General features: G+C 51.3%; 15 protein-coding genes and 1 pseudogene across 17 annotated transcripts; 7 read left to right on the top strand and 9 right to left on the bottom strand.

The window, feature by feature from the left end:
- Nucleotides 1-29,863: 29,863 nt before the first annotated feature.
- Nucleotides 29,864-34,187, top strand: LOC120658428 (50S ribosomal protein L13-like). Of its 2 annotated transcripts, XM_039936705.1 has the most exons (6): nt 29,881-29,996; nt 31,013-31,122; nt 32,215-32,286; nt 32,372-32,538; nt 32,632-32,743; nt 33,809-34,187. In XM_039936705.1, exons 2-6 carry the CDS (start codon nt 31,096-31,098, stop codon nt 34,010-34,012), a joined length of 582 nt encoding a protein of 193 aa, XP_039792639.1. In that variant the 5' UTR covers nt 29,881-29,996; nt 31,013-31,095; the 3' UTR covers nt 34,013-34,187. The 2 variants fall into 2 exon arrangements, with proteins under 2 accessions (XP_039792640.1, XP_039792639.1); XM_039936706.1 differs by lacking the exon at nt 31,013-31,122 and having other exon boundaries at nt 29,864-29,996.
- Nucleotides 34,188-34,269: 82 nt separating this feature from the next.
- Nucleotides 34,270-35,608, bottom strand: LOC120662827 (annotated as a pseudogene).
- LOC120658336 (myricetin 3-O-rhamnoside 1,2-glucosyltransferase UGT709G2-like) lies at nt 35,430-37,161 on the bottom strand. Its single transcript, XM_039936597.1, has one exon. It carries the CDS (start codon nt 37,094-37,096, stop codon nt 35,624-35,626), a length of 1,473 nt encoding a protein of 490 aa, XP_039792531.1. The 5' UTR covers nt 37,097-37,161; the 3' UTR covers nt 35,430-35,623.
- Nucleotides 37,162-39,367: 2,206 nt separating this feature from the next.
- Nucleotides 39,368-40,853, bottom strand: LOC120662826 (myricetin 3-O-rhamnoside 1,2-glucosyltransferase UGT709G2-like). Its single transcript, XM_039941894.1, has one exon. It carries the CDS (start codon nt 40,829-40,831, stop codon nt 39,368-39,370), a length of 1,464 nt encoding a protein of 487 aa, XP_039797828.1. The 5' UTR covers nt 40,832-40,853.
- Nucleotides 40,854-41,824: 971 nt separating this feature from the next.
- LOC120658431 (photosynthetic NDH subunit of subcomplex B 3, chloroplastic-like) lies at nt 41,825-44,126 on the bottom strand. Its single transcript, XM_039936710.1, has 6 exons — nt 43,798-44,126; nt 43,573-43,683; nt 43,428-43,484; nt 42,573-42,635; nt 42,372-42,434; nt 41,825-42,182 (listed from the first exon to the last, which is right to left on the bottom strand). Exons 1-6 carry the CDS (start codon nt 44,026-44,028, stop codon nt 42,132-42,134), a joined length of 576 nt encoding a protein of 191 aa, XP_039792644.1. The 5' UTR covers nt 44,029-44,126; the 3' UTR covers nt 41,825-42,131.
- Nucleotides 44,127-46,368: 2,242 nt separating this feature from the next.
- Nucleotides 46,369-48,271, top strand: LOC120658339 (myricetin 3-O-rhamnoside 1,2-glucosyltransferase UGT709G2-like). The gene has a single exon (XM_039936599.1). The coding sequence runs from the start codon at nt 46,493-46,495 to the stop codon at nt 47,945-47,947; it is 1,455 nt and encodes a 484-aa protein (XP_039792533.1). The 5' UTR covers nt 46,369-46,492; the 3' UTR covers nt 47,948-48,271.
- Nucleotides 48,272-50,754: 2,483 nt separating this feature from the next.
- LOC120662825 (vegetative cell wall protein gp1-like) lies at nt 50,755-51,552 on the bottom strand. Its single transcript, XM_039941893.1, has one exon. It carries the CDS (start codon nt 51,550-51,552, stop codon nt 50,755-50,757), a length of 798 nt encoding a protein of 265 aa, XP_039797827.1.
- Nucleotides 51,553-54,457: 2,905 nt separating this feature from the next.
- LOC120658314 (transcription termination factor MTEF18, mitochondrial-like) lies at nt 54,458-57,941 on the bottom strand. Its single transcript, XM_039936567.1, has 2 exons — nt 55,306-57,941; nt 54,458-54,813 (listed from the first exon to the last, which is right to left on the bottom strand). The coding sequence occupies exon 1, from the start codon at nt 57,876-57,878 to the stop codon at nt 56,151-56,153; it is 1,728 nt and encodes a 575-aa protein (XP_039792501.1). The 5' UTR covers nt 57,879-57,941; the 3' UTR covers nt 54,458-54,813; nt 55,306-56,150.
- A 249-nt stretch (nt 57,942-58,190) lies between these two features.
- On the top strand, nt 58,191-58,739 carry LOC120662824 (WAS/WASL-interacting protein family member 2-like). Its single transcript, XM_039941892.1, has one exon. It carries the CDS (start codon nt 58,191-58,193, stop codon nt 58,737-58,739), a length of 549 nt encoding a protein of 182 aa, XP_039797826.1.
- A 1,626-nt stretch (nt 58,740-60,365) lies between these two features.
- LOC120658369 (uncharacterized Rho GTPase-activating protein At5g61530-like) lies at nt 60,366-65,989 on the bottom strand. 2 transcript variants are annotated; one of them, XM_039936636.1, is made up of 10 exons: nt 65,664-65,989; nt 64,836-64,902; nt 64,240-64,490; nt 63,765-63,827; nt 63,659-63,677; nt 63,196-63,294; nt 63,028-63,105; nt 62,696-62,940; nt 61,387-61,543; nt 60,366-60,843 (listed from the first exon to the last, which is right to left on the bottom strand). In XM_039936636.1, exons 2-10 carry the CDS (start codon nt 64,894-64,896, stop codon nt 60,710-60,712), a joined length of 1,107 nt encoding a protein of 368 aa, XP_039792570.1. In that variant the 5' UTR covers nt 64,897-64,902; nt 65,664-65,989; the 3' UTR covers nt 60,366-60,709. The 2 variants fall into 2 exon arrangements, with proteins under 2 accessions (XP_039792570.1, XP_039792571.1); XM_039936637.1 differs by having other exon boundaries at nt 65,737-65,989.
- Nucleotides 65,990-71,290: 5,301 nt separating this feature from the next.
- Nucleotides 71,291-71,725, top strand: LOC120662822. The gene has a single exon (XM_039941890.1). The coding sequence runs from the start codon at nt 71,291-71,293 to the stop codon at nt 71,723-71,725; it is 435 nt and encodes a 144-aa protein (XP_039797824.1).
- Nucleotides 71,726-81,745: 10,020 nt separating this feature from the next.
- On the bottom strand, nt 81,746-83,725 carry LOC120658424 (60S ribosomal protein L15-1-like). The gene is made up of 4 exons (XM_039936699.1): nt 83,584-83,725; nt 83,326-83,492; nt 82,318-82,515; nt 81,746-82,218 (listed from the first exon to the last, which is right to left on the bottom strand). The coding sequence occupies exons 1-4, from the start codon at nt 83,585-83,587 to the stop codon at nt 81,973-81,975; spliced, it is 615 nt and encodes a 204-aa protein (XP_039792633.1). The 5' UTR covers nt 83,588-83,725; the 3' UTR covers nt 81,746-81,972.
- Nucleotides 83,726-85,548: 1,823 nt separating this feature from the next.
- On the top strand, nt 85,549-91,473 carry LOC120662821 (protein RFT1 homolog). The gene is made up of 15 exons (XM_039941889.1): nt 85,549-85,643; nt 86,255-86,463; nt 86,580-86,665; nt 87,165-87,259; nt 88,194-88,342; nt 88,768-88,919; nt 89,063-89,181; nt 89,277-89,440; nt 89,543-89,614; nt 89,843-89,914; nt 90,101-90,238; nt 90,625-90,780; nt 90,877-90,929; nt 91,002-91,174; nt 91,257-91,473. Exons 1-15 carry the CDS (start codon nt 85,549-85,551, stop codon nt 91,324-91,326), a joined length of 1,803 nt encoding a protein of 600 aa, XP_039797823.1. The 3' UTR covers nt 91,327-91,473.
- A 2,170-nt stretch (nt 91,474-93,643) lies between these two features.
- Nucleotides 93,644-101,162, bottom strand: LOC120662820 (DNA mismatch repair protein MSH4-like). Its single transcript, XM_039941888.1, has 19 exons — nt 100,911-101,162; nt 100,332-100,370; nt 100,173-100,245; nt 99,934-100,079; nt 99,749-99,834; nt 99,002-99,141; nt 98,795-98,934; nt 98,648-98,698; nt 98,344-98,407; nt 97,687-97,830; nt 97,139-97,206; nt 96,979-97,037; nt 96,725-96,881; nt 95,798-95,850; nt 95,550-95,648; nt 94,624-94,738; nt 94,418-94,540; nt 93,994-94,194; nt 93,644-93,898 (listed from the first exon to the last, which is right to left on the bottom strand). The coding sequence occupies exons 1-19, from the start codon at nt 101,160-101,162 to the stop codon at nt 93,788-93,790; spliced, it is 2,121 nt and encodes a 706-aa protein (XP_039797822.1). The 3' UTR covers nt 93,644-93,787.
- Nucleotides 101,163-103,673: 2,511 nt separating this feature from the next.
- Nucleotides 103,674-105,820, top strand: LOC120658432. Its single transcript, XM_039936711.1, has 4 exons — nt 103,674-103,905; nt 104,497-104,587; nt 104,676-104,943; nt 105,357-105,820. The coding sequence occupies exons 2-4, from the start codon at nt 104,504-104,506 to the stop codon at nt 105,560-105,562; spliced, it is 558 nt and encodes a 185-aa protein (XP_039792645.1). The 5' UTR covers nt 103,674-103,905; nt 104,497-104,503; the 3' UTR covers nt 105,563-105,820.
- Nucleotides 105,821-106,639: 819 nt separating this feature from the next.
- LOC120662819 (WAT1-related protein At5g47470-like) lies at nt 106,640-108,416 on the top strand (the record flags this gene model as incomplete). Its single annotated transcript, XM_039941887.1, has 6 exons — nt 106,640-106,836; nt 106,971-107,036; nt 107,117-107,233; nt 107,345-107,732; nt 107,808-107,959; nt 108,116-108,416. Coding segments are annotated over 6 exons (1,062 nt in total), but the record flags the coding sequence as incomplete, so codon positions are not given.
- Between the last annotated feature and the right edge of the window lie 29,370 nt (nt 108,417-137,786).

The following is a 137,786-nucleotide window of genomic DNA, read 5'->3' as shown; positions in this document are numbered from 1 at the left end:
CGAAGGCCAAAGCCCAAAGGAAGGACCAAAGCCCATGTTGATTCGAAGCCCATTCATGCACATCCATCCTCCAAGAGAGCCCAAAGGACCGAGCCCACGAAGATGAGATCAAGATACTTCGGGATTAAGCAAAACAAATCAAGATTTAAGGAAGGATTCTCTATCCCATCCTTTCCTCGAAGATATCTCCAAGATAACGACGTCCAAAGGGGTGCAATCGTGAAGGACATAAACTCTAGAAGATGCGAGGAGTCTACACGCAAAAGATGAGACCGAGGCGATCCCGAAAAGGGGTAGGCCGGCCGGCCTAGGCCCATGGGGCCGGCCGGCCCAGCCCGTTTTCGAGGCGGTTTGGCCTCCCCTTCGACCGGTGGCTTCCTCGGCTTATAAATAGCTCGCACCTTATTCAACTCGGGGCATCCATCCACCCAGAACTCGACAAAAACCTAGGGCCAAGACCGGAGGGAGACGACGGCCGCCGCAAGTCTTCGAAGTTGTCTAGGAGATGGCTTAGGCCACCCCTAGCTGCCATGGCCTCCCTGCGTGGTGGTGCCATGGTGGAGTTCATGAGGTAGTTGGAGTCGTCAATGGTATGTACTCGGTGGTGACGATCCAAACGAATCTATTATGTGAGTAATGATAATCATGTCTTCCGAATCTATTAGTGATCATATTCTCTCTTTCGATTTCGTTCTTTTCTTTGGGTTTGCTTCATCCTAGATCTATTATCAAGATAGATCGCTTAGCATGATCTTGTAGTCATGGTGGCTAGAGATTCATGGCGGTACTACCAAAGGGGGTTCGACTTGCTTCAGGGTATTTCGTTCAAAAGGGGGGGCGTCGTGACAGGCCGTCTCCACAGAGTAGGCGGAGTATCGAGGGATCGGATTGGAGATTTTGAGTTTAAAGATGCTTTTGATTGAGATGCATGATTTATTTGCTCGTTAGCTTGAACTACAACTAGATGATGATAGGCCTAGTCATGTCTTTGGTTTTGCTATGATTAAGCCTATGTTCATGGATGAGATCAACCTTTACATATCACTCATATCTATTAAAGGTTTACCCTTTATATGCAATCAATGCTTCATGTTAGGATAGATCCATTAGATTAGATGGAAAACCTTAGGTAGTTCTTTGTCGATCCACGGATTGATAAACCTTGGGGGAATACTCTAAGGGAAAAGCTACATGAACCGTGTGCTTGTGGTATACAAATCGGGGCGCTAAGGAGCGTCAACAAGCTTTTCTGGCGCCGTTGCCGGGGATCGGCAACACGAACCCTAGGGCGATCTATCTAGTTTTTTTGGACTAACCCTAATTTTATTATTGCATATATCCTGGCAACAGAGAGCTTGTGTCATTCATTATGACAAGAGTTGGGACAAATGTCTAGCTCTAGCGGAGTTCTTATACAATAATAGTTACCAAGAGAGTTTGAAAATGGCACCATTTGAGGCCTTATATGGTCGACGGTGTCGTACTCCTTTGAGCTGGTCACAAGTCGGAGAACGAATGGTATTCGGACCCGATCTCGTAGCAGAGGCGGAAGAAAAAGTAAGGGTGATACAAGAGAATTTAAAAGCCGCCCAGTCTAGACAAAAGAGTTATTTTGATAAAAGGAGAGACCCTTTGCAATTTGAAGTGGGTAATCATGTCTATCTTCGAGTCTCGCCAACCAAGGGTGTGTAGAGATTCGGAGTAAAGGGCAAATTAGCTCCACGATATGTTGGCCCTTATGAAATCACTGAGATTTGTGGACCCGTGGCCTATAGAGTGCGACTTCCTCCTCAACTTGCAGCAGTACACGATGTTTTCCATGTCTCTCAACTCAAGAAATGTGTTCGAGTTCCCACCAAGATTGTTGAACAAACAGAAATATTGGTAGAACCAGATCTCTCTTATGTCGAGTATCCTATCAAGGTTCTTGATCAAAAGGAAAGGGTCACTCGAAGAAAAGTAGTTAAAATGTACAAAATTCAATGGAGTCACCATACCGAAGAGGAAGCTACATGGGAAACTGAAAGCTACCTAAATCAAAATTTCCCTGGTTTTCTGAATTCAACTGGAGGTACACCCCCTTTTCCTCGCTTAGCTTGCTTATCTGAATCTCGAGACGAGATTCTTTTAAGGGGGGTAGGCTGTAACCCCTCCGGTGTTTAGCACTGTTTTAAACATGCAATTAATTTGAAATGACAAGTTAAAACCCCCAAATTTTCAATTACTTAAAAGCCAGAAACCCGTTTAAATAGACCGAAAAGTCAACTCTCACACCTTAGCTCAAACGAACTCTTGCCCAAAACAAAAGTTGTAGAGTTTTACAAGACAAACAACTTTCGTATTCAAAGTTTTTCAAGTTAAAACATCAAATTTGGAGAAAAACCCAAAAAACAATAAGTTTAGGGGGTTTTCATTTAAACTTGAATTCGAATTTTTAACTTTCAAACCGAGCCTCAAATGGGAAAACATATGAAACCAAAGTTGTAGATTTTGAAACGAGGAACAACTTTGGTATTCAAAACTTTTCAAGTTTAGTTCAAAAATTTTGAGTTATCCTCGGTCAAACCACGCTAGGCACTGTTGGTTTCTTTTCTCTTTCTTCTCTCTCCCCTTCCCGAACTCCCGTCGAACACGTCGGCCGCCGAGCTCGCCGAGCGCTGACCATGGCCGCGCACTCAGTGCCTAGCCGCCTAGCCCGCATGGCCGTCGCAGACCTCACTCGCCTGCTGCCGCGCACGCGCCCTCGCTGCTCCGATCCTTTTGCCGCGCCATCGAGCGCTCTGCGTCGCCCCGTCGCGCTCCATTCACGCCACCGTCCGTGCACGTGCAGCCACTCATGGCCGTCCATGATGAGCACGCAGCTCGCCCCGTCCCGTCGCCGCTGCGGCGCCCCAACTCGCCTCGCTGCGCCCCTGAACCGGCCTTTATTGCCGCTCGGCAACGCGACGCGCCCAACGCCGACGCCGCTCGCCGCACGCGCCGAGCTCGCTCTACTACTACGCCCCCTCCTGCCGAACTCTTCCCCCTCCCCATTTGCTTCGCCAAGAGGCGCTCCACCCTCCCTCTCCACTCTCCTTCCCTCTCCAAGCCGAGCCGAGCTTCTCTCTAGGCCAGAACGGCGTCGCCGCCCCGCCATTGCCGCCGCCAAGCCAAGCCGCCGCGGAGCCCCTACCTCCGGTGCTCCTCGGTACCAATAGACCCCACAGGGACCTTCCTCATGGCTCCATGAAGCTCCCAAGCTCGCCCATTTCCACCCCGACCTCGCCAGAGCCGCAGAACGCCCTCGCCAGCGCCATGGCCACCGGTCCCCCATAGGCCGCCGCTGAACCCTCTGCTCCGCCCCTCCTCGACTCAAATCGACCCCCAAAATTGCTTCCTCGTGGTCCGCTGAACCTCCACGGCAAGCTCCCCGCCGCCCAGAGCCGCCAGAGTGGTGCCGCTGCCGTTCGCCACCGCCGGCGAGCCACTGCTCCGCCGCCGACCCCGCTCCCGGCCGCCCCCGACCACAACAGGACCACCTCCGAGTAGCTCTCGCCTCCCTCTTGCCTTTCCCCCACCTAACCCCCACCGCCGGCGAGCTCCCTCGCCGGGAACCAGCCCGCCGCCGCCTCCTCTGTTCCTGGCTCCAGCCAGGGGCGTATGTGCGAGCCCCCTAATCTTTCCAGGGGCCTAGATGCAAGATCTCGATTTCTTTTCTTTTTGTTTTCAAAAACAGCAAACTTGTAAATTCATTTAAAAATCATAAAAAATCAGAAAAATGCAAAATCAACTGTTTTGGAATCCTTGCAAAGAGATCTACAACTTTTGTTACATGAACTTTTCATTTTCTCAATAGTTTTTGCTTTATTTAAAACACAAGGAAAATATAGCTTTTATTAGATCTCAAGTTACATGTATAATCTATTAGCCATTTTTGGTCAGTGTGTTACATGTTAGATTCATAGCCTTGTGTAAAAGTTTTGTAGTCAGTTCTCATGCCTAGCTATAGTTTTACTTAGGTCTTGCTTTATGCCTAGGTTAAATAGTTTTATTTATCACAGTTGTTCTGATATGATTCATGAGCTGAAACTTTTACAGTTACTCTATGGAGATGCATGTATTCTTCAGAAAAAGTTTGGCAATTTTTAGTTAAGTCAAATTGGTCCAAATAATTTATGGTGGGAAGAAATGTACTAAATCATGAAAAATAGTTCCTTTCCCTGGAAAAATCTAATATTTTTACTATAGTCTTTACTTAAGTTGGGAACTATTTTTATAAATTTAGGGCTCAGAATCTTGGTATAACATTCTGTGGAATTTAGTTTTGATCCATGCAGCTATACATTGTGCTGTTTTTCATGCTTTGTGTAATGCTTAGATAAGTCTCAAATTTTTACAGTAGACTTACCATAAGTTTAGAAGCACTCAGTAAAAATTGTATTAGCTTTACTTATAGGGTTTGTTCTGTATAAATGAATCTTAATCCTAGCAGTAGCTATTTAATGTATTTTTAAATAATTAATACGCTCAATGAAAATAGCTGAAAATTTTATGGCAAGTTTGTACTTAAGTAATTGACTCTCCATAAAAATTTCATCTTCAGAAGCTATACCCATCAGCTGTTTGGAATATTCCATGCTTGCACTTGAAAATAACCTTTCTAAAAATAACAAAACCCTCACTTACTTAATAAGAAATAGTTAATCTAGATAATAATCTATAAATGATTGCCCAAGGAGAGGTAAAGAAAATATTTTACAACTCTATAGTGAATTAAATTAAGTTTGTTACCTTCACCACAACTCACACATATGCATTCATGTAGATTTGACTCCTCTCGCTGACGGTATGTACGAGCTGGTGCTGGAGTCCGAGAGTGAGCAGCGTGAAGCTCAAGTTAATCTAACTGAAATTACTGAAGACCTGAACCAAAGTTCAGAAGAGCCCAAGGCTAGCTCCGCTCAGGAAGGCAAGCTCCGGAGCATGTCCCGTCTATTTTTAAATTTATGCAACTTATTGTTATTCCTATATACTTGTGCATTTAAGTTTATAGGAATTACTTGGAACCCTAGTTGCATAACCTTAAGTACCTATGTTTGAATACTAGCATGTAAAGGTCGCTAGTTGGCTATGCTAATGGTTCGGTAGAAGTCGTGTGATTTCCTGTCACTAGCGAGAATTATAGGAGTTGGATGTTTACTACACACTGCAATATAAGGTTTACGGGCGGGGTTGTTGTACTTGTGATACCCCGTCTGTTTAGTGAAAATGGATAAGGCCGTGATGTGTGGTAGTGGTGGTTAAGCGTTTGAACGTACTAACCACATACCGAGAAATATGGTAATCGGTAAGCTTAAGTACCTGATCGGCTCGGGGAGTGAACTTTTCCCTCACCCTCTTTGAACGTTGTTTCTCATGCGGCCACATGCGGGTGCAAGCGTGGTCACGACCCAGCGTCGACCGTGGCGTGGGGCTCTTGTAGTCAAAGGGGGTGACCCTGATCCACGAGCCGGAAAGAAAGGGGAAATGTTGCATGGGGACTGGGTTCCCATGCGTGTGCTTAGGTCTGCCTGGCCAGGTTAACAAATTCGATTCGAATCGTCCGCCTCTTACGGATATTGGGACTGCTTAACCCTTTTGCCACATAGAGTAAGAAGTGGAACATTGACTATGAGGAATATGGTTGAATGATGAAAAATAATTGTTTTTCACCATGTATGCTATTGGATAGATGCTAATGTAGAATAGTTAATCGAACTAGAACTTGAAAGCTAAAATCTGAAAATAAGAACTTACTCTTTATTACTTTTCGGCAAAAACAAAACCCCAAGCCAAAAGCCTTGCATGTCTATTTAGAGGGCTAAGTATATCCTAGTCGGGTAAGCCTTGCTGAGTATTAGTATACTCAGCCTTGCTTGTGGCTCAACTTTGTTTTCAGGTGATATGTTTGAAGATCAGATAGCTAGCTTGACTTGGCCATGTACTTTACCTCCTGGTTGGTCGGTAGAGTGGGATACGACTCCGGCCAACGATGACAATGCCGAGTGATGTCATGTACGGGCTTCATCATGACATCTTGTATCGTCGTTTAGAACTCGTTTTGTTTCCGCTGCAGTTGAACTCTGAACTACTTTTCAATTGAATTTCAAGTACTTTTCTGAGATTTCGAACTTGGTTTGTAATAATTAATTTAAGACTCTGTAATATAATGTATTGGTGAAATGTTGTACTCTCTGGGCTCACCTTCGTGTCGGTTGCATGTAAGCTTTGGGTTCGATCGATGCTCAGGTGGATTCTTCGGGACTTTACCCGACAGCCCTGCCGGATTACTCCGTTTGAAGTGCGTGTTAGCCGGAATTACCTTCAGGGTGATGGTTAGCGTACTTGAGCCGGATTAATTTGGACGGTACTGCCACATCAAGGGAGGGGGATCGAGTGGAGAAGCAGCCCTGGTGGTTGCGGTGGTCAGAAAATTAGAGGAGGAAGAGAACGGAGGGAGCTGCTGCTGTTGCACAACTTGGTGGAGAAAAATCATAGCACATGGAGGCAGCGACAGATTTGAACAGGGGGAGATAGAGCTGCCTGCTGCTGCTTCTTTGTAGGGATGGATCTAAACATCCGAATTGTTAGAACAAATTTGATATTTTAAAATAGATATGTTTAAAATTTTATGCTAATCTTTTTTTATATTATCAAGTATATTATTACACATAAGAATAAAATTTTGTATAATTTTTTTATGTATTATTTGCTCCCTACAATTAAAAAGGTGAAAAAAGATTCGTATCCGTATCCGATCCGTATTCGAATTTTTATATCTATTATTTGAGAATATATATGATAAATTTGAGGTTTAGTTTTTATAAATCTTTACAAGATCAATATTAAATACAAGACTATGAATTTACATAGTAAATTCTATATCTTATTTGTCCATAATCGAAGAAAAATGACTAACAATCTGACATTCGAATAGACATCCGAATCCATCCTTGCTTCTTTGTGACCTTTGCCCACCGACGGAGAGAGAGTGAGAGAGGGTGCTGCTGCATGAAAGAGACGTGAGAGAGAGAGTGAGAGAGAGAGTTATTGCTGCTGATGCTGCCACCTGCTAGTGCATGAGTGTGCAATGAGTGAGAGAGAAGAGAGTGTTACATGTGTGAATGCATGCATGTGTGCTGTGCTGCCTGCTACGGGAAAGAGAGTGAAGAGTAAATGTTGGTACTGTGTGCTCCCTGTGTGCTTGCTTGGTTTGCTGGCGTGCGAGACAGATAGAGGAGGCTGCTGGTTGATCTATTCGATGGAGGAGCAAGGCATGAGGTGATGTTGCTTTGCTTCGATATTTTTGTCCACCGACACAGAGGGAAAGGGTGAGAAAGATTTGAGAAATAAAGAGAGAAAAAGACAGTAATTTGATGATAGTGGTTAAAAGGAAATTAGATAACTTAAATTTGGAAGGGATTTTTCATACAAAGGTAGATGATCTCAACAGTCTTAAAATTATATTTTTGAAAATAAATTTTGAGAATGAATTTCGAATTTATACGGTTTTTATTTGTGTGAGACTTTGGACTGTTACAGTTCCGTAATGCCAAGGCTCTCCAGGGCGTTGATCAAGAGGCTGGGGAGGCCAGGTGCAGCTTGGCAAAAGCCCTGGGTCCATCCTTCCTCAGCCATCTGAAAACAAAGATATGGTGAACAAGCTTTGCACAAATATTTGTGTACAAAATGGGTAGATGGTATTTATTATTACAACATGATGGAATACAGATTTCATGGATACACGATTATTAGGATAGGGGTTCTAACTTGGAGTGCTACTCCTATCATGGGGACTCTTCCTCGGTCTGGATAGGACGCTTCTTTGGTGGAAGACACTGCTCCATCACATCATCTTCGGTCTGAGTACCCCTATCCCAATGGGTCTCTTCGGGTTCTCCCTCTATCCACCCACCTACTCTTCTGCGAGCCTCGTGTTCTTGCCATTGAGCTTAGAGAGCGGCTAGGGAATACTCGGCTCGTACGGCTCTTGTCCGTTGTTCCTCCATTTCTTGGATTGTCTTTTCTGCCCTGTGGATTTGTTGCTTCAGTTGTGCCGCCTATTCGTGGTAGAGCTCATCCAGGCCAGTGAGGTAGATGGATAGGTGGGAGACCGTATGTCGGGTGCCACAATTAGGGACACCCTAATTGGAGTACTAAAACCACTTTCGAAAACACAAACACATGTTAAGGCAACTGGGCCCACAAAGGCCCCCGGCCTCCTTCCAAATCTGGAAGAGAGGAAAGGACTCAAAGAAGCCCAGCATGTGGCCCATTCGCGCCCCTCTCAGGCCCACCGAACAATCTCCGCCCCGCTCGAGGGTAGCGAATCTACCCTCGGGCGGGTCACTCATCTCCGCCTCGCTCGAGGGCTCCCCTCGGACCCTCGACCGCGCAATCGCATTTCTGTCTCGCTCGAGGACAGCGGACCTGCCCTCGAGCGGGTGGCCAGTCTCCGCCTCGCTCGAGGACAGCGGACCTGCCCTCGAGCGGGTGGCCAATCTCCGCCTCGCTCGAGGCCATCTCTCGGCACAAGGGACAAGTGGCCCCACCGCCCAACCGACCGCCGTACAAAGGCATTAAAGGCCAGCTACTCCGCCACGGCTCAAAGGACGGGCGGCGTCAGACTGCCACTGCCGCAGTGGATGTGACCGGCGTCCCGTCCACTGACCCCGGTCACCGCTCTGCCACCCCAGCCGCTATAGCAGCACTGTGGAGCATTCAACGTGGTACAAGACAAGTTGGCGCCGCCCCCGTTACTATCACGCCGACATCAACCATCCGAACACACCTCCCCCTGGGGAAGGGGTCTGGCGATGTCACGTGCCCTTCCGAGAGGGCCACTCCGCATGCGCGGGCAGGACCCCGGACCTCCCTCTTGTGGGGTTCGGGACTTCCACGCGCCTCCGGACCTTCTAGTGCGCACGCTCGCACCCCGACCAGGGGGTCCGGGACCGTCCCACGCCATTACTACCGCTGGGACTCTGCAGGACGGCCGCCGCCATCTCCACGAGACCAAGGACGGAGCCCAGGATGACGGCGACGTGCGTCGCCTTTCCACAGTACCCTTCCTACAGTGCTCGACCACTGTACCCGCGATTCAGGGGAAAACGACGACTTCCGCGCCCCTACACTCATGTACGCCGCCCCTCCTTACAACTATAAAAGGAGAGGGTGGGCTTCCTTTTGGAGGGGCTGATCGACTCTCTCCAATCAAAGGTTGGAAGTAAGTTCTCTGAACTCCCCTTCAGAGGACTCTCAGCACGACTGAGCACTCATCTCAACCAACTCCACCTCTAGCAGAGACTTGGGAGCTTCTCTCCCTCTCTCGCCTCGCTTGTATCCCCTACTACGAGCACTTTGGGTGCAAGATAATACAGTGCCCTCGCACACCCCCTTTGCTGGACGTACGGCCCCGTGGCCGGAACCAGGATAAAACCGTGCGTTACTGTGATTGCCTCTTGCATCATCATCTGGGACGAGGAAACACGCAGCATTTACTAGTTGGGATTCAGGCCCCACGGGTCGGAACGCCGACAGTTGGCGCGCCAGGTAGGGGCGCTGCGTGACTTTTTCTCTCTTTTTCCCACTTGATCTCCAGGAATGGCGAGCAGATCGAACCCATACCCTATGGGTGTTTCGGATCCATTTCCAGCGGGACGCGCGATCTCGTTCGGGAGTCTCGAGTTCAGGACAACCGGCAACGGTTACCTCATGCAGCTCCTCTCCTCCGAACGCAACCTCATCACTCCGACTTCGCCAGCCCGGCGCAACAGGCGCTCGGGTCAGCGTTCGCGACAAGCACGCGCGGAGCGGCGTTGTGCGGCACGCCACAGCTCCCCCACGTGGGTCGAGGCTGGCGTGTCGCAACTCAGCATCACGACCAATGGGGCAACCGTTTCGCCATCGCGTGCCTCGGCGTCGTCTGCGCCGGCACCATCGCCTGCGGCAACACTAGTGCATCCCAGGGGGACTCGACTTCGGCGTCGCCCTTCCCCTTCGGGATGCGCAACGCTGCCGCCCACGCCTCGTCAACCGTCGCTGACTTCATCGAGCGTGGGGATCTGCCGGGTCATCATCTTCGGTCGATTCGCAGCCCCATCGCGTCATCTCCTGACGAATCCTACCCCGAGACGGTGAGCTCGATCGCCGACGACATCGACTTCTTCATGACCAACTTCGTAGCCGAGGAGGCCGAGGACTACTCCGGGGCCCGCGACCCCGACGCTCTCCGCGCGTTCCAGCTGGCGACGGCCTACCGCCTCACCTGCTCCGAAGACTCCAGCGAGGGGGATTTCGATCCTTCCCGGGAGTGCTTCATGGTGGACCTTGCGGACGAGCAAAATGACAACGCCCCAGGCAACGACGGGGAAGCCGGGGCGGACGCGCGGGCAAAGCAACCAGCGAACCCGCCTGCAGCGCCTTCCTCGTCAAGCTCGGTGGCGCGACAGGCCCAGCTGGCGCAGCTCAAAGAGCTTCAAGCCAAGCTCGACGAGCAGCGTCAACAAACCCAGGAGCTACGCGCCGCACTCGAGCAGCAGCGTGCCGTGCCTGGTGCACACGCCCAGGCGGCGGGACGTGTTGCCCGGGAGCGCATCCTGGCCGACGACAACGTCGACAAATCTCCGGAACTAAAGATGGCGGGCGAGAAGCTCGTCGCTGCGGCTTACCAACTCCAAGCTATGCCCGAGCCATCGACACCTTCGGGCCGCAACCTGCGCCGCGAGGCACAGGAGCTCATCGAGCAAGCTGCCGTGCAGCAGGCCGAGAGTTCTGCGTCTCGCATGCGCTCGAAGGCCCCGGAGCAGCGTGATGGGACTGCGCACCAGGACCGTGAGGTCTCCGTGCACACACCCCCAGCGGCGATGGGCAAAGCAGCCGTAGCGCCCGGCGCGAGGGCACCCTCGGTGCACGAGCGCATCGGGAGAGTTCCCGTAAGGGAGCCAATCCGTGACACTCGCGGGCACGCTGGCGACGGCGACGCCCGCAACGTCATCAACGGCAGGAGGTACACCACTCGACGGGGTGGACGCTTCGACCCCGAGCACGACAGGGGTGAGTCACCAGAGCCTCCGGGCACCCGGGTGTTCAACCGGGAGATTCGAACCGCGCCTTTTCCCCCGCGCTTCCGACAACCCAACACCCTCGTCAAATACTCGGGCGAGACTGATCCTGCAGTCTGGCTTAACGACTACCGCCTAGCATGCCAGCTAGGCGGCGCGACGGAGGACGCGGCCATCATCCGCAACCTTCCTCTCCATCTTGCTGACGCCACACGAACGTGGCTCGAGCACCTGCCTGCGGATCAGATCCACAACTGGGTCGATTTGGTCCACATCTTCGTGGGCAATTTCCAGGGCACGTATGTTCGCCCTGGGAACTCTTGGGACCTCAAAGGGTGTCTCCAAAAGCCCCGCGAGTCCCTGCGTGACTACGTGCGACACTTCTCCAAGCAGTGCACCGAGCTCCCCAGCGTCACCCACGTCGAGGTCATTAACGCTTTCCTCGAGGGTACGACGTGCAGGAACTTGGTGCATGAGCTTGCGAGAAGCCGACCCGTTAACACCAATCAGTTGTTCGACGCTGCCACTAACTACGCCGCCGGCGAGGAAGCGGTTGGTGCCATCTTCGACGACAAATCGAGCAAGCGCAAAGACGATGCGCCCGCGGAGGGCGGCAGCATCAAACCCAATGCCCCCGCCAAGAAACTGAAGCGGGGGAAGAAGGGAAAGAAGCCGGTCCCACCAAGCCAGCGCGGGTCGAGACAGGCAGAGGACTCCGAGGAGGCCTTTGCAGCTGCCCCAGACCGCAAGGGACCTCGAGGCCCCCCTCGAGGCGGTGGTGGCCAGTTCGACGACATGCTTAAGAAGCCGTGTCCTTACCACAAGGGCCCGGTCAACCATACCCTCGAGCAGTGCGAGATGCTCAAGAAATACTACAACCGCGTTGCGCATCGCGACGAGGACAAGAAGAAGGATGCTGGCGACAAAGGTGGAGATGACGGGTTCCCCCCAGTGGAGAAAGCCTTCTTCATCTTTGGAGGAACAACGACGAATATGACTTCTCGGCAGCGCAAGCGTGAGCGCCGCGAAGTCTTTTCCGTTACCAAAGCCACGCCATCTTACCTCGACTGGTCGAAGGATACCATCGCCTTTGGCCGCGAGGACCACCCCGACTACGTCCCGCATCCGGGACGGTATCCGCTTGTTGTCGATCCCATCATCGGCAACACTCGCTTCTTCAAGGTGCTCATGGACGGAGGCAGCAGCCTCAACATCATGTACGCCCCTACCTTGGAGCTCATGGGGATCGGACTGGACAAGCTTCGCCCCAGCAAGTCGCCATTCCATGGCGTTGTGCCGGGGAAGCGAGTCCAACCCCTCGGCCAGATCGATCTGCCTGTATGCTTCGGCACAGCCGCCAACTTCCACAAGGAGGTTCTTACTTTCGAGGTGGTGGGATTTCGAGGGTCCTATCATGCCATCCTTGGTCGTCCTTGCTACGCCAAGTTTATGGCTGTCCCCAACTACACCTACCTCAAGCTCAAAATGCCGGGTCCGAAGGGCGTCATCACCATCGGCTCTTCGTTCGAGCACGCCTACGAGTGCGACGTCGAGTGCGTTGAGCGTGCGGAAGCTCAAGCGGAGGATGAGGCCCTCGCAGCCACCCTCGACAAAATGGCGAGCGAGGCCTTAGACTCCACGCACCGACACGCCGGGAGCTTCGAGCCCGCCGAGGGTATCAAGAAAGTACCCCTCGACCCAAGCCACTCCGACGACAAGGTGTTGCAGATCAGCGCCACCCTCGACGACAAATAGGAAGTGGTGCTCGTCGATTTCCTCCGCGCCAACTCAGATATCTTTGCGTGGAGCCCCTCGGACATGCCTGGCATACCGAGGGAGGTCCGACCCAACTCCAAGCCGGTGAAGCAGCGCCTAAGACGCTTCGACGAGCTCAAGCGCCGGGCGATCGGCGAGGAGTTGCAGAAACTTCTGGCGGCCGGATTCATCAAAGAGGTATTCCATCCCGAGTGGCTAGCTAATCCAGTATTAGTGAAGAAAAAGAGTGGAAACTGGAGGATGTGTGTGGACTACACTAGTCTAAATAAGACATGTCCGAAGGTTCCCTTTCCCTTGCCACGAATTGATCAGATTGTAGATACTACTGCGGGATGTGAGCTCTTATCCTTTCTTGATGCTTACTCCGGTTACCACCAAATCAAGATGAAAGAGTCCGACCAGCTCGCGACTTCTTTTATCACACCTTTTGGCATGTACTGCTACGTTACGATGCCCTTTGGCCTCAGAAACACCGGAGCTACCTATCAACGGTGTATGCTCCACGTTTTCGGAGACCATCTCGGGCAGAGCGTAGAGGCATATGTCGATGACATCGTTGTAAAATCCAGGAAGGCGGACGACCTGGTTTCCGATCTCAGGATCGCATTCGATTGCCTACGGGCCAAAGGGGTAAAACTTAACCCCGAGAAGTGCGTATTCGGGGTGCCTCGAGGCATGCTCTTGGGTTTCATTGTCTCCCAGCGGGGCATCGAACCCAACCCTGACAAAGTCTCGGCCATCACTCGGATGGGACCGATCCGAGATTTGAAGGGGGTACAGAGGGTCATGGGATACCTAGCGTCCCTTAGCCGTTTCATCTCGCGTCTCGGCGAGAAAGGCTTACCCCTGTATCGACTCTTGAGGAAAACCGAGCACTTCACGTGGACCCCCGAAGCTCAAGAAGCCCTCGAAAGGCTGAAGGCATCGCTCACTCATGCTCCCATTCTTACGCCACCTACGGACGGCGAGCCCCTCTATCTGTACGTAGCTGCGACGACCCAAGTGGTCAGCGCGGTGATCGTGGTTGAAAGACAAGAGGAGGGCCAGGCTCTGCCCGTCCAGCGGCCGGTGTACTATATCAGCGAGGTGTTGTCCGAAACCAAGACACGCTATCCGCAGATTCAGAAGCTGCTCTACGCAGTAGTGCTAGCTCGACGCAAGTTGCGCCACTACTTCGAGGCTCGGTGTCACCGTTGTCTCGTCTTTCCCCTTGGGAGAGATAGCCCGCAACCGGGAAGCCGAGGGTAGAATTGCCAAATGGTCTGTGGAGCTGATGGGAGAGACCCTCGCCTACGCCCCCCGCAGAGCGATCAAGTCCCAAATCTTGGCTGACTTCGTGGCTGAGTGGACGGACACTCAGCTACCCCCAGCACAAATCCAGGGCGAATGCTGGATTATGTACTTCGACGGGTCGGTGATGAAAACTGGCGCCGGTGCCGGCCTCCTATTCATCTCACCCCTCGGAGAACACATACGGTACGTGATCCGCTTGCATTTCCCTGCTTCGAACAATATGGCGGAGTATGAGGCCCTCCTCGGTGGCCTCCGCATCGCCATAGAGCTCGGCGTCAAACGCCTCGACGCACGCGGTGACTCTCAGCATGTCGTCGACCAAGTAATGAAAGAGTCCAGCTGTCACGACCCGAAGATGGAGGCATACTGCAACGCGGTGCGCCGCCTCGAAGACAAATTCGACGGTCTCGAGCTCAATCATGTCCCGCGCAAGTACAACGAGGATGCCGACGAACTGGCCAAGATAGCCTCGGGGCGGACCACTGTCCCCCCGAATATCTTCGCCCGCGACATCGCCAAGCCCTCCGCCGAATTCAAGGACCCGCCGGAGCCGGGCCCCTCGTCCACCGGGTCCCCCGGCGGGAACCCCCCGGCGGACGGGGTCGAGCCCATGGACATTGACTTTGGGACCACCTCCGCGGACGAGGCCGAAGCAATGGAAGTCGACGAGGCCCCCACCTCGCGAGACTGGCGCGTCCAGTACCTTGACTGGATGATTCGAGGGATCTTACCCTCGAAACCGTGCTCAGGCACGGCGCCTCGCCAGGAGGGCCAAGTCCTTCGCTCTAATCGACAATGAGCTACACAAGCGCAGTCCCTCGGGCGTCTTGCAGCGATGCATCCCCCTCCCCGAGGGCAAGGAGCTGATCCGCGACATCCACGCTGGCATCTGCGGCCATCACGCCGCGCCACGTACCCTCGTGGGCAACGCGTTTCGGCAAGGATTTTACTGGCCCACCGCGGTCGCCGACGCCACCGACGTCGTGCGGACCTGCGAGGGTTGCCAGTTCTATGCTCGAAAAACACATCTTCCAGCCCATGCTCTGCAGACCATCCCCATCACGTGGCCGTTCGCCGTGTGGGGGCTGGACCTCGTCGGTGCGCTGAAGAAGGCGTCCGGGGGCTTCACCCACTTGCTGGTGGCGGTTGACAAGTTCTCCAAATGGATCGAGGCTCGACCCATCGGCAAGATCAAATCCGAGCAAGCAGTCCAATTTTTCACCGACATCGTCTTCAGGTTCGGGGTCCCGAACTCGATCATCACCGACAACGGCACCCAGTTCACAGGCAAGAAGTTCTTGGCGTTCTGTGACAGCTTCCACATACGTGTGGACTGGTCGGCTGTGGCACACCCACAGACGAACGGGCAAGTGGAGCGTGCCAACGGCATGATCCTCCAAGGACTAAAGCCAAGAATCTTCAACAAGCTGAACAAGTTCGGCCGGAGGTGGCTCACGGAGCTACCCTCGGTCATCTGGAGCCTGAGGACGACCCCGAGCAGAGCCACGGGCTTTTCTCCATTCCTCCTGGTCTATGGTGCCGAGGCTATCCTCCCCACTGACTTGGAGTACGGATCGCCGAGGCTCAAGGCATATCAAGAGCAACGAAACCAGCGAGCTCGCGAAGACTCGCTGGACCAAGTGGACGAGGCTCGAGACATGGCGCTCCTCCACTCTGCGCGCTACCAGCAGTCCTTGCGAAGGTATCAAGCACAGAGGGTCCGGCGCCGAGACCTCAACGAAGGGGACTTGGTGCTAAGGCTTCGACAAGACAACAGGGGCCGCCACAAGCTCTCACCTCCATGGGAAGGACCGTACATAATCGCCAAGGTGCTCAAGCCCGGCACGTACAAGCTGGCCAACGAAAAAGGCGAAGTCCTCACCAACGCTTGGAATATACAACAGCTACGTCGCTTTTATCCTTAGCATTTCAAGCTATTTGTATATTGTTCGTACTCGCATTTTCAATTTCCCGAAATAATAAGGAAGTACGCTTTACTTATTGCTTTTTGGGAACATTCCCGACCCTCGAGGGCTCGGGGGCGCACGAACATCGAGGTACGCTCGGCTTTACCCTCGGCAAAACCGAGCCTCCCTCGGGGGCTACTACGGGGGGAACCCCCGAACGTCCCCAAAAAGTCGCCAATGTTTTTTCGAAATATCTCCGTCTCGACCCTAAGCTTCTCGTATCCTTGGAAAAAACGGACGCGAGGCATAAGCAACTACGGTACGTGGCTGGCCAAGTCGTGGAGCCGCCTACGCCTCTGGGATACGGCACCCCCCTCACCACCCTACGCCTACGTTGCTTATGAACGCGAACTTCCTCGCAGATGTTTATCTAAGTCGCATACGAAGAACACGGAAGTAAAGTAAAGAAACACAGGCTTGAACACACAAGGCCTCGACGGGCCACACATTCAAATTACGAAAACAAATCTCTTATATTCATAAAGTGCGATTACAAGGCGCGACTATGATAAACACTAATCTATTTACAATGGGCTTCAAGGCCCAACTTTCCTACAGGCATCCATCCCCCCCTGCGGGTCTTCAGGGGTGTCGAATTCAGCGATGGGAGGGATGTCTGCCTCGAGCTTCTCGGCGAGGATGGTGGCGAATTCCTCTGCGGCTGCGTCAGCTTCATCCATGATGACCGACGCGGCGTCCGCATCCGCATCATCGGGAATGACGTACCCCGACGACACCCTCTGGAGATCCATGAGGTAATGCGTCGAGGCCACGGCGAGAGCCCGCAGGACACCGAGGCGGAAGGTACTCTTGGCGTGTTCGGCAATCCGGCCGCCTAGCGCGCGCAGGCGGCTGATCACCGAACTGCCCGAGACGGCGCCCTCCCCCTCGAGCTCTTGACACACGCTCACGGCGGTCTGCTCCAGCTCAGCAAACTCCATCTGTGCCGCCATGAGCGCGGTGTGGACCGCTTCCTTCGCCGCGGTCTCATCCGCCACCTTTTGCCTCAGCTCTGAGCAAAGGAAATCAACATTAGCCACGAAAGAAAGCAAAACGACGGAAAATTGAAGGTACTCACCCGCCATGTTCTTTTGCGCCTCCTCCCTCTGGGTACGGGCGGCCTCCTCGAGCGAGGACATGGAGGCTTCCTTTTCCTTAAGGCTAGCCCCCATGTTCTGGAGGGCCACCTCCCTCTCTTCGAGGGCCACACCCTGTTCCTGGAGGGTCCCGGCGAGCGCAACCACGGCCACCTCTTTGTGGAGGAGCTCGGCTTTCTGCTGCTCAAGAGTGGCGCCGAGGCGTTGCAGCTCGGCGCTCTGCGCCTCCGCCTCCCGAGCTCTCTCCTCGAGCGCCGTCCGAAGGCGCTGCAGCTCGGCAGCTTGTGCCTCGGCCTCCTGGGCCTTCTCCTCCGCTACCGCCCTCTGGACGTCCCGCTCACCAGCAACCCGCGCCAGCTCCTCCTCCAGCGCCCGCTGACGCGCTCCCAGATCGGCCATTTTGGTGTTGGCGTCGATGTTTTTGAGCACCAGCTCGGCGTTGTGTTGCCCGAGCTGGCTCATCTGGGAGTACAGCCGGTTCATCTCGACGCTCTTTTGGCGCGAGATTTCCCTCAGCTGCTGCAAAGGGCGAGGGCGTGGGTGAGGACGCGTAAAAGCTAAAACCGAATCCGAGCAATTTTCGGGGGGAAATATTTACCTGGCTGACCTGGTAATCCGCGTTCTGATGAAGGTGATAAGCGCGGTCGAGGGCCTGCAAGATCTCGCGCCCAACGCCCATCTGCTTGTTCCAGGCCTCCTCCTCCTCCTGCTCCTTGCGAAGGAACTCTGAGGGGACACCGGACGGGACGATAACCCCGAGGTGGCTCCCCTCCGACGCCCCCGCTTCGAGCACGCCCGCGCTGGCCAACGCGAACTCGGCAATATGTGCGGCGGCGCTCGCCGCAGCAGCGGGGTCGATATCCATCGAGTCCCCGTACTCCTCGCTGCTGTCTGGCAGCTCCACCACCGCCGTTGCGCCCCCCTGCGCCGTGGGCACGGGCACTATCGCGGCGGTACCCTCGTCTCGGGCCTCGGTGGGCTCCGAGATGGGGGCTCCTTCTACCGCTAGCGCCTCTTGCGCCATTTCTTCTGCGAGACCCTCGCCCTCGGCCCTCGAAGGCTCGAAGACGGAGGTCTCCTCCGCAGTTTGGCCGGCAGGGTGCTCCTGCGCGCCCCCGCCAGTTTCTCCTCCTATGACCGGCCGGGCGGCGATATCTGCGTCGCCCTGACCGGCCTCAACATCAATGACCGCTTGGGCGGCGCCACCGGCACCGTCCTGGCCGGTCTCCTCGGCGTCGGCTGCTTGAGCAGCCGCCTCGGCGCCACGGTGGCCGGCGTCACTCTGACCAGCGTCACCCTCCTTCTCCCGGGCTTGCTGCGCCGCCTGGGCCCCTCGGGCCACTGCCTCCCGTAGCCTAGCGGCCGCCGCCTCGAGGTCCAAGGCGGGCGGGGGCTGCGGCGCCGTGTGCGGAGTGCTGCGAGCCCCGGTCTTGAGAGCCTTGGCCGGGGCAAGCCGCACTGCATCCTTGGGAACGGCCCCGGGGCTGGAAGTCAAGAGGCACGAGTTGAGCGGGATCGAGAAATTTACCAAGTACATAACAAAAAACGAAATCCAAAATGCTTACCCAGATCGAGCACTCATGCTCCTCTTCCTCGTGGCGCTCTTTCGAGCCTGGGGCATCGAGCTGTCCCTCGACGACTGCCCCGAGGGCGCCCCCCTCGTGTCAGCCCGATGGCTCGAGGCTGCCAGCACGGACGACTCCTCTCCCGCCGCGGCCTCGTGGCCGCGGATCAGCACCTGGGGCGCAGGCGACCCCTCGCCGGCCGCCGGCGAGGATGACCCCGTACCGCACCCTCGAGGGTGGGATTCGCCGATGACCCCGCTACGGCCCCCGGCTCCTCTGGCGCCACGGTTGCTCCCTCTTCCTCGTCCCACAGGTAGAACGGTAGGGGGCTCGCGCCCTCCCCGTCCCCTCTCGGCACGCGGTCCTCGGCATCCGAGGCCTCCTCCGAGTCCTCCTCCTCGTCCTCCTCCGAGGACTCAGGTGTGGCGGGTCGCGGTTTCCCCTCCGCCCGAGCGAGCTGGCGCGCCTTGTCGTGCGCCGCCTTCCTTTTCCTCTTCCTCTCGGCCTTGGCCTCCACCGCGTCCTTCCGCCTCTTCATCTTCTCCGCATGGAGGCGATTGATCAGGCGCTGTTCTGAGACCGGAGGCCTCGAGGTGCCGCATCTCAAACCCTGTACAATACACACAGATGGGGTCAGGAAAGGGGAACTACACGATGCACGACGAGTTCGAAGCCAAAACTCACTAGGGAAATATACCCCGGCTCGGGGCGCATCTTGATCCTCCAAAGATCCGCGGGATCTTGGGGAAACTCCGCCACCGCATACTTCGCCCTTCGGGCGGCGTTGGTATGGGAGAGAAGCTTGCTCGACGTCCTCGAGCCCTCGACCTTGCTCCCGGGGATGAGCCGGTAAATCGGCAGGGCCCTCTCCACAAGAGGGATCACCCTCTGCCGGTGAAAGTTCGCGATGACGTCCGCCGCTGTCAATCCCTTCCTCGCCAAACGCGCCAGTGCATCGGTGAGGCCCTCGAGCCTGGCTTGTTGGGCTGGGGGCGACACCCCCCAGTCCCACTTCGCCGGACGCTCCCGAAGAACCTTGTTAGTAAACGCCGGGAGCGCGCCGTTGAAGTTTCGAAGGTAGAACCACCCTCGTCTCCACCCGGAGTTGTTTGTCGTCATCTTGCTTGTGATGCAAAGGTTCCGCCGGTTCGGGCGGACGTGGAGCGTCAAGCCACCGGCGCGCGCGAACCGCCTTGGCTGGTTCCGCGCGTTCTCGACGAAGAGCTCGCCGCGGAACAGGTGGATCCAGAGATCCCAGTGGACGTCGATGCCGAGGTACCCCTCGCAGACGGCGACGAAGATCGCCGCCTGCGAGACGGAGTTGGGGCTGAAATTGTGCAGCTCCACTCCGTAGTACTCGCACAGTGCCCTCATAAACTTGCTGGCGGGGACGCCGAAGCCCCGTTCGTGGAGGCGCACGAAGCTCACGACATAGCCCTGCGGGGGCTCCGGCTCAGACTCGTCCGAGCGCGGGGAAATCCACGCTGGCGCCCCCGCATCGGGGTTCCGCGGCTGCAGCCGATCGGCGACCAGCTGCTCCAGCACCGCGACGGTGGCGGAGGACTTCCCCCATGGCAAGGGCTCCTGGATATCCGACATCTCCGAGAGTCGAGGGGGGGATGGAAAAAGGAAGGCTCCGAAATGGCTAAGTCTCTTCCTCTCTCTTTCTCTTTCTCCTTTCTCCTTCTCGCTCTAGGCTATGGGTTCAGGAGGCGACGGAGGCGGAGAAGGCGAAACAGGATGAAGGCAAATGGCCAGGTGAACCCAAAACATCCCCCTCTTCTCCATATTTATGTACCACGGGGGGCGCACCCACAGCCACGGCCCAAATCTACCGCATTCAATGCGGTAGATTTTGCTATCACTGACGGGTGGGCCCCACGACCGCGGAGTTCCCCACGCGCGCATGCGGCGATAAATGCGGCACGGTAACCGGCGGGCGCGACGCGACTGTTGTGTTATCCCATCCGTCAGCCGCCGCCCACGCCGCTCCGTCTGCCCGAGGCCGACGCCTGAAAAGGCGCGCCCACGCCGCACCGCACGAATCGGGCCACGTTCGCCCACCACCAGCGGAAGACCCGCGCGCACGACTTGCGACTCTGCGTCGTTTCAAACCAAGACGGAATATTCCTTCAGGGGTCTCTTTACCCTCGAAGGAATCGCATTTCGAGGCCTTACTAATCAAGGGATCGAAGCCTGGCCCTTCAGGGGGTTCGACAGGCGCCCCAGATCACCGGAGTCAGGGACTGTAGGGATGTGCCATACAAGCTACCCTCGAATGCGGAGTTCGAGACATCCTACGCAGTGTTCAAGGCCAGTCGAGGGTGCCTAGAAGGGGGATCCCATCGAGGGAGAGCGTCGAGCCCTCGGACCCTATCGAATGGGTCCGAGCCCCGCCTAGTGAACCCTCGCAAGCGCTTTATGAGACGTGTCTATGGACCACGAGCCGACCCCTATCGAACGGGGCACGGACGTCCACTTGAACAACCCGCTAATAGCTCACTGAAGCAGCCATAGCTCGCGGCCCGGGCATGGGTAGCATGGTGCGCTTCACCCTTCCTCCCTGCGGAAGGGCGACGAGGGTCGTAATTAAAGTCGAGGGTTTCCCCTGAACGCCTTCACACGGGCCTAGGCTCGGGGGCTCCTCGCACACCACGGTTCAAAACCACACCCTCGAATAAATCGACAACCATCACTTATGAAGCTCCACGCGTAAACCGAACCAACCGCTATTAGCGTACGCCCCCCTAACGGCTAAAGCTGAACGCCAGATCGCCGTACCAGAACTAAGAGTGCCGAGGCCGGCTGAAAAAGTGCCGATGCCGGCTGAAAAAGACGCTGGACGGCCATCCCAGTAGAGCTACCCAGCGGGACAACGTTTATAGCCCTTGGACGAGCACAAACTCTCCTCCAAGGCCTCGGGGGCTACACCCGCGGGTGCGCTGACGCACCCCCGCGAAGGTGACTTCACACATATCCGAGGGTCGTGACTCTCTATACACCCCTATACCCTCGGTAATCCTCCCTGCAGAGGAGAAAGGGGACTTTATTGCTCAAATGCAAGTAAAGATTACAAAGGATCACCGGCGCGAAGCCATCGAAAGATACAAACATATTGCCACCTACGTGGCAATTTTCCCTGTCTTAGGGAGGGGCGAGCGACGAAGAAAGGCACCAAGCCCCTAGCTGACGCAGCGGCGGGGCTGCTAGGGATGCGAGAAGCGGCCCCCAGACCTCACGGGTCCAGCGGGACGCTCTCCTCGCAAGCCTTCTTCTAGCGTCTCCTCCACCGAAGACCGCGCGGGGGGTCAAGCTGGCGGACAGCGCCCTCCGCACCGTCTCCCCGAGAGCAACCTTGTCGCCGGGGGGGACGATGCGAAAAACAGCCGCCGGACCTGGCGCCAGCACCCCGGTCAGGCGTCTCCATCCCCCTTCAGGCTAGGGGACATCACAGGAGCAGGACCCCATGGGCCCAATGCTCTTCCGCTGATCCCACTGAAGCTGAGGGATGGTGCGCACGCCCACTCCGGTGTTCCCCAACCGCTCGCAAGCATTCTTCTAGCGCCAAAAGCTTAAAAAAGCCAGGCCACCCCATCTGGGGGCCGGTCGCAAAAAGGCAATGGAAACATTACAAGATTTAGGCAATGCTGGAAGAAAGAGTTGGAAGGCTGGAGAAGAAGGGAAATCCCACGACCCCTATTTATAGCTGTGCCGGGCACAAAGCTTCGAGCTTTCCGAAGAGCGGAGGCTTGTATCGTCCGTGACAAAGCGGCGCTCCACGAGCAAAGGATGTCCTCGGTCCCTGCGCCGAGACACGACCGAACGAAATAAAGCGGAGCTGAGCCCCCGGATGCTAAGCGGTGCAGCATCGGCCCTAGCCGGATGCCCTCGAACGGCGCGCCGTAAAGCAACCAGGAACGCTAGGGCCAAGGCCCTACGTACGGGACAGCACGATGGGAGCACCAGCTGCCAAGCAGCGGGTGCCACCGTCGCCCTGGCCCCCCTCAGTGCGCTGACACGTCTTGTCCTTCAAACAAACAAACAAAGAGGCGCGCGCCTCGAAGTACACCCCCCACCGGCGTGTTGTCGCACCCGCCGGGCCCGCGCTCAGGCACGCCCAGCAGGTGCGCGACTTTGACTAAACACGTCGAGAGAGAAACCGCCGAATTACCCTTTGGACGAATCCCATGACTCGACCAAAGCCTCGGGGGCTACTGTCGGGTGCCACAATTAGGGACACCCTAATTGGAGTACTAAAACCACTTTCGAAAACACAAACACATGTTAAGGCAACTGGGCCCACAAAGGCCCCCGGCCTCCTTCCAAATCTGGAAGAGAGGAAAGGACTCAAAGAAGCCCAGCATGTGGCCCATTCGCGCCCCTCTCAGGCCCACCGAACAATCTCCACCCCGCTCGAGGGTAGCGAATCTACCCTCGGGCGGGTCACTCATCTCCGCCTCGCTCGAGGGCTCCCCTCGGACCCTCGACCGCGCAATCGCATTTCCGCCTCGCTCGAGGACAGCGGACCTGCCCTCGAGCGGGTGGCCAGTCTCCGCCTCGCTCGAGGACAGCGGACCTGCCCTCGAGCGGGTGGCCAATCTCCGCCTCGCTCGAGGCCATCTCTCGGCACAAGGGACAAGTGGCCCCGCCGCCCAACCGACCGCCGTACAAAGGCATTAAAGGCCAGCTACTCCGCCACGGCTCAAAGGACGGGCGGCGTCAGACTGCCACTCCCGCAGTGGATGTGACCGGCGTCCCGTCCACTGACCCCGGTCACCGCTCTGCCACCCCAGCCGCTATAGCAGCACTGTGGAGCATTCAACGTGGTACAAGACAAGTTGGCGCCGCCCCCGTTACTATCACGCCGACATCAACCATCCGAACACACCTCCCCCTGGGGAAGGGGTCTGGCGATGTCACGTGCCCTTCCGAGAGGGCCACTCCGCATGCGCGGGCAGGACCCCGGACCTCCCTCTTGTGGGGTCCGGGACTTCCACGCGCCTCCGGACCTTCTAGTGCGCACGCTCGCACCCCGACCAGGGGGTCCGGGACCGTCCCACGCCATTACTACCGCTGGGACTCTGCAGGACGGCCGCCGCCATCTCCACGAGACCAAGGACGGAGCCCAGGATGACGGCGACGTGCGTCGCCTTTCCACAGTACCCTTCCTACAGTGCTCGACCACTGTACCCACGATTTAGGGGAAAACAACGACTTCCGCGCCCCTACACTCATGTACGCCGCCCCTCCTTACAACTATAAAAGGAGAGGGTGGGCTTCCTTTTGGAGGGGCTGATCGACTCTCTCCAATCAAAGGTTGGAAGTAAGTTCTCTGAACTCCCCTTCAGAGGACTCTCAGCACGACTGAGCACTCATCTCAACCAACTCCACCTCTAGCAGAGACTTGGGTGCTCCTCTCCCTCTCTCGCCTCGCTTGTATCCCCTACTACGAGCACTTCGGGTGCAAGATAATACAGTGCCCTCGCACACCCCCTTTGCTGGACGTACGGCCCCATGGCCGGAACCAGGATAAAACCGTGCGTTACTGTGATTGCCTCTTGCATCATCATCTGGGACAAGGAAACACGCAGCATTTACTAGTTGGGATTCAGGCCCCACGGGTCGGAACGCCGACACCGTATCTTCTAGGTCTTCTTCTTCTCTTCCAAGTCCTCTCATCCAGGCAATCCATGAGCGTCATCTTCCTCTAGTAGGCGGGAAAAATCCCATAGGAGTCCGCTGAAGATGATGCTTGTAGACCACACGCAGACGTCGCAGGGCTTTACGGGCGGCCTTTCGGTAGGTGTCAGGGAAGCAAAAGCCAGTGATGGAGATGAACCTGGGGTCCATATCAGGGTAGTGGGTGCTCTTTCCCATGAAAATCATCATGTCACACCGAATGGTGCCCCTGGAGTCGTACTCCCGGTAGACGTCCTCTGGTGGGTCCACAACTCTGACGCGTTCCAGGCTGAGTAGCAATAACTTAGGAAGGCCGGGCTCTGCGTGGAAGATTCTGTCACTCCATCCATTGTCAGCCATCTGGAACAGGGCAAGAATCAGCGGTGAGTGTTTGTGTGGAAAAAGGATTAAGCAAGGAAAGTCCTAATGTGGAAAGACTCGAAAACGGGGTCTCGGTCCTAGGGTCACGTCCTACGGCTAACCTACGGCTCTGATACCACCTGAAGTGTCCCCTCATAAGAAAAGACTTAAATATGATATAATATCAGTCCCAGGAGGCTGATAACACATTTATTACATCAGATGGTACATCACCGTACAACTATACGTGGTAATGGGCAGTGAAGTGCCACTATCGCGAGGATAACAACTAAAACCCACACAACGACATTAACTACGAAGAGGTCATCAGAGTCTTGCGCCATACGGAACTTTCTGCGGGTGACCCTATCCACAGGCAAGGTTGGGTGCAGGACGGAATCTCTACTCAACATCTTCGGGAATGAAGTCCGGATCTTCCTCTGTAAAAATTAAGAATGAGGTGAGTACAAACGTACTCAGCAAGTCCAACCACACCCACGGAGGGGGTATAAATAGAATATAATGCACAGGATAAACCAAGGACAAGGCTAGGGTTTAATTTGCGGAAAGCTAATTTTTATGCAGGGGTTTATTTGAAAGAAAGGGGTTTTCAAAAGCCATTATCTTGCACTGGGTAACACGTAGGGTTGATCCACACAGGATCCCAGCTTTAAGTTGCTACCGGACTCCTCATCCGCCGTAGCACACGGCACAGCTGCCGGACACTTTTCCAAAACAACTCACGCCAGCCCATCCATTCCCAGAAGAAACACTAGTTGTGTGACCAAACAGTAACTCGCCCAGTACCGTGAGCACGGCTATTAGAATAGGTTTTAACTCTACAGAGGTGTGCAACTTTACCCACAAGTGGGGTACCACAACACGATCACCTTAGTGTCGGTGCAGATCCCAACAAAGCCATTACCCACCTTAGCTAGACCTGACTAGCCACCACGGGATTCACCAAGGGGCCACAGACCTATCACTGAGGTTTAACCAGTGCATAAATCACACAGAGCTTATCCCTTCTCCTTGATCACCCGTTGCTCTCAGCTCTCCTGATGGCTATCAGACTAACTAGTGGGGTTTATGCTAAGCCGTTTCCCATACAACGGTCGAGTGGTTTGCACGATAGTGGAGTTAGGCAAGATGACACAACAACTCGATCCTTAATTGTGCCAAGATGGATATCTCCCTTCCTCGCTCAATCACACAGGTACGAGCACACCATTTGGCAATTCACACAGAAATGCCATCCATCCCGTCTAAACCCATCTTTCGAAAATTCCACATTTTCCCTTCCCACACACACCCACACATTTTTTTATAAAACAAGTGGTACCGAGTTCAAGGTCCTAAGCGTTCTAGCAGCGATTAACATCCAAACAAATCACATTCAGACATTAATCTAGGTGGTCAAGGAATGGTTATAACAAATCAAGGGGTGGCTATCCAACCATGTTTTCAGCAGATAAAATATATGCAGTTTTATAAAATAGGCAAATAGGTTGTGTATATAAAAACTGGGACAAAACATGCATCAAAGGATGGGATTGAACTTGCCATTCTCAAAGCCTTTCGGGAAGTCCTGATCGAGGTACTGTCCTTCGGGTTCGGGGTCGTGGAACTGGTCCTCGTTCACTTGCTCACAGTACTGCTCGTCGACGGGTTCTCCCTCGTTCACACCGTGATCTACGACGCACACAAGCAAGCACACAATCAAAAAAAGAAATAAAGGTTTTATCGCTGAGCTCGAATCGGAAATAATTAAGATATGAAGACAGGAGTAATATTTCGGGGCAGTTTTCTAATGGCATGGCCAAAATTATGTTAAGAAGGGCGTGGTAAAGTTTCAGATCGATCGGAGATTGTTTTGGCGCATGAAATGATAGGTTACAGGGAGGTTTAGGGGTTAAACCGGGATTAGGGGCCTATTTGTAAATATTTATGAGAGGGCAAGGGCTTGATTGTAATTTTTAGAAAGTATCGGGTTACTCTGAAAAGGGCAGGGGCATAATAAGAATTATGTTTATACGGTGGAGGGCTTATTTGTGAATAGGAAAATAGGAAGGTCTCTTTTGTAAGAGTACTAGAGAGGTGGGAGGGTTCTTTAAAAATTAAAAGGAAAGGCAGGGGCCTAAAGGCAAAATTGCCTTTCTTCCTCCCCTTCCCCTCGCTGGAAAACAGAGGAGCGGTGCGGGGTCGCCGGCGGTGGCCCTCGCCGGCGGCCTGGGCCTCGGGGGCGGCCGGGAGGAGGGGAAAAAGGAAGAGGGGAGTGAGAGGAGGCGATCCCCTGCCGTAGCTCGATCGGAGATGGACCATGGAGGCTTGGCCACGGCGGCGGGCGGCAGCAACCGTGGCGGCGCCACTGTGGAGCTTGGCGGCGGCCCGGAGCTGGGGAAAAAGGGGAAGGGAGGCGAGGGGATCCTATTGCGCCCCTTACCTTGGGTAGAGGTGGAGCGAGGAGGCGGCTCCGCGGTGGCCGGCGGGGCTCGGCGGCTATGGTGGGCGGTGGCGGCGTTGGGAGCTCGGGGAGGAGGCTAGAGGTGGCGGTCGGTGTTGTGGTGGTGGGGAAGTGGCGTAGGGGCCTATTTATAGGCGTGGAAGGCGGTGGAGATGAGGGAACGCGGTGGTGGCCGGCCGGCGGGCTCGGCGGAGGGCTATTAATGGCATGGGGGTGGGCTGCTGTGCTTGTCGGCGTCGCGGAGCGGCGTGTGCGCCGAGGGCGTCGTGCGTGGGGGCGCGCGCGTGGGCAGCAGGCGCGTGCCGCGCGTGGGGGGAGGGCGGCGGCGAGCTGCTTCGGCAGCGAGCGGGAGGGCGTGGTCGGGAAGCCGGGGCCGGGCGTGCGTGGGCAGGGAGCAGAGGAAGGAGAGATGAGAAGGGAGAAGGAGGGAGAAAAGAAAAGGAAGAGAAAAGAAAAGAAAAGGGGGGAAGAGAAAAAGAGAGAAAAAGAGAGAGAAAGGGAAATCGCACCGGCGCCGATCGCGGCAACGGTCGTCCACATGCGGCGGTCGGGTGACACGCAGCACGTCGCGCGGAACGAGGAAAAGGAAAAGATGGGACAACGATTGTAATCGGGTGTCAGGACGGCGAAAAATTTCTGAGAAGAAATTAAGGGTTTACGGATGATCGAGTTCAACGATGAAAAAGTTTTTTGAAAATTATTTTTAGCACGTGTTTTATTTTGGTAAATTTTTCGGGATGTCACACCCCGGCGGCCACGCCCTCCCCGACGGCGGGAGGCACCGGCAGCCGCGCCCCTCCCCGCCGGGAGGCCCCCGACGGCTACGCCCCTCCCCGGCGGCGGGAGGACCCCGGCGGCCACGCCCTCCCCGGCGGCGGGAGGCTCTGGCGGCCGCGCCCCTCCCCGGTCGGGAGCCCCTCCGCGTGGACCGCGCCTCTCCCCGGCGGTGGGAGGCCCCCGGCGGCCACGCCCTCCCCGACAGCGGGAGGCACCGGCAGCCGCGCCCCTCCCCATCGGGAGGCCCCCGGCGGCCGTGCCCCTCCCCGGCGGTGGGAGGACCCCGGCGGCAGGAGGCTCCGGCGGCCGCGCCCCTCCCCACCGGCGGACATGGAGGACGACGAGGTCGTCCACGCGAGCGGCGGCCCCTCCCCACGGCGATGCGGCGAGCGGCGGGCCGTGCAAACTTTTTTTTTATTTCATACAACGAACTGTGCTGGTGGACGTCATTATCGACCCGCCAGCATAAAACCCATCTGTGGTGGCGGCTGCTTAAGCCGCCCGCCAGCACAGATGGCCATTTGTGCTGGCACATGAGTGCTGGCGGATGCCGTGCCCGCCAGCACAAATACAATTTGGCCGCCACCACAAATCGTTTTTGGCCTCGTGGCAGAGTGGAGTGAGGATGTAATCCCAATCCTGCACTGATCTCCATTTAGTTAATCAAGTCTTGGTGATGATAGATAGGAATTACCAGTTTATAGTGTGTCAGAGTATTAATAAAGAGTACTTAACTAGTTCTTGAAATTTGGATAGATCTAAGAACATGTGATTTTCTTGAATATGTTGCAGTACTTTCAAGGTTTGGATATTTACTACTATAATACTATTGCCGGCGTAACTGGGGGAGCCAAAGGATAGATGTAAGCATTTCAACAAAGGGAAAAGTCAGTTCACACCTTTGAATTATCGCAAAAGTCCAATTTTCAACCTTAAACTACAAAACCGGATAAAATATGTCATTCAACTATCGAAAGCGGGCAAATTTGGCCCTTTAGGTGGTTTTCCATTTTATGAAAATAAAAAATATTCAAATTTAAACTAAAAAAGTCATAAGTAATTCATTTAAAAAATACGAAATGGGTATCAAAATTTTCCAAAAAATGTAACATATCTATTGGCATTGTACCTGTCATTTATTTGAATTCATTTTTTATGTTCATAATATTTGGTTGCTTGTAGTTATGTCTTTTATTTTTAATAAAGAAGATTCAAATAGAGCAATAATAGATAGATTACATTTTTAGAAAAACTTTTATACTAGTTTCATATTTTTATAATTTAAAATAAATTAGTTTTGATTTTATAGATCTCATTAGAATTTTTTATTTTTTAAAAAAAATACAAAATCACCTTCAAAACCACCATTAGGGCTAAATTTGCTGTGTTTCGAAAGTTGAATGGTCTATCTTATCCAGTTTTGTGGTTTATAAGATTGAAAATCATATTTTTGTAATAGTTTAAGAATATAAACTGGACTTTTTCCTTGAAGAAATGCATGTATGTGTTTCTTTCAACAAAATATAGGGCCATATACAGGGATGAGGGATCCATGAACGAGCAAGGGCAGATAAGTGAACTTCGATCTAAACAGATAACTGGACGCTAGCTGCTGTTGTTGGAACTGCTGGAAAGCTTGGAATTGCCGTTGCAGCTCAAGGTCGTTGTAGCCCATCCATAAAAGCTCAAGGTGAAGCGTTCGTACCAGCCCAACTCCTAAACCGGCCGGCTGGGCCGCTGGGGCCGAATCACAGTATGGCCCACAATAATACCGAGCAGATCCATGCCGTCCATCCAAGAAGACTACGTGATCTCATCCGTCCATGAGATGCCCCCTCGGTTTCTCGTAGGAGCGGGGGAGCGAGCCCCTTGTCCCTTTCCCGTCTCCCACCTCTCGCTGCCACCACTGCAACTGCCGCCGCAGCGGCCGAGAAATGGTAAGGTCCCCGAATCCTTCCGCTCTGTTCGCGCGTCTCCAATAGATTGCTACTCTCGTGCCTATGCATCTATGTTTTGGTTGGACGGATTTGTTGATGATTCTGTAATCCTCGCTCCATTGTTTGGTGGATTCGTCAGCTGATTGTTTAGTTTAGTGCAACCGTGATATTTGGTTTTGCGATATGCCTGTGTAGTTATGGTTTATTGAATCCTCTGTCACGGCGAGCGGTTCAGGCTGCGCGAGTGCGAGGAGCAGCTGGGTTTCGCGGCCTTGCCCTCTCCTTCGACTGCGAGGAGTGATCTGGATCGAAATGTTCTTGCGTCGCTTACCAATGGGAAATTTTGCATGAGTTCCAAAACCTAATTAGGGGTGGGTAGGTACGATTTTGAGACCACAGACCAACGTTGACTCACGATGGTATATGATTAACGCACTGAGGATGGGTGGATTTGAGATTTCAGCACGATTATTTCTTCATCCAGCATTGTTGGTGTTGTTGGTTATGAATCCTCACTGTCTGAGTCTGTTGTTTTGTTCTTCTATCTAGGACCATTCCAAAGTTTGCAGACTGGTGTTATGGAAATTATTTGTATAAATTCTGAGTGATCTTTGTTCTAAAAAGGAGCATTTTGATGCTAGAAGAATTGGAAAGATTATTCAGTTAGCCCACTCAACTTTTAATTTACAGGATTGTGTGTAGTAGGTTTGTTTTAATTGCCTGCTGGGATGAAATATTATTTTAAGTTGCCCATGCCTCCATTATTGCATAATTACACAAAATTTCCTGGATTGTAGATGCATGCTAAAAATGGTATCTTCTTAGTCTGTTCATGAGGATCATTTGTTCTGGTGAAATTGCCTGGACAGCATCTAGTAGATTAGCGTTCATATATCTATGGTATGTCTGTAATAACAAGTAGTTTTTTTGTTGTTGATGAGTGTTTGTTGATAGATATCGTAATGTTTTCTTAGCTGCCCCTCACCAAGCAATATTTTTCTGTGGGAACCTTTTAGGCCCTGAAACCCTAGAGAAAGGAAAGAAGAGGAAGGGGAGAAGGAGCACGTGACGGGTGCCTAGAGGTGCAAATGCCTGTGCGATGGTGCTGCGCCTGGGGTGCCTAGAGGCATTATAGCTGCACTGTGCCCCATGTTATCTAGTCGTCCGACTAATCGCGATTAGTCGGGCTTATCGGTCCGGGGACCTCGATAAGGGACACCGAGTAGGTCTGAGCGACTAGTTTTCTAGTCGTCCGACTAGTCGTCGACTAATCGCGATTAGTCGCACCGATCAGGTTGAAAAACAATCAGACTTGGGGTTTTTTTTGTGGGCTGTTTGAGTTATGGGCCTCGGCCGGTAGTGGGCTGGTGAGGTGGCCCATTAGGTTTTTGGTATATAGAAGAGACAGAGCAGCTCCCAGCTCACCACGAGCCGTCCGCCCGCTCCAGACCACGAGCGCCGTTCGCCCGCCAAATCGCCAAATCCACGCCAAAATCGCGCCGCCCCGTGGACCGCCGCCGCCTGCTGCACGTTTGCCGGCGCAGCTGCGGCCTGCTACTGCTGCCGCGGCAGGACCCGGCGGCCGGCGACCCTCTTCCTTCCGCTTCCCGCCTCCGCCTCCACCTCCGCCAGGCCTTGGGCGCCGGTGTTCCGCAAGGCTGCCACCAGCAGCAGCACTTGAAAATGACCTCCTCTTCCTCCGACGGTAAATGTCATGCTTCTTCTCTGTGCTCTCCCCTCCCCTGCTTTACTGTCTGCTCATGCTTCTTCTCTGTGCTCTCCCCTCCCCTGCTTTACTGTCTGCCTGCTCATGCTCGAATATGGACTATGGGACAGGAATATAGAGTTCTGGACAGTTCACAAATCATATCTCACAGTAAGTCAAAAATCGACCGTCATTGTTGCCTTCATGCTTGCTTGACATTAAGTAATATATAGCATATATATCATATCGGTCATGGGACACATAGGACGACTATAAGACGACTAGGGATCGACTAGGCTCGACTAATCGGCCTGATCGACGACTAATCGCGACTAGTCGTCTGATCGGTCCCATGGCGACTAGGTCCGACTAGACGATTTGAAAACATGGACTGTGCCTAGAATCCCAAAATAACTGTCAATGCAAATCAGTTTTTGCACCCAATAATTTGTTCCCTAAGTCTGAACTACTGGTAGTGAAGGTCATTTGATGTTTCCTTTTTAAACTGTGCAGAAAGCAATTGCAGGTTTGAGAAGAATAAATTTGGATGGATTGCGATGGCGTGTATTTGATGCGAAGGGTCAGGTTAGGATTCTTCTGTTGATTTCAGTTGCAAGGATGTATTCATCAGAAAAAGGTTATGTGGTGTGCTGATTTGTATATGTGATAGGTCCTTGGACGGTTGGCATCCCAAATTGCTGTTGTGCTTCAAGGCAAGGATAAGCCAACCTATGCACCACATGTAGAAAATGGAGACATGTGCATTGTACGTAATGCAAAGGATATCAGTGTTACAGGAAGGAAAATGACAGATAAGATCTACTACTGGCATACAGGGTTAGTGAAGCTGAGAAAAAAATGAATACTTTATTTCTGAGTTTTTTTTATTAAATTTCTATCTTATGTAGTTATATGTTTACTCTCCAATAGGTATATTGGCCATCTTAAGGAAAGAAGGCTCAAGGACCAGATGGAGAAAGACCCAACTGAAGTGATCCGCAAAGCTGTCCTGCGCATGCTTCCCCGCAACAGATTGCGTGATGTAAGTGAAATTTTATTTATCTTTTATTCTGCAATCCAGGATTAGGCATGAGCAATTGTTTATCAGGCTGAATAATGATTGTTAATGCTTGCTTTATTTTCTGTTGCAAACGTTGTAATTAGTTCACTACTGTATTCATCCTCATTTTGATACTTTTGATACTTTCATGCATCAAATGTGGTAATGGAAACTATGTTATATGCATCAACTGTAGTTCGAAATTATGTTAGAGAACAGACTAGTCACTTTTATCTTGCATTGTGAACTTTCTTATTATACTCATGCTAGAAAGTGCATGTATATGTAAGAATCAACTACTGCCAAATATGGGTAATAAATAGGGGCAAACATGGTCATTTTACCTTCTTGTTAATCTGTCCTAGAAATTCTAGAATGACTTGTATTTTGGGGCGGAGGGAGTATAAGTTTAATCATCCATACTTTCTCACTGGTGAATACTCCCTCTGTTCCAAATTCATTCCAACAATCTTGGAGAGTCAAAATTTTCTAAGTTTGACCAAATTTATACAACAAGATAATAACATTTACGATACCAATTAAGTATCATTAGATTATTTGTTAGTTATATTTTTATAGTATACTTATTTGATGTCAAAAAGTTTTGTGTTTCTCTCTATAATTTTGGTCAAACTTTGAAATGGTTTGACTCTCCAAGATTCTTGGAATGACTTATAATTTAGAACGGAGTAGCTGCTAGAGAGACGTTAATGTCTGTGGCCAATTGCTCACTGGTGGTATTGCAAAAGTTTTGTCCACTTTCTGGGCTTAGCTGATCTGCTCAATGATTTGTCAAAAGTTGTTACTGTCATATGTTGTGAACACTGGGAAAAAGATGTATTAATGAACAAATCTGGTTGTACTTCATATTATCCAAGTCTATTTGTTGGTGCAAGTTGTTGAGATGTCATAAAAAGTTGTATGTTGTGTTACCGCTTATATATTTCAGAACATCATATTGATTGAGAAATCATGTCTTTTTCCCCTTCTGGTAGATTCTGCTGTTCATGGTATTGCAATTTAACACATGCTGCTTGGATCCTCCAGGACAGGGATCGCAAACTGAGGATATTTTCTGGAAATGAGCATCCATTCCATGATCGCCCTCTTGAGCCATTTGTGATGCCACCACGGCAAATACGTGAGATGCGACCCCGCGCAAGGCGTGCACTGATTAGGGCCCAGAAGAAAGAGCAGGCAATCAGAGCCAAGGAGGAAGAAGGTGCAAAGAATGCTGAGATAACTGCATAGGCACATTCTGATGTGTGGATATGCACATTGCAAATCTTCCAGATATTGTTTTTGGAGCATCCTTGCTTTCTTGGACATGTAGTCTGTTGAGTGCAATGGGAACATGCAAGACTTATTCTGTATCCTTATGTATTTTATGAGTGAAATAAAATCGTTTTCACCTTTGTTCAACTTATGATCTCTGATGCAGAAGTCCATTTGAAAACGTACCACGCGGTAAATTTTACTAAATTTTTTTCATGTCGTAAGCTTTAGAATTATTGACTGAGACCGGACATCGCGCTCGACGTGCTGAGCTCCCTGATTGACCCGACGAGCCGCTGGAACTCCGTCGCCGACGACCCTCAGCAGCTACGTCGCGCCTCACCTGCTGGGCCAGAGCCTCCGCTGACCGCAGCGGACTCCGCCGTCTCCCTCACCGTCCTGTCCACTACGCCTCTCTCGCACACGTCCTTCATGTCCAGCCCCCGTCTTCCACACGGCGCCCACGAACCGGCTGCTGATCTGCTGGTCGGCGAACAGCGGCCAGCACACCACGGTGCCATTCAGCGTCGAGTTCCACCTAGGAGTGTTAAAAGGGTCTTAATTTTTAAGCTTAGATAATCTAAAAACTGAGTCTTAAAAAAAGCCGAGTTTTAATTTTATATAATTTTGAGCTAAAAAATTAAAGACTAAGTTGAATCGTGAAAAAAATATAGAGCCATGATCTATTATCATCTCTAGTTCCGCCCGGCGTGCGTCGAGAACCCCACTGCCCGGTGCCGCAGCACCTGCCGCTGCGGGCTCGCTCAAAGATGCGCGCCCCGGTTTGGCACAACTTCAACTTCGCACTGTAGCGCCCCCTGTAGCTCACTGTAGCAAAGCCAGGTGAAGCCTTCAAAACCTGGCTTCACCGGCTTCTCACCTCCTCACGTTGACTGTAGATGAAGCTGGATGACGCAGCTTCGATGAACAGTGCCACAGCACAGTGCAGCACAGTCCTATACAGTACCGACGAAGCTGTGCCAAACACACCCTTTTAACGATTTGGTTTGGCCGGCGCCCGGCGGCCGCTTCTTCGCCGGCCGGCACAGGGGCGAGCGTCGGCAAGGGGCTCTCCTCTGCTCGTGGCTGCATGCGTTTGGCTAGTTCCGAGTGGGTTCCATACACTAGTCAGGGGGTGAAGACGATTGGGGCATGCTCAATTGCAGACCACGACATTTTGTAGAAGCCCTGTACCTAGTCCAAAGTTATCAGAAATTCTGAATTAGCATCCTCAATGTTTCTATAAACTTCAATTTTGAATAGGAGCTTCTGCCCTTTGATTTTCAAATCTTGTCTTCGTAGGTAATGGAACAAGAAAATTCCAAAATAACCCAGTATTTGCATCAGGGGAACTGTGAGATAGTACAATTTTAAACACAGTGCAATCACGTACACGCACGCGCAACCCTATGAATAAATGAACACGCAAATTCCCCAATTACCACTTCCGAGCGAGATGCGCATTAAAAGTTATCATAAAAAGAACATAAAGTGCACAGTTCAATACGAATATATGTACAAAAGCACGCGACGGGATATGAACAACCAAGAGCGTATATACCATAGGTACATCCCTGCCCCATGATTTTAGTGATCGGACTTGGCACCTCCCATGGTGATCTCCTTGATGAATCTGACGAGCCGCTCAAACTCCCTCGCCGATGATCCCCCATCGCTGACGTCCCGCCTCACCACACGCGCCAGCTCCTGCGCCGAGCTCCTGATCGCGGCGGACTCCATGGCCTCCCTCACCATCCTCTCCACGACGGCCCTGTCGCACACGTCCTTCATGTCCAGCCCCGTCCCCCACACGGCGCCCACGTTCCGGCTGTTGATCAGCTGGTCCCCGAAGAACGGCCAGCACACCATGGGCACGCCCTCGACGGCGGCCTCCAGCGTCGAGTTCCACCCGGCGTGCGTCAGGAAGCACCCCACGGCGCGGTGCCGCAGCACGTCCCGCTGCGGCGCCCACGCCACGACGCGGGCCTTGTCCTCTCCAACCACTCCGATGGCTTCCTGGGGAGTGGCGTGCTGGTCTTTGCTCGCCGCCACCATGTCCGGCCGGAGCACCCAGAGGAAGGGGTAGCCGGCGGCGGCAAGGCCGGACAGGAACTCCGTGAACTGATCGTGCGTGATGACCGCGAGGCTCCCCAAGCTCACGTACACGACGGACCGGTCTGCCTGGCCGTCGAGCCACGCGAGGCACCCGTCGTCCTCGGTCCACAGGCTGGACGCCGGCGCCGGCGCCGGCGCCGGCGGCGACGACATGGCGTGGAGAGGGCCGACGGCGAACACGTTGCGCATGCGCGGCGCGATGTGCGCGAGCGCCGCCCCCTCCAGGGAGGCAGTCGTGTTGAACACGAGCGCCCGTACCTCGCGGCTATGCGCGGTCGCCTTGGAAAACACGTGCAGGATGGGGTCGAGGCCGACGCCGCCGGTGCCACCGCGACGGCGGCACACGCTCGGAAGATCCCGTCGGCGCAGGAAGCTCTCCATGCCTGGAACGCCGCGCACCGGCTCGTCGAGGTCGCCGCCTTCAGGGAAGGGGAGCTCGCGGAGCTCGACAAGCTCGGGAACGGTCTGGTAGGCCAGGAAGCTGCACGCGCTGGACGTGCGGAAGGCAAGCGCCGGCACGCCGAGCTCCTCGGCAGCGTCGATCGCCCAAGTTAGCAGGCCGTCGGCGACGACGCAGGTCACCGGCGGGAAGCTGCGGTCGCCATCCACGCCGTCGCTGCCGTCTTGGCTCGGGCGCCCTGCGCCTGCAGACGACAAGGATGCGAGCAGAGCGCGGTACCTTACGGCGCCCACCTCCCGCAGGGACCTTTCGAGCTCCATCATGTCGCCCAGCGAGCGCGGGTGGTCGTCGGGGAGGCCGTCCGGGACGGACAGGAAGCGGAGGCGCGGCGAGCCGGCCACGAAGGAGGCGCGGCGGAGGTTGTGGTCCGTGTGGAGGAACGTGACAAAGACGCCGGCGTCGAGGAGCGCCGCGGCGAAGGGGAGCATGCTGTTGATGTGGCCCTGCGCCGGGCATGGGAACACCAGCACGTGCGCCTCCGCCATGCCGTCGAACGCTTCCTGTGCCCGGCGGAGCGCCGGGTTAGGACTGTTGCCTCGATCTGCCCGTGCGTTCCCCGTTGCCTCTACTCAGCGGTCACCTACGCCTACGACAGGAATATATATATATATATATATATATATATATATATATATATATATATATATATATATATATATATATATATATATATATATATATATATATATAATTAGTGAGTGGATCAGTGGAGTGACTGACACTTTCCACACAGATTTTTTTTTTGTTGGGAGGGGAGCATCACTTGATTAAGACGGGGTTTCATCAAACTCAAATCTTGAGTCCATGGAATAAACTCACCTAGTGATCAAGACCGGAGGAATGATATAAGGGCACCAGCAATATGAGAAAAAGCAGTCCTTATGCAATAAATATCGTGCTATTGATCACCCATATATATTGTGGGACTGGATCATAGTAAGAATTTGCTTACAGACTATCATAGCGCTATGGTCTACCCATAAGAAATAAACTATGCTTTTCCTTTTGTTCTCACCGTGTTTGCTGTTGTTCGCACCACCCAAGGGAAAGGAGAATGTGAACACCCAGTTGAGAGATGGTTGATTCTTTTACCAATAGGTGGGACCCATAACTGCCTATTGACATTGTGGCTCATGCAATAGTTGAGAACTGGTTTTGTTGGGTTCACCTATATAGACCGGTTGGTCCTTAAACATTGCTGCTGCCAAAAGAAACTATGGTGCTGCCAAAAGAAACTAAGGCTCCGTTTGGATGTCTACATTGGGAGCCTTGGCATTGAATTGAGTTCAATACCAAATCAGGCCAAGTATTGAAATGAGCTCAATACCAAAGCAATCGTTTGGATGTCCATGACATTGGTAGATGGAATTGAACTGGGAGCGAATGCCAAATCATGTTTGGATGTGCTTATGCAAAATTGAGAAGTGATCATCCTCATCCTCTCTCCACTGCTCCTTCTCGCGCCGGATTCCGCTTCCGCGGCGGCGCGGGCGCCGGCGGGAAGCTGACGCGCTCGCTGGCGGCGGCGGAGCTGAGCAAAGTAGGGGGTGCGGGGGAGTGGAGCAGGACGCAGCAGAGGGGCGCGGTGGAGCGGCGTGGGGCGCTGAGGGGCAGAACAGAGCGGCACGGCCGCAGAGGGCGCGCCGGCGAGGAAGAAGGAGGAGGGGGCCACGCCGGCGAGGAAGGATGAGGAGGAGGGGGCCGCGCTGGAGAGGAAGGAGGAGGAGTGGGCCGCGCCGGCGAGGAAGAAGGAGGAGGGGGCCGCCCCGGCGAGGAAGGAGGAGGAAGGGGACCGCGCCGGCGAGGAAGGAGGAGGAGGGGGTACGGCCGCGGCCGGCGAAGGAGGAGGGCCGAGGGACGCGGGAGAGCAGAGCGGTGGAGGGAGGGGCGTGCCTCCTACAGTCGCCTCTGCTCCAGGACAGGGGGTGGGGCAGGTCTCCTCCGACCGCCGCTGCTCCGAGACGGGCTGGGCTCCTCCGGCCGCCTCTGTTCCGGGACAGGAGGGGAGGGGCCAGGCCTCCGCCGGCCACCGTTGCGACGGGAGGGGCTGGGATCCGTCGGCTGCCACTGCTCCAAGCCGCCCTCCGCCGGCGAGTCACGAGTAGGAGGAGGAGAAGGGGCGCGGCCCGCCGACGGAAGGAAGGAGAGGGAGGGCGGGGTGGCGCGCCGGCGGATGGAGAGGGGCGGTGGCGCGGCCGGCGGATGGAGAGGGACGGTGGTGCAGCCGGCGGATGGAGAGGGACTGGGGGAGGAGAGGGCGAGCGGCGCGGGGTCGAATGTATCGCAATACCGAGGTGTGGGGCTCCGATTTGCTCTAGGGTGCGGGCAAGTGAAGCGAATGCAGCGCGGTATTGGCTCCCGTTTCCGATTTGCAATTCCAGTGACATCCAAACGGCGGCATTGGTGCTAGTGAATTCCAATTCCTGATTCCAGGCTCCAATGCCAACATCCAAACGGTACCTAAAAGAAAACATCAAAATCAAATGCCGGCACGCTCATAAGATTATGGGCATCAATCATGGCTCAAATAAACCATCAAGAAACGACACCCACCGAGACAGGGTATCTTAAAACGAGGTTCATCGTTGCAAATGATCCGCCAATTTTTTTAATGACAATGTATGTTTTGATTAGGATGGTTTAGGCAGCCCTTCTTGACGAATATGATGGTTTATTCAACACTTTTTTTTCTTAAAATTAAAATAGTGGTTATTTTTCTTAAAATTAAAATAGTAGTTAAAACCAAAGACCAATGGCTAGGTCGAAGACGGACTATCAGAAGACGTGCTAAGCTTCTTGACAAACTTGACCAGCCGATCGAACTCCGTCGCCGACGAGCCTCGGGCTGCGACGTCGCGCCTCACCTGCTGCGCCAGAGCCTGCGCCGACTGCCTGATCTCAGCGGACTCCATCGCCTCCCTCACCGTCTTCTCCACCACGGCTCTGTCGCACACGTCCTTCATGTCCAGCCCTGTCTTCCACACGGCGCCCACGAACCGGCTGTTGATCTGCTGGTCCGCGTTGAGCGGCCAGCACACCGTCGGCACGCCCTCGATGGCGGCCTCCAGCATCGAGTTCCACCCGGCGTGCGTCAGGAAGCAACCCACGGCGCGGTGCCGCAGCACGTCTCGCTGCGGCGCCCACGCCACGACGCGGGCCTTGCCGCTGCCGCCGGCCCCCCTGACAGCTTCTTGGAGAGCGGCGTCCTGCCCCGCCTCCACCTCAACCATGTCCGGCCGGAACACCCAGAGGAAGGGGTAGCCGGCGGCGACGAGCCCTGAGAAGAGCTCCGTGAACTGGTCGCGAGAGATGGTGGCAAGGCTCCCCAAGCTCGCGTACACGACGGACCTGTCCGCGTGGCCGTCGAGCCACGCCGTGCAGCCGTCGTCCTCGCGCAGCAGGCTGCTGCAGGGCGCCGCCGGAGACATCGCGTGGAGAGGCCCGACGGCGAACAAGTCGCGCATACGCGGCGCGATGTGCGCGAGCGCTGACTGCTCCAAGGAGGCGGTGGTGTTGAGTATGAGCGCCCGCGCCCTGCTGCTGTCGGCGGAGAGCTTGACGACCGTGTGCAGCTTGGGGTCGACGTCGTCGGTCTCGTTGGGGCGGCGGCAGAGCCTTGGGAGATCTCGTCGCCGCAAGAGGCTCTCCATTCCTGGAACGCCACGCACCGGCTCGTCGAGGTCGCCACCTGCAGGGAAAGGGAGCTCGCCCAGCTCGAAAAGCTTGGGGGAGGATAGGTATGCCAAGAAGCTGCAGGCGCTGATCGTGCGGAAGGCGATCGCCGGGACGCCGAGCTCCTCGGCAGCGTCGATGGCCCAAGGAAGCACGCCATCGGCGACAAGACACGTCACCGGCGGGAAGCCGCCGGTGGGGTCGACGCTGACATCAGCAGCTCGGCTCCCCGTGGTGGGCGACGGCGCGAGCAGAGCGCGGTACGGGCCTATGGCCTCCGCCGCCAGGGACTTGTACAGCTCAAAAATGTCAGCCACCGAGCGGCGGTGGTCGTCGGGGAGCCCATCGGGGATGGACAGGAAGCGGAGGCGCGGCGACCCGGCGGGAGAGGAGGCGGAGGCACGGCCGCCGAGGCGGCGAAGGTTGTGCTCGGTGTGGAGGAACGTGACGTGGACGCCGGCGCCGACGAGGGCCGTGGCGAAGTGGAGCATGCGGTTGATGTGTCCCCGCAGCGGGAACGGGAAGACGAGCACGTGCGCCGCCGCCATGGCCGCCGACCGGCAGGGGAGAGCGGGGAGAGGCAGCTGCGGTGGCGTGGCGTGGCGGGTGGGTCTGTACTCTGTTGTCCCTCTGTGCCTGGTTGCCTAGCGCTTGGGCACTTCACAACCCTATTTGTTTACGGGGCTTCTTTTTTTAGCCCCCGTCACATTATTTTTTTACTATTTTATAAAAAATTGTTTATAAATCTGGTTATAAATTTTTTTGCACAAATGGATGCTAATTCGTGAGATAAATCTGATAAGTCTAACTAATTCATAATTTGCTACATTGATGCTACAGTAACCATATGTTAATCATGAATTAATACATCTCATTAGATTCGTCTCGCAGTTTAGCTCCGGTGTTCTGTAATTATTTTTGTAATTAGATTTTATTTAATACTTCTAAATATCAAGATTTTCTTTTATATGACATGGTATAAAGTTTAGTCTCTGGATTCAAACAACCCCGTCTCCTCGAATAGTCGTGACTGGTTGGAAAAGTCGCATCAACCTGAGATATTCGCTGTCTTTGAATGCATCGCCAGCGGCCAATGGCAATGCCATCCATATTATAATCGGAGGGGGGATGGAGATGCTCATAGTGGTGGAGTTTGACGTACATGCGTTCATTTGGGTGAGTGTGCGTGCGTTGTGAGTGTCAGAGTTGTACCGTGTAATCGATCTGCTAGGTGGACAGATGTCACGCATTGGGAGAAGGACTGCACAGGCCGCGATTTGCAGCCCTCCTGTACCGAATTTTCCCGGGCGGGGGAGGGATCAAACCTCACCCCCTTAGCCGCCGATGCGGGCGCAGTTTTTTGAAGTATACAAGTGAATTGCGGTATTGCACATGGTTTCCATCATCAACCGAAAGTTTTGAGCTGAATTAGTTGATGCAGCTACCTATCAACTTAGGACTTCCCGTTTCATCGGTCGATGCATGCAGCTCAGTACTGCCATCTAGGCATTGAGCTCTTTTTTATTGATCCAGCCTATACCTTCAACAATGATACTACAGCCGTTCAGAGATTTGTGAAAAGTTCTCTCGAATAAAATGCAAGTCTTTCGAGGGAGCATGAACAAGATGCAGTTGCATTTTCGGACGAGGGAGCGCTTTACAGAACGAGGCTAATTGCACCCATACTTCATTTAGTTGCTACAGAAGAAAAGAGACTCTCAAGATCTTTTGTATGGAGTATGAAAAGCTTCATAAATCTTCACCAGTTATTCTACTGATCAATTGCTTCTCCATTCCCCATGTTCGTGGCAGGCCAGACGAGTACTTTTTAAGACCTGTTGGTTACACCTACTTGTCCCACTCATGTATCTTCCACTCAGGCAATTGCTGAATGACCATCTGCATTGCAACAAATCAATCAGGGGCAAGAATATTGTGGACTTGTAGTATATATGTTCAGAATTCGGTGCGCACAACAACATTTTAGAACGAATTTTGTAAGCCGAAATTCTGAATTGGTAGTTGATTTTCTTTTACTTTTGAGAATATAGTGTCTAAAAAGCTTCAACAAAAAGCATCTTGTCATACCTGTCCAGTTGAATCTGCATTACCGACCGTAGCCTGGCACGCCAATCTCCACGTCTTGGGTTTCTGAAGAGTGCCGAACAAAGTTTCGCACAAAGAACACAAGTTCAGTCAGTTCGGAGAGTGCTGCAGCGAAATACTTTTTAGAAAGGATTTTGCAGCGGCTGCTTCTGATGAACAGTGGAGGGAGTTGTGTGTACAAACCCTTTTGAGCACCTCCTTCTCCACTTCAGTTTTTGGAGAAAGCATTTCCTTGCCTTGAACCACCTGTATAATTAGTGAAGGGCCAAAGTGTTAGCCCATCTCTCTTTGGGTAAATTAGCCATTGCAACAGGATGCAGGAAAGTGAATTGCAGGAGGCCCTGAGCGGCAGCGGCAGCGGCAGGCGGCTGCCGGTAGACATCGATACGCTTAGCATGTTTGCTTCAGTATCCTAATCCTTAGAGCTTAGGTGACGGCCACGGCCACGGAGGCCACTAGCAGGCCGCGAAGGAGAGCATGAACCGCTCGCCGGGGCGGAGAACATCAGGAGTCTCGGTCAATACAACGCCGTTTGTGCCGGGAAAGAAGGTGGCCGCGAGGATGGCGCCGTCGTGCCGGCCGCCCGCCGTGCGCGCGCGACGCGGGAAGTGGGAAGGGTCCGGTCCGACGAAGAGGGTGGCGCCGCGCCGCCGAGACGGTGATCAAGATGCAGGGGATAACAGCCACGAGCAAGTATCGCATTTACATGGCGGCGTCACCGCCGGCGGTGAGGCGAGCCGCGAGCGCGCGCCGGCGAGGAGTCCCCGCGGTACCCAGGCCAGACCAGGGGTGGACGGTATTTGATTTGCCGTCCACCCGGTCGGTATTTCAGTTGCCGTCCTGGCCAGCGGTCATCCCAACCGTTGGTCCCACAAGGAACGGCCACGATTTGGTCTGAGTACCACGCGCACGAGCGGTTCCTGGGCCAACCGGAGGCCCAATTACCGGACTCGGCCTCTCGTTCGCGGAGGCCCAGGATAATTTCCAGCAGCGGAACACGAAGAATTCTTCTTAATTCTGAATGGATTCCGGATTTACCTCGACGATGCAGGTCCCGCACACGCCGCCTCCCGAGCAGTTGAGGAGAAGCTTATCCTGCAGCAGCGAGAGCTAATCAGTTTGCGCAGGTGCGGCACGGCGAGCAAGCTAGCGAGAGCGGCATCGCCGCCGCCGGTGCACGTACGTAGGGCCCGTAGAGGTCGATGTAGCCCTCGAGCATGATGTCCCGGAGCTTCTGCCCGCCGCGCGCCGTCCGGTAGTGCACGTCCGGCGTCCCGTCCGGCAGCAGCCGCGGCTGCAGCAACCGGCGACGATCGACGTCAGCTAGCTAGCTGCTGGCAAGGAAAAAAAAAGCAGTGCGCAACGCCGGCCTCGACGTCGGCTAATCGAGGACGGGGAGAGAACTCACGCTGACGAACGCGAAGTCGACGGACGGCGGCTCCTCCTGCTCCGGCGCGGCGGCGGGAGGCTCGCCGCCGGGCGCGCCCATCCCGACGGCGCGGAGGCGCGTCCCCTGACGCCGCGGCGCGCGGAGCGAGCAGCTCTGCTTCCTGGCGCCGCTGCAGCTGTAGCAGTGGGACTGGGCGAGAGGCGGCGAGGAGACGCCGAGGAGGCCGGTGAGCTGCACGGTGGATCCCATTTTCCGGCGGTGTGCGAGGGCGGTGCTCTCGGGCTGCGACGATGACGACGCCCGCGCGCGCTGTGTAGCTGTGTCTGTGTGTGATGATAATTTTGGCTCGAGTTATCGTCTTATCCAGGTGACTGACGTGTGTGTGGCCGGCTAGGGCGGTAGGGCCTGCTAGTGGGCCCGCTTGAGCTGGCGCAGGCGCGACGTAGGCTGCACTTTTTCTGCCAGGGGGATGGTGATATAGTGAGATATTTGTGTTCAGTGGACGAGCTGGATTTTCCTTTTTTCTAAAAAAATACGAGCTAGATTTTCCTTTTTTCCTAAAAAAGACAAGCTGGATTTACCTTTTTATCCATTGGTTTCGATATTTGGCACTGTTTTTCTGGTTTTTCTAACGGGTAGATTGCCATATTTGTGTTCAGGGACGCAGGCGGCAAGCACTGAGTTTATAGTAATAGGTTAGCTTCGGTTTTTTTTTCAAAAAAAAAGTTACCTTTGTTCAGGCCCTGTTTAGTTCTAAAATTTTTTCCCACAGTACCTATTACATCAAATCTTTAGACACATGCATGGAGTATTAAATACAGTTAAAAATAACTAATTATATAGTTTAACTGTAAACAACAAGACAAATCTTTTAAGCCTAATTAGTCTATGATTAAATATTAATTACTAAATAACAACGAAAGTGCTACAATGCCATAACCCAAAAGTTTTCGCGAACTAAACAAAACCTAAATATGACATCGCTGATTTTGCTGTAATGTCTGCCCCCTTCGATTCCGATCAATGGAGGGTCACGTCTGAGGTTTTAAATATAACAAGAGTGGACTGTGGATGGGTGCTGCGGTAGTGATTCGGCTTTGATGCCGTGAACGAGTGAAGGGGTGCGACTGCGTTGATATCCCAATCAAACCGGTTGTTTGTTGAGTAGTGTCCGAGTGGAGTCACGTGACAATGTTGATGTCCCAATCCAACCGGACAGTGTCGTTGTTGTTGTGCTCAGTCTGAATGTTGTTCCTTCTCTTTAATATAATCGCCTGCCTGATTCGTTTAAAGAAAAGACATGCTGATTTTTTAAAATCAAACTTTGATCATCAATTATTTAATCAACTAGAAGTTGTAACCATAAGTTGATTACGTTGATATAAAGAAAGGAGAAAGGAATCACTCTTAATTAAAAATATGCTTAGACACGATCATAGGAAAAGGGAGAAAAGGAGGTGATTATTATATAATGTGTATCTCATGGACATGGACTAATCGACGACGCAAAATACTTCGTTACTATTTTTGTCTCAAATTAAGTGTAACTTTAACTATGTACCTGAACGTTTATTTTGGACGGATGTGGTAATAATAGGAAAACTGTTGATTGATATACTCCGTAACATCCGGGTGGCCTTCACCTGCACTGCAATCGCAGTCAGGCAGTCAGCAGTCAGCCCTGACGACATGACACAGCTCTATGATATATTCATCCCGTTCCAAATTATAATTCATTCTAAGAATCTCAGAGAGTCAAACTATCTCAAAGTTTGACCAAAATTATAGAGAGAAATACAAAGATTTATGAAATTAAATAAATATACTATGAAAATATAGCTAACAAAAAGTGTAATGGTACTTAATTGGTATCATAAATGTTATTATCTTGTTATATATATTTAGTCAAATTTGAAAAATTTTGACTCTCCAAAATTTTTGGAATGATTTATAGTTTGGAACGGAGGGAGTATAAGTATACAACTTGGTTTAGCATTACTAAGCCCGTGTTTAGTTACAAAATTCAAAATTCCAAAAAAAAATCCGGCACCTGCATGGAGATTTAAATCTAGACGAAATAAAAAACGCATTGCAACAGCTGTCTGTAAATGGCGAGACGAATCTAATGAACCTAATTAGGCTGGAATCAGACGCTATATTGCTATAGTAATGCTACAGTAAACAACCTCTAATGACGGTAGTCTCATTAGATTCGTCTCGCGATTTACAGACGAGTTCTGTAATTATTTTTGCGATTAGTCTATGTTTAGTACTTCAAATATAGAAAGATGTCTTTTCAAAAAATTTACGAAGCGCAACTAAACACCCCTAAATGAGGCAGCTTATCCAAATTCCTCGTGCACTTGGCGCCGCCGCCGGCCACCACTTCTGGTCCGCGTCTAACCTGGAGGGGGCGCGGGAAGCCTCCTCGAACCGACGAGTCGGACGACCGTTACCCGCAGCCACAGCCCGCACCGCCGGCGCGCAACGGGCTGGTCTTCTGCGTCACCAACCGCGGCACACGTGTGGTTGCTGCTGCCGCGCGTCCTCTGGTTCGCTGCCGCACGGCTGGTTCCACCAGGCGCAGGCCACTCATCATGTCCTCTGTGCCGTGTCTGACCTTGCCTCTTGCCTCGGCCGCGTTCTGTCCCTTTAAATAGACGCCATCGCCGCGCCGATCTGGAGCACTGCAGTGCAGGTTGATCGCGCGGACATGGCTGAGGCGGCGGCGGACATGGCGCACGTGCTGGTGTTCCCGATCCCGGCGCAGGGCCACCTCAACAGCTTCCTCCACTTCTCCACGGGGCTCCTCCGCGCCGGCCTCCACGTCACCTTCCTCCACACCGACCACAACCTCCGCCGCCTGGGCGCCGCCGCGCGCGAGGCCGCGGCCGCCTCGCCGCGCCTCCGCTTCCTGTCCGTCCCCGACGGCCTCCCCGACGACGACCCCCGCGGCGTGGGCAACATCCCGCAGCTCATGGAGGGCCTGCGCACGACGGCCAGCGCCGCGTACCGCGACCTGCTCGCCTCGCTGCGCCGCGCGGGGGGCACCGCCGACGGGTTCCCGCCGGTGACGTGCGTCGTCGCCGACGGCATCATGCCGTTCGCTTGGGACATCGCGGAGGAGCTCGGCGTCCCCGCGATCGCGTACCGCACGGTGAGCGCGTGCTCCGTCCTGGCGTACCTGTCCGTGCCCAGGCTTGTCGAGCTCGGCGAGCTCCCCTTCCCCGAGGGCGGCGACCTCGACGCGCCCATCCGCGGCGTCCCGTGGATGGAGAGCTTCCTGCGACGGCGAGACCTCCCCGTCCAGTGCCGTACCCTCACCGACACGTACCAAGACCCCTTGCTGGAGACGGTGGTCGCGGCCACCGTGCAGACCCGCAAGGCGAGAGCGCTCATGCTCAACACGACCGCGTCCCTGGAGCGGGCATCCCTCGCACACCTGGCGCGGGAGATGCGCGACGTGTTCGCCGTCGGGCCACTCCACGCCATGTCCCCCGCGCCGGCGGTCGCCACGAGCCTGTGGCGCCACGACGACGGGTGCATGGCGTGGCTCGACGGCCAGGCGGAGCGGTCCGTGGTGTACATCAGCCTGGGGAGCCTGACGGTGATCTCCCACGGGCAGTTCACCGAGTTCCTGCACGGGCTCGTCGCCGCCGGCTACCCGTTCCTGTGGGTGCTCCGGCCGGACATGCTCGGGGCGAGCCAGGGCGCGGCGCTCCAGGAGGCCGTCGCCGCGGCCGGGGAGGGCAGGTCGTGCGTGGTGCCGTGGGTGCCGCAGCGGGACGTGCTCCGGCACCGCGCCGTGGGGTGCTTCCTGACGCACTGCGGGTGGAACTCGACGATCGAGGGCGTCGTGGAGGGCGTGCCGATGGTGTGCTGGCCCTTCTTCGTGGACCAGCAGATCAACAGCCGGTTCGTGGGCGCCGTGTGGAGGAACGGGCTGGACATGAAGGACGTGTGCGAGAGGGCCGTGGTGGAGGGGACCGTGAGGGCGGCCATGGAGTCCGCCGAGGTCAGGAGGACGGCGCGCGCCCTGGCGGAGCAGGTGGAGCGTGACATCGCCGACGACGGGTCGTCGGCGCTGGAGTTCAAGCGGCTCGTCAGCTTCATCAGGGAGCTCAGCACCACGCCAGCCGCGGCGGAGCCCGATCGATCTCCAGAATAAAGAATGAGTATATGCATGGCTATCTACAGACATCTCTCGCACAGGGTACTGTGGAACAGTGGCTGGTTATTGTTAAGACTGGATTGCTAAGAGTAGCCCCAAACCTCCCAAGAAGGATTAGAGACTCAATTAGTATCCTCAGCCGCCGATAAACATTTTGTTTGTTTTTTTTATCAAATTGATAAGGGAGTATCTAGTTATCCGTCGACAGATTTTATATAGACAAATATGTCCGATTTTTTATGCATGCAACCTAGTGGATAATTGTAGCACAAATCCTGGAACACAATCGAACGTATAGGAATCTAACAGATTTGGTACCAACACAATTAGTAAATAGTATTTGTTAGATGATACTCAACACAATTATTACCTCATAATGCTGATCGAACAATTGTGCGCACAAATTTCTGAACACACTAACGGTTGGCAATCTTGGCCTGGATCTGAATACGACCGCTCAGATACTGCCAGGGAGAAAGGTAAATGAGTGGGATAAACCTTAGCATTTGGCAAGTTGTGTAGTACAGTACGTGCAGTGCAAATGTGCAATAATGAGCTGTCTGGTGGTTAATGGCTGTAACGGCGTCTGGTGGTTAACGGCTTTTAACGGCGACGTGTCTGGTGGTTAATGGCTTTAACGGCGACGTGTCTCGTGGTTAATGGCTGGCAGCCGATTTTCCATCTCATGCCGTTGTCGCCATCCTTTTCCAACGGCAGAAGGATTCGGCAATGGCAAGAGATATGCGAATCAGGACATGTATGCGCGATCGGGACGACGGCAACCAGCCAGAGCCACAATTGGTCTTGAGTTTCACAAAGCCGAAGTTTCAAATGAACCCAAGAACTGCCCGACTTTTTCGGTCTGACAGAGTGCCCACCGCAATCCACATCCTCGTCCTTGCAGTCCTGTCCAATTCCATGCTGGGGCCGGGCTGAGTAGAGCAAAGTAGCCCGTTCCCCAACGGCCACTCGGCCGGCTGATCTTGGCACGGCTTGTCTCGACTTATCTCGGTTTATTTTTTCTCACATAATACTATTCATTCTACCAGTCGAGCACTATTTATTCTACCAGCCGAACAGCCTCAAAACTTGCCGTTGCACGGGATTCAAGAGTTGCTGGGGTTCTATGAGGACCGCGGGCGCTGCCGCGTACCGGGCTCTTCTCGCCTCGCTAACCGCGCACAGCCGCACGACGTGAGCGCTCCTCCTCAACACGGCGGGGCTCAAGGAAGTCGTCGACTCGGTCGGGAGCGCGACAGGGGCGCGCGGCGTGGGCGACGCAGCCGGACGTGATGTGGCACCGCGCCGTGGGGTGCTTCCTGACGCACGCCGGGTGGAGCTCGGCGCTGGAGGCCGCCGTCGAGAGCGTGCCGACGGTGCGCTGGCCGTGCAACCTCGACCAGCAACGCCGTGTGGGGGGGGGGACGGGGCCGCCGGACATGAAGGACGTGTGCGACAGGGACGTCGTACGTGGGAGGATGGTGACTTGGTGAGGGAGGCCATGAAGCCCGACGAGATCGGGGGGGGGGGGGGGGGGGGGGCGACCTCTTGCGGAGCAGGTGAAGCGGGACATGGCCAAGGGCTGGTCATCTGCGACGGAGTTCGAGCGGCTCGTTGGGTTCATTAGTGAGGAATGAGCTCACCGCGTCGCCACCGCTGACACAGACTCCGGACCCCAGGATTCTAGAGTGAAGAAAATAAGAAACGAAGAGCACTTACTTAGAAATTAAGCGCAGTACGTGTGCTATAGCCTAGTATGCTAACAAGATGGCAAAAGTTGGCTGCGGACCTTGACATGTGAATGGTGGAGGACGGATTTTCCTTAATCTAAAAAATAGCCTATGCAAAAATGAATTCCAGCAGTCAGAAATAGCAATCTGCGTTCTTGTACTATGCATTTTGTTATGTTTTTTAGGCTAATCGCAATGGATTCTCTCTATCATATTGTCATGTCATATAGCACAAAGTAACCAGCTCATTGTCTCGGCTAGAGCTGATTCACTAGTAAATAGCAAGAAATATTTTACAGGCGAGCATCTCCAACAGATTACTCATATTCCATATCCAAAATATATTCTCTCCATTACCAATAACTACTTTTGTATTTTAGGTAATAGTTGCTACAGCAGACTACTAAAATGCAATCACCAATAATACTATAGAGGAAAAAATGTCTACATTTAGGGAAGAGGGAGATGTGTTTTGGTGATTACTAAAAATTTATAGGTAATGGGGATTGGATTGGTAATCTGCTGGACCATCTCCATCACCAAAACATTAATCTTTTAGTATTGGGGAGAGAGATGGGTGATGCTCTAACTAAATAATTTCAGATACTTTCAACAACCTGATAAAATGGCTAATTCCTGACTCCACCAACAACATGACTCGACTTGATTGATCAAAAACAAGTACAAGCAAAACCGGAAATATCAATGTACAATAATCTCTCTGTCAAAGCAGGACCAGTGCTTGATCAAGAATACCAGCAATTCACCTCATGATAAATCCCTACCAGCACCCCCAATTGCTTAATCACATATTTGAGATAATCAGGAAGCATGAAGAACATAAGAAGCGCTCAAACAAATTAACCAGTTGATGATGTCAGCAACAACCTTCAACAACGTTTACAAATAACCATTCGAACATACATATAGATCATGAGAAGTTGAAAGGATTTACGCTAACCATGCTGGTAATTTTGTTTCTCAAATAACACATGGTCGCTTCAGACTTGAGGCACACATCCATGAGCTAATCAAACAAAAACAGAGACTACTCATGATCGAACAAGCAATGCATCAAGTGGAACCGAGCAGCAGCCAGCTAGTATCCTGGCTAGGCACTTGGACATGGCGCTCCATCTCCGGCAAGAGGCTGCGGATGAGGCGCAGGCTCTTCCCCGCCGTGGTCGACCTCGGCGCGGGCCGCGTCTCCTTGTTTCGCGCGGCGGCAGCGGTGGCGGTGGTGTGGGAGGCGGACGATCTAGGGTTGCTGGACGAAGGTAGGGATGGCGCCGGCGTAGTCGGCGACGACGAGGGCTTGATCGTCCTGACGTGTCGGCGCGGGACGGGGACGGTGCCGTAGGGGTCCCCGGGCGGCCAGTTGCGGTCGTAGACGACCTCGTAGCCTCCGCGAGTGGGCGACACGATCATCGCTCTGAGCCAGAACACCAGAACCTCCCCGGTCTTGAGCGTCGTGGTCCTCGTGCGGACACCAACCGCCGTCCCGGGCCTGAGATTCTCGTCGGTGCCGAGGGTGGTCGGGCACGCGGAGTCGACCGAGGGTGGGGCGGAGCGGGGCTGCGGCGGCGTGCAGGGAGAGATGACACCGGGGCGCGGCGAAGGGTGAGGCCGAGACCGCGGCGCCGCGTGGGTGCCAGCGGAACCTGGCGGGGACTTTGAGGTGCTGGGCGATGGATCCTCCTGGCGCGGTGGACAAGGGCGTGGCTCCGGGCCCGTGTAGCGATCACCCTCCTCATGCGGCGGCGGCGGCCTCTTGGCAGCTGAGCTCCTCGGCGCCAAGGGCTTGGGCCTCCTGCGCTGGAGCTCCCGGCGGATGCTCCGCATGCCGGACGCCGAGGAAGAGCGCGGCGGCATCGCCGTGGGATCGGAGAAGCGCGGCGGGGCGGATCGGCTCGAGGCGAGGGGGAGGAGGAGAAGCGGAGGCGGAGGGTGGATGGATCCGATCGAGAGGAGGAGGAAGGCGAGATTGCGAGAGAGCAGAGGCGGGTGTGGGGATTGCGCGCGAGTGGGAGGCGTGCGATTTAAGCAGATGGATTCGTAGATCGGGCTCGGGCCTAGTCGGTTTTGGGGGAGTCCGATCGGGCCAGTTTCCGTGAGTACCAAGTTGAATTGGATTGAGGCCGAGTTTCCAGCTGTTTTGGGCTAGGGGATCCATCTCGCTGCTAGACTAGACATCTAGCCCATTAATTAGCCTATATATATATATATATATATATATATATATATATATATATATATATATATATATGACTATTTCCATTTTAGATCATTCCCATTTCAATTTTCGTGAGCTCAGCAATCTCGCCAGCCTGTTTGAACCTTTTTCCCCCAGTTCCTCTAGAACATCGAACATTCTTTTCAGCAACCGATGAACAAGTTATTTTCCGTTTTACATATAAAACCTGCCCATTTTGTTGAAGGAAAGATAACTGGACGCCTTTTTTTTCAAGGGAAAAGGTTGAGCTTTATTAACTCAGATAGTGGTTACATTGCGCATCCAAAAGACGCGATACAAATGCAGGAGCTCGCTTAATCCAGACAATGGGCGAGGCTTCTTCACAAGAATTCTTAGCTGAGATCTAGAACAATGTTTAAATCCAAACTCCCTAATCTCATTTGTACGATACTTGACCTCCTGCAGAAGCATGGCCAGAATGGTTCTGTTCTCAACTCTGGATGCCGAAGCACGCAAACAACATGAAGGCAGTCCATCTCAGTGGCAACAGGGTTCAGATATCCGCCTGGCTGAGGCCTGAGGGCAAGGTGAAGACCCTCTCATCAGAATAATGCCAGCAGCTCACCTTCCTCAGCATAAAAAACATTGAAGCAAATCTTCTTATCCTCCCCAGATGAGAGGCGAACCGGATCGTGTTCATCTTTAGTGCAACAACACAATTCGACTTCAGGGAAAAAAAAAGATAAACCTATCAATTTAGCTGATATAAACTAAGAAATATTGCATCATAACTAGTGCAAAATGCATCAAATGATAGTGGCATTTGAGATAACTCTGAAGCAAGAAGAACATGATAATGGATCGGGAAAAAAAAGCGGTCAATGATATTAGCGGCAGACAGTGTTTACAAAGGGTCGTCGACATACATATTATATTACTGTAATCACCAGAAAGAAAGAATTTGCACAGACCATGTTGGTATTTTTCCTCTGCTAATTACACGCGATCGGTCCAGACTTGAAAAAGTTCATGAACTCATCAAAGAAAAACAGAGACTATTCATGAACGGATCCAGCGGTTAGCAATTAGCGTCCATGGAAGCCATCCCGGTCCTGGCGCTCCATCTCCGGCAGGAGGCTGCGGATGAGGTGCAGGCTCTTCCCGGCCGTGGTCGGCCTCGGCACGGGCCGCATCATCTTGTTCCACGTGGCGGCCACCGAGGCGGTGGTGTCGGAGGCGGACGAGCTTGGGGTGCTGGACGGAGGCAGGGACGGCGGCGGAGAGGGCTCGACCATCCTGACGTGTCGGCGCGGGACGCGGACGGTGCCGTAGGGGTCACCGGGCGGCCAGTTGCCGTCGTAGACGACCTCGTAGCCTCCGTGGGTGGACGACACGACCATCGCTCTGAGCCAGAACACGAGGACCTCCCCGGTCTTGATGGTCGTGGTCCTCGTGCGGACACCAACCGCCGTTCCGGGCGCCAGATGCGCGGAGGCGCTAGGAGACCTGGCCGAAGAGACGACGGACCGAGACGGCGGCGTCGAGCGGGAGGCGACGGGTGGGCGCGGCGAAGCGTGTGGCCGAGGCCGCGGCGCGTCGGTGCCGGCGCGGCCTCGGGAGTGGGAGGCGAGCGACGACGGGACGTCCTCGCGCGGTGGACGGGAACGTGGCTCCAGGACCTTGTCGCGGATGCCTTGGCGCGGGTGGGGAGGCGGCGCGGAGGGCTTCTTGGCGGCCGAGCTCTTGGGCGCCAAGGGCACGGGCCTCCTCCGCTGGAGCTCGCGGCGGATGCTCCGCATGCCGGAGGAGGAGGAGCGCGGCGGCATCACTGCGGCAGCGGAGAAGCGCTGAGGGAGAGATCGGATCGAGGAGTGGAGGGGTGCCAGGAGCGGAGCCGGTGGGAGGACGAGGAAAGGGAGCAGAGCAGAGGTGAATTTTGGGTTTGCGCGCGAGGGGGAGGGGCGTAGGATTTAAGCAAGCGATTCGCAGGTTGGGCCGAGAGACACGCGGTTTTGGGCGAGTCCGATCGGAAGTACTCGATCGGATTGGATGGATGAGCCACCTTTCGTGACGGTCAAGTCGATTGAGTTGAGCTGGGGATCCATAGGTAATAGGTTGCTGGATGGTGGGCTGCTAGACTAGGCCATAAGCCCATTAATTAGCCCACCCCTTTCCATCATTTGCCATAAATCCATTTCAAATATTTTGATACGAACATCCTCCCCTGGCCTATTTGATCTTGCCCCCTTTTCTCTCAACGACAATTGAAATCTCCTTTTCTTTTCTCTAATCAATAGAAGATTTGTCATCGAGGAACAGCTTCGGTCGACATCTATATAGTTCAAGGACAAAGCTTAAGAATTGACGCCACAACCATTGAGCCTGGCTGAACGGTAGATATCCTCTTATCAAACTCCGGTGCTATCGTAACATGACTATCATGTGTAAAATTATTATTATCTACCTAGCTACAGCACTAGGTACTGGCCCATTAATTATCCTTGCTCTTCGTTCAGTTTGGGGTCTGCATACACAAATACACAATCACATCTGACAGATCACACTGGCTACAAAGGGCATGCGTTAACAAACCGCAATCTTTAGTTGACGAAATCCTTCATAAATGCAGGCTAATTTTTTCTTGGACACCATGGTAGGTTAGGTTACAAAGACAATCATACAGGCAATCAGAATAGGTGGGCAATTTCTCCCGGCCGATCTCTTCAGTCCTCCAGAACCACCAATCTTCCGGCAAAGGTCGCTCACTCCTGATTTTCAAAGCAGTCCTACCAGCAGCCTTGGTAGCGGAACAATGCAATTGCCTCTTCCTGCTTCCAGATTCTCGAAACGAAGCTCATCAAGTCGGGCACCCAGGCCTAGGGCTTTCAGCTTTGAATAGTGGAGGGGAAATGTGATCTACTCACCCAGCATACAACCCCCTGCAACTTAAATGTAGGATATCATGTCGAAATAGCATCGAATATAAGACCCCCCCCCCCCCCCCCCCCCCCAAAAAAAAATTTACAGCAAACCATGTTATCGAGGAACAAATACTAAATGCACACATTTTCTGAACTATATTGAGTGAATAGTTCAACAGATAAGCCAGACATTAGAGAGGAAGTATCAGCATTTGACGTTGATACAAGCTTATCAATGAAGCAAAAAGCTTGAGAAACATGCACATCTACTATAGTTCACTGACCAGAAACTACTGTGTGGCAGCTTGGCAGGGCAGGAAGGGTAGCAATAAACTCAGGAGTCAGGACATATCTTCCTTTCTTCCAAGAACGGTTTACTTAATAGATACAAAGCGTATAAGAGAATATTTGAAATGGTTAGCTCCATTAAAGCTAATTGAGTCCATCATATAGGGCATATGATATCTGAACATTTTGTATTTTAATTAAATGAGTAGTGAGCTGAATTACCAGATACAAAACAAGGCCATTTGCATTCAGCCACTTGAACATACAACGTCTGCTGATCTTTGTGAGCTGGAATGCCAAGAAAAATTACCAGTGACATGAGTCGAGAACTGATGTCTCTCCTTGATGTAGGATCCATGATGACATCCAAGAATGCATCCAACTAAAACCATCTAAAAATGAAACATTGGCAAGCCTTCTATAGGAAAGCAGAATTATAGGTACTAAATCCATTGTCTCTCTAACATAAAATCTTATCCCATACAAGAATTAATTCAGATTTCTTATTTTATGAACAAAAAGTTAAAGTATTGTTTCAACTTTCTTTTAAATGAGGCCTGATTCATGCACACATATGTTCACATTTTCCACACTACCACCAGCCAGAATAAAGAATACCAATTTGAAAGGAAGCAGGAATTGCATCACTGCAGAATATAGCTGTTATCAATAAAAAATCACAGCACACTACTACCACGTATATGATGATTTATTAACAATAAGGGCTCCCTATGATGCTACCAGATAAAATATAGTTAGCTGTTATCAGGGATGAGATGAATACAACATGTTACATGTTCCAATCAGTGCATACTGTATAGCCACAGGAGGGCTAGTGGAAAACTGAACAAAGTTCAAATTTACAGCACAGTTTTACCAAAAATCAAGTTTTGCTATCTAGTTGGTATATATCCCATTTCATCCTACATCCTGCAGCTTGCTGCTATATATGCAGGAGCAAAGAATTTTCCCAAATGTAGAGCTACTATGTCTAACAGGGAAAGGATGCACATGAAAAAATGCTTTGCACCTCTAACAATCGTGTCAACATGGTTCCAGACATCTAACTATTTGTTGTCTGAATGCTGATGATAAATGTTCTTGAGATAACACTCCATATGCATTCTTGAAGAGAAGTTCTCAAGCCACAACTTTGGAACTGCAGGATGCACAAGGTGGAGAGTAGTAATGAATCTCTTCTCCGAGTTAGCAAGCACTGTTGCAGGGGCTAAATGTTTTCTAAGTAGGCCATGCTTTCGGAGCCACCGAAGCATTGTATACCTAGGCTTGACCCTGTTCTCCAAATCAAAGCACAGAAATGCAGGGAAGCAATCCAGGTACTCTATGGAGTAGCCCAGCTCCTCTGTGAGATAATTCAACTTCTCATTGAGCATATCCTTGCCCTGGTTCAGCACCTTTGGAAAAACAGTCAAGATCCGACACAGCATTGTATACTCCACCCCTCTTTCCAGAAGGTAGTCAAACCGCTCCTGCAGGAAATCCTTGGTGCTGTGAAGGACAGGAATCACCTTGGTGGCTATCTCATTCTCACCATACCCAATGCTTTTCAAGAACTCCAGCTTGCTGTCCACATGCTGTGCTTTCTTGTCAGCCTTGACCTTAGTCATCCCATCCAAGAAAGCCCTCTCAACCTCTGCATCATAGCTATCATCCTCCAAAGCAAAATAAGGTGATAAATAACGCAAGTTCTCCGCACCAACTGAAATCTTCTCCAGGAACCGATGCTCCAGCTTCATTGCCCGCAACACCCTGGGGAGGTTCTCCAGCTGGTTCTTCCCAACAACATATGGATGTTTCTCTATAGCCGCATTAACCTCATCGTCCACCAAACCAACCCTCAGCAGATACTCTGGCACCGAGATCACAACATCAGAGAAATCATGATAAAAAAGCTTGGCATTGCTTAGCAAGAACCTTCCCAGCTCCTTCCCGGGCATCCCCAGCTCCTTGAAGAACCATAATCTCTCAGCAATTCTCTTTTCCCTGAGCTCAAGAAACACTCTCCAACTGCTGCCGGCAAGTCCCCCAATGCTACCAATCTCTGTCCCGGCATCATAGAACATCCGCATCCTCCGGCACACACCCGAGAACGCGTCAATGTCATTGCTTGCCCCCAAATCCGGACCCAATCCTCTGAACGTGGCGCCGAGATCCTTAACGAGTGTGTCGCAATCGGATAGATCCCGCTCAAGAAGCGATGGGAAGGTGAGGCAGGCTGCGATGATGGCGGCGCGCGGGAGCCGGTTGAGACGGGCCTCGAGAGCAGCGAGGCGAGATGAGATACGGTCCGGGGGCACGCCGAGGAGGACGGCGGGGAAGAGGAGACCGAGGCGTGACCATGGGAATCCGAAGTGCGCGAGCGCGGCGACGGCGTCGAGCAGAGTGGGGTGGTCGGCGACGAACATGAGGTCGGAGCGGGGGGACGCCGCGGCGGGCGCGCCGATTGATTCGAGGAAGAAGGGGAGCTCGTTGAGCGGGTGAAAGTTGAGGTGGCGGCGGAGGAGCGCAGGGAGCTCCGCGGTGGGGAGGGAACCCGGCACGGCGGGGAGTGCGGCGAGGAAGGAGAGGAGGGAGCGCGGGGAGTGCGCGACGATGGAGTCGGCGTGGGAGGACGGGAGGCAGCGCGTGAAGTGGAGGTACTCGGAGACGGCGGCGCGCGCGGCCGGGACGGCGCCGTGGCGGAGGCGGTAGGGTAGGTTCCGCAGCTTCGGCGGCGCGAGGGCAGCGTCCGTGGAGAAGAAACGGCGGAGGTGGAGCGCGGCGCGGATCGACATGGTGGGCGGGGGCGGCGCTGCTCTGCTTCAGTCTACGGCATTGCTCGACCTGCTTCAGCAGTTCAGCCAAGGTGATAAAGAGAGGAAGGTTTATGAATGGGTTTTTTTTATTCATGTCATTACAATTCTTCAACTTCGGAGAAATGCCATTACAATTCAGCTATTCTAAAATTTGCCATTATAATTCTTCATACATTCGAATCCTGCCATTTTATACATCTTTTACGTGCCTGGGCCCGCTGTTAGACCGTATATGTGTACGTATATTTCGTATGGACGAAAACACCACTGCTGCTTTACTCCCTCCACTCAATGGCGTGCGGGCCCCACTCGTCAGGTTTTTCTTCAACCTCCGTGCTGGTGCTCGCCGCCACCGCAGGGAGCCGGAGGAGGGCCGCCGCACAAGCTCCGCGCGGGGAGGGAGGAGGGGTGGCGCCGCCGCTGGCTCCCCACCGGCCCCCTTGCTCTCGGCGCCATGGCCCCGTGCCGAAGCTGCCGCGCGCCACATGCGCCGGCGAGAGAGGAGGGATCTCGAGCCGTCCCTTGCTCGCCGCCCGGTCGCCGCTCCCTCCGCCGCGCGCGCAGGCCGTTGTTCACGCCATCGCTCGCCGGCCGCCGCTCCCGGACGCGGCACGAGCCTCCTCGTCCCGCTGCGCCGCGGCTCCGCCCCTACTCCGGGCAGCCGCACCTCCGCCCTGCCTCGCCTCCGAGCTGCTGCTCCTCCCCCGCGCCGGCGTGCCCCTACCTCGCGCCGGTCGTGCCCCGCCTCGCCCCTCACGCCGGCCATCCTCTTCCTCCCCGGCCACACCTCCTCTCTCCCGTCGCGCTCTGCTGCCGAACTCGGCGGCCCTCCGCCCCTGACCTTGCCGCTCCGCTCGAGCAGGCGGAGCTCTGGTTGAAGAACCTGATGAGTGGGGCCCGCACGTCATTGAGTGAAGCAGCAGTGGTGTTTTTGTCTGTACGAAATATACGCACACATATACGGTCTGACAGCGGGCCCAGGCACGTAAAAGACGTATAAAATGGCAAGATTCGGACGTATGAAGAATTATAATGGCAAATTTCAGAATAGCTGAATTGTAATGGCATTTCTCCGAAGTTGAAGAATTGTAATGGCAGGAATAAAAAAACCCTTTATGAGGGGAGTTAGGGTTTTACCGGCTGGAGCTGCAATCCTACTGAATTAGATGAACATGTTTGGATTGGATGCAAGAATTTCGTGATATTTTCATGTCAATTTGAGAGGACACTTTGTGTTTAATATATGATCATTAGTCAATATTAAAAAATCAGTGATCCAGATTAAAGTTTGCATACCTTTTCAAAAAAAAAATTAAAGTTTGCATGATATGTTCCCTTTTACATTACTTGTACCACATAATGACATAAAAAATTATGGATTCAGTTTTAGTATAAACAAGATTGTTGTCACATCTTATTGTCTATATTTGTCTCCGATACCACCATACACATGCACTGAGGTCACCAATTAAAGCTGATAGGGTTTTCCTGGAGAAACCAAGTTACGATTTAGGTTCTTCTACCATCAAGAACCCGAGCTCATGTTAGGGAGGACAAAATCTTGACCTAAACCGTGGAGGATAAACTTGGAGGATGATGGGTAAGATGGTCGGAAGCTTACTAAGACGGCAGCTAGCAAAAAAAGGATGACAGCCTTTTGGTTTTATTTGGTTTTATTGCCTCAATATTCAAGTACAAGCTGTAGTATAAAGGACAACAGCTTTCGCTATAGGGAATAAGTTGATTGTTGGCTTCCAAAGCTGGGAAATGGTAGCATGAGAATAGTGAAGTGAAAGGTGAAGAGCTAAAATGTTACTCCCTCCTAAATTATTAGTTGATATGGTTTTTTTGAGTAATTTAGACTTTTGCTTAATTTTACTATACACCTAGATATGATATATATCTTGATACATAGCAAAAATTATGTATCTAAAAAACAAAATGACTAATAATTTAGGACAAAGAAAATAGCAGTGAACCAAGCTACATGGCAATGAACTTAGGGAAAAAAACTACCGATTCAAAAGTAGCGATACGGCTCAAGTAACCCAAAATATCACAGAAAAATAAAGAAGAGAGCTTAAAAAAAGTGTGTGTGTGGGTCGGTGGGGGTGGGGGGGTGGGGGGGGGGGGGGGGGGCGGGCAGCTAAAATTGTCTTGCACCAGTGCACTACAAACATGGCTGGTGGCTGCACTTCGCTAGGGCAAGTTCGATTCCGAACACGGCCGTGTTACCCGTAGATGGTGGCGGCTTAGCGTTGCTTCTCGGCTAATCGTCTGTCATACGTAACATTAAGCCGAACCATGATATTAACCTCATGCGTTTAAATTAGTCCACTTGCACAATTTCAGTTACTAAAGCACTCCGAGTTCAATGTAAACTGCAAAGAAAACTTGATATGCATACAGGTCTGATCTCGCATGGTGACATCAACACTGATTTGTTCCTTCCAACGACACGAAAGCTATCACCAATTCATCATGTATACCAGTCAACCGTGAATGATACACAAGATAGAAAGCATTCCTAGTATGCAACACGTACCAACTGAAAATTCAGCAATTCATCAACACACACACCGCGACCATCTGGTTCACATCCATGTACATTATTATTGATAAAGGCATGACCAGATCCTACAGAGATTTCTTCCCGTGAAGAATTAGTACTAGTGTATATACAAACCTAATCCAAAAATGTTCCGGCCAAAATGCTTATCCTAACAATAACGAGCAGTAACCCACCCTCCTACCTGGAACTTGTACATAACACGAGCTAACACCAGAGAGATCTAGAGAAAAGATACTAATCATCTCCACACAGTTTCATTTGCATCCGTGAAAATGGCATTGTGATGCTCGATCAGACACTGGATGACCTCAATGGAGCTGTAGTCTGGGGGCGAAGCATCGTCTAAGGGTATCTGGGATGAAGCATCCTCATCTACAACAATTATGCAAACAAAGATTTATAACAGTTGAACAATTAATAGATTGTTTCATTCCATCATCTAAGAAGAAATATATGTGAACAAATGGAAAGGTACTGTGAATTGAACAACAAAAGCTTTTGGGGGAAGCATAATCAAAATGCTGATAAATATGTGCCTTCCAATAGCGGATTAAATGTCTACCAATTCATGTAATGCAGAAGTAGTTCAGAGATCACAGGGAGCCTCTGTACCCACACATGTAACCTCGTTTGCCGCATGATTTGGTAGTTGGTAGGCAGTTGCCACATGGGCCACAACCTCAATCATTAATTCATATTGGACCATACGATATAGGGGGACAAGTACCTTTCTTTGCTAACATGAGCGAATAGATTTGATCATTTACAAGCTTTATGCCACGATTGATTGACAACTACCACAAGGGCAGCGAAGAATGCTACTGTGAACAGACTAAAATGCTCTATGCCACAATCATGAGAGACATTGCATAAAATTTTGTTGATAATAAAATTAACAAAGTCGAATTTGCATACCTAACAGGTCCCATGTAGTGGTATTTGATGTCGTGTCTACAATTTTAGGAGGCGGTTTCAAGGTAAACTTGAGGTGGTTACGTAAATCCGTGCCAGCATCGCCTTGCCGCCACATGATCAAAGGCGCAAATTCCACAGCAAGGCTACGAGAGTCCATCTGCATTACATGTAACAAAAACGTCTAAAATACCACTCAAAAGGTGATTCATTATATTAGTTAGGATAAAAGAGACCAACTCAAGAAATACCAAAATTAAACCAGCATGCTTCACATATGTAACTTACTAAATTATAAAATGCTTCAATGTCAAAAGTATACAATGTGGTTTATCAATCTACAGACAAAACAGAAGACAATCATCTAATCAATCCATTGTGCTCGCAGCTGTCACAACCCTGTTAAGCAAGACAGTTAAGAAGGTGCAAATATGAATTGGCATCACTTATTCACTTCCGTTACATTGCTCATGAATATTGCCCGTGTCAGACAGAAATGGCTACCAAATGTGCGACTCAAACTACAGATGATTCAGCAAACCATTGTGGTTCCTTTCTTAAGATTTTTTTTTTTCTGAATTTGAATGGAAGACGAGTAGTGAAACCTGCGATTGAGATTTTTCATGTGTAAACTCTTTAACTTTGGTAGTATGAAAGTTATCATGAAAAAGATCTAAGCAAATCTAACCTAGCACCCTCAAACACTGTGGTGGTCAATGCTTCAAAAGTCTCTAGAGTTTAAACTTATATAAACTTTAGCTATAGTTTGTTCAATGGTAATTGGGCCTTTTCGCAGAAACATCAAGGACCAATCAAACCAATAGATACATGCTGCATCCCCACCTTATTCTCGAACAACTGGGTGGTCTATGGATTAAGTGTTCAGTCCCTGCCACTCTTAAATATGTTATGAACAGTTTTGCTGATTTCTAGCATTGGTTCATAGTACTAAAAACAGGATGTAGCTGTCACTAGACTTGTTACCAAAGCCTTTTAGAAATGCAAACAGTCAGCCAAGCAGTGTGAAGTCAAGTGTAATTTCCTAGCATTAGTGATAATTGTCAAAGCTAATACAAAACAACTACAATGTCAGATACATACAATTCCACATTTGGTGGTTCTAGGCATGTGTTGAATCTGATTGTTTTGTTCTTCAAAAGATGATGCAGTGACCATGTTAATTGATTTAAATTGTATATTCAGTTTAGATTAATTTCTTTTAGTCCCTTTTCAATAGTGTCAACAACCAAAAAGAATAACAAGTGGCAAATGCAGCACAGAGCAAAAGAACAAAATTAGGGATCAGATCTACCTTGTTAAGAGATGATTTCCGGCTTACTCGAAGTAGCAATGCTGTAACAAATTCTAGTGTCATGTAGTTAACATTTGGAAGCTTCTTCAATATGTTCCTAAGATCAGGAATGCTAACCCTCGCATCTCTAAGCTCATCATAAAGCGCAAATGTAGTGAGCGGTTCAGGGATGCTGGCAAGGTAGCACTTCACCAGTGCACCTACATCAATAGGATTGACACCTTCAGGTAAAGATGCACCTGAATCTGCAAAACATAACATTACTCAGGGGCCCATGGTAATGAACGGTGGCTACAAAATTAAGCTCAGATATGATTGAGTGGCGGCAATACCTTCATTGTAAAGAGAAACTAACTGCTGAAGAACTTTTCTGTCACCTTCAGATCTGAATAAGTACTCATTATTCAAGCCTAGGAGAAAAAGAACGATTCAGATGTCATATTCACTGCTAAAATTGAAATGTAAACAAACTAAATTTCTATGCAATTTTCAGCCTTCACCTGATATAACCAGGTAGTCTGCACACCTCACTAGCATCAAGGGCACAGCTTTACCAGACTGCTCTCGTTGCACAGTGGCTTCAATAGGAACACCAAATACTGAAAGATTACAAGGCAATAGTGGGTCATTCTCGTTGTTCGTTGCTGCCCTTGCAGTACAATGGCTTAACAACTATTTGCATTTGTAATAAGAGGGTCATTTCTCACTGATCACAGTTCACCAAGACAGAACAGAAATAAACTAACATAAATATCAAAGAATAAGTTAAATAAGCCAGGCGAAGAACTGCAATACTAATCATGTAGATACAACTTAAGGCTTACGAATGTGGACTTATGCTATACCAGCTGCTTAGATGTTACATGAAAATTTAGCTGCCTGGATGCTACAAGAAAAATGTAATTGCCTTGACAATTATGATAGGTATGCATCATGGATAAGACAATTGAGTTGCGAGCATACCATCAGTGCTTGCGACTCCCTGGGGCAAATAGTCAGAAATAACAATCAGCATTGTACACCAAAAAAGTGAAATTGTGTTACAAGGTAACAGAATTTCAAATCAGACCTTCTGCCAGCGTTCAATATTGTTCAAAATAGTCTTGCTTTTATCTGCAGTCTTTTTAGCAGCCTGCAAGCACATGAAACCAGAAAACGATCAGCTTCTATAAAGACACTACTGTTTTTATGAAGAATGATGAACAGAAGGCATCACAAAAGGAATGCAAGATAACATAGGTTCTCAATAGACTCGATTGTTACCCTGAAATACATTTAAAATAGCTACTTGCTAACGTGCTTTTTCCCCTGGCAATGGTTTAGCAAACTATTCAGCCACTTTATGTTGGCATAGGGCATAATAGGCAAATTTTCAACAACTAATAAATATGAAGCTCATTTTTTTAGTCATCACATAGTTTTGGACATAATTCTAAATGATCACAACAAACAGGTTTCACAAAGAACAAACTTCACAGCAGTTGAAACCAAACCAAACAACTAGCAGGTCACAATAATTTTGTTGAAATGCATAAACAGATTACCTCTTCTACTTTGACCTTCCCCACAGCAACCTTCTCCTTTGTCTCTGAAATGCCCTTCCTGAAAAGCAAACCGGTGGAGGCAGCAGCAGTGATGAAACGCTCCTGCACTGTCTCACCCGGTGGACGCTGCTGCTGCTGCTGCCTAGCCTCCTGGAAGACAGCCCACCGACTCTTCACCACGGACCCAACCTTCCCAGCAACATCAGCTAAATTATCCCCAGCTGATTGTCCTGCCTGCTTCAGCTTGAAGCCTGCATTAAATTATGAGCACAATAAGGATGAGGTTGCTGGTAACACGGGCAAAACAAAATGCTAGGATACAAATACGAGCTGCATGTTCGAGAAAAAAAATACGAGCTGCATGCCCCATGCCCAGTCAAACTCTCAGAACTTATGGGTAATTCGATAACGTTCCAACATGCATGATAATTTCTCTCCTTATCAGTACAGACTCTATGGAGTACTGGTTAATCACAACATCATCATGATAAAGCCATTTGATGGAATGATTACACCGAATAGGTATATCCGTACAGAAATGATTACAGAACCAATTTACAGAAAACAAAAAAGGCATCAACGCCGAACAAACTTACTGGAGGTAGAGAAGAAATCGGTGGCCTTCCGGCGCCACTGGGGCGACTCCGCCAGCGGCATCACTTCCTGCACGAGACGAGCAGCGTCCACCGAGCCATTAGCAGTTGCAGAACCTCAACATGAACCCGTACTCCATAGCAGCAAAGCACGAGTACAAGGAAATCCGAACCACTCATGTATCCTGAATCAAGTCCGTAAAACACCTCGGAAGCGACAAACGAAACTGTTGGACTGAGGATAAAAGCCCCCACCCCTCCCACTATAACACCTGGGTTTTATGGTCGGGTTGGCTAGGTGGGGCGCTCTAACTTGGTATCAGAGCTGAGGTCCTGGGTTCGATCCCTCCCGGCCACGCAATTTCCGCTGCGCGATTTCCCCTGCGTCTCTCGTGTGCTGAGACCTGCTGCGGGCTACGCCGGGCACTAGAACCTGCTGCGGGCTACGCCGGGTTCGCACGCCGTAGGGGGAATGTTGGACTGAGGATAAAAGCCCCCACCCCTCCCACTATAACACCTGGGTTTTATGGTCGGGTTGGCTAGGTGGGGCGCTCTAACTGAAACGCTGAACCACACGGATCACTTGCTCCTAAATCCAAAACGAGCTCAAAACCAAACCAGCTCCTACGCCCAACCCCGAACAAACTCCAAATCAAACCAAACCAACCGACCAAGGAGTAGATCAACAGCTCGAGCTAACAATATAAAAAAAACTAATCGAGAAAAATCAGGCACTCGACGCCGACCGAAGTCTTCCCGAACGGAACAGGCGAAGATCCGAACCAGACCGAACCAAAACCACAGGCAGGAAACACGCAGGATCGAACTTACGATGATCCGATCCGGCGAATCGTTGGGCGGAGTGGAAATGGACGGAGAGGTGGAGCAGGCGTGGGGTGATTACCTCCCTCCCTCCCTCTGGCACCGGCTCCCGAATCGAACCGGATGGAAGCGAGGCGAATCGCGGAGGAGAAAGCGAGAGGACTGGTACTCTGCCGCCCGTTCCGCAAGCTCAAAACGAGTTGGGTTTTTGTTTGGGGGCGCTCTGCTTCTTCTCCTGCTGATTCTGGATTGGATTGCGGGGAAGCGGAGTCAATGGCGGAGGCGAGCGAGAAGCGGGAGGGATTGGGTTTCCCGTTCCCGGCAGTGACGTCCGCCGCGCCGCCTCTTTCTCCCCCACCTCCACGTGGGCCCCCGGGAGGGTTGACGCCCGGTTCTAGAACCATCCGTGGCTGCGGAACCGGATGTGTGGTGGGGGGTGGGCGGGGCCCGGGGATACGGAATGGGAATGGGATTGGCAGATGGGTGGACGGGAGGGAGACGGCGCGGCAGCGGGAATGCACTGCACTCCATTGATTGACTTGGCCGCCTGTTTCCGTCGAGGATTGGGTCTGGGACTGGGATGGGATGGGATGGGGATGGTAAATGGTAGGCGTTTGACTGAGGACCCGTTCACTTCCAAAAAAAATTATCTGTCACATCGAATTTTTAGATACATACATAAAACATTAAATGAGTTAAAAACAATTTATTAGGCCGTGTTTAGTTCCCTAGCGTGTAAACACAAAATTTTTTTGCGACGGAATCTTGCTAATTTGAAGTACTAAATGAAGTTTATTTATAAAACTTGTCGCATAGATGTATTGTAAATCGCGAGACGAATCTAACGATGCTAATTAATATATGATTAATCAATAATTAACGGATGGTTACTGTAACATCACTGTTGCAAATTATGGATTAAGTAGGCTTATTAGATTCGTTTCGCGATTTACAGCCCATCTATACAAAAAGTTTTATAAATAGACTTCATTTGGTACTTCAAATTAGCAAGATTCCTTCACAAAATTTTGTGTTTTTGCGTTTACGGGGTGGGAACTAAACAGGGCCTTAATTACAAAGTCTAACTAATTAGCACGAGATAAATCTTTTAAACTTAATTAATTCATAATTAGACATCATTTATTAAGTAACAACAAAATATGTTACAGTAATTTTTTCACCTACCAACGGGGCCTGAGACGATTTTTGCGAGGTTTCATTATTCTTCTCGTCGTTTTCCTTGGTGTGGTTTTCAATCTGGGTCACCGCATTACTCTATTTTTTAATTATGGTTGGCTAAAGACTGCGAGAGGTCTCCTGTTGAATGGTCGCACGAGCTAGATCTGTACTCCCTCCGTTTTTAATTACATGCTCCTCCGTATACTCCTTTGTTTTTAATTACATACTCCCTCCGTAATAAAGAAAGTCATTTTGAGTTTATATTAAAACAAATATTGTAAATTTTGAACATAAATAAAAAAATTTAAATTAATTTTAAAAATATAAAAACGATCATCTTGAAAATGTAGTTTCATAAAAGTATATATTGATTATATTTTGTAAAAATTTTATAGAAAAAAATATGATGGTCAAAGACTTTTTTGGAGACTGTATCGATGTCTGAAATGACATCCTTTACAATATAGAGGGAGTATTGCCTTAGGTTTGTCTTAAATTTAATTTAACTAATTTTGATCAAATCTATCTATTCTATACTTATATTTCTAAAGCAACTAAGATTTTCACCTTAATTTTTGGTTTGATCCGTTGGTTTGGTTCGCCTCGTGTCATCGATAGGTGGGACTTAGTACATTCTATATGCGAGTCAGACTAACCCCTTCGATCTTCGTCCATGAATCGATCACATAGATCACTACAAATTAATGCATGGACACCAATACATATTCGATGCTTAAACCAACTGACGGGGGTGTAAACCCGGGATCCCTGATGAGCCCAACTCGTGCAAAGGGAAGCACAACAGATTCACTGGGCCGAGAATGGGACGGCCCACTAACCCGCGTAGGGAGCTGCCTTGGTTCCTAAGCCAACACGTCCGGGAGCCCGACTTCCCGGGACGCGTGGCGGCCCCCCGACTGGCACCCCGGGTCAGAGCCATGCCGGATGACCCGGGACGTGCGCTCCAAGGATGCCGCTCCCCCAGACAGGCATGGCGGCCAAGATAGGCCCCGTACATGCTCCACGACGCTAGCTCTCCTTATCTTGCGGCGTGGGCATAGGCTAGAGGACTCCCTGACAAAGGGACACCGCCGCCTGCACGGGCCCCGCGACACTACAGGAGGGGGCGTCGGCGGACGTCCCCTCCCTCGCCGTAATGATGGTTGCCCCTGCACACCATCTCATTACGCAGCGAGCATGACCGGACGCCCCCGGCCTGACCTCGGTAATGCACCCCTCACCGGGTGTGTCGTCCTGCTGGCAGGGACTACGCAAGGGAGACATGAGGTAGCCCTGCAGATAAGGAACGTAGGCCCAGGCGAACAAGACTGGAAGTGACCCCCGAACGACTATCCGAGTGATCGGGCCGCCCCGACTGAGCCAGGGTGGGACAGCACCGGGACAACCTGTTGCCCAAGAAGATCACCAGGATCAAGCTTCCCCACTCCCGACCGACCGAGTGGGCCCCGACGACTGACAAGGACGAAGAACACCCCAACAGTACCTAGACATAACGCTAGATATATGTAAACGGGGGCCCCACCTTAGACTATAAAAGGGAAAGCCCCCCGCGTAGAAAAGGGTTGGACTCCTAGAGGTTCGACACTGCTTGACCAGCTTGTAAGCTCCCCTCTGAACTTTGAGCACCCGGGCTCGAGAGCAATAGAGCAAGAACACCACCCCCATAATAGACGTAGGGCACATTCGGCCTGAACCAATCTAAATCCTCGAGTATTTGCGTGTTAGACCATATCCGATCAATCGCACATCAAACGAGCAATTAAGTAGTTTAGTAGTCGTCCATTTCCCGCAGCGACAGTTTGGCGCCGTCCGTGGGGAGCGCTTTGTGCGTTCACTGCTTCGGCGATCGGATGGTTTCGATCACCCCATTCGCTGCTCCGGCGGCAAGCCACGGCGAGACGATCCGCTTCGGCTCCCTGGAGTTCCCCGCGATCCTCCGTAACGGGTCGTGGGCGCCTCCACCACTGCCGCCTTCCCAAACCTTCCACTTTGGAAGTCTGGAGTTCGTCACCGACCAGCTCGGTGCACTGCGCCTCCACGAGGAGAAAGCCGCTCTGGCGACCACAGAGGAGCTCGTTCCTCTTCCCAAGCCTCACAAACTGAGGCGTCGGCGATCAGTTCGCTGGCGCATCAGGAAGCGCAGGCCATCACAGCCAACCTGTGCGGTGCTCCGCCGCATCGCGCTCATGATGGCCTCCAACCCTGCCGTCGAGGACGTCAACCTAGTCCTCTTCTCTTTGGCCAACGTCTCTCGACAGCTCGCGGGCGGACCTCCTCTCCGAACACCCCGCTCGTTTTCGGAGCGGCTCCCGTTCGGTCTACGCAACTCTGTGAGCGTCTATGCTCGGGAGCTGCACAAGGCCGCCCAAGGGCGCCAACCCGCATCCCAGTTCGTGGGCATGACGGAGAGCTACCCTGACTCCGTCCACGACCTCCGGTGCTACGAGGATCCCCTGAGTGATTCCTCCAGCATGGGAGACAACCACCTGGAGGGAACATCCCCGCTGCCGTGCATGTGCACCATGGCCGACAACGACCCGCCACCTGAGGTGGTGCCGTCTCAACAGACGCACACCCCACCGGACCACCGCGAGCGCGCACTCGCCTACGCGCAGGCTCACGGCGAAGATCTCCGCCATCGCCAACAGACGCCCCCGCCCGTGGACCAGCCTCCGCGGGCTCCCTCCGGGTCAAAGGGGATAAACCCCGCGGGTTCCGCACGTCAGCGTGCACACGTGGTCAACCGCGACATCATCAACAACGCCCGCATACAACTCCCGCAAGAGTTCCGTGCAGGCCAGAACATCGCAGCGGTTGCGATCCTCCTGCAGACACTGCCGGAGCCGGAGGATCTGGCCCAGAGAAACCTTCACCGCCAGGTGAGGAACCTGGTGGAACTCGCCGCCGTCCAGCAGGCGGAGAGCTCCTCACTGCACCGATGGCAGGCCGCTGCCTCGGGTCTCGCCAGCGGCGCGAGCCACCGTGGGCAGGAACCATCTGAGGTACATCACCCCCACCGGCACAGCAGGCCAATGTGGGCGACGCACCAGACCCGGCGGTGGCATCCGCTCCTCTCCCGCCGAGGCCACCGATTCACGATCGCATCGGCCCCAACTACGACGCGCGCGCAGCGTGATTCAAGGCTGACAGCAGGCGAGGCACCACGCCGACGTTGATCGCGCAGCCGCTCGAGCAGAGGACGCGCGGGCATATGCACCCAACCCGGAGCGCTCACTGCTCTGGCGAGGGGGACGCCCCTGCGACCCTGACGTGGACCGCGACCGGAGTCCGAGCCCGGACCCCAGCGGACCAAATGCCTTTTCCAGGGCGATTCGTGGGGCGCCTTTCCCCCAGCGTTTTGGCTGTGTGGCTGGAGGACTACCGGCTTGCATGCCGGGCCGGAGGAGCAAGCGACGACCGCTTCATCATCCAGTATCTCCCAATATGCTTGGGAGAAAACATTCGCGCCTGGCTGGAGTTCTTGCCCGCCGACTCCATCGGCAGCTGGGCGAACCTCCGGAAAGTGTTCATCGGCAACTTTCAAGGCAAGTACTTGCATCTTGGCAACTTTTGGGATCTCAAGAACTGCCAGCAGGAGCCCGTCGAGTCCCTGCGTGACTACATCCGGTGCTTCTCCCAGCAGTGCAACTCGCTCCTAGGCATCATCGATGCCGACGTCATCAGCGCGTTCCTCAGCGGGACGCACTGCAAGACCCTAGTCCACAAACTGGGGTGCCAAAAGCCGCGCACCACGCATGAGCTCCTGGAGATCGCCACCAGCCACGCCTCCGGCGAGGAGGCGGTCGGGGCCGTCTTCGAGCGCGACTAGCACGCGGCAAAGATGAAGCGACATGACCGCGACCGGCCATCCTCAAGCCGTGAGGATAGGAAGAACAAGAAGAATCGCTAACCTCCCACCACCGGCGAGGTCGCGGCGACCGAGCGCCAAGATAAGCGCCCTCCTAGAAATGACCACTTCAACCAGCTCCTGGAGAAGCCATGCACCAACTATGGCTGTCCGGCCGCGACAAGCGGCCCGACGCCGACCAGGACAAGGAGAAGCCGGCAGAGGGAGCGTTCCAGAATGTGAACCTGTGCTTGGTCATCATCGGCGGCCTGGAGGACGAGTGTTCCCAGCGACTGCAGATGGTGCGGCTCCGCGAGGTATGTGCTGCATCGAGTTCTATTCCCAAAAAGTTAAAGTGGGTGTACACGCCTATCATTTTCGATCTGGATGACCATCCAGCCAGCATCCCTCGGCCTGGGAGCTACCCTCTCATCGTCAACCCTGTCGTCAGCAACATGCGCCTGTCCAAAGTGTTGATGGACGGGGGCAGCAGCCTCAACATCCTCTACATCGACACCCTGGAAGCCAAGGGGATCCCGAGACCTGCCTGCGGGCCTCTCTCTTCCCCTTCTACGGCATCCTTCCGGGCATGAAGGCGTACCCGGTCGGCAACATTGACTTGTCGGTCACGTTCGGCAGCAAAGCCAACTTCCGCACTGAGACCCTCACATTTGAGGTGGTGGACTGGAAGGGAGCGTACCACGCCATTCTCGGGCGCCCCGCCTACGCCAAGTTCATGGCAGTGCCCAACTACACCTACGCCAAGTTCTCGGTCATCATAGTGAGCGGCTCCTTCGAGCAGGCCTACGTCAGCAGCTGCGAGTACTTCGACCTCGCCACCACTGCGGCGAACTCGGCTGAGCTTGGCCAGCTTCGCGCCACCACTCCCGAGTGCCGTCCTGACCCTGGCAAGCCCAGCCAGGCACCGGCATTTGTCTCAACCGATGAAACCAAGTCGGTCGTGTTCGACGACGCCGATCCAACTAAGACGGTGCGGGTCGGCTCCCAGCTGTCGGCCAAATAGGAACACGCGCTCGTCAACTTCCTCTGCGCCAACAAGGACACTTTTGCCTGAAAGCCATCCGACATGCCGGGCATCCCAAGGGAGGTCGCCGAGCACGAGCTCCGCATTTTGCCGGGATCCAAGCCCGTCCAGCAACGCCTGCGCCGCTTCGACGACGAGAGGCGTAGAGCCATAGGAGAAGAAATTGCTAAGTTGTTAGCCGCTGGCTTCATAAAAGAAGTATATCACTCCAATTGGCTCTCTAACCCAGTCCTTGTAAAAAAGAAAACTAGTCAATGGAGGATGTGTGTTGATTACACCAGCCTGAACAAGGCTTGCCCCAAAGACCCTTTTCCTTTGCCTAGAATAGATCAGATAATCGACTCCACCTCTGGATGCGAGATCTAGACGCTTACTCGGGCTATCACCAGATAGCGATGAAGGAATCCGACCAGCTCGCAACATCCTTCATCATGTTGTTTGGCTCGTACTGTTACACGTCGATGCCGTTCGGCCTTCAGAATGCAGGGGCAACATACCAGCGATGCATGCAAGCCTGCTTCTCCGACCAGATTAACCCGCCGATCGACCCCGACCGGCCGGATCCGCCTCGGGCGACGGTCGCGGTCTACGTTGACAACATCGTCATCAAAACGCCGCGCGCGGACGACCTAGTCGCCACCCTAAGCACCACGTTAGCAAATCTCAAGAGGTTCAACATTAAACTGAATCCTGAGAAATGCATGTTCGTTGTGCCTAAGGGCAAACTTCTCGGGTACATGGTGTCCGAGCCTGGCATTGAGGCCAACCGCGACAAGATCGCGGCTATCATCAACATGGGACCCATCCGTGGCATCAAAGGTATCCAGAGGTTAACCGGGTGCCTAGCAGCGTTCAGTTGGTTCATTGCCTGGCTGGGAGAGCGAGGCCTGCCGCTGTACAAACTCCTCAAGAAATCCGACACCTTTGTCTGGACGGAGGAGGCACAGGCGGCCCTCGACCGCCTCAAGACTCTCTTATCCTTTCCACTGGTGCTCATGGCACCGGATCCCTGCGAACCCCTTTTACTTTACCTGGCAGCCACTAACCATGTGGTCAGCGCTGCTCTGGTAGTTGAAAGGGAAGAATAGGGACACGCCCTTAAAGTCCAACATCCCATGTATTTCGTCAGCGAAGTACTGACTGACATAAAGTCACGGTACCCGCAGACACAAAAACTCCTCTACACCGTCATCATGGCGGCCAAGAAGCTGCAACACTACTTCACCGAGCATGAGGTGTCGGTCGTTACCTCGTTCCCACTCGGTGAAGTTGTTCGCAACCGCGACGCCGTGGGGCGGATTTCCAAATGGGCAGTCGAGCTGATGGGCTATGACGTCAAGTTCGTGCAGCGCATGGCGATAATGTCTCAGGTCCTGGCCGACTTCATCGCCGACTGGACGGAAGTTCAAGCTCCAACCCCAGAAATCTCTCACGAGTACTGGACCCTCTACTTCGACGGGTCGTCATGGGACCCGGCGCGGGGGCCGGGGTCGTCCTAGTCTCCCCTGAAGGAGGCAAGTTCCAGCACTTCCACGCGTCAAACAACGTCGCCGAGTACGAGGCGCTCATCAGCGGCCTCCGCATAGCCATCGACATCGGGGCAAGCCGACTGTACGTCTACGACGACTACAAGTTGGTAATCGACCAGGTCATGAAGAACTCCAACTGCGAGAGCCCTCTCATGGACGCATACTGCCAGGAAGTCCGTAAGCTAGAAGGGAGATTCTGGGGTCTGGAGCTCTACCACATCCCACAGAAGCAAAACCCCGATGCGGACGCTCTCGCAAAGATGGCCGCTGAGTGCAAGCTGGCGCCCAATGGCATTTTCGTCAACGACCTGAACGCGCCGTCAGCACGAGAGAAGCAGCCGGCCGCAGACAAGACAAAAACAGAGGAAACAGGGCGTGCATAAAAAACAGAGCACGCTCCCTCCGACCTAGCCCCCGACCAAATACCCGGGGGCCCACTCTGCTTAGCAACGGACCAACCCGACCTAGGCCAGGCAGACACCACAGATTGTAGAGCCGATCTACTGGCTTATCTCCTACACGAAGTCCTCCCAGAGGAACGCAATGCAGCCCGCCGGGTAGCCCGACGAGCCAAAACCTTCGCTGTAATCGACGGCGAGCTCTACAAACGCAGCCCCTCCGAAACCGGCATTCTCATGAAGTGCATCCCCATTGCCCAGGGCAAGGAGTTTCTTCTCGAGATACACGCCGGAATCTGCGGACACCACGCTGCACCACGCTCCTTCGTCGGAAAAGCTTTCCGACAAGGATTCTATTAGCCAACGGCACTACGCAACGTGGAAGAAATCGTCCGTGCATGCAAAGGCTGCCAGTTTTATGCCAAACAAACCCACTTGCCAGCCCAAGCCCTTCAGACCATTTGCCATGTGGGGCCTGGACATGGTCGGGCCGCTAAAGAAGGCACCAGGAGGGTTCACCCATTTACTTGTTGCAATCGACAAATTCACAAAATGGATTGAGGCAAAGCCAATCACCACAATCGACTCCAAGGACGCCGTCAAGTTCTTCCTGGACATCGTTTACAGATTCGGCGTGCCCAATTCCATCATCAACGACAACGGAACCAACTTCACAGGCCACTACTTCCAAGAGTTCGCGGAAGGATACGGGATCCGGATCGATTGGGCATCGGTCGGACACCCACGCACAAACGGGCAAGTCGAGAGAGCCAATGGCCTAATCCTCCAAGGGATCAAATCACAAATTTTTGACATGCTCAAAAAATTCGCGGGCTACTGGGTGGAGGAGCTGCCGGCAGTGCTCTGGAGCTTGCGAACCACACCTAACTGGTCTATAGGGCTAACACCTTTCTTCCTAACATATGGCTCTGAAGCCGTGCTCCCTTCCGATCTGGACTACGGTGCACCAAGAGTCAAAGAGTTTGACCTAGAAACGGCAGCCGAAGCCCAGAGAGACGCCATAGAAGTCTTGGAGGAAGCAAGGCTGTCAATGCTACACCGATCGGCCCGCTACCAACAAACTTTACGCAGGTACCACGAGAGGCGCATACAGGAGAGGACGCTGCAGGTCAGAGATCTGGTCTTGCGACGAGTCATGACAACGAAGGACAAGCACAAACTCTCGCCGCCATGGGAAGGACCCTACAGCATCGCAGAGGTGATACGGCCAGGCACCTACAAGCTAAAAGACTCTGACGGTAACATTCTAACCAACTTTTGGAACGTAGAACAGTTACGGTGTTTTTTCCCGTAAGAAGCACTAGCGGCTCAGTCCAAGTGCCACGACCCGGCCACTTCCGGCTCGGAGCACTCGGGGGCCCGACACCTGTCAATTTTCTCCTCACCGCACAACACAGTGCACTCACCCGGCGCCCCAATCCGGCCACTCCCGGCTCGGAATCACTTGGGGGCCAGACACCTGCATTTTTTACCTGCCCACAACACACAAGCTCTCTGGTTTCTAGCACTCTGACCCATACACACTTGGCTCGGAGCGCTTGGGGGCCAGACCATGGTCTTCGACCATCCTGCTTTCTGTTGTTTTTCGCCTCTACATCCCCTTGCCCTGAACACTCTCAGGCCAAGGCATTCGGGGGCCTCACTAGGACAGACTATGCAGCACGCGCACACCGGTTTCTCCTGTCGCACAACACACGACTCTCTCTCTGCTAGTTCGCATGTTTTCCATCCTACTCAAGCATTTTTTCTGAACTACCCGATCGATTGGATCCTTGTAACGATCTACGGCGACTAGCGAATGATGCTTCTAGGCTAGCTCCCGGCTATACATCGCAGCCTACGATCTGCACGCAGTTCCGAAAGAAAGGAATGCAGCGGACCAAAAACGTTCACAAGCAAGCGGAAAAGCAAATAGTAGAATTCTTTTCAGAAAAAATAGAAGCTTACTTCGACCACGAAGCGCAAGATGTTCTTTCCCTCACCACCAACCCCACGCCAAACCAAAACTAATATAAACTCGTTTATTTTTGCAACGGTGGATCCACACTGGAGGAAGGAGCGGCAGATCCGTCAGTCGACGACGCGTCTGCCATGGCTCCGACGCTCCCACCGCTCACATCCAACTCCCGCTCCGCACGCCGGACTCTCCTCACCACTGTGAAGGTCAGATCCTGTGCAACCTTGTTGGCAATGGGCTCTAGCCTCCTGGTCACCACAAGAGCATCGTCGTACGGCTTCCCGGCAAAGAGATCATCCTCAAGACCTGACAAATCCAGCACTGGATGCCGCAGCAGCACGGCGCTCAATGCAGTCGAAGCCCCTTGGTAAGCCGCTATGGCCGTCAACACGGCCAACTCCTTGGGGACTCTCCGGAGATCATCCTGCAGAGGGCTTGAAGGCGGGGAGCCAAGGACGCAGAAGCAAACCTCTTGGGCCGACGACCGCAGTCGGTCAAACTCACGCCGCAAGATCCGGTTCCGAGTGGTCATCTTTGAAAGAAACATCACAACACTATGAGGTCATGTTGTAAACATAATCAAAAGAAAGAAATGCGAGGGAAATCACCATTTAGTGCTTTCATCACTTGGCGACCCAACTCTTGGTTCGTCAAGTCAGCCTCCGCGCGTGCATGGCGGGCCCGTTCCTTCTCCAACCGGGCTTCTATGGCCGCGAGGTTGCGATGATACTCCTGAGCATCCGAGGCGCGCGCGGCCTCCACAGAGCGCAACCGCTCGGCAAGGTCCCGGCGCACTGCCTCGCCCATCACCTCGCGACCATGTACCTCCCGTAACAAGGATGATTTGCTTTTGTAGATCTTCTCTAACACCTGAAAAACGAAAGGAAGTCACAAGAGAACACCTACGGGCGGGAAGAAACAGTCCCGATAAAAGAACCTTACCCCAATGGCGGGAGGCAGGTCAGAGGTAACAAGCTTCTCAGCCCGTTCTACCTCTCCCAGCAGCAGGGCAATGCGGCCCTGGGCGGAGGCAAGCACCACCTGAGGCTCGAAGCCCTGCCGACCCACATGTCGCCAGAGTTTATCCTCCCGAGAGTCGTTTAGCACGAACCGCGCGTCACCATCGTCGTCGCGAGACGGCCACTCCAACGGCCCTTGCGACGGACGATAGGGAACTAGAGTGCCCTCCACCGATGGTGACTCCCCCAACACAGCGGCCTCCCCCGCGGGCGGCGACAGGAGAGAGCTCTTGGCAGGAGCACCCGCGCGGTCCGAGGAATATGGCACGAACGCCATTGCCACACCGGCTGGCGAAAAGAAAGGTCCTGGCGCCGCCACTGTCACCATCTGTGATGAGGACATCCCCGGGGGCGCGCTTCCTCCCCGACACCAGGCAAGCAGAACCGCCAACGAAGGATGTTCAGTCCACTCCACAGGATCAGCCAACGGGTGGAAACCGATCGAGACCCTGCATCACAAAAATAGGAAGGTGCGTCACCAAAAGGCTACCCCTCCAAAGCACTAGAGTAGGAGTAGCACTCACGTTCTCGCCGCCGTCTTCGTCGGGATGGTCTTGGACGATGATGTGGGAGACGAACGCGTCGTGATGGTCGTAGTAATAGGCGACGGCGCCCCATCAGCCCCTCCGCGGCCTGGAGGGGGAGCAGTCGACATCCCGGGGGACGTCACCAACGATCCCCGGCGTACCCGGGCCTTCGCCTCGGGGCTGTTTCGCCGACTCCGGCTCCGTGTCCTCACGAGCGTGCTTGAGGGCCCCGGATCCACTCGTCCCACGCGGGGACGCATCCAGACCAGAATCCTCGCCCCCAAGCGGCTCCAGCTCCTCCTCCTCCCCGTCGGATCTGGACTCCAGATATTTCAGGGGGCGAGCGTCAACCAAGCCCCGAGCTTCCGCGGGGTCCATCCTCTCACGGATAAGCTTGGCAACCTCCTTCTCACGACTCTCGTGCTCCCGGGCACAGAGAACCTTCTTCTTCGTCCTCTCCGCGGCCCTCTTCCGCTGCTCGGCCTGGCGGGCGGCCCCTTCCGGCCCCTTACTATGGTGAGGGAGAAACTTGGGCTTGCCAAGACCCTGCAATCATGAACGGGGGTGAAACAGTCAGGAACGAAAATATAGCAGGAAGGGGCAGGAAATGGACGCATGCTTACCAGGTTGGGAGGCGACCCCGACCAAAAAGGGGACGGGCCGCCAATGGCATGGCGGCCTTCCCCCGCAATCATGCCTTCGAGCCACCTCCACAGCCCAGAGCTGTCGGGATCCTGCAGCTCTTCTCGCGGCTCGTCGTGTTCGTATCCCACATCTTCCCCCGCAACGCAGAGAGAACGTGCACTTTGCGAAGGAAGATGGTGGCGAAAACACGGGCACCATCTAGATCGTGTGCAAGCTTTTCAGCACCTCCTCGATCATCTCCACACGGTTTTCCCTCCTCCGAGTGGCTCCCCAGGTCCAGCTGTCCTGCTTCTCCGGAGCATTTCTGGTGAAAACTGGGAACGCCTGTTCCCTACCGGCCGGATTCCGGATGTAGAACCATTCGTCATGCCACCCCCGATTGTTATCCACCAGGGTGTACCGGGGATACGAGGCCTTCCCAGGCTTCCGTTGCAGGCCAAAACCGCCGACGGGCGCAATTGTCGCCTCCGAGCGCGACGCGCCGGCTTCACGCCTCAGCGTAACCGGGCGACCCATGAACATCTCCCGGAATAGATCTACATGCGGATCTATCCCGAGGAACGCCTCACACACCATCACAAAACCCGATATGTGCAGCATTCCGGTAGGGTTAAGATGAGGCAATCCGATCCTCCACCCCTCTAGCAAGCCTAGCAAGAAGGGGTGGGCAGGGTGCCCGAGACCCGCGCGTAGAAGATGCAGAAGGACACCACCTCATCGGGGCGCGGATGGGGACTAACCTCATTGGGCTGAGGCGCCCTCCAGTGGGCTACGCTCCTCGGGGGAATCGACCCCTCCGCGGCCAACCTCTCAAGCTGGACCTCAGTCATGGAAGACGGCCTCCACAGCGACATCGCCGCGCCTGGACTCCGACGAAACAAAAGGAGGCGAAGGCGAGGGCGGCGGCAAGCGAGAGCAGGAAGGAAAGCGAATGCTGGAGGCGGCGAAGGAAGGAGGCAATAGCCGGGGCAGAGAAGAAGGTAAACCTCCCCCGCTCCGCGTATTAAAAGGCCAGAGAGCTGGGCTTGGTAGGCCCCACTGATCGGCGAGGAATCTGAGGTGGCGCAACATCGAATGCGTCCAGCGTGTGCCCCCGTCGGCCAGGAAGCGGGCCGGGCCCTGTGGGCCAATTACCCATTGCGCAATGACGAGGCCTGACCGCTCCCGACCTACCCTCAGGCGATGACTGACCCCATGGATCCGCAAAGCCCGGAGACCATGAACAGGATGATAACAAAAGTAACGGTTGCCTCTGGGCCCATCACCCATGGCGGGAACGACCCTCATCCGAGGCAGTACGCATCGGCCGATCGGCAGTTAGGAACAACAACGCCTAGCCTGATCGCACGGAACAAATTTTCCAGACTGGTTTCATTAAAACGATTGGCCGGAAGCTATTACAGTGGGCAGGGATTAGCCGACCCCGACTCAGGGGAAGGACAGATACAATGGATCAAATCCATAACATCCCTCAGGAGGGAAACCAAAAGAAAAAAAAGAGAGAGAGGGGGGAGGCGCCCCCAAGGATACCTCCCCCAGCTGCGAACTCGCCCCTCAGCTGCAGAAGACAAAGGCAAAGGTCGCCCCGGGCAGAGGCAGAGGACATGCTCCAGTCAGGAGTCATCAAGACCAAGTCCAGCGGCTCCACGATTATTAAAATCGCAGAGCCACCTGGGGGCCTCTGACGGGGTTGTAAACCCGGGATCCCTGCTGGACCCAACTCGTGCAAAGGGAAGCCCAGCAGATTCACTGGGCCAAGAATGGGACGGCCCACTAACCCGCGTAGGGAGCTGCCTTCGTTCCTAAGACAACATGTCCGGGAGCCCGACCTCCCGGGACGCGTGGCGGCCCCCCGACCTGGCACCCCGGGTCAGAGCCATGCCTGATGACTCGGGACGTGCGCTCCAAGGATGCCGCTCCCCCTGACAGGCGTGGCGGCCAAGACAGGCCCCGTACAGGCTCCACGACGCCAGCTCTCCTTATCTTACGGCGTGGGCATAGGCTACAGGACTCCCTGACAAAGGGACAGCGCCGCCCGCGCGGACCCCGCGACACTACAGGAGGGGGCGTCGGCGGACGTCCCCTCCCTCGCCGTAATGATGTTTGCCCCTGCACACCATCTCATTACGCCAGCGAGCGTGACCGGACGCCCCCGTCCTGACCTCGGTAATGCACCCCTCACCGGGTGTGTCGTCCTGCTGGCAGGGGCTACACAAGGGAGACATAAGGTAGCCCTGCAGATAAGGAACGTAGGCCCAGGCGGACAAGACCGGAGGTGACCCCCGAACGACCATCCGAGTGATCGGGCCGCCCCGACTGAGCGAGAATGGGACAGCACCGGGACAACCCATTGCCCAAGAAGATCACCAGGATCAAGCTTCCCTACTCCCGACCGACCGAGTGGGCCCCGACGACTGACAAGGATGAAGAACACCCCAACGGTACCAAGACATAACGCTAGATATATGTAAACGGGGGCCCCACCTTGGACTATAAAAGAGAAAGCCCCCCGCGTAGGAAAGGGTTGGACTCCTAGAGGTTCGACACTGCTTGACCAGCTTGTAAGCTCCCCTCTGAACTTTGAGTACCCGGGCTCGAGAGCAATAGAGTAAGAACACCACCCCCCATACTGGACGTAGGGCATATTCGGCCTGAACCAGTCTAAATCCTCGAGTCTTTGCGTGCTAGACTATATCCGATCAAGTGCACATCAAACAAGCAATCGAGTAGTTTAGTAGTCGCCCATTTTCCGCAGCGACACCAACTTTGTTTGTAGCAACGCATGGGCATATTGTCTGTTAGAAAAAAAATGAAAACATATCTAGTGGAAACCACAACCTACGTGAAAACCCGTGCAAATCACGACAAAAAAGTCGTCTAAATTTTTCAAAAAAATCACACATGTAGATGATATGATGATACACAACTTTATAAAATATCTTGTCCAAACTCTCTTCGTTTGTGAGATATAAAAATAACAAATTTCTACAACTTTCTGGCTTGAAATTATTATTTTAATATCTCACAAACGAAGTAAAGTTTGGACAAGATATTTTACAAGATTGTGTATCATAATATCATCTACATGTGTGATTTTTTTGATAAATTTAGACAACTTTTTTGCCGTAGTTTGTACAGATTTTCACAAAGGTTGTGGTTTCCACCAGATATGTTCCCAAGAAAATATAGCAACAACTATACTATCCAACATACTCCATGTAATAAATTTGGTATTGTAAATACTATTATTTCTCTGTACAAGTTTGATCACAGTTGGCTAGATTTGACGTAAGACAAATCTAATACAACATTGGCTTAAGACAAATCTAATATAACATGTAAATGAAAACACAGGAAGTAAAATTTAGCGTTTAGCGTATGCACTCCATCAATCGACGAATATATGGACTTTCGAATCAGTGGTTTACTTCTATTGATGATGCCTGGGTTAGTATAGAGGCGGTGCCCTGTAGCCTGTTAGCCTGTAGGCGTCGCTGATGGTTTTAAAAATAAGCTTATGTAAGATAAAGAAACTACTGAAAACATATATTGCTCTCTTTTTTTGAGGAAATTAAATATTGCTTAGGAGTATTAGAAAGGAACTTATTTGGTACATTCAAGAACTCGGGTTCTGCAGATAAGCTGCTTGGAAACCTTGTCTTTTGGCTCAGATAAGCTGTTTGGAAACCTTGTCTTTTGGCTAAACTCAGCATAGTTTTCACGTATGATGATATTACGACGAAATTCAAGCAATCACAGATTTTTGGAGCAATCATATGCTATCCCGGAACAAGTTCCACCTGAAACAAGTGCCAAATGAGCAATCATATGCTACGGCCAGCATCTGCCTGCTAGCAACAGATGATGATAGACAATCACCCCACCACGTAAATCACATGAAGGTGAATCACAAGAGCACAAAGCATTGGATACTAAACCTTTGTTGACTGATAACACAGGTGAATCGCAAACATAGTTAACAGCATTGGCTCCACAGTACACACTGCTAACAAAGTTCATCAGGCTGGGAACACAAGCAGCAAAATTTGACAATGCAATAAAGGTACCAAATACTATCAAAGTCTGGGTGGGGCGGGCTCCACAGCAGGAGAGCATCAAGACATATGAGCTCAGCGGTAGCGGCGGAGGGAGAGGGTCTGGTTGCGCTTCCAGGTGGCCCTCCTCGAGGGCCTGTTCTTGTGGTGTGTGTGGCCCTTGCCTCGCAGACCACGGTACTTCTTGCCTGCAGAGGTGAGACCACGGAGCTCGCGGTGCTTGTGCACATCCTTGCATAGCCAGTTGATCCTTGGGTCATTGCGAATGGCAGTGTGGGCCACATCAACCAGGATGATCTCAAAGTACTTGTAAGTGCTATCCTGTTGTTTAGTAACAGAAACAAGCCAAGGCTAATATTAGTACTGGACAGGACATTATTCTCATGATATCTTATTACAGGTTCCTGCAAACAAGTATACCTCATTGACCCAGTAGGAGTTGAGAACCCTGAGTCCACCAAGCTTACGTCCAGCCCTCTCCTCAGCAACAGACCTCTTGTTCCTCTGGAACTTAAGCTGGGTGATACCCTGGTGCTTGGGCTTGCCATAGACAATACCCTTAGGCACAGGCCTCTTCCTACCACCACGTCTGACACGGACACGGTAAACAACATAGCCCTGAAGACAATCAACACAAAGTTAGGCAAAATCATTTTCATCAGAGTTACAGCCACAGCTACTCTAAATTTTCAGAGAGTATATTAGATCAGAGCATTATGCAGACAAGTTTCTCATTTCTACAATTCTACCCAGAAGCAAATCACACTAAGCACGTACAGAAAAAGTCAGCAAGCTTCATAAACAGCATGAAAAATATGGAGTTCAATGTCAACACTCAACAGACTGATAAGCAATCCTCTGGTAGACCAAAGGCTGGAAGCGTAGGCATATGTAAATCCTAAATGGTGTGACAACACTGCACTCAAAATCAAGCCTAACATGCCAACCACCAACTCACCATAAAGCGACCAAAATGAATGAATTCATCTAAGGTCCACCACTATAAAAGGGTTTCAATGAACAAAGGTCCCAAAAGTTGAATTGGTGTTACTTAGTAGCAGGATTGAATCTAATAAACCAACAGCAATCGAGAGCACGAAATTAAATAACCTATACTTCAACACCGCGTACATACAGAAACAAATATCCAGCAACATTCTTAAAGGGTAAACTGAATGGCTAAACCGAGTGTTCGAAATGTAACCAAGCCTTCATTTCGTCCAAAAACTGAATCACTGGCGTTTTCACCAAAAACATTACACGCCTGTCGTACAAGGCTGAAACATTAGTCACGGCAAACAGCATACGTTACTAGCACCAGCAAATCACGATCCTAAACGAGAACGGCAAAGCCTTGCACCACCCTCCCCGTAACCACAAATCTATCCTCATCGCGACGGGAAACAACAGGGAAGATAGGAGATCTACCTGCTTGGCCTTGAAGCCGAGGCGGCGGGCCTTGTCGGGGCGGGTGGGCCTGGTGAGGCGGACGATGGCTGGCTGCTGCCTGTACTCCCAGCAGCGCACGCGCTGCACGAACCGCATCACGTCCGACTGCTTCCTCCTCCATAGCTCCGACACGTACTTGTACGCCCCTGCGCCATAGCGAGAACGAAGAAACACACAGTCAGGACGTACGCACGCTAACCGGAGAGACATCAGCGGGAAGGAGGGCGAGGAGCTCACCCATGGCGGATACGGCTGCGTGCGACGGCGGCGCCCGTGAAGGTGGAGTGTGCGGAGAGGAGCCTGGAGTTTGGGTGGTGGCGGCGGCGAAGGGTAACCTTATACGGAGCCGATAGTGTTCTCGTGGCCGTCGGATGGGGGACTAGGGTTTTGGAACGGTGCGGGATATATGGGCCGAGAAATATGGGCCTTATGGCGCAGGTCTACGTGGGTCTTGATCTCTCTTAGGCAAAAGTCTATTTTACCTCCTCCAACTATCACCAAAGTTTGGTTTTCCTCCTACAACTATAAAATCGGGTATTTCACCTCCCTCAACTTTTCAAACCGTCCATTTTACCTCCCTCGAGCGGTTTTGAAGGCTGTTTGCTACAGTAACCGTAGTTTTGTCTTTTTCACCAAATCTATAGATCAGTCAAACATGATCTAATAATCATAAAATTTTTACTACAGCTCAATCATATAATGATTAGCTCACCATAAAAATTTCACCATAATGGGACGATGAAAACTGTAGCTATAAATTAATTACAGAAAAGTATATATCTAAAGTTACAGTAAAAAATTGTACTAAAGTATACCATATAATATATTCACTTGCGTATATCTACTCATGTGGAGTCCAACAAAATTGGGTTTTATATTTTATGATTTTTTTGTGATTTACTATGATTTTTCAAAGATTCAATTGATTTTTTTTAAAAAAAAAGAAAAAGACAAAACTACGGTTACTGTAGCAAACAGTCTTCAAAACCGCTCAAGGGAGGTAAAATGGACGGTTTGAAAAATTGAGGGAGGTGAAATACCCGGTTTTATAGTTGTAGGAGGAAAACCAAACTTTGGTGATAGTTGGAGTAGGTAAAATAGACTTTTGCCGCTCTCTTACTTTGGTTTCCACTTTTTTTAAAATTAATGGGCCATGAGGCAAGGGCTTTCAAGTTTTATATTCAGAACTTCAATTATTTTTTACCATAAAAAATTACATTAAAACTTCAAATTGAATAATTTTTTTTGAAGAGTCAATGGGAACTACGAGACCGCTCGCCATAGCACCACGTCTGGAGGTAGTAATAAAGCTAACAATTTATCCTATATAATTGAAGGACCGGGTTTAAAAGAATCGCACTCATATTTTATACAATCTTAAGCTACATAAGTAAAAATTGGATTGTGAGGAGGGTATTAGAGCTACGATTTGTTATCACCTGCTGACCTGCCTAAGTATCATGTCATCTGGCGAACAATGTTCTTGATATACATCTAAATTTCATTCTTTATACATGTTTTAATCTAGATCTATTTATTCATATTTATTTATGTTCTTCGTCATGCAAGTCTTACGAACACTGCAATCAAAACCCTGTTCTCTGCAGACACCGGCGAACAATTGAACTGGGACAGGTACTCTCGGACAACCGACACATATATCAGAAGGCACAAGTCTATCTCAGAATAATTCCTTGGCAGAGATAACAAAGCGGTCTTGCCTCAGAGCTCAAGGCAAGAACATGAAATTCGTTCTAGCCGCATGCCCACCACTCTCTGTCTCTCTCCACTGGTTTCATTTGGTATAGCACGCGCACGGAGTAACTTCACTGGATGACAGCAATGATGCAATTTTGAGCAGCAAACATGCATCCGTGTATCCTCTACTTCTCTTGATGCTGCTGTGGATTCCGTTCTTCAGTTGGGTTATGGAACAACAACAATCTGAGAGTGTGGAATCCGGAGAAGCTGGAGAAGGAAATGCCAGTGGACTAGTGGAGCAGATGTTTGTCCAGACCATTGAAACAACAACAATCTGATTACTTCTCATGGCCAAATCCGATGGTCCGGAAATATCAAGGCCAAAAATACCGCAAATAAATGTGCAACAAGTTATGGACGTAAGGATGATTCCCAGGATTTTGAACACATCAGTGATGTCTGATTGGTTCCTTTCGCTCCCGAGCCTGGCTCGCACCGGCAATGCAGGCCACCGTTGGCCAGGTTCCCGAGGTGCAAGCACCTTCTGTTTGGTTCTCGTTCATACGCAACCACAGGCTAGACGGAGATAGCGATTGGTAGTCTGTTTATCTGCAAGCAGACCAGCTGCTTGGGTCTCTGCGCGGTGGCCCAAACGCTCACACGCGCATGGCGCCAACAACCAGGCTATGGGAAAACGACCGTTTCCTGCGTATCTCGGGAGCCTGGCTCGGAGTGGACTTTTGTATCTGACGAGCCAGGCCTACTGCTGAGTACAGGGAACCAATCATCAAGTTTTTGCATCCATGGAGTCTGGTTGCGCTAGATGCGAGCAATCAATCAGGCCCTTAGAGCATCTCCAGCAGTCTCCCAATCACCAATCCAACTACCGTATTGGGAGAGTAGATGGAAAACTAGTGCTCCAACAGTATCCCAAAACTTTTCTCTTTCCTAATAATTATTGGGACATCTCAATAATTCATCTCACCTCTCCCTAAATAAAAGGGGAGTTATGACTCTCCCAATAAGATAGTTGGATTGGGAGAATGTTATTGGGAGACGGCAAAAACAACTAATCCTAAAATTATTATTAGGACATCTCCCAATATTTATTATTGAGAAATAATTATGGAGAGAGTGCTTGAGATGCTCTTAGCTCTACCTTGTCCCTTGTATGCCGATGCATCACATCGCATGATTCGCATCGCAGTCGCAGCACATGGTGGGGAGTGTGGTCGGGACCGAGAGGGCTAACTGAAAAGCGTCCCCACTGGGGCCGAGGCTGTTACCTGTTAGCATCGAACGGATCGGATCGCATCAGATGGACGGGAGCCGACGACAAACTGACACGCGCCGCCGCGGCGCCCCCTGCGGCTGCGGCCGGAGCCGCCGTGATGGGCGTCTTCAAGTACAACTTCGGTGAGCGCGCCTCGGGCCCTGCCTCCACCTGCGCTTCGATCGATTGGTCGCCGGGGTGGTTACTGACTGGCGGGTGCTGGGATTTGGGGATCTAACGCTTCCCGTGTCTGTGTCAGCGGCGCAGTTCCTCTCGAGGGCTATTCCGTTCGTGTTCAACATCTGGTTCGTGCGCCAGCTCGGCGCGGACGACGGCGCGGTGTCGGTGTGGATCTCTCCTCTGCTTTGTTCATTCCTTTTACTGCAGTGTAATGATTTCCGTTGCCTCCAGATGCAAGCGCTTGCATTTGGGGTGGGGGGATCCACGTGATGTGGAGTGGAGTTACTTTTACAGTTTGATGGGGGAATTTCATCCTCAGGTTTCAACTCAGGGTTGTACTTCTCGTGTGGACCTTAGAATTTTTGTGCACGCCCTGTCCGAATTTCGTGCTCCCTTTAAAATTTGGTGATGATCTAATTCAGGAGTGGGTACATTGTGGTTCTATCTCATGGTGCATGTGTGGGATTTGTTAAAACTTAAAAATGATTAGGAATTATCATGACTTGCTAGTGTGGCTTAAGTCAAGTTAGGATAACAATGATTCAAAACACATGGAATTCCATGTCCACAAACTCAAACAATAGCTCTTCTATGTTCATGGACGCTTCTGTTTATCAATATTATCGAATAGAAATATTTATTTATTTTCTTGTTGTTTTGGCAGGCATTCGCATTGCAGCTTCCTCTATTTATGAACTGCATCTTATTTTTAAGCCGGGAGGGGTTTCGACGTGCATGCTTGCGTAATGATTCCCAGAGGTATTAAAATGAATCTATACATGGAGTTCATGAACCGATTTATGCTCGATTATGAGGCTCATCTATTTATGTTCAACTCGGAGGCATATCTATTTACTGTGATTAATCAACAGTATAGCAATTATGCTTTAAGAATTTTCACTTGTCACAACCACTTAATATGAAAGCAATGCGTAGTATGAACAAATCGGTACGGCCATCTGATTGTTACTTATATTTGATATGATGCCTTTTCGATTTATTTTTGTGAAACTTTTGTACTCTGTGTTTATGCATAGTCTGTTTGGAATCTTGGATGCAGATAGTATGAAGGAAAAAAGCTCAGAGAAATGATTCTCTTATTTGTTAGGATCTTTTAAGAGTGATGAAGAAAAGGGAGACTAGAGAAAGCTATTAGAGAATTGAGCCCTCTCTGTCCTTTTTAATGTTGTAGAGGAAGGGAAATGAAGAAAGGTGAATTGTGTTAAAAGTCAATTTCATGTTTGCCACACAAACCTACATAGGAGTAGGATAGTCTATAAAACTGGGTGAAGACTCTAGTCTAAACCTTATTTATTTCCTTATCCCTCCCATCTCCAACCCAAGAGCACTAACATCATACATTTCATAGGCATCTCCAACCACAGATTCCCTTGTTATAATTTAATCTTCATTGTTCATAAATCTTCTTGTTCTAACAATTTAGAAAATGGCGGGATTTCTAAACTTACAACTGCAGCAGATTAATGCAATTTCTAGGTTTCCAAATTGTACAAATGTGAGATTGGCGTTTCATCCTCTTCTCTGATCAGTAGTTTCTATATGCATTCAAAAGTTTGTTAGTTCTGTACTGTATGAATTTCAGGACAACTTACTCTGCGGTTTTAGTGTTCTTTCTAATCCTTGTTGCCTTGGAGTAGCTTTTTGAAATGACGACTTTATCTTTATGTTACAGTGATGTGCTGACTGATGAAGCGATACTAAAGGTAGCTTGGTTGGTAGTTCCATTTGCCATTATCATTACTTCTATTGGCAGCCTATTTGTGTTGAGTGTAATGAAATTGAAGCTATCTGACCCCTATGCCAAAGCTATATTGATCATCGGTAAGTCATCTTTTTCTATATTCACACGGAACATGATAGTCGGTACAAAGTATTCTTTTTAGGATAAATTCTCTTGTAACATTTTACTTCATGAACTTGCTTACGTAGCTAAGCGTATGGTGCACCATGCAGTCTGGAGGGATCAGACACCCATTTATGTTAGGGAGCTACTCAGTCGTGATTGTAATGACTCCACCAGTCTACCCTAAGCTCTTTTCAAAACCAAAAATAAAATAAATAAATAAATAAATAAATAATCATTGTATACTATTGTCTTTTTAGCTAAGCATCTACTCAGGAACCGGGATGACACAAATTGTTGCATGAAAACCTCAGACCTTGCCTTTCAATTTACATGCTGTTACACCTTGTCTTCTGACACTTTCATATGTTAAGAGCTGACATTTTTCCCCCTGAAATGACAGGATTTGCTTGTATTCTTGAGTTACTGGCAGAACCATTGTATATTATTTCCCAGAAAAAGAAGTACTATAATATAAGAGTTTATGCTGAACCGGCAGCTACACTCTTCCGTTGTTTAACAACTTTCATCCTCGTAAAAGGATGTATTAAAGTGGTAATTGTCATGAGTCATTTATTTTATTGAATCTCTATTGTAGTTAGTTGCCTAAGTTACTGCTGTCTTTTTAGATTAAAAACTTACCGTTACCATGAACTACCTTAAGATCAACACTAAAATGATAATTTATTCTTTTGCAGCACAAGCTGGTTCTAGTTTCTTTGTCCCAGGTTGTCTATGGAGCCTTCATTTTCTTCGGATATTTGTCATATTTTCTTATATTTACTGATACGAAAATTTCTGATCTTCTTCCATTAAGGTTAGTTCTCAGTTTGTATTCGCATTTTTTTGTATCACTAGGTTTAATCTCTCACGAGTTCAGTTCCATTTGCTTTGATGCGAAACTATTGTCAGGTTATCGAACCTGATGGACTATGATAAACAGTTAGTGCACATGTGCGTGCTGTTTACAGGCCAGACTTTCAGGAAGTTGATCCTCCAAGAAGGCGAAAAATTTGTTCTTGTGTCATTTGATACTCCATACAACCAAGCTGCCTATGGTCTCGTGGATAAATTAGGCAAGTATGACAGCATTTGTTTTCATTTAGTTCTGTTTGCTAATATTGTAGTGGATTCAACTAATATATTCATATATTCATTTTTTTATTTTCTTTTTGCAGGGAGTCTGGTTGTTCGGATAGTTTTCTTGCCATTTGAGGAGAGTTCATATACTACCTTTGCCCGATTGGCAGGTTCTTTCTTGTACTCTTGAATTTTCATGCTGGTTAAGTTATTGTTTTAACTCAAGTGTTTGGCCTTGCACTCACCACATTATTGTAATGGGCTATTGATATGGAGAAGGTCGTATATAAAGTTTTGCTTACATAGATCTAATTGATAATATTAACAAAATTTACTCGGATAGGTGTACTGTTATCATATCTTTTTATTTATATTACCTGTATGACCTTTATCCACAGGAGAAACTCCCCAAAATATATCCAACCTTGAAGGCTCTTTGCTTGGGGCTCTAAAGCCTATTATGCTAATAGGTACACATTTTGACACTGTTACATTTGTATTCCAGCATTAATCTAGTCGTGCCTCTTACCTTGTGTAAGAATCAGTCAATCACATCGCCTACATTCTTAAAATTTTTTTTTAGTTATTATTGATTCCATTATCCTTGTTTCCTTTGAGAACTCCACAATCATTGAATATATTCTCTAACTGTGCAGGTTTGGTGATCATTTCATTTGGTCCTAGCTATTCATATACCCTTTTAAAACTACTCTATGGGGAAAGGCACAGTGATAGAGAAGCCTCGGTTATTCTTCGTTACTATTGTCTTTATATCATCAGCTTAGCAATGAACGGTTTGTATTCAGTATCAACTTTATGGTTATTCCATGTTTATATTATATATATCATAAATTATTTAATGAATGTATATTTCTTCTTCTTCTTTTTACTTTGTCTTAGCTGTTGACAATTGCCTTTACTTTTTTTTGTTAAATCTTGTTCAGTTCGGATGCATATAGTACAGTAGGTAGACAACAGTTTAATGGCCTATTTGATCCCTGCTAAATATGATAGCTATTACTGGGTGTGATTATTGCTATTACTAATGTTTAACTTAGTTTATGTCATGCATTTATATATCCGAGAACTGGGTTCTATTAACATAGATTATCATGAAATGCTAGTGTGTGCTTCGTAGCACAGATGAAACTATGCTGATTATGTTCATCTGTGCTTTCAGGCACATCTGAAGCTTTTCTTCATGCTGTTGCAAATGAAAACCAGCTTAAGCAGTCAAATGATATGTTGCTTCTATTTTCGGTTATTTACATCATTCTAAATGTTGTTTTGATTAAATCTGCTGGAGCTCTTGGATTAATTGCTGCTAATTCGATCAGTATCCTTTGTTTAATCACAACCGTCTACCATTCTATTTTTTCTTGAATACATTTTCCCCTGAACAACTCCATTTGTGCCTTGACTGTGTGTAAAGATATGTTGCTACGAATCACATATTCTTCAATGTTCATCAAAGACTATTTCAAGGTATAGCTTTGTTCATATTTCTCTAGGTTCTCTTCTATAGCAAAAGTTAACACACGATGACATTGTTAACAGGGCTCATTCTCCTTCCGGCGCTGCGTACCAGCAGGGTGGGGCATTTTACTCATTTCTGGTCTAACCACAGTTTTCTCTGAGAGGGTTTTCTTGGACAGGAAGAGGTTTAAGCAGACCGTACCCATTCACATAGTGATTGGCATCATGTGCCTGAGCATCTCGGCATTTGAGATGTAAGCCATCAGATCAGCACATAAATATACCATCACTCTATTTTACCTGTGATAATCATTCTGGTGTGCTCTGCTTGAACAGATACCGTGGTGAAAAGCAGTTCTTGAGGCAGATCTTCGGAACATTGAAGCATCATGAAAAAAGTCAATAATTTGATAAGACACACAGCGGTATAGTGGTTGTGTAGGCTGCCTTGACATAAAGAGAATTGTAGTATTGTGGTTGTGTTGGTGTATATTCAGCAGTTTGGTTTATAGACAACAGAGGAGGATTAATCAGTGGAACAGTTTTATACGGATGTAGGCAGGAGGATTGCAGCCAGGGGCGGATCCAGCGTGGGGGCAAGGGGGGCTCAAGCCCCCCCTACCCCCATGAACTCCATGGAAATTAGAGGAGAGGAGGGAGAAGAAGAGGAAAGAAGGGAGAGAAGAAGAAGAAGGGGGGGGGGGGGGGGGGGAAGAGGAGGAAGCAGTCCCCCCCTGCCCACCAGCCTCCGCCACTGATTGCAGCAGCTAGGTTTCGTGCATGTAGGTTCGCATCTCAAGGTAGATAATAGTTTTACACATGATAGTCATGTTACGATAGCACCGGAGTTTACACATGTAGGCTGGGACATCTCTTTATCTAAAACTGTTACGATAGCACCGGAGTTCGATAAGAGGATATCTACCGTTCAGCCATGCTCAATGATTGTGGTGTCAATTCTTAAGCTTTGTCCTTAACTATATAGATGTCGACCGAAGCTGTTCCTCGAGGGCAAATCTTGTATTGATTAGGGAAAAGAAAAGGAAATTTCAATTCTCGTGGAGAGAAAAAGGGGCAAAATCAAATTGGCCAGGGACGATATTGATATTAAAATATTTGAAATGGATTTATGGAAAATGTTGATATCAAAATATTTGAAATTGAAATTTCAATTCTCGTGGAGAGAAAATGGATTTATGGCTAATTAGTGGGCTACTGGCCTAGTCTAGCAGCCACCATCAACAGATGGATCCCCACCCCAGCCCAACGGCTGGATACCATCTGGCCTCTCAACTCAATCGACTTGCCCGTCGCGAAAGCTGGCCCATCCAATCCGATCCATCCTAGGGGTACTTCCGATCGGACTCGCCCAAAACCGCGTGTCTCTCGGCCCAACCTGCGACCCGCCTGCTTAAATCCTACGCCCCTCCTTCCTCCCTCCCCTCGCGCGCAAACCCAAAATTCTCCTCTGCTCCCTTCCTTCCTCCTCCCACCGGCTCCGCTTCTGGCACCCCTCCACTCCTCGATCCGTTCTTGTCCCTCTGCGCTTCTCCGCTCCCGTGCTGATGCCGCCACGCTCCTCCTCCTCTTCCGGCATGCGGAGCATCCGCCGCGAGCTCCAGCGGAGGAGGCCCAAGCCCTTGGCGCCCAAGAGCTCGGCCGCCAAGAAGCCCTCCGCGCCGCCTCCCCACCCGCGCCAAGGCGTCCGCGACAAGGTCCTGGAGCCACGTTCTCGTCCACCGCGCGAGGACGTTCCGTCACCGCTCGCCTCCCACTCCCGAGGCCGCGCCGGCACCGACGCGCCGCGGCCTCGGCCACACGTTTCGCCGCGCCCACCCGTCGCCTCCCGCTCGACGGCGCCGTCTCGTTCCGCCGTCTCTTCGGCCAGGTATCCCGGCGACGCCGCAAATCTGGCGCCCGGAACTGCGGTTGGTGTCCGCACGAGGACCACGACGCTCAAGACCGGGGAGGTCCTCGTGTTCTGGCTCAGAGCGATGGTCGTGTCGTCCACCCACGGAGGCTACGAGGTCGCCTACGACGGCAACTGGCCGCCTGGTGACCCCTACGGCACCGTCCGCGTCCCGCGCCGACACGTCAGGATGGTCGAGCCCTCGCCGTCGCCGACGACTCCGCCGCCGTCCCTGCCTCGGTCCAGCACCCCCAGCCCATCCACCGCCACGGCGGCCGCCACGCGGAACAAGATGACGCGGCCCGCGCCGAGGCCGACCACGGCCGGGAAGAGCCTGCGCTTCATCCGCAGCCTCCTGCCGGAGATGGAGCGCCAGGACCGGGATGACTTCATGGATGCTAATTGCTAGCCGCTGCTCGATTCCGCTTGATGCATCGCTTCTCCGTTCATGAATAGTCTCTGTTTTTGTTTGATTAGCTCATGGACTGTGTCTCATGCCTCAAGCGATCATGTGTTGTTGAGGAAACAAAATTGCCAGCATGGTTGGTGTAAATCCTTTAAACTTCTGTGATGATTTATATGTATGTTTGAATGATCATTTGTAAACGTTCTTGCTTACATCAAAGGCCAGTTAATTTGTTTGAGCACTTCTTATGTTCTTCCTGCTTCCCTATTACCTCAAACATGTGATTAGGAAGTGGAGATGCTGGTATTCTTGATCGAGCATTCATGGCTTCTTTTACGGAGAGATTACTGTACATGGATTAGTTCATGAACCGTGTGTCAACTCTCAAGTGCTACGTTCTGAGTTATGAACAGAAGACAATGCCAACATTGTTTGCGTAAACCTACAAATATGTATCGACAGAAACAATCTTGTTCGTTTGGTGTTTCACATATGTAAACGGTCTGTGGCTGAGATCATACACAATTGATTTGTTCTAGGAATTCACATGCTCTACTTGTTACGTGGGGTTACAAACATAATGGTGTGCCTTTGCTCAATAGGAGTTGGCGTGGACAAAAAGAAAATACGCGTTGGCTGATGTATCCTGCCAGTGGCGTACACCTGTGGACCAACACAATGCAGTGTGTCACACGACGAGCAATAGATAAAACTCTTACCACCATACTAACATGTCACATAAGGACCTGAGTTCATACCAACCCAATTCTTGCAGAGAACATCCTGTTTCTCATGTTAGCCGGCCTGCAGCATAGCCCCTCCTTGAGCTTCCGCAGCTCTTCACGGATGTAGTCGTCACCTTGGTTGGAGTACTTCAGGCATACAAGCCGCTGTGCAACCTGGTATGCCATCCGAAGAGACCTGAACTCCTCGCAGTTGGCATCCATCCTTGTCATTTCCTGCAAAGGGCAAATACACAAAATTTTCCATGCTCAATTGAGTAGACATCACCAACCCCGAGGTGAAGGAAACATGTCTATGCAAATGGGAGATAGAACTGGTGTCCTAGAAACATACACACAGGGTGCAGTGTTCAGCAGTAGGCTACATCCTACGTAGCATATATAACCCCAAGAGATGATGACATAGCCTTGTTATGGCCAAAAGTAGGTACCAGGTTACCTGCTGCGTGATCTGTGAAGTGATGCTCGTCGCTGTGTCAATCACTGAAGCAGGGAGACCAGCCACTCTGGCAAGCAGAAGCCCATAGTGTGGTACCCGTCGGATGCCATCCTTCAGGCGGAACTGATGCAGCGGTTGGTACAATGTTAATGTTAAAACAGACGTGAAGAACCAAATTCCTGAAATTGCTAGTGCCGGGCACAGACCTTGAAATCCAAGCGATCATTTCCCAAGTTGACTTCGAAATGGAGGATCTTCACATTTGGATACATAGTTGCCAGTTCTGACAAGCCCTCCATGTGTGTGGCAAAAATAGTGTATCTGCATGGTATACATCGTTACTGAGGAAGGATAAAGTATCGTTATCGACCAATAGTGGTATTAATTTAGTAATAATTAAATAAAACATCTATTTACAACTCTGAGTCCATTGCAGAAAAACTACATCATGAGTTCTGAATTTGTGATACAGTTAGCGGACCAACATTACCCAAAAATAACATGGCCAGCAGCATCAGGCATGACAGTACCATGGTTTGATGCATAACTACTCAGATATATAACCACTGCAATATTTTTTTCTCAAACACGCAAGAGAGCTGTGTATCTTTATATCACAGAAAGAAGAGAAGGGGGTAAATAGCCCCGTATAATTTATAAAGCAACCCCCGGCCTCTTAGCAGGTGCAAGGAGGTTGGCAACATTACATCAGACAGATCGCCTATTTTATGCAGAGGGCTCAGACCCAAAAAAACGACCTATGTAGAGGGCTCAGACCAGCTCCTCTAAACGACCCAGACCCTCTACACGATCCATACCACTGCAATATTAGTAACTAGTTTAACAAAAAACTATCATTTGAATCCGCAGTGCATAGCCTAGGGTAACAAGAAGCTGAAAAAATGTGTACTCATTGTTTACCAGATCAATAGCTGCAAGCAGCCCAGAGGTTAGAAAAGGGAATTGGATACTTGATTCAGGAAATTAAATTAGGTGTAAACTATAATTTTTTATGCAAGAAATGCAGAACAACAAAGTCAGGACTTTCACTCAAAAAATCATGCATTTACAGCACCAAGGAATAAGAAAAAATTGCTGTTAATGTTGTTAATAAGGGGTTACTAGTTTTTACGCTTTGACAGAAGGAAGGTGTTCACAGCAGCTCCATGCGACTGCCAACCCATCAGAGGAAGATGTTGCCCTTCCAAGCTCATCCACAACAATCAAACTCCTGTAAGTTCATGGCCATCAGGCCATAAGAAGAAAACAAGAGAAATACCAGAAATATCAAACTCCAATCTTCAGCAGTGTTCTCTTTAATACAAAAATATAAAGATCTCCTGCGTGTTTGAGAGGGAAAAAAAAGAACTGTGGATATACTTTGAAGAAACATTCTGCATGATGAAAGCTGTTTCTTTCATTTCTGTCATAAACTGCAAAGACAAATTATGGTAATTAGATACATCATTAATAATATTGTTTTCAGAAAATCTTCAGTTGCTCGATAGACAAATGGAAGCTGCTACATACCCAGGAAATATGTGCACTCGCTAGTAAAATAAATAAATGAACGCACACTTTGTGCAATCAAATTAGTATGAAAAGAATAATTCTACTGCTGCAGACTACTAATGAGTGACAAACACATTACAGCCTACTGATGAATAATCTGACCTCCTGGAAGAAACTGTACATGTCAAATTGTTTCATCAAATAGTCCTACATAACCTTGTACGATTAGAAAGCAGACTGCAATTGATAAATACGAACAAACTTGTGTACTAAACTTATGATCCCTGAGGTTTTATTCCATTTCCAGTTTCATGCTCCAAACAACCAAAGAGCACAAGGACTTTTTAAGAAAGGCAGAGTAACTGCATACAGTTTAACAACAATTGTCTTCATTTGCCCAGGTTTTAGAATTTTAAGATCTTAAGCTAAGACATGTTAAGTATATCAGGGCCCATATATAATGCAGGCCCATATGGCCCATGAGGACTCTATATATCCATCAGCCCTAACGAACAGCGGTTATCTATCAAATCCCCAAGGTTAGTAACAAAACATAGCAGATAGTAGGAAAGGAAAGAAATGAAAATTAAAACAATCATCGGGCCAAATATCATACAAGTTAACTGTTTGTGCATAGTTGTTCTGTTCATAATTACTGTACTGTTACGTATTTCTAGAGTAGTTCTGTAACTCCATAAATAGTTTGTATGATAAGCACAATGAATAAAGTTGAAGAGACCAAGCTTATTCTTGTATGGAAATTACAAGTCTAGAACAAACTGTTCAAACGCATACCGTGCTTGAGTTGTTTTCAACATTGTCTCCGTTACCAATCCGTGTAAATATGTGATCAACCACTCTTATTGATGCAAACTGAGCTGGGACATAACAGCCAATTTGGGCAAGAATAACAATTAAGCATATTTGTTGGAGATATGTGCTTTTTCCGCTCCTGCAATAGCAAGCAATCCAGGGACTAGATGAACTCCACAGATAAATGAATAGCCATCAACACCAACTTAGATACAATATTATATTATGCCACTCACATATTTGGCCCCATGACAAGAACCATATTAGATGCTTCAGATAGAAAGATATCGTTAGACTGTATGACAAACAAGGCCATGGGCATTTTAACCAGAAGAATCATAAGAATGAAATGACTCTAAAGTAAATATGGAGAAATCAACAAAAAGGGTAACTTACAACAAAATCGGTATGCAAGGTCTCCAGGATAGGATGTCGTCCAGCATTGATTGCCATTGGGCCATCATCTGCTTAATTAAAGACAAAAAATAAAAATCATGAACAACCAGAGATGGATTCCTAGAACACTACAACGAAATAATTCACACTTCCAGTTTCCTTCTTTTCTCTATGTCCATAATCTCGGGAATATCCATTTCAAAATATTTGTCCAGGGTTTAACTGATGATGTTTTGTTGTGATTTTTCCTGTTATGTCCCTCATAATATCCAGTCAAGACGTACTTAATTTTATTTTTCTCACCACACTTGTAATTCAAAATGTGCAACCAAAGCATGAATATATAGCATTTATCTTTGTTATTTTTGCTTGTTTCAAGTGAGTGGTAGTGATTGCTTTCTCTTGCATTGATAACACATAGCATGGTCTACACAATAGAATTCCACTTGGTTATGGATTTCCTCAGTCCATGTGCAATGGTGGGCATGGATTAATATAACGAAATGGAGGAAGTAGCAAAATACATGACTAGGAGCTAAGTCACCTACCTGTGAACTCTGGCCTTGTGTAGCGATCAACAGGTTTTGTAGATATTGTATGCGCAAAAGAATTTACAATCATGTCCAATAGACACAATACTTCAGCTAGCAATGTAAGGATACCAATGTCTTCCCTAATCTCGTCAATAAGACCTGAAAATGATAAACAAGAGACTTAGGCAGCTTAAAGATTTCTATAGATGCTTGCATGGTAGTTAAATTTAGCGTTGCATGAAAATCAAGTACTCCATGCACATAAGCTTCTTTGTTTTTTTTTAAAAAATGTTAGGGTACTAGAATTGATTTGCATGCAATTACGAGATAAATTACAAAAATTGCATTCAAGGCTGTAGATTCAGCTGTTGATTTGCATTATTTGCAACGCTGGTTGGCAAAAAGCATCACCCTTCTGCGTAGCTTAATTGCTTCCACTTACATGGAGGAATTCTGCAAAATATCTCTGTGCAACAACAATATATAGAACATGTTATATGCACGTCACTTTTTAGGTAGAAGCTTATAATTTTATTTTCCTCAGAAAAAAGGTTTAAGTGCAACATAAGCTTGACCCATATATTCTTGAAATCAACCAGTAAAATAACAGAACTCCAATCAAGAAATAAATGAAATAGAAACAAAAATATCAATGTTTATTGCTACAGCAACCTTCCAAACAAAGTTCGGTGCGGCGGAAGCACTCTGCAGCAGCTGATTTGTTCCTAACATTTAGCTGCAGAATGGAATACATAATACCTGATCATAAAGCTATTCCAAGTATAGTTGTGGTTGTCAGGGTTATGCACTATTGGTAAAAGAGAAGTGTATCTTGTGAAAGGAAAAAAAGTATAGTAATCACAAAGCTATTTTGCTAAACAAGCACACTCACAGTTACAGTAATGTTTGCAGTGTGGCAACAAATCGTATAATTACTAAGATGCCGAAGAATAATAACACAGGGAAATTAACTCACTGAAGCAAGCTCCAAGCTTGAGCAGTGGACATTCTTCCCATGTCTAACAACCTAATTGATTATCAAGAATTCATGAATAATGAATAAAAAAATAATGGTTATCATATTATAGCTAACAAGCTGTTTTGTAAGATGATGTTCATATACCTGGATAAATTTATTGGGAAGCCTACCAGTAATGTCCTTCTGGGGTATAATGAAGTAAAATCCTTGCCTAATATTATAGGGTATCTTCAAATTCGGCATATTATATTCTTCCCTGTACTTGCTGGCAAGGTTATGTATGGCTGCAATACAATAGTTAAGAATGTGAACAATACAAATTTGAGAATGGATGTACATAACAAGTACCACCTTCGCTGGTATCACAGAAAGATCGACGAGCAACATCAAGCAGCCCATCAATTCCTGCCTTGATAGCAAAACATTGCTGAGTGCAGGCTACAAATGGAGCCCTTGAATGAACCACATCCTCATCAATGATATCTCCAATTCTAGGACCACAAAAAGTTAATATAAGAACATTAAAAGAGCTACATGACTGTGTGACAATAATTATTAACAATGCCAAGGAATATAATTGTGGTCAGCAAGCACTGAAATACTGGCCTACTGGCTAAGATACAGAAATCCTAGACAACAACCTAATTTTAAGGATACCATATGTCATCATTATGCATGACAATATACAAACATAACTGCTGCTACAAGGTGAAACAGTATAACTACAAGCAGAATTTGGAAGAAACTATGGTACAGATCTCGTTTCAAATTTAGTTTTATACCTTTGTTTTAAATACTGAAACTTGTAGGTAACATAGCAAGATGAATAAGCGAAAATTATTTCTACTTTTGTGCTCATTTCAAATTTCTAAAAAAGAGTTAAGTGCAATACCCAGAAGGATATGTGAAATTGTGAGCAAGATCATATTTCACTATGTAATTTACTTATCATGGTGCTACCGAATGATAGTCTGTGCATTTTTTTTAATACTGAAACTGAGAGGCAAAATCCTCTAAGCATGTATATAGTCTGTGCATCTTATGTGGATTAAAAAGATCATACAACTTTCACTTTGAAGCAGGAGGTCACAAAAATACCTCTTTCTCATTTTTTCATATTTAGGATTCTCACATACAGTCTGATAAATGTTGCGAAGAAGAAAACTCTTTGCCCCCTTCAAAACCTGAATGATGAAAGCGACACATATTAAACACATTGACTTATTTTCCAGTGATCATACACATTTCTTTTTCCAGAAGAAAAATTAAATGGTTTATCAGACCTTGGAGAAGAATGGTATGGCGTCCAGAGCAGTTTTTAGAATAATAATATCAGAAATCAGCATCTGGCTCTTTCGACCATTGGGAGGCTTCAATACCTCATCCATAACCTTTTTGGGCTTGAAGCAGAAATGACAGAAAACCTTATCTAGTGGTAGCAAGCAGAAGAGAGTTTTGCGACAGTGAGAGTCGCATTTAATTCACAGTGCAGTACAACAAGAGAGGAGAGCAGTATATTAACCTGATTCTTTTGGAAACTTACGAAGACCCTGAGTCAAGCCAAAAAACAGTTCCTCGTTGCTCATTAGCTCATCCTGGAAATAATTTAATGTTTTAAATTAGAAAACATGTTACTACTCTAACATATCAGATCCCAAATTTCAGAATTGCACAAGCATACTAAGATCATGCACATGAATATTATAAGAGGCAGCACTTTCTGTTAGAGTATATTAGACAACTCCGGATATGGTTAGTTTAGGATTGATTGTAATCCCGGGATAACCTTCCTTATCTCTAGGAGAGGCTACTTGCCCTCAAAGCCATGTACTCCTATATATTCGCCCTAGAGGCTCAATGCAATACATTGACCACATTATACGCATCCTACCTTTCATACATGGTATCACGAGTTAGGGTTTCGACCTAGGCTTCCGCTTCCGCAGCCGCTGCCGCGCCCCCCCCGGGGAGATTGATCTCCGCCGGGGGCGGCGCCCTTGTAGGATGCGCCGTGGATCCCTCTGATCCGCCGTGCCCGTCGTGGTCAAGCAAAGCAGATGGACCTACCTGCCGTGGTGATTCGATCTCGTCGGCTGCCTCGTCGCCCCTTCCCCGTCGTCTCCTCCCATGCGCCTGGCTGTTGCGTGTTGGAGTCGCCGGAGTCGGGCCAGGCTGCTGCGCCGCCGGTTGCCGACGGTGCCCTCGGTCGAGATCCACCGCCGGGACGTGCTGCAGCGGGGCCACCCCGCTCTGCCCCGGCCTCCACGCTCCTCCACCACGTCGCTCCTCCGCCGTCGCCGGCGGGCCGCGCCATCGTGGGGGCTCCACCCCATCTCGGCATCTCCAGCTTCTCGCCGCCGCCGCCTCCCGACCCGCTGAGACCGGCCTCGTCCGCGCCTTCCGCGGCAGCACCGCCCCCAAGGTCCCGATCCGCGCTTTCCTGGAGCGGATCCACGTGCTGGAGGCGGAGGCCCGCCGCTTCGCCGCCGTCGCGCCGGAATTTGAGAGCCATGTTTCCGTTCTTCATAGCTAAACTTTCGGGTAACACACAACAACCAGTGGCGACGGGCGGAGTGCTGCAGTGGGCGGCGGCGGCGGGAGGTGACGGGCGGCCGCAGCAAGGCACAGGCTTGCTCCTCTAGCCATATACTAGAGCACAGGCTTGCCCCTTTTTGATTCCACAAAGCTGCCTCCATTATGATCTCGCCATATAGCATTTGCCAGTTTCAACTGTCTTGCTCCTCTAGCTGCATCCTTATACTAGAGCATGGCGAAACTTGCAACGTTCGGTCGTAGAGTTAATTCATTTAACTGATATGTGAAATTTGCCATTTAACTTGCAACATCCAGTATGCTTGATATTAGAACCTATATGTCCGAATCATAATAAATTGACTGTTCATCCCAGATGCCCTTTGTTCCTTTCAGATTTGATCTACTTCGAGTTTAGTCAGCCCCTGGCCAACGTTGACCATACTGGCAGCCTCATCTACTTCCTCGTGCTCCCCCCAAGCCAGGCAGTACAACCTCCATTCAAGACGCGCGAAGCCAACTGAGCAGGCAAGTGTCATGTCCATTATGTACTTATGCCGTCTGCTTACATTCATTTGCATAAGATCCATGTAGATAATACAAACAAATGCCAAACCTTGGTACAGATGTCTCGTGATCGTGCTAACTGGGATGACCGTAAGTTGTCCCTGATGCTTGACCTAGTGGCTAAGCAGACGGCATAAGTACATAATGCAAATGAGGCTGCCAGTATGGTCAACGTTGGCCAGGGGCTGACTAAACTCGAAGTAGATCAAATCTGAAAGGACAAAGGGCATCTGGGATGAACAGTCAGTTTATTATGATTCGGACATATAGATTCTAATATCAAGCATACTAGATGTTGCAAGTTAAATGGCAAGTCGGGCGGACGCGGTAATAAGCCGTTCGGCTGCTCCGTCCCTGCCGAACGGCTGGGCTTATCAGCCCAGCCAGAATTAGACCGGCCAGGGCTTGTAGCCCATCCGAACAGGCCGTTACATCCCATAAAACTCTCTTCTCTTTTTTTGTAAATATTCTGAAACTGACCTAAGGCTCTGTTTAGTTCCCAAAATTTTTCTACAGTATCCGTCACATCGAATCTTCGGACACATGCATAGAGCACTAAATGCAGATGAAAAAAATAAGTAACTACACAGTTCAACTAGAAAAGACGAGATGAATCTTTTAAGCCTAATTAATCCATAATTAAATATTAATTATCAAATAACAACGAAAGTGCTACGGACCCAAATCAAAAAAAATTCATGAACTAAACACAACCTAAGTGGTCCAACCCAATTAAATCATCAAAACAACTACTAGAAAAAAGTACTCGCCTACTGAAATATATATTGTAAATGAGATTTTTTTTGAACGAACAACACTCGACGAGTGCGTTTCTATTGATATAGCAGAAAAAATACAAAATTATGTCCCTGGGAGGCCATAATCAGAAAAAAGGAAAACATCACGGTAACAACACCGGCGGGTTGGATTGAGGGCTCAACACATGCCAAACTCAACTCGACTCAACTTAGACGGGTGTAAATGAGATCAATCAGTGCTCCACAATTTTTTGAACGGGTCGATGGAGCGAATATGGTTCGCTCCATGGAGCAAACAATCCCCATCTTCAATCGCGCGACTCCACGAGTCTGCGCTTTTCCCAGGACCGCAGGCTTGTGCCGAAATGAAAAATTGATTTGCCTATTATATACTGCTGGGACAATCTCTGCTCCGTTCGGATGGTCTAAATCCGGCTGCTGGCTGCTACAGTGGCTAGCTGTAAGTAGGCAGGCAGGCTACTGCATGGTTGCTGCTGGCTCCAGCCAAAAGCAACCGATTGTAGGACGGCCGAATACCGTGGAAGTGATGTTGTGTCCACCTTCCAAACTGATAAGTGGCCTAGTTCAACTAAAACATCGAAGCAACTATTAGAATTAATATAGCCGTCTACTCAAATATATATTATAAATAGGATCAACCAGTGGCTGTCCACAGCCCGCCCCGCCTGCAGCTTGAGTCCTGAGATTGGCTGAACAGGCAATTGGCGGATCAATTGACGAGTTTGACAGTGAAACTAGAGATCAATTTAGGAAAGCATTTGTGTTGAATAGTCCAACTCAACCTGTGGTTCGTAATTTTCTTTGGTTCCATCGATTGTGCTTGTAGAGCTCATAGAAGCTTGTAGGATGAATTATGAAACCTGAAACCACTGGGCTTGTTAAATTTTGGATTTCGATGGCACGTGTCAAGTCATATGAGCCGGTGCTGTGTGGGATCCCATTTGGGGTGGGGTTGGGGGGGGGGGGGGGGGGTTGGTCTACCCTAAAATTTGGCCCAAGCAAATTTAGTACTTCGAAATTTTAGCCAAAATCAAAGAAATGGCCCACCAAAAGAATCCTAAGCCCAGTTGCAGCTCCTAGGCGGTCACATGACAACCCCCGTCGTCCCGACGGCCGCATTGCTCCACTTCCGCCCGTCGCCCGCCGCCCACCCTCCCCTACCCGGCTCACCCCCTCCCGGCCTCCGGCGGTCCCCCTCGCTCCTTCGTGCAGCGCGCCTGCGCGACTGGCGGCTCCACCCGCCGCCCAGCGCGCCGCGCGGTTGTGACCTGCGGCTTGCGGGCGCGTCTGTTCGCTTGGTCCAGCCTGTGCCTTGCTGCGGCCGCCCGTCACCTCCCGCCGCCGCCGCCCACTGCAGCACTCCGCCCGTCGCCATTGGTTCATACTGCTGCTCTTTCTCTCTCCTCCAATTGCAATTAGCATACTAGTGAATTAGTGATTATTTGGTGTGTTGTTGTGTGTTACCCGAAAGTTTAGCTATGAAGAACGGAAACATGGCTCTCAAATTTTTGGCTAGTGCTTTGAATTTTTTGGTTAGGCCTACCCTAGTTTCAATTCCTGGGTCCACAACTGCCTTTAATCTAAGCTAGTAAGCTGTGGATCCAAAGTTCTCTAATTTATTTGATATTCCCTTCAATGCTTAAATCAAATTTAAAATTAAAGTAGCTAGAAAATCATAATATAGATTTGAGGTGTGTTATTGCACCAGCTAGGAGCGATGTGGCCAATGTATTGTTCTAAATAGAATTTTGATGCTACCTCAACTTAGTATTACTTTTGCACAAGCACATACTATCTCAGGTTTTCAGAATTGTGTACCTTCTATCTCAGAAGATGAATATCTAGAATTGAGACTATGATGAAGTGAAGATTGAGTATTTACACAGATGGTTTATAATATGATGATGTCATGTTCTTCATAGTGTAATCTACTGACATAATGGGGAAACGGTTGCCATTATTTTTCAGCTCTATAATGGATCCCAACATGAAGGAGCTTCAAGAGGCTCTGGTTGACATTGAGACTGATGCAGAACAAGTTCTTCTGGCTAGGCATCAGGTTCATATGAGTTATTGGCTTGTGTTATTCATACCTGATGAGAGTCTTGATATCACTCTTCTGATGTGTTGTTCTTTGTTACTGCCAGTTGGTGGAAAATGATAAAATAAGAAATGCTAATAGGGAGGCCCTGACAGCCCTCCAGAAACAAGCCAGGACAACCAAAACTAGTGTGCCATCACCCTTTGAGGTCATAATGAAAGAGATGGACGGAAGCTCTGGCAAGCAGCTGATAAAGGAGGTATGCCCGACTTGTGGAGAGCACAACCCCAAAGAACATACCTGGCTAATGTTTCCTGGATCAGATATTTTTGCTCGTGTTCCATTTCATGTGGCGCACACTGTTCTGGAAAAAGGTATGCCTTTGGGATCTTGCTTCACACAAATCAATGCATATGAAATTATTAGTGATATAGATTTAATACATATGTGGAGCAAGCCTCTACTGTTGATTTCAGAATTCAGGTAGATCATGCTTGGGTTGTAAATCTTGCATTTCCTTTGCAGCTTTTTTGCACACAAACTGTTAAAATGAGTATGTTAGGCAGGCTTGGGTGTAAAGTAGTCAGTGCTGACACTAGATTTTTTTTTTGCCGACGCGCTCTTCATTTTTGGCAGATTGAAAGAAATATTTGTTGAAGCCATTGTTTTACTTTCCGAGCACAAGAAAATTTTATGTGCCAATTTGGTCCAACTATTTAAATTTTGGTGGTTCTTAGAGACAATATGGATGACTGTAATTGCTTGTTTCATTTTTCAACTGGTGCAGACCAAGAGCGCCTGGATATTGATACCAAGAAACTGCAAAGCTTTGTCAAGGAGAAATCACTTGTGATCGCTGAGAAAGGCGCCCTTGCAGGCAGATTTGGTGCTGATACTGTGAAATCCTTGGTCAGCCTAACTGACACACCTAAGTCAGGACGGGAGGGAGGGGAGCTTGTGCAGGGCCCTGAAGTGAAGTATCAGTTGGGTTGAATCGTCTGTTTCAGACGACAATGTTCTCTCTTGGATATTTCCTGTATAGATGGCCCCTTTTTCGTGTCAAAAGGGGGGGGGGGGGGGGAATTGGGCATGGTTATTAGTACTTGGAAAAGGTTTTTCTGAATTGATGTTGGGTTGTACTGCAGCAAATCCGGCCTTCTGAATTCTGTTTAGCTGTGACATTGTGGCACAATCAGTAGTTCAAAAGAGAAGACAGGTGGCCATGCCTCAGTGTCTTTCTGCCCTGTCTCACCAACGGAGGTTACAGTGTTACACCTTTGATGAGTCTTCTTTGAAGTAGATGGCAGTAGAAGTCTGATAGCTTCCACCCAGGGGTGGTAAAGGGCCCAACATTTTGAACTAGAAAATCTAAGGATCGGGTCCTAAAAGGGCCGGGCTCTAAACATATGTATTTTTGAACTAAAAATTTTAAGGGCTTTATTGGGCTGTGAAGAGGCCATTAGGGCCATGGCCCATTACCACCCCTACTTCCACCACTCGAGGTTGTAGAAATGCGATGCAGCGCAGACATGTCTCAACTCAGAACAAATTGAGATTCTGCTCGTCATGTTCTCGTTTAGAAATTAGCTTAGACGAAAAGGCCACGGATGACGCGCCCTTGAGCTGAAGAACCTGTCAGCATGACCGTGTCATCCTCAATTACTTATTACTGCTTCAGTAATCCAACCATTTTGTGTGAAAATTGCCATTTTCTACAGTCCAAACGAGCTCTCTATCTGTGCTCCCGTTCTTCCCCAACTCCGGCCCGGTGCGTTCTCTTCCTCCCCTCCGGCAATCACGTCTTTGCGATTCAACATTCAGCCGGGTACTTCTCCTTCGTGACGTTTCGGCTGCAGTTCGGCAGTGGACGGTTACCATAGCGAGCTCTCCCGCCCCACCTCGGCTCCTCAGAATAGCAAACGCTTCCAGGGCCCGCGCGACGTGCGGAGCGACCACACCAGCGCGCGCGCGCGCCATCGGAAAAGCTACGGGAGAACCGCCGCGTGCATGGCCGGCGCGCCCGCCACCGCCGACGCCGTCGCCGTGCCGCTGCTCCTGCCGCTCGACGACGCCGGCGGCGGCGGCCGCGGATGCTGGGAGGACGGCGCCATCTCGCTGGGGCTGGTGGGCGTGCAGCTGGCCGGCGCGGCGTACATGGTGGTGGTGACGCCCGTGCTGGCGCTGGGGCTGGACCCGCTCTTCCTCGTCGCCTTCGGCAGCCTCTGCACCGCGATCCTCACCATCCCCTTCGCCGTCAAGCTCGAGAGGTTTGAATTTTATTTATCAATGATCATGCATGCATCCCCCCTGAATTATCATTTCTTTGTTTTATTCTTTACGTTCTTTGATCGATCTGCGAATCTGCGATTGACGACGATGCGTGCGCGCATGGATGGAGCAGGAAGAAATGGCCATTGGAGCTTACCAGCCGGCTGCTTTTCCAGTTCGTCGTGCTGGCTCTGGGGGGGTAAGAAATTCTAGCGATTATTAAGTGCTGCTCGATCTCAGTTCTCAAATGAGCTTGTGATCCATGTTGGTGTGTTCCAGTGTGACAGGATTCCAGGCCCTGCTGTTGCAGGGCATGAAGATGACATCCCCGGCCATCGCCTCCGCCATGCCCAACCTCGCGCCCGGCTTCATCTTCATCATCTCCGGGTGTCTCGGGTACTACTACTAGCTCCCGGCGGCCGTGGCCCATCCAATCCACACCGTGAGAGGAACACTGAATTGCGTTGCGGCTGCACAATATTAGTCTGTTCGTGTCTGCAACTGCAGGTTCGAGAGGGTTGATCTCAAGTGCCGGTACACGAGGGCCAAGATCCTCGGCACCGTGGTCTGCCTGGGGGGCGCCGTGGCCATGAGCGTCCTGCAGAGCCCGGACGCCCCGCCGGGGCACCTCCTGCCGCGGTCGGCGGCCCGCGCCGCCGCCGTGAGATGGGTGGCGGGCTGCCTGTTCCTTCTCGGCGCGGTGCTCGTGCTCTCGGGCACGATCGTGATGCAGGCGGCGACCATGCTCCACTTCCCGGCGCCGTTCACGCTCTGCTCCGTGACGTCGCTGATCGGCGCGGCCATGACGGCGGCGTTCCAGGTGGCGACGGCGGGGCGGTTCTGCCCCGGGACGCCCCAGATCAGCCTCCAGATCGTCCTCTCCCTCGTGTTCGTGGTACTGCCGAAATGGTGATAAATCTGTGGGCGCAGCTCGGCCAGCGTGGCGTGACCGGGGTTGTCGGTGGTGCAGGGCGGGGTGGTGAGCTCGGCGTGCATCATGTTCCAGACGTGGGCGCTGGAGAAGAAAGGCCCCGTGATGGTCTCCATGTTCAGCCCCACGCAGACCGTCGGCACCGCCATCTTCTCCGTGCTCTTCCTCGGGCGGGTCATGCAGCCAGGAAGGTACTAGAAGCTTCCAGATTCCATCACGGGCATAAGCGTAGTGTTTTCTTGAAACAACATGAATAACTAAGCTGAATTTTAGCTCCAGGTTTATATCTTCGGACTCCAATACGAATAGATTGAGAGAGTGGATTGATGAATTAATGTTCAATGCAGCATATTGGCTATGGTTTTCCTCTTCTCCGGGCTGTATGTGGTTCTTTGGGCAAAGAAGAAAGAAGGGCAGGTTCTTGCTGCAGAAAGGAAGGAAATGGATAGAACGGCGAGCAATGGCATGGAGAAGCCGCTGCTGTTCTGAACTTGAGCATAGTATTGCTTCCCTTGAAATCTTGTATTAGTATGCTTTCAATTTGCAGTTTGTTAGGGTACATCAGCTCTCCTCATAATGTATAGTGGTACAGTCCTTTCCATTTGCAGTTTGTTAGGTAGCACCTGGATGCTTGTTCTTGTAGTGAAAATTTTCAGTAATTGTCGGTATCCTGACCCGGGGGTTCGGCACCAACTAGTAAAATGCCGCGTGATCCCTCACTCTGGATGGTTGATGCAAGAGGTAACATAGGAACGCACGGGTTTATCCTGGTTCTGGCCGCGGGGCCGTACGTCCAGCAAGAGTGTGCGAGTGCACTGCACTATCTTGCACCGGGGGTGCCTGTAGTAGGGGGTACAAGCGAAGCGAGTGAGGGAGGAAAGCTCCCAAGTCTCTGCTAGAGGAGGTGATTGAGGCAAGTGCCAATATCGGGGCTCAAGAGAGCGGGTGTGTGTGTTCTGCGAGTTACGTGTGTGTGAATGATGATGAGATCGTGTAGAAAATGGTGCCCGCCTCCCCCTTTTATAGACACAAAGAGGGGCAGAATACATGTACGGAGAGATCTAAAGTCGTCGTCTTCTCTCCAAATCGGGGGTGCGCAGTGGGTGACTATTGTAGAAAGTACACTGTGGGGCACTGGAGAGCATGGCGCCGGGTGTGGCGGTTGTCTTAGGAGTCGTCTTTAGTCTTGCGGAGATCACGCCGGCGTCCTGGCAGCTCCAGCGGGCGGCATGGTGGCTCCTGTAGAGGGTACCGTCCCCTGCGATTGATGTGGTGGCGTTCCGAGGGTCCTGCAGGCGGGGGTCTTGATCGGGTCAAGGCTCGGGCCGCGCCCGAGGGTCGTGCCCACGCCGTTCGAGGGTTCCGCGGAGGGAAAAGTATGAGCGAAGGACGGGGAGTTGGCAGCACAGTGGCTGGTGCAGCGCCGAGCACATCTCGCACAGTGCGCCGCAGGTTCCCACAGTGTCGCTACAGCGCCGGGGATGGGGGAGCAGTGACCGGAGTTGGCGGACGAGACTCCGGGCGCTGTTGCTGTGCGGAGTGGCGGCCTGACGCCATCTGACCCGGGTGGTGCAGCGGAGTTGTTGGCATTTAATGCCTACGTACGGCGGGCGGGTGAGCGGATGGGCCGTTTATCCTTTCCGTCGAGGGGTGGCCTCGAGCCAGACAGAGCTGATCTGCTTTCCCGAGGGTAGGCTCGTTACCCTCGAGCGAGGCGGAGTTGGTGTGCTTCCCCAAGGGTAGGTTCGCTACCGTCGAGCGAAGTGGAGGTGCGGGGAGCTGTCGAGGGCCTCGGCAGGGAGACCTCGAGCGAGGCGGAGATTGCCCCACGGGTTTGAGGGGCTCAGATGGGCCGCACTGTGTACTTGGGCCGTGGATTGGGCTTCTTTGAGTCCTTTCCTTTTCTCCGGATTGGAAGGAGGCTATTGGCCTTCGTGGGCCCATTTGCTAACATGTGTTTTTGCGTTTTAAGGGCGATTGGGTTCCCTGGTTAGGGTGTCCCTAATCATGATACCCAACAGTAGCCCCCGAGCCTTTGTAGGGATGAGCATCAGCCCTGCAGAGGCTTGACTCTTCGAGAGCGCGACTCGGGTGCCGACCGTGGGGATTTTAGTTGCCCGGCAGGAGCGTTCGAGCTGGTTTGCGGAGGATTTCGATCCTCGAATGTGTGAAGTTTCCTCTGTGGGGGTGTGTCAGCGCATCTGCGGGTGTAGACCCCGAGGCCTTGGAGGAGTGCTTGCACTCGTCCAAGGGCTATAGACATCGCCCTGCATGGTTGATCAATTGGGGTGACTGCCCAGCTTCCTTCTCAGCCGGCCTCAGCGTTCCTTTCAGCCGGCCTCGGCGTTTTTCGTGCGGGTACAGCAGCCCGTGATTCTGTTGAGCAATCCGGCAGGCGCGTGTAAGCGCGGGAGGTTCGTTAAACACGTGGGATTTCACAATCGTCGGTGGCCGATTCATTCGAGGGTGCAGCCTGAGCCCTGGCCTACGTGAAGGCGTTCTGGGGACCCTCGGCTTTTCATTACGACCCTCGTCGCCCTTCTGCAGGGAGGAAGGGTGAAGCGCGCCATGCTACCCATGCCCGGGCCGCGAACCATGGCTGCTTCAGTGAGCGGTTATCGGGTGGGTCAAGTGGACGTCCGTGCCCCGTTCGATAAGGGTTGGCTTGTGGTCCGGGGACACGTCACATAAAACACTCGCAAAGGTTCGCTAGGCGGGGCTCGGACCCGTTCGATAGGGTCTGAGGGCTCGATGCTCTCCCTCGATGGGACCCCCCTGCTAGGCACCCTCGACCGGCTTCGAACACTGCGTGGGACGCCTCGAACTCCGTGTTCGAGGGTAGCTTATATGGCACGCCCATGCAGTCCCTGGCTCTGGCGATCTGGGGCACCAGTCGAACCCTCGACGGGCCAGGCTTCGAACCCCTGATCAGTAGGGCCTCGGAATCGAATTCATTCGACGGTAAGGAATCCCCGAAGGGAATATTCCGTAATGGTTCGCTAAACGGCGCGAGGTCGACGGTCACACGCGCGGGTCCTTCGCTGGTCGTGGGCGACGTGGCTCGGTGCATGCGGTGCGGAGCGGGCGCGCCTTTTCAGGCGGCCGCCTCGGGTAGGCGGAGAGGCGTGGGCGGTGGCAGGCGGATGGGACGACGCTATAGTCCCGCCGCGCCCGTCGGTTACCGCGCCGTAATTATTGCTGAATGCGCGCGTGGGAGCCTCTGTGGTCGTGGGGCCCAGCTGTCGGCGGCAGCGAAATCTACCGCATTCAATGCGGTGGATTCGGGGCCGCAGCGATGAATCCACCTGGCGCGGTAAATAAAAACGGGGAAGGGGGAATCGATTGGGCTCACCTGGCCATTTGCTCTCGCCTCCCCTGCCTTCTCCGTCTCCCCTGCATCCAGAGCCCAGAGCCAAGAGTGAGAGGAGGAAGAAGAGAAGAGAGTGCACCTTAGCCACTGTATGAGCTTGTTTCCCGTGCTCCCCGCCGATTCGAAGCGATGGTGCAGATCGAGGAGCCGCTGCCGTGGGGGGGATCCTCCGCCACCGCGGCAGTCTTGGAGCAGCTGGTCGCCGAGAGGCTCCTGCCGATGAACACCAATCCGTTGCGGCCGGTGTGGATCCCTCCGCGGCCGGAGGAGTCCGAGCTGAATCCCTCCAGCGGCTACACCGTGAGCCTCATGCGGCTCCATGAGCGGGGTTCGGCGTCCCCGTCGGCAGGTTCATGCACACGCTCTGCAATCACTACGGGGTGGAGCTGCACAACTTCGGCCCCAACTCCATCTCGCAGGCGGCGATCTTCGTCGCCCTCTGCGAGGGTTACCTAGGGATAGAGGCACACTGGGACCTGTGGATCCATCTGTTCCGCGATGAGTTCTTCATCAAGAACGTCCAGGGCCAGCCGAAGAGATATGCTCACGCCGGTGGTCTCATGCTTCACTTGCGTGGGAACAGGGCAAACCTGTACATCCTCTGCAGAATGACCACGAACAACGCCGGGTGGACCCGGGGGAGGTTTTACCTGCGTAACGACGGCGGGGGGCTCCCGGTGTTCACCAACAAGGTGCTCCGGGAGAGGCCGGAGAAGTGGAATTGGGGGGTGTCGCCCCAGAAGCAGCAGGCCAAACTCGAGGAGTTCACCAAGGCGCTGCAGTACCTGGTGAAGAAGGAGCTGACGGAGGCTGCCGTCATCGCGAATTTCCATCGGCAGTGGGTGATTCCTCTCGTGGAGAGGAGGCTGCCGATCTTCGAGCTCACCCCCGAAGCCGTGGTCGAGGGTTCGAGGACGTCGAACGAGCTACTCTCCCACGATGCCGCGGCCCGGAGGGCGAGGAGCGCGGTGGCGCACTTCCCCTCGAACCCCGAGGATCGCTGGAAGGTCAAGATGCGCCCCGAGAAGGGGTACATCACTCTGGTGAGTTTGGTTTCCGATTGTTGTCGATTTTGTGCTATTCCTTCCCTTGCCTCCTGCTCCTGATTTGGTCGCGTTTGCAGGGACTGAGCCGCAAAGGCTATGTCTCGAAGCCCCCGACTCCGGAGGCTCGCAAAGCCAACCGCCTGCGCGATGAGGCAGTGAAGAAGAAGAAGGACGCGGCGAAGGAGGCCGCCGCCATGAAGAGGGACAGGAAGGAGAAGCACGCCAAAGCGTGCAAGATTGCTGAAGCGGAGGGTGCCCCGCGTCCGCCCACGCCTGAGTCCACCGAGGAAGAAGATTCCTCGAGCGGCGGGCTCAGCTTCTCGGAGTCTGATGACTTCGAGGTGGAGACGGGCGCGAGTCCCGAGCTGACCCCTCGAGGGGCTGCCGGCGAGGGCTCGTCGATGGTGCTGGGCGAGGCGAGGCTCGCGCCAGGGATACTGGTGGAGCCGCCCTGTAACACCCCGGTGTTAATCTTGTCACTAATCAAGTGTTTAGTCGCTAATCAGGGTTAATCAAGGTCATTAGCGCTAATCAAGTTGCACAATGTAGTTACTTTTAGCCGTGTTCGACTACGTTTTTCTCCCTAATCCGAGCTCCAAATCAATTTTCGTCCAAAAGCAAAGTTGTAGACCTTTTTGTCATCTACAACTTCTATTTTGGCCAAATTTCAAGTGCCCATATGGAATTTCAAGTTTTGGACGGTCAAAGGCAGCTCAAATTCTTTTGAAACGGTTACTGTGCCTTCCCGATTTTGCCAGTGCTCCACCGTTCTCGACGTCGGCGTTGCCACGCGTCGCGCCGACGACCATCACCACCGCTTAAGCACTCTCCACTACCGTTCAGCTTGCCAATTCCGCTTTCGCTTCCCCGTTCACCTCTCCCTCGAGCGTGGCCGGGGCAGAGCAGGGGAGCCCCTACTCCCTCTGTTCCACTGCGGGTGGGGCCCGCTGGTCAGTGGGGGTAGGGGGTGGTCTTCTGTTTTTTTTTTGTTTTGTGTGAGGTTTGAAAAATTCGTATAAAATCAAGGAAAAATGCAAACTAAATTTTGTTGGCTTTCTTAAGTTAAGATCTTCAGAGGAAAAATATTCATGCTTGGGAAATGTCGCTTTTGCCCCTGCTACAATTTCGGGTTGTGTTAAAGCTAGTTTAATTAATACCGGTTGATCTATTGCTCTAAAAATTATGAAATTTATGCAGTAGCTTACTCGTGGCACGTGTAGTTCACTGAAAAATTTCCTTGGGTAAAAGCTTTGCGTGTGTTGCAAATCCATTTATGCTCGATTTATTGTAGCTAGTAGCAAAGTAAATGTTTTCTTTTCTCAATATTTGATAATAATTTTTTCTTGCATGTTCTGTTAATACATTATCATGATGGTAAACATTTTATCACCATGTCAGGTTTGCAAGTTAAGTTTTGCGAGTGTTTAGCTCCTAGCCACAGTTTTTCTTTTGTTGTTGCTAAATAAATTCTTTTCTACCATATTTATATCCTTGAAACAATTGCTCCAATTTCTATTTATTTCTTTCTGTTATGGTTTTAGGATCAGAATGGGATGCTCTTAGATATGTTATGGTTCTATTTCCTTGCTAGTAAATAAAATCTCTAGCGAATCATTGCCAAGTTGTGTTTTCTTTTAATTGCCGTTTTGCATCGTGAGTGCCTTGCCTTGTTCTTTGCATCGTTTTAATTAGTGCATGGCATCTTTCCTTACGTGTAGACGTCACGAGCGAAGCCGTCTACGAGATAGTCGCTGAGCCGATCCCGGAGCCGCAAGCAGGGGAACCGCAAGCCAAAGCAGCCGCCGAGCCAGATCCAGAAGACCTCGCTGACCCCGCTGACCTGCAAGGCAAGCCCCGGAGCATGACCCTTATTTTAATTATTCCATGTTATATTTAAATTATTGTGCATTTACGTTCAAGGAATTGATTGGAACCATAGATGCATAATCTTGGATACCTAATGTCCTTACTAGTTCAGTTATCGCTAGCACTGCTATGCTTAAGTAAACCCGGTAGAAGTCGAGTGATTACGGTCACTCATGAGATATAGGTCTTGTCACTTATGAAAAAGTTTCTGGAGAATGAATCTTTGAGAAAAAGAAAGAAGACAATGGAGACCGAGCGGAGATGGATTTGGTTGTGGATATGGAATGGATTGAAAGAAAGCCTCCGCCTGTGTCGATTGAAGACCGTACCGTTGTTGGCCATGCTGACCGAGTTTGAACAGTACTAACCGCATGCCGGGAGTAGGAGGTAGTCGAAACCGGTAAGCTCAGTACCATATGTGCACCGGTAGGCGGACTTGATACTGTCTTCACCAGTGGAGCTAGTATACAAACTCATGGCTGACCCTTCATTGTTATCGGTGGGGCTAGCAGTCCCGGGTCGCAGGGCAGTTCGGCTATTCGGTGTGCATATGTGGAGGGTTGCCATGTATGGTCCGACGGGGCCTATATGTGACGTGTGTGTTAGGTCCACCTTGCAAGGTTAAATCGGATCGATTCGCCGTCTCTCCCGGTTAAGAGAACCTTGGTCACTTCGTCACATCGTAGTAAAGAAGTGGAATGGGATTGAACTGAGAATGTTTGCTGTGGTACTCTGAAAAGATAATTTGATCAACCATGCGTGCTCTAGATGTTGATGCAAACCTAGTTGATATTTGTATAATAACCTTGAGCTAAAATACTGAAAGTAAGGATTCACTGTTAGTAGCTTTTCAGCAAAATAACTCCAGAGCCAAACAGCTTTGCATGTCTAGGAGTCGGCTAAGTATATACCAATAGTCGGGTAAGCCTTGCTGAGTATTAGAATACTCAGGCTTGTTGTTGCAATATATTTTAGCAGGATGCGTTCCGGAGGACTCCGAGGAGATCTGCGCCTCGTGGATCGGTCAACCACTTCCTCCGGGTTGGTCGGTCGAGTGGGTCCCGTCTTCTCCATGAAGTTCGGGCAATTGAGCCTCACATCAGTGGGCAAGGTGTGAAGCTCGTCTTTGTCTGCGATGTTGGTTATCGTATTGTATTTTGAAGCTTGTTTTAAACTCTAATTACTTTCCGCTGCATTTGAACTCTGAGGTTTGAATTGTAAAACTGGCTTGTAAACACTGGTTGTAGTTTAAGTTGGTGCTTCTGTTAAACTCGGGTTGTAAATGACTTTGAATGCTTTTGTTGCCGGTAATCATCTGTGCTCGTCTTTTGGCGAGAGTTCCTGTGTAATCGATCCTGGTTACAGTAGGCAGTCTGAGTGTACTGGTTGGGTGCAGTAATTCTGGTTTAAGTTTAAGTGTTAATTATTGCACTTGATTAGTATTATTTGGACTGTCCTGTGACAGCTAGTATCAGAGCTAATTGCACTGGGGGGTGATTACTGGCGTACTTAACTACGTTAAGTAAACTTTGTTTCGCAAAAATTTCGAGTTTTCAAAAAATCGACGCTAGATGCGCTAAGGAATAGAGTAGATAGTTCTTATGCCCTAATTATGTTCTATAAGTTAGGTGGCCTCTAAGTATCTATTTATTCCAGCACTTCCAGCATTTACTTCTCGTTAAAAACTTACTTTTATGCACAACTACTATTCTGTAACGACGCACCTACGCTGAGGTAAGCAAGGTGAGTATTCTGATAGTCCTTAGAATAGCCCACGTGTTTCATACGTGCGCGGGTCCCGTATGTTGAGCATACGAGGAGGTGATAATGCTCAATTCAAACGAGCCTGTCGCTATCTGCTGCCTGATATGGAGTGTGGATTTCTTACCATGTGATTGTGATCACGGCCATCTCGTAAGGCAATGTTACGAGGTGAAGACTCGTTATGCAGTTGGTCATAACCGTGTACCTTGGGACACGTGTACCCTTGGGTGTCCCGTAAGGCGATTTGTACGGGAAGTGAATACGTTGCTTCGGTAATGTATGCAGCGCTGCCCATTCAGCGTCGAACGTTTGGGTGCCATCTCTATAGTGGATGGTAATGTATGTGTGAATATGTGGGAAACTGCATATGCGTTACCCGTGTGGCGTAGGACACATGGGGACCGTTCGTGTGTGCTGGCACGAAGGGTCCAGAAATGGATATTTATATCTCTCTCTTGTTGTCTTGGTTTGTTTGCAGGAACACTAACTACGTAAGCACGTTATGAATCCTTGATCGTAGGAACGACTAGTATATATAGGGAGAGTACGTAATTGTGCCACTAGTCGTCTTCGTATACCATAATTGGTAATTGTTGGGTGAGAACGATAGAATGTGCATGCATCTTGCATTTTCAAGTTGGTTGGTCGCTTCGTGGTTAATAATGGTGCAACCTTAAGACTGCAACGTTATAGCTAGCCGAGTTACCAACTTGCTGTTCAACCCGGTTAAATGCGGTTTCAACTGAAGCAAACCATTTTGTTCTCTTGGTGAACCATATCGCGAAGGGAACGATTCATGCAGTGTGTTCATATTAATTATGCACATTCTTTACTTGCATGGATTAGTCCCGATAGCGGAATGGCTAACCAAGGGACGGTGCTTTTGCAGATGGGCAATAACAACGCTGCTAACCGTGGAAATGGGGGTCAAGGAGCACAACCACCACCGTCTCCCTCCTTGACTCAGGCTATTGCGGCTCTTATCGCCGACCGCAATGAGCAGACCGAATTGTTGAGGCAACTGGTGCAAAGTAATACTAGCAGAGGTCGACAAGCACCACCAGCAGAAACTGACTACGTCGGTTTTCTTGCCACCCAACCACCTCTGTTCCACAAGGCCGAAGATCCCCTTGAGGCAGATGCTTGGATTCGCACCATGGAGGACAAGTTTGGTATTCTTAATTGCACAGAAGTGGACAAGGCTGCCTTTGCAGCGCAACAACTGAGAGGCCCGGCAAAGATATGGTGGGCCAATCATTTAGCTATGCAACCAGCAGAGACACAGATTCCCTGGTCAGAATTTAGAGAGATTTTTAGGGCACATTATATTCCAGAAGGTTTCATAGAAGTGAAAATGGAGGAGTTTCTAAATTTGAAACAAGAGAACAAATCGGTGATAGAGTATGCCAACATTTTCAATCATCTTGCACAATATGCTGCACATCATGTAGATACCGATGAAAAGAAGCAAGATTGTTTCCAGAAAGTGTTGAATACCGAGTTACTCATGCGTTTAGTAGTGAGAACATTTACCAGCTACAGTGACTTGGTCAGTAAAGCTATCCTCCAAGAGGATGCGATGCTGAAGCATGAAAAGGCGAAAAAGAGGAAGAAATCACCTATTGGGTCCTCTAGGAATGCTGTGCAACACCTACGCCTGGTGCCCACTAGCTTTTCCCAAACTCAATATCAACTACAACAGGGGATGCCTGAACTTGTGGCTCCTCCACAGTTGGAGCAAAAGAAACACGTATTGCAGCATGTTTTTCGCTCCCACCCTGAACCGTGCAGGCATCACCTAGCCGAGGGTTGCTATCACTCAGAGAATATCCGTTATACTCCATCCAAGCCGAGAAAAGGCTCTAGCAATACAAATAAGAAAAAGAAGGTGCCTTATATTAAGGATGGTTGTGTGAGTTACACCACTTGTGAGGACGTGCCAGAAGGGGAACACGTGATGGCGGATATATTTTTCCTCAATGATCATCCAATTAGGGTTCTATTCGACTCTGGTGCTTCACATACATTTCTTAGTAAGGTTTGTGCAGATAGGCACGGATTGAAAATTTATTGCATGAACACTTCATATAAAATTCAATCCCCAGGTGGTCAAATAATCACAAATCAAATGGCAAGAATGGTACCAATCAACTTGGCTGGGAGAATCTTTCCGACCAATTTTATCATTCTTCCACATCAAGGGATTGATATCATATTGGGTATGAATTGGATGAAGGCACATGGAGTTGTGTTGGATACTCAGGCGCATGCTGTTCATATCAATTCATGTGCACATGGTTCTACGGTGTTACCTTTGACCAAGTACAAGGCACACAATCCAACCATAAATAAATTGGAGTGTAAAAGCTTGGAGAAGATACCTGTAGTGTGCGATTATTCAGATGTCTTTCCAGAGGATTTATCTGGACTGCCGCCTAATCGGGACATTGAGTTTGTTATTGAACTCCAACCGGGTACCGCACCTATCTCTAGAAGGCCATATTGGATGCCACCGAATGAATTGGCAGAACTGAAGGTACAATTGCAAGATCTACTGAATAAGGGTTTCATCCGTCCAAGCTCATCACCTTGGGGATGCCCAGCTTTATTTGTGAAAAAGAAAGACCAAAGTTTGAGGTTATGTGTTGATTACCGGCCTCTAAATCAGGTTACCATCAAGAATAAATACCCATTGCCTCGCATTGACATTCTCTTTGATCAGTTAGCTGGAGCTAAGGTATTTTCTAAGATAGATCTTCGATCAGGTTATCACCAAATAAAGATCAGACCTCAGGACATTCCAAAGACTACTTTCTCCACTCGCTATGGTTTATTTGAGTACCTAGTCATTCTTTTGGATTGACTAATGCTCCAGCTTACTTCATGTATCTTATGAATTCGATCTTCATGTCTGAGTTGGACAAGTTTATTGTGGTATTCATTGATGACATCTTGATATACTCCAAGAATGAAGAAGAGCACGCCAAACACCTTCATATTGTTCTTCAACGTCTACGAGAGCACAAGCTGTATGCAAAATTCAGTAAATGTGAGTTTTGGCTTAAAGAAGTTCCTTTCTTAGGCCATGTCATATCTGCAGAAGGTATTTCAGTTGATCCAGGAAAAGTTCAAGATGTGTTGGATTGGGAGGTTCCGATATCAGTTAAGGAAATTCGCAGCTTTCTAGGATTAGCTGGGTATTATCGTCGATTCATCCCAGAGTTTTCAAAAATTGCTAAGCCTATGATCGAGCTACTCAAGAAAGGTGTCAAATTTCATTGGAATGAAAAATGTGAAGAGGCTTTCCATACTCTGAAAAAGTTTTTAACTTCTGCACCTATCCTGGCTCAACCCGATACATCAAAACCATTTGACATATACTGTGATGCATCTGGTACTGGTATTGGTTGTGTCTTGATGCAGGAGAACCGAGTGATTGCATATGCGTCTAGGTCACTCAAACGCCACGAGGAAAACTACCCAACTCATGATTTGGAATTAGCTGTTGTAGTTCATGCTCTGAAGATATGGCGGCATTATCTCTTGGGTAGTCCTTGTCACATCTACACTGACCACAAGAGCCTTAAGTATCTTTTTACTCAAGCTGATTTGAACATGCGCCAAAGGCGATGGCTGGAACTGATCAAGGATTATGAACTTGAAGTACATTATTATCCTGGTAAAGCGAATGTAGTTGCAGATGCGCTAAGTCGCAAAGCTCACTATCATTGCATCTCAGCTATGCCATTAAGTGAGTCTCTTTGCTTTGAAATGGAAAAGCTAAACTTGAGCATTGTACCACATGGCACACTGGCCCATCTAGAACTCACTCCTACTCTTCATGATCTAATCATCACAGCACAAAAGAAAGATAAAGGAATAAAGAAAATTCAGAGGAGATTATCAGAAGGAGATTCGAAAGTAAGTTGTTTCCACCAAGTTGGTAGAATGTGTTATGGTTTAAGAACCGATTAGTGGTGCCTAAAGATTTTGAGCTCAGAAAGCAAATTCTTGATGAAGCTCATACCTCTCGACTATCAATTCATCCTGGTAGCAACAAAATGTATCAAGACCTGAAACAACAGTTTTGGTGGACTCGGATGAAACGAGAGATTGCCAAGTATGTGTCAGAATGTGACATATGTCGTAGGGTCAAAGCTAGTCATCTCAGGCCAGCTGGAACATTGCAACTCTTGAGTATTCCTGAATGGAAATGGGAAGACATCAGCATGGATTTCATTATCGGTTTACCCCGAACTCAAAAGGGTTATGATTCGATATGGGTCATTGTAGACCGCCTTACCAAATCAGCACATTTTCTCGCAGTTAAGACAAAATACTTGACCAAACAATATGCCGAGTTGTATATGGATCGCATCCTATGTTTACATGGTGTGCCAAAGACTATCATATCAGATCGAGGGACCCAGTTTGTTGCTCGCTTTTGGGAACAATTGCATACTTGTTTAGGAACTCGATTGATCCACAGCTCAGCCTATCACCCTCAAACAGATGGCCAAACGGAGAGGATCAATCAGATTTTAGAAGATATGCTCTGCGCATGTGTCCTAGCCTATCCACAAAAATGGGATCAATGTTTACCATTAGCGGAATTTTCTTATAACAATAGCTATCAAGAAAGCATAAAAATGGCACCATTCGAAGTTTTATACGGTCGTCGATGTCGTACTCCCCTGAATTGGTCCGAAGTTGGAGAGAGGACTATTTTTGGACCTGACATGGTTAAAGAAGCCGAAGAACAAGTTCATCTTATTCAAGAGAACTTGAGGATTGCACAGTCCCGATACAAGAGTTATGCGGATAAACGGCGTGATCCACTTGTCTTTGAAGTTGGTGACCATGTCTATTTAAAAGTATCACCTTGGAAAGGCATGCAAAGATTTGGGATAAAAGGAAAGCTAGCTCCCCGCTACATTGGTCCATACCCAATTGTAGAAAGATGTGGTCCAGTAGCTTACCGGTTGAACCTTCCTGCAAAATTTTCGGCAATTCATAACATCTTCCATGTGTCTCAATTAAAGAAATGTCTGAGAATTCCAACTGAAGCTATTGACAGTGACACCATTCAGCTAGAATCTGATCTTACTTATCCTGAACATCCAATCAAGATACTTGATCGTAAGGATCGAGTTACTCGTCGCACAATCAATCAATTCTACAAAGTTCAATGGAGTAATCACTCCGAAGATGAAGCTACTTGGGAGCAAGAGGAATTCCATAAAGCCAAGTATCCTGATTTCCTAAGCGCTCATTCAGGTACTTCACTTTTGAACCTTCTCGCCTTTTATATTCTCATGTGCGTGAATCTCGGGACGAGATTCTTTTAAGGGGGAAGGGCTGTAACACCCCGGTGTTAATCTTGTCGCTAATCAAGTGTTTAGTCGCTAATCAGGGTTAATCAAGGTCATTAGTGCTAATCAAGTTGCACAATGTAGTTACTTTTAGCCGTGTTCGACTACGTTTTTCTCCCTAATCCGAGCTCCAAATCAATTTTCGTCCAAAAGCAAAGTTGTAGACCTTTTTGTCATCTACAACTTCTATTTTGGCCAAATTTCAAGTGCCCATATGGAATTTCAAGTTTTGGACAGTCAAAGGCAGCTCAAATTCTTTTGAAACGGTTACTGTGCCTTCTCGGTTTTGCCAGTGCTCCACCGTTCTCGACGTCGGCGTTGCCACGCGTCGCGCCGACGACCATCACCACCGCTTAAGCACTCTCCACTGCCGTTCAGCTTGCCAATTCTGCTTTTGCTTCCCCGTTCACCTCTCCCTCGGGCGTGGCCGGGGCAGAGCAGGGGAGCCCCTGCTCCCTCTGTTCCACTGCGGGTGGGGCCCGCTGGTCAGTGGGGGTAGGGGGTGGTCTTCTGTTTTTTTTGTTTTGTGTGAGGTTTGAAAAATTCGTATAAAATCAAGGAAAAATGCAAACTAAATTTTGTTGGCTTTATTAAGTTAAGATCTTCAGAGGAAAAATATTCATGCTTGGGAAATGTCGCTTTTGCCCCTGCTATAATTTCGGGTTGTGTTAAAGCTAGTTTAATTAATACCGGTTGATCTATTGCTCTAAAAATTATGAAATTTATGCAGTAGCTTACTCGTGGCACATGTAGTTCACTGAAAAATTTCCTTGGGTAAAAGCTTTGTGTGTGTTGCAAATCCATTTATGCTCGTTTTATTGTAGCTAGTAGCAAAGTAAATGTTTTCTTTTCTCAATATTTGTTAATAATTTTTTCTTGCATGTTCTGTTAATACATTATCATGATGGTAAACATTTTATCACCATGTCAGGTTTGCAAGTTAAGTTTTGCAAGTGTTTAGCTCCTAGCCGCAGTTTTTCTTTTGTTGTTGCTAAATAAATTCTTTTCTACCATATTTATATCCTTGAAACAATTGCTCCAATTTCTATTTATTTCTTTCTGTTCTGGTTTTAGGATCAGAATGGGATGCTCTTAGATATGTTATGGTTCTATTTGCTTGCTAGTAAATAAAATCTCTAGCGAATCGTTGCCAAGTTGTGTTTTCTTTTAATTGCCGTTTTGCATCGTGAGTGCCTTGCCTTGTTCTTTGCATCGTTTTAATTAGTGCATGGCATCTTTCCTTACGTGTAGACGTCACGAGCGAAGCCATCTACGAGATAGTCGCTGAGCCGATCCCGGAGCCGCAAGCAGGGGAACCGCAAGCCAAAGCAGCCGCCGAGCCAGATCCAGAAGACCTCGCTAACCCCGCTGACCTGCAAGGCAAGCCCCGGAGCATGACCCTTATTTTAATTATTCCATGTTATATTTAAAGTATTGTGCATTTACGTTCAAGGAATTGATTGGAACCATAGATGCATAATCTTGGATACCTAATGTCCTTACTAGTTAAGTTATCGCTAGCACTGCTATGCTTAAGTAAACCCGGTAGAAGTCGAGTGATTACGGTCACTCGCGAGATATAGGTCTTGTCACTTATGAAAAAGTTTCTGGAGAATGAATCTTTGAGAAAAAGAAAGAAGAAAATGGAGACCGGGCGGAGATAGATTTGGTTGTGGATATGGAATGGATTGAAAGAAAACCTCCGCCTGTGTCGATTGAGGACCGTACCGTTGTTGGCCATGCTGACCGAGTTTGAACAGTACTAACCGCATGCCGGGAGTAGGAGGTAGTCGAAACCGGTAAGCTCGATACCATATGTGCACCGGTAGGCGGACTTGATACTGTCTTCACCAGTGGAGCTAGTATACAAACTCATGGCTGACCCTTCATTGTTATCGGTGGGGCTAGCAGTCCCGGGTCGCAGGGCAGTTCGGCTATTCGGTGTGCATATGTGAAGGGTTGCCATGTATGGTCCGACGGGGCATGTCTAGGAGTTGGCTAAGTATATACGAATAGTCGGGTAAGCCTTGCTGAGTATTAGAATACTCAGGCTTGTTGTTGCAATATATTTTAGCAGGATGCGTTCCGGAGGACTCCGAGGAGATCTGCGCCTCGTGGATCGGTCAACCACTTCCTCCGGGTTGGTCGGTCGAGTGGGTCCCGTCTTCTCCATGAAGTTCGGGCAGGTGAGCCTCACATCAGTGGGCAAGGTGTGAAGCTCGTCTTTGTCTGCGACGTTGGTTATCGTATTGTATTTTGAAGCTTGTTTTAAACTCTAATTACTTTCCGCTGCATTTGAACTCTGAGGTTTGAATTGTAAAACTGGCTTGTAAACACTGGTTGTAGTTTAAGTTGGTGCTTCTGTTAAACTCGGGTTGTAAATGACTTTGAATGCTTTTGTTGCCGGTAATCATCTGTGCTCATCTTTTGGCGAGAGTTCTTGTGTAATCGATCCTGGTTACAGTAGGCAGTCTGAGTGTACTAGTTGGGTGCAGTAATTCTGGTTTATGTTTAAGTATTAATTATTGCACTTGATTAGTATTATTTGGACTGTCCTGTGACACGCCTGCCGCGAGGACAGAGAGGAGGTCACCCACGCCGGCGGCGGGAGAGAGGTCGCCCACGCCGGCAGCGAGCTGGAGATCGCCCGTGCTGGTAGCGGGCAGGAGATCGCCCACGCCCGCGACGGGGCAGAGGTTGCCCTCGCCGTGGACGGGTAGGCAGACACCTGCGCCTGCGGCGTCGACTGGTGGCGGGGGTCCATGGTAAGCGCGGAAATGCCCGCGCGGACGGACCCGAGGCTTCAGGCCGATCCGAGGTCGACGCCCTCGGGCCAGTCGTTGGGAGGAGTCAGCGTGCCGCGGGCCCGGAGGAGTGGCACGGGCAAACGCAGCATGAGCGCCCGGTCAGAGTAAGTGATCTCGACTTTCTTCTTCGTATTCGTTTATCCGACTCTCCAATCCCGCGGGCTTCAGCATTTTCCTCCCCGTCTGCCCTGCTACAGGGCCACCACCAAAGATGCGACCCGCCTCGCGCCGACCATGGCCCTCAAGATTGGGGCGCACGCGACGCCACGTTCGGCGCCGCAGCCCCCGACCGGAGGGGGCCTGGCCCTAGAGGCGGAGGCCGCAAAGCTCCGAGAGGCGGTGGCTCGGGGGGGCCTGTCGGCCCAACAGGCCCGAGCACGGGAGGGCGAAGATGGCGCCGGCCAGAGCGGCGCTGCGGCGGCTGCCGGGGCCGACGCCGAAGAGGAGGCCGGCTGGGGTGGCACGGAGAACGCCTCCCTGCCGGATGTCGAAGCCGGCGAGGGCATAGCGGGCAGCGTCGTCCAACCGAAAGTAGGAGGAGGAGGAGGAGCTGGTGGGGGAGCGCAGGAGCGCCCCGCCAGCCAAAGAGAGGGGGAGACCCTCACGCCCGAGCCCTTGAGGGCAGGGGTCGAGGGGGTCACAGACGTGGAGCCGGCGCAAAGGGTGCCGGTGATGGAAGAGACCCGTGTCCCGGAGCCCGCGGGGGCCGGGGACGAGGGTGCTGCTGCAGCGGCGACGGCGCAAACGGTGCCGAAGAGCATGGAGCCGGTGGTGGAGCTGCCGTTAAGCTGCGATGAGTACGGGGATTCGAAGGACATCGATCCTGCCGCTGCGACCAGCGCCGCCGCTCGAATTGCCGAGTTTAATTCGGCCTCCGAGGATATCCTCGGCGCAGGGATGTCCGAGGGGCCCGGTCATGGGGCCAACTATGGGATCGTTCGGTCCGAGGTCCCCTCAGAATTTCTTTGCAACAAGCAGGAGGAGGAGGAGGAGGCCTGGAAGGCACAGTATGATGTCGGTAGTCAGATCCAACACGCCCTCGACTGCGCCTTCCAGCACCATCAGAAAACAGATTTCCGTATCAGCAAGGTAAATACTTTCCCCGGGGAATTGCTCGTTTTTTATCTTATTTTTGTGTGTTCCACTCGTGCTCCTCCACTTGCAGCAGCTGAGGGAAATCTCGCGCAACAAAAGCGCCAAGCTGGCCCGGTTGTACTCCCAGGTGTGCTGGCTTGGGCAGCACAACGCCAGTTTGGTCGTTCGGACGATCGATGCCAACACCTTGGTGACTGACCTGGGGGCGCGCCAGCGTGCGCTGGAGGAGGAGCTGGCACAGACCGCCAACGAGCGCGACGCCCAAAGGACTGCGGCGGAGCGGAAGGCCCAGGAGGTCGAGGCACGGGCTGCCGAGGTGCAGCGGAAGGTGGCCGAGCTCCAAAGCAAGGAGCCCGAGCTCCAACGCGAGAAGGAGATCGTTGCCACGCTCTCCGCGACCCTCACTGAGAGGGATGCCGCTCTTGCTAAGCAGGAGGCAGCCGCTCGGAGCGCGGAGGCTACCCTCAAGGAGAAGGACTCCTTATCCACACTCCAGGAGCAGGTGAACGCCGCGCTGGCTCGGCTGGAGGAGGTGCAAGGAGACATCAAAGGTGAGTATATGAGATTGTTGCTTAGGTTGATTCTCGATTTGCCTGAGACTTATCTTTATTCCCTTGTTCAGAGCTGAGGAAGGCAGTGGCGGACGAGACCGCGGCGAAAGAAGCTGTCCACACCGCACTTACGGTGGCACAAACTGAGTACGCAGAGCTGGAGCAGACCGTCGTGGCCATATGCCTGGAGCTCGAGGGGGAGGGTGCCTTGTCTGGTTGCTCGATGACTAGCTGCCTACGATTGCTAGGCGGTCGGGTGGCCGAGCAAATCAAAAGCACCTTTCGCCTCGGTGTTCAACAGGCCCTCGCCGTGGCCTCGACGTACTACGATATGGACCTCGAGAGGGTGTCGTTGTGGTACGTCGTTGCGTCCGGCATCGGTACGGACGCCGCGTCGGTTGACATGGATGACGCCGATGCTTCCGTCGAGGAGTTTGCCGCCGTCTTGGCCTGAAAGCTCGAAGATGACATCCCCCCATAGCCAAATTCGACGCCGTTGAAGATCCGCAGGGCGGGAAGGCAACCTGTAGGAGGTCTGGGCCTCGAAGCCCATGTAAATAAGTTAGTATTTTATCGTTGCTGTTTCTGAGTGAGAAAACTAGCTATTGTATATCGACAGTGTGGCCGATCGAGGCCTTGTGCGTTCGAGCCCTCGTTTTTTCTACTTCACTTCCGTGTACTCGTATGCGTCTTAGATAAGTTTGGGCGAGGAAGTTTTGTGTGCACAAACGACTTAGGCGTAGGGAGGTAAGTGGGGATGCCGTATCCCGGAGGCGTAGGCGGTCCCATGGCTCGGCCGATCCCGTTCCGTAGTCGTTTATGCCTTGCGTCTACCTTTCTAAGTATACGAGAAACTTGGATACGGAAATTTTCCGAAAAAACATTGAACGTTGGCGTTTTTGGGGACGTACGGGGTTCCCCCCCCCCCCGTAGTAGCCCCCGAGGGAGGCTTGGCTTTGCCGAGGGTAAAACCGAGAGTACCTTTGTGTTCGTGCGCGTCCGAGCCCCCGAAGGTTCGGAAGGTTCCCAAAAAATAAAAAAGTAAAGCATATTCTTTATTGCTTCGGGAAACTTTAGATATAAGTACAAACTGTGTACAAACGGCTTGGAAATTCAAGGGTAGAAGCGACGTAGTTGCTGGATGTTCCAAGCATTGGTGAAGACTTCGCCGTTCTCGTTCGCCGGCTTGTACGTGCCGGGCTTGAGCACCTCGGCGACGATGTATGGGCCTTCCTATGGCGGTGAGAGCTTGTGGCGTCCCCTGTTGTCCTGTCGAAGCCTCAGCACCAGGTCCCCTTTGTTGAGGTCTCGACGTCGGATCCTCTACGCTTGATATCTTCGCAGGGATTGCTGATAACGTGCTGAGTGTAAGAGCGCCACATCTCGAGCCTCGTCTACTTGGTCTAACAAGTCCTCGCAGACTTGCTTGTTTTGCTGCTCCTGATAAGCCTTGAGCCTTGGCGATCCGTACTCCAAGTCCGTGGGAAGGATGGCCTCGGCGCCATAGACGAGGAAGAACAGGGTGAAGCCCGTGGCTCTGCTCGGGGTCGTCCCTAGGCTCCAGATGACCGAGGGTAGCTCGGTGAGCCACCTTCGGCCAAACTTGTTCAACTTGTTGAAGATCCTTGGCTTGAGGCCTTGTAGAATCATGCCATTGGCACGCTCCACTTAGCTATTTGTTTGTGGGTGTGCCACAGCTGACCAATCCACGCGTATGTGATAGTTGTCGCAGAACGCCAAGAACTTCTTGCCCGTGAACTGAGTGCCGTTGTCGGTGATGATCGAGTTCGGAACCCCGAATCTAAAGATTATGTCGGTGAAGAATAGCACAGCCTGCTCGGATTTGATCTTGCCGATGGGTCGAACCTCGATCCACTTGGAGAACTTGTCGATCGCTACCAACAAGTGGGTGAAGCCCCCGGGCGCCTTCTGCAGCGGGCCGACGAGGTCCAGTCCCCACACGGCAAATGGCCACATGATGGGGATGGTTTGCAGAGCGTGAGCTGGGAGGTGTGTCTTTCAAGCATAAAACTGACAGCCCTCGCAAGTCTGCACGACGTCGGTGGCGTCGGCGACCGCGGAGGGCCAGTAAAAGCCCTGCCGAAATGCGTTGCCCACGAGGGTGTGCAGCGCGGCGTGGTGACCGCAGATGCCGGCGTGGATGTCTCAGATCAGCTCCTTGCCCTCAGGGATGGGGATGCACCATTGCAGAACGCCCGAGGGACTGCGCTTGTGCAGCTCATCGTTGATCAAGATGGAGGACTTGGCCCGCCTGGCAATGCGCCGCGCCTGAGCGCGGTCCGAGGGTAAGACCCCTCGGATCATCCAGTCGAGGTACTGGGTACGCCAATCTCGCGGAGGCGGGGCCTCATTGATCTCCATCGCTTCAGCCTCGTCCACTGAGGAGGTCTTGATGTCAGTATCCATGGCCTCGGACTCCTCCGTCGAGGGGTCTTTGGCTGATGGCTCCGTGGTCGCAGCCCCCGAGGGTTTGGGTGCTGCTCCCATGGCTTCCGCAGGATTCTTGAAGTCGACGGATGGCTTGGTGAGGTCACGGGCAAAAACATTCGGGGGAACGGTGGTCCGCCCAGACGCGATCTTGGCCAGTTCGTCCGCTTCTTCGTTGTACTTGTGCGCGATGTGGTTAAGCTCGAGCCCGTCGAACTTGTCTTCGAGGCGATGCACTGCATTGCAGTACGCCTCCATCTTCTCATCGTGGCAACTAGCCTCCTTCATCACCTGGTTGATGACGAGTTGGGAGTCTCCCCGGACGTCGAGACGTTTGATGCCGAGTTCGATGGCGATGCGGAGGCCGCTGAGGAGGGCCTCGTATTCCGCCATGTTGTTAGACGCCGGGAAGTGCAAGCGCACCACGTACCGTATGTGCTTTCCGAAGGGTGAGACGAATAGCAGGCCCGCGCCCGCACCAGTCTTCATCACTGACCCGTCGAAGTACATGAGCCAGCATTCGGCTTGAATCTGAGGCGGGGGCAGCTGAGTGTCGGTCCATTCGGCGATGAAGTCCGCCAAGATCTGGGATTTGACCGCCTTGCGAGGGGCGTAGGTCAGAGTCTCTCCCATCAGCTCCACTGACCACTTGGCAATTCTACCCATGACCTCCCGGTTGTGGACTATCTCCCCGAGGGGGGAAGACGAGACCACGGTGACGGGATGAGCCTCGAAGCAGTGGCGCAGCTTGCGCCGTGCCAAGATTATTGCGTAGAGCAGCTTCTGGATCTGTGGATACCATGTCTTGGTTTCGGACAGCACTTCACTGACGAAGTATACCGGCCTTTGGACGGGCAAAGCATGTCCCTCCTCCTGTCGTTCTAAAACGATGGCTGCGCTGACGACCTGAGTCGTTGCTGCCACGTATAGGTAGAGGGGCCCGCCGTCCACTGGTGGTGTTAGGATCGGAGCGCTTGTAAGCGACGCCTTGAGTTTGTCGAGGGCTTCTTGGGCCTTGGGGGTCCACGAAAAGCGTTCGGATTTTCTCAGGAGCCGATACAGAGGCAAGCCTTTCTCACCGAGGCATGAGATGAATCGGCTGAGGGCTACTAGGCAGCCCATGACCTTCTGCACCCCTTTTAGGTCTCGGATCGGTCCCATCCGACTGATGGCCGAGACTTTCTCAGGGTTGGCTTCGATGCCTCGCTGGGAGACGATGAAGCCCAAAAGCATGCCTCGAGGTACTCCGAACACGCACTTCTCAGGGTTGAGTTTCACCCCCTTAGCCCTAAGGCAATCAAACGCGATCCTGAGATCGGCTACCAGGTCATCCGCCTTCCTGGATTTCACAACAATGTCGTCGACATACGCATCTACAGTCCGCCCGATATGGTCTTTAAACACGTGGAGCATACATCGCTGGTATGTAGCTCCGGCATTTCTAAGACCAAAGGCCATCGTGACGTAGCAGTACATGCCGAAAGGGGTAATAAAAGAAGTCACGAGCTGGTCGGACTCTTTCATTTTGATTTGATGATAACCGGAATATGCATCAAGAAAGGATAAAAGTTCACATCCCGTAGCTGAATCAATGATTTGATCAATTCGTGGCAAAGGAAAGGGAACTTTAGGACATGCCTTATTTAAACTAGTATAGTCTACACACATCCTCCGTTTCCCACTCTTTTTCTTAACTAGTACAGGATTAGCTAGCCACTCGGGATGGAATACCTCCTTGATGAATCCAGCCTCCATAAGCTTGTGCACCTCCTCACCGATCGCCCGTCGCTTGAGCTCATCGAAGCGCCGCAGGCGTTGCTTGACCGGCTTGGAGTTCGGCAGGATATCAAGGGAGTGCTCAGTGACCTCCCTCGGGATGCCAGGCATGTCCGAGGGGCTCCACGTGAAGATGTCAGCGTTGGCACGGAGAAAGTCGACGAGCACCACTTCTTATTTGCTGTCGAGGGTAGCGCTGATCTTCAGCGCCTTGTCGTCGGGGGTCTTTGGGTCAAGGGGGACGTCCTTGGTGCCTTCAGCAGACTCGAAGTTGCCCGCATGCCGCTGCTTGGAGTCCATGGCCTCCTCGGCCATTCCTTGCAGCTGCGCGGCGAGGGCTTCGTCGAGCGCCAAAGCCTCGGCGTGCTCGACGCACTCGACATCGCACTCGTAGGCGTGCTCGAACGAGGAGCCGATGGTGATGACACCCTTTGGGCCCGGCATCTTCATCTTGAGGTAGGTGTAGTTGGGGATCGCCATGAACTTGGCATAGCAGGGACGCCCAAGGATGGCGTGGTAGGCTCCCCGAAACCCCACCACCTCGAAGGTGAGCACTTCCTTGCGGAAGTTGGCCGCCGTGCGGAAGCAGACGGGCAGGTCGATCTGGCCGAGGGGTTGGACTCGCTTCCCCGGTGCAACACTGTGGAACGGTGACTTGCTGGGGTAGAGCTTGTCCAGTCCGAACCCCATGAGCTCCAAGGTGTGGGCGTACATGATGTTGAGGCCGCTGCCTCCGTCCATGAGCACTTTGGAGAAGCGGGTGTTGCCGATGATGGGATCCATGACGAGTGGATATTGTCCTGGGTTCGGGACGTAGTGGGGGTGGTCCTCGCGGCTGAAGGAGATGGTGTCCTCCGACCAGTCAAGGTAGGATGGCGTGGCCTTGGTAACGGAATAGACTTCTCGGCGCTTGCGCTTGCACTGCCGAGAGGTCATGTTCGCCGTCGGCCCTCCGAAGATGAAGAAGGCTTTCTCCACCGAGGAGAACTTGCCGTCGCCACCCTTGTCGTCCGCATCCTTCCTCCTGTCCTCGTCGCGATGCACGGTGCGGTTGTAGTACTTGCGGAGCATTTCATACTGCTCAAGGGTGTGGTTGACCGAGCCCTTGTGGTAAGGGCACGGCTTCTTGAGCATGTCGTCGAACAGGCCACCACCGCCTCGAGGGGGGCCTCGAGGGCCCTTGCGGTCTGGGGAAGCGATGAAGGCCTCGTCAGAGTCCTCCGCTTGCCCCTATCCGAGCTGGTTCGGTGGGACCGGCTTCTTTTCTTTCTTCCCCCGCTTTTGTTTCTTGGCGGGGGCCTTGGTCTTGCTGTTGCTGCCCTCTGCGGGCGCATCTTCCTTGTGCTTGTTCGGCTTGTTGTCGAAAATGGCACCAACTGCCTCCTCGCCGGTGGCATAGTTGGTGGCGGCATCGAACAACTCATTGATGTTGGCGGGATGGCTTTGCACAAGCTCGTGCACCAGGTTCCTGCACGTCGTGCCTTCGAGGAAGGCGTTGATGACCTCGACGTCGGTGACGCTGGGGAGCTTGGTGCATTGCTTGGAGAAGCGTCGCACGTAGTCGCGCAGGGATTCGTTGAGCTTCTACTGACACCCTCGGAGATTCTAGGAGTTTCGGGGCGCACATAGGTGCCCTGGAAATTGCCCACGAAGATCTTGACTAGGTCGGCCCAGTCGTGGATCTGATCTGCGGGCAGATGCTCGAGCCATGTTCGTCTGGAGTCGGCAAAGTGAAGAGGGAGGTTGCGGATGATCACGGCGTCATCCGTCGCACCGCCCAGCTGGCATGCCAGGCAGTAATCGCTGAGCCAGACCGCGGGGTCCGTCTCTCCTGAGTACTTGATGAGGGTGGTGGGGTGTCGAAATCGTGGGGGGAAGGGAGCGGTGCGAATCTCCCGACTGAACACGTGGGTGCCCGGAGGCTCCGGTGACAGTCCCCTGTCATGCTCGGGATCGAAGCAGCCACCTCGTCGACGGGTGTACTTTCTCCCGTTGATGATGTTGCGGGCATCGCCGTCGTCGGCGTGTCCGCGCGTATCGTGGAGGCGCTCCTTCGCAGGAGTCCTCTTGACACGGTCGTGCACTGAAGGTGCTCCCACGTCGTCGGCCGCGGCCGCCTTGCCCTTTCCTCCCGGTGGAGTACGCACTGAGGCCTCGTGGCCCTGGTGAGCCGCTCCTCCGGTCTTTGAAGCCGCCGGGCGCATGCGAGACGCAGAGCTCTCAGCCTGCTGCACTGCAGCCTGCTCGATGTGCGCCTTCGCCTCGTTGCGCAGGTTGCGTCCCTCGGTCGTAGAGGGCTCCAGCATTGCTTGAAGTAGGTAAGCCGCAGCGACGAGCTTTTGGCTGGCCCTTTGCAGTTCCAGCGGTTTATCAATGTTGTCGTCGGCCAGGATCCGCTCCCGAACGACGCGCACCACGCGCGGTGCGCTCTTGCTCAAGCGTGGTGCGTAGCAGTCGTGTCTGCCGACGCTCCTCTTCGAGCCATTTTTCGAGCTCCGCGAGTTGCGCCAGCTACGCCCGCCGCACCGTCGAGCTTGATGAAGCGGCGGGGTTCGGAGGGGGTGCCACCACTTGGTTCACTAGTGGGGCCTCCTCGTTGTTCCCGTCGTCGCTCGGCGCTTTTGTCAACCACCCCATCCCCCAGCTCGACCATGAAGCACTCCCGGGAGGGATCATAATCCCCCTCGCTGGAGTCTTCGGAGCAGGTGAGGCAGTAGTCCGCCGCGAGCTGAAACGACCGGAAGGCGTTGAGGTCACGGACCCCAGAGTAGTCTCGCTCCGTTGCCGTGAAGTTGTCCATGAAGAAGTTGATGTCATCGGCGATAGATCCCGCCGTGTCGGGGTAGGAGTCGTCGGGTGATGATGCGATGAGGTTGCAGATCGAGAGGAGGTGGTGACCTGGCAAGTCCTCGTACGCACTCATGCTGGTGCCGATCGATGATGCGTACGTAGCAGCTGCGTTACGCATCCCGAAAGAAAAGGGTGACGGCGCAGTCGCGCCCTCCTTGGGAGGCTCCGGGGCCGCATTCGGTGGTGGTGCCAGCACAGGTAGCGCCGGAGCACGTGGGGATGAAGTGGCGACGCCGCTAGCTACGACGCTGGGCTGTGATACGTCAGCCTCAACCCACGTGGGGGAGCTGAGTCGTGCCGTCCTGCGCCGCTCCATGCGCGTTTGCTGCGCGCGTTGGCCCGAGCGTCTGTTGCACCGGTTGGCGGAGTCGGAGTGTCGGGGTTGGCCTCGGGCGGGAGAAGCTCCATGTCGAAATCGTTGCCGGTCGCGACGAAGTCGAGGCTCCCGAACCGAAGCACAGTGCCCGCCGGGAGTGGGCGTGGCTCGTTCGCCATCCAGGAAAAAAGAGAGAGAACGAAGACAAGATGTCATGCAGCGCTCTCCCTATCTGGCGCGCCAACTGTCGGTGTCCTGACCCGGCGGTCCGGCACCAACTAGTAAAATGCTGCGTGATCCCTCACCCTGGATGGTTGATGCAAGAGATAACACAGGAACGCACGGGTTTATCCTGGTTCCGACCGCGGGGCCGTACGTCCAGCAAGGGTGTGCAAGTGTACTGTACTATCTTGCACCGGTGGTGCCTGTAGTAGGGGGTACAAGCAAAGCGAGAGAGGGAGGAAAGCTCCCAAGTCTCTGCTAGAGAAGGTGATTGAGGCAAGTGCCAATATCGGGGCTCAAGAGAGCGGGTGTGTGTGTGTTCTGCGAGTTACGTGTGTGTGAATGATGATGAGATCGTGTAGAAAATGGTGCATGTCTCCCCCTTTTATAGACACAAGGAGGGGCGAAGTACATGTACGGGGAGATCTAAAGTCGTCGTCTTCTCCCCGAATCAGGGGTGGCAGTGGGTGACTACTGTAGAAAGTACACTGTGGGGCACTGGAGAGCATGGCGCCGGGCGTGGCGGTTGTCCTGGGAGTCGTTCTTAGTCTTGCGAAGATCACGCCGGCGTCCTGGCAGCTCCAGCGGGCGGCATGGTGGCTCCTGTAGAGGCTACTGTCCCCTGCGATTGACGTGGCGGCGTTCCGAGGGTCCTGCAGGTGGGGGTCTTGATCGGGTCAAGGCTCGGGCCGCGCCCGAGGGTCGTGCCCATGCCGTTCGAGTGTTCTGCGGAGGGAAAAGTACGAGGGAAGGACGGGGAGTTGGCAGCACAGTGGCTGGTGCAGCGCCGAGCACGTCTCGCACAGTGCGCCGCAGGTTCCCACAGTGTCACTACAGCGCCGGGGATGGGGGAGCAGTGACCGGAGTTGGCGGACGGGACTCCGGGCGCTGTTGCAGTGCGGAGTGGCGGCCTGACGCCGTCTGACCCGGGTGCTGCAGCGGAGTTGTTGGCATTTAATGCCTACGTACAGCGGGCGGGTGAGCGGATGGGCCGTTTGTCCTTTCCGTCGAGGGGTGGCCTCGAGCGAGACGGAGCTGATCCGCTTTCCCGACGGTAGGCTCGTTACCCTCGAGCGAGGTGGAGTTGGCGTGCTTCCCCGAGGGTAGGTTCGCTACCCTCGAGCGAAGCGGAGGTGCGGGGAGCTGTCGAGGGCCTCGGCAAGGAGACCTCCGTAGCTGGATACTGGTACAGAATCTACAATCAAGAAAATATGAGCTGTGCTGTATAATCATGATATAATCTAGTTTTTGCTTAACATTATTGGCCGAAGATTTAAGGTCACAACAGGCATTTTGAACTTATAAAAAGAACTTGGCAAATCTCCGTGAGAAAGCAAGCAAGAACTAGCTATATATATTAGTAAAAGCAAAGAAGTATTTTGAAGCTAAACTTGGCATGTCAAAACCTGTGTCTAAGAAAATGACAGTTAGGCAGGCTTTCCTCAACAGTTCTTGGATTCTTGGCATCAAGGGTGTCATCACATGATCACAGGTATCACTGTATCAAACGCCCAGCTTCAACCCTGCTGGACTTCTTGCCCACGTATAATTGTAACCGTCCTTTGCCTTGGGCTCTGCTTGGCATCTAAAAGCTACACCAGCGTTACTTGAACCACTTATTGAGGCCCTAAATTTATATAGGATTAGTGTCAGGGAAACTTTGCCCTAAATTTAATCTTTCACACATCTAGGAGCGAGTAAAACATGCATAGAGAGAATATATATATATATATATATATATATATATATATATATATATATATATATATATATATATATATATATATATATATATAGATGAGCAAATAATGAAACGAAATATAGATTCCAAGCAAGATGGACAACATTGCCATGCGCCATCATGTATTCATGTGAGATGTTATATTCTTAACATAACATAGGAGAAAGATTAGCAGCAAAGTATCACTTGAGGTTTCGGTCAGGCTAAGCCTAACACGGCACACTTCGTTACACCCAGATGCATTCCACGGAAGCATTTGCCTCAAGGATGCTGCGGAGCTCCTGGCATCCTTTTTCGTTTGGTGGCATCGAAACAGACTGTCTCATGGTCATTAATTTCAGCATTGGCTCATCCCGGAAACGAGGGAGGTGCCTCTGCCGGCGCCCGTGTTTGCTGCTCCACCCCCTTCATCATCTCCAGCTGCAACTGGAGGAGGAGCCATATCTCGCCCGACCCGATCCTAGAATATCCGCAACCATACTGTAAGTAGAACTCCTCCAGCTTCGGCGCCGAGAGTGACACGGTGACCCTGGTGTCCATGGATGTCAATGTAAACTTCTTGAGCTTGGGGGCCACGATCTGGACAGCCTCCAGTTCAGGGCACCAAATGTGCCACGTAACCTCCTCAAGCGACTTGGACTGAACGACGAGTGGTATCTTGGTCTCCCAGCTGCAGGGACCCATGGCCATCTTCAGCTTGCGCAGTCGTGGGCAACGGTGAAGGAAGACACTGGGGTTCATCACGAAGCCGCGACCGCTGAGTATCAACTGCTCGAGTCTCTCGAAGTTGCCATCGGGAGGCAGCCTAAAGTTGAGCCGGTTGATGAACAGATCGATCGAGGTGGTGCGTTTGAATAATGGCATTTCGATGAAGGAACCCCGGGGAAGGGAGTAGTCGCTCAGACAGACTTCGAGCTCAGCCGGCGCGAGTCTGTCGGCGGCGCGTAGCAGCGAGGAGATCCTCGCCGCGGCTTCTTGCCTGCCGCGGAGGCTGAGGCTGAGGCGGAGGCGCAGGCGGTTGAGCTCGGGTGGGACCATGGCGAGCATGGCGTCGAGCGAGTCGCGATCCTCGCCCTTGAAGGTCAAGTCACAAAGCTCTGCCCAGAGGCCTCGCCACCGGCTCGAGAGCACGCTAGTGCGCGCAGCCTCGCGTGCACATCCGAGACGAGCGAGCACCTCGAGGCTCGAGCCGCAATTCATCGGGGAGGCTGCTGAGCCGGTCCTCCCGATCGGCGTGGCAACGCCGGGGACGGGCCCGAGGCACGCCTCCTCTCGGCGCCGGCACCGGCGGCGTGACCGGACGACGGCCGGACAGCTGCATTGCCGCCGTGGCTCGTCAACTGTGAAGCAAGATGCAGAGGATGAGAAGAGGATGATCGATCGGGTTGCAGATAGCAGGAACATTATTATTACCTTCAACCGGGCCGTTCCGGGCGGAGGAGACACCACCCCGGCGGGCGACGATGACTGCAGCGAAGAAGGCGGGGCGGGGAGCGGCGGCGGCGGCGGCGGCTAGCTGACTGCCCGCAGCTAGAAGCACCGTATGTCCGTATCGATCTGGCTTCACCTCGCAGCTTGGGCGGCGGCTACGCGCAGCAGGAAGGCGCACTAGGGCTCGCTCCCCCGATCTGCCTGTATCTGTACCCGAGGGGCGACGCGGATGGCTGCCGAGCGGACGCTCCGGGGCGCGCAGCAGCAGGGTATGGTTGGCTGCTGCCGGCGGCGCAGTGAATGGCTCACCGGGCCAACTTCCGAGACCCCCCTGTCGTTTGAATTTTGATCGTTTCAGACTTTCGGGTCTCCTTGACTTAGCTCCGGTGTGGTGTGGGCCACGCCACCAAAAGTTTCGGCAGGCATCACCTGTTCACATTCGGAGTCTTTTAACCACCATACTCTTATAAAAATTATTCTTGACCTCCATACCCCTAAAAAGATTATTCGCACCTGTATGTATGTCCTACCACCAATATTTTTTTATCTTTGTATCCTTTTGAACGGAATGGTGGTTAACGGAGTTGTGAAAAGACAATTTTACCCTTAGCTGCTGAACAGAAAGAGAGGCTGGTCATGTCGATGTTGTGCGGAGGGGAATTCGCGTGAGACCGTGAGGGAGCGCATCCGTGAGGAAGGGTGTTTCCATTATTTTTTTACATCTAATAGAAAAAGAAACATAATGAAAATAAATAAAATTAAATTAAATGCTTCTCCACAACACCACAATCCTATCTGCTTCATCAATCAACCGCAAAAACAACAGCCGCGCCAAGCTTATTCATCCATCTCTGTTTGCGCATGCAATAACAGAGCCATGCCGATCTCCGCCTCAGGCTCGATTCCTCGAGTTTCCCTGCCTTCTGTTCCAATCCCTTGCGTGCACAGCTCTGCCACCACACAATATTCGCTACGCGTGCCTCAATCTCACAACTCAACGCCGGCGAGGTCGTCGTCGTTTTCCTCGTTCATTCGGCCGCCGTGACCACCTCATGAATCATGATGATCACCTTGTTTTTGCTCCTGTCCGCATGAGCTTTTGTCCTAGGTCGATTGTGTAACACTTGAAGAAGCTTTTTCGTGTGTCTGCTGCCGTCGAACTAGTTGGAGCGCCGCTGCAGTTACTGCTCGCGCCGGCAAGCCACGGCCGCGCCCGCCGCCGCCGCCGGTTCGAGTAGAGGCAGAGGAGGGGCGCCGCAGGGAGGGAAGGGGCGACGGAGAGGCACTGAGGGAGGGCGGCCGACGGAGTGCGGGCAGCGACGGGGTCGCCGGACCTCGGCCGGAGGGCGCGCCCCGCGGCTGC

The sequence above is a fragment of the Panicum virgatum genome, chromosome 2N (assembly GCF_016808335.1).
Source record: "Panicum virgatum strain AP13 chromosome 2N, P.virgatum_v5, whole genome shotgun sequence".
Lineage (NCBI taxonomy): Eukaryota > Viridiplantae > Streptophyta > Magnoliopsida > Poales > Poaceae > Panicum > Panicum virgatum.
Note: the sequence above shows the minus strand (reverse complement) of the source record. Positions and strands in the feature narration are given on the sequence as shown.

Coding starts and splice junctions, on each gene's coding strand:
- LOC120658428 (XM_039936705.1), top strand. CDS start 31,096: ATGGTGCTGCGCCTGGGGTGCCTAGAG. Junction 32,287..32,371: donor TATTTGATGCGAAGGGTCAG/GTTAGGATTCTT, acceptor TATATGTGATAG/GTCCTTGGACGGTTGGCATC. Junction 32,539..32,631: donor ATCTACTACTGGCATACAGG/GTTAGTGAAGCT, acceptor ACTCTCCAATAG/GTATATTGGCCATCTTAAGG.
- LOC120658336 (XM_039936597.1), bottom strand. CDS start 37,096: ATGGCGGAGGCGCACGTGCTGGTGTTCCCATGCCCGGCGCAGGGCCAC.
- LOC120662826 (XM_039941894.1), bottom strand. CDS start 40,831: ATGGCGGCGGCGCACGTGCTCGTCTTCCCGTTCCCGCTGCGGGGACAC.
- LOC120658431 (XM_039936710.1), bottom strand. CDS start 44,028: ATGGGATCCACCGTGCAGCTCACCGGCCTCCTCGGCGTCTCCTCGCCG. Junction 43,485..43,572: donor TCGACCTCTACGGGCCCTAC/GTACGTGCACCG, acceptor TCGCTGCTGCAG/GATAAGCTTCTCCTCAACTG. Junction 42,636..43,427: donor GCGGGACCTGCATCGTCGAG/GTAAATCCGGAA, acceptor CTAATTATACAG/GTGGTTCAAGGCAAGGAAAT.
- LOC120658339 (XM_039936599.1), top strand. CDS start 46,493: ATGGCTGAGGCGGCGGCGGACATGGCGCACGTGCTGGTGTTCCCGATC.
- LOC120662825 (XM_039941893.1), bottom strand. CDS start 51,552: ATGCCGCCGCGCTCTTCCTCGGCGTCCGGCATGCGGAGCATCCGCCGG.
- LOC120658314 (XM_039936567.1), bottom strand. CDS start 57,878: ATGTCGATCCGCGCCGCGCTCCACCTCCGCCGTTTCTTCTCCACGGAC.
- LOC120662824 (XM_039941892.1), top strand. CDS start 58,191: ATGGCGTGCGGGCCCCACTCGTCAGGTTTTTCTTCAACCTCCGTGCTG.
- LOC120658369 (XM_039936636.1), bottom strand. CDS start 64,896: ATGCCGCTGGCGGAGTCGCCCCAGTGGCGCCGGAAGGCCACCGATTTC. Junction 63,106..63,195: donor AGACTACCTGGTTATATCAG/GTGAAGGCTGAA, acceptor TTTTTCTCCTAG/GCTTGAATAATGAGTACTTA. Junction 62,941..63,027: donor AGTTTCTCTTTACAATGAAG/GTATTGCCGCCA, acceptor TATGTTTTGCAG/ATTCAGGTGCATCTTTACCT.
- LOC120662822 (XM_039941890.1), top strand. CDS start 71,291: ATGAAGGCGTACCCGGTCGGCAACATTGACTTGTCGGTCACGTTCGGC.
- LOC120658424 (XM_039936699.1), bottom strand. Junction 82,516..83,325: donor TCGGCTTCAAGGCCAAGCAG/GTAGATCTCCTA, acceptor GATTGTCTTCAG/GGCTATGTTGTTTACCGTGT. Junction 82,219..82,317: donor ACTCCTACTGGGTCAATGAG/GTATACTTGTTT, acceptor ACTAAACAACAG/GATAGCACTTACAAGTACTT.
- LOC120662821 (XM_039941889.1), top strand. CDS start 85,549: ATGCAGGCCACCGTTGGCCAGGTTCCCGAGGTGCAAGCACCTTCTGTT. Junction 86,464..86,579: donor CGTCTTCAAGTACAACTTCG/GTGAGCGCGCCT, acceptor TGTCTGTGTCAG/CGGCGCAGTTCCTCTCGAGG. Junction 87,260..88,193: donor TTGCGTAATGATTCCCAGAG/GTATTAAAATGA, acceptor TTTATGTTACAG/TGATGTGCTGACTGATGAAG.
- LOC120662820 (XM_039941888.1), bottom strand. CDS start 101,162: ATGGCTCTCAAATTCCGGCGCGACGGCGGCGAAGCGGCGGGCCTCCGC. Junction 100,246..100,331: donor TATTCATGTGCATGATCTTA/GTATGCTTGTGC, acceptor AATTATTTCCAG/GATGAGCTAATGAGCAACGA. Junction 95,649..95,797: donor ATGCAGAATGTTTCTTCAAA/GTATATCCACAG, acceptor ATGAACTTACAG/GAGTTTGATTGTTGTGGATG.
- LOC120658432 (XM_039936711.1), top strand. CDS start 104,504: ATGGATCCCAACATGAAGGAGCTTCAAGAGGCTCTGGTTGACATTGAG. Junction 104,588..104,675: donor TTCTTCTGGCTAGGCATCAG/GTTCATATGAGT, acceptor TGTTACTGCCAG/TTGGTGGAAAATGATAAAAT. Junction 104,944..105,356: donor GCACACTGTTCTGGAAAAAG/GTATGCCTTTGG, acceptor CAACTGGTGCAG/ACCAAGAGCGCCTGGATATT.